Here is a 143579-nt window from a genome sequence, read left to right as displayed (position 1 = left end):
GGAACCTCTGGGCAAATGGATTATGAATGCGGTAAGGCAGATTGACATGGGCTGCAGAGTGACTGCTGGACTTTTGGGGCCTTATTGTCCTGCCAAATGCCCTTACGGTCGGAGTTAGATGCAGAAGTTCCAAAGGGTGATGGAAATAAGCATTGCATAGATAAAATATAGATTGCAGTGAAATTCTGTGGCAAAACATGGAGTGAGGAGTGAGATCAAAGACCATCTCTTCCTGCCCTGGCCAATCTCGCCAGGTACAAGCACCAGCCTTTACGTTTTCACTTCTCCATCCTCTAGAAAGAGAGAGAGATTCAAAAATCACAGAATAAGGCACTGTACTGCCATTAAAACACAGTACACAGCACTGCACTGCCATAAACATAGAATAAGGCACAGCACTGCCATAAATAAACACAGTATAAGGCACTGTACTGCCATTAAAACACAGTACACGGCACTGCACTGCCATAAACATAGAATAAGGCACAGCACTGCCATAAATAAACACAGTATAAGGCACTGTACTGCCATCAAAACACAGTACACGGCACTGCACTGCCATAAACATAGAATAAGGCACAGCACTGCCATAAATAAACACAGTATAAGGCACTGTACTGCCATTAAAACACAGTACACGGCACTGCACTGCCATAAACATAGAATAAGGCACAGCACTGCCATAAATAAACACAGTATAAGGCACTGTACTGCCATTACAACTCAGTACACGGCACTGCACTGCCATAAACATAGAATAAGGCACAGCACTGCCATAAATAAACACAGTATAAGGCACTGCACCACCTTAAAAAAACACAGTTTCAGGCACTGCATTGCCATAAATATGCAGATTTCCAATTTGGCTCTTACAGCCACTATGGGGCACTCTAACAGGTATTTGAGAGCTCTGTTTCAGCCCATCTGTCCTTGCACAGGTCAGTTCTTACAATTCTAGTTACTGATAGTGGAAATACCCAGACACTGGGATGATTTGGTATTCTATTTACTGGTTTCATGTCCACACAGGCACATAGATCAAAAAATGCATGGATATGTCACCGAACAAAGGTATATCTTCATCACCACACGATATGCCTTGTGAGAGGTCTCCATGTTTGTGGTGTTTTCAGTGTGCCTTTAGGGTAGTTCCTCACCCATGACTTAACCTGACCTTCATCTGCTTCCCATGGCTTATGCCTCCTCTCCCACCATTCCAGAAGCAACACAAATTCCTCTGGCACTGCCAGCTGCATGTGGGGGGACAGCAGAATTATGGATGCTTTTGGGTCAGCGGGTAGCTCAGCCGGAGATGCTTGTCAGGAGTCCTCTGTCAAAGTGGGTGCAGGTGAAGTCAGACAGGGACACACGACCACACACAGCTGCTCAACCAACCCCACAATAACAACAACAACAACCGCCAGCACCACCACAACAACGATGACGACAACAACCACCGGCAGCACCACCACAACAACAACAACAACAACCACTAACACCACAACAAATGGTAAATGGACTGCATTTATATAGCGCTTTTCTACTCCTACGAGTACTCAAAGCGCTTTACAATACATGTCTCACATTCACCATCCACACTCACATTCACACACCAGTGGCAGAGGCTGCCATGCAAGGCACCAACCTGCACACCGGGAGCAATTTGGGGTTCAGTGTCTTGCTCAAGGACACTTTGATGGGGTCAGGAGGAACCAGGGCTTGAACCTGCAACCCTCTGGTTGCCAAACGATAGCACTACCTCCCGCGCCACCATCTTCCACAACAAGACGACAACAACCACCGCCAGCACCACCACAACAACGATGACGACAACAACCACTGCCAGCACCACCACAACAACGATGACGACAACAACCACTGCCACCAGCACCACAACAACAACGACAACAACCACAGCCACCACCACCACAACAACAACGACAACAAACACAACAACAGCAACAACAAATATAATAATAATAGTATGCTTTATCCAAAATTACTTGTTCAGGATTCCTGCAATGTGACATATTTAGTGCAAATGCTTGCTGTTTTTCGTTGTGTGGCAGTACCCTGTCATAAAATTATTGCATATACGGTATTAATTATAAAGGGAAAAATATACATTCATTATTAAGAAATAGATTTATTAAGACAAAGAAGGAAGCAAACAGCAATAACACCGGGTGAGCACAGACAGAAGTACAGTACTATACACCATGCAGCATACAGTAAATATCGTACAGAGCATAGCATGCACTAGGCAGTGTTGCACTGCTAGACATTTGGCCACCCGAAATTAATTGATACATTCATTTGCTTAATCTTTCTTTTTACTATAAACTTCAGTTGTATGTGCAATTCATCGTAAGTCACATAGGTTGTAAGTCGGGAACAGTTTGTAATTTGTCTTTACAAAGACAACAAAATCCATACAAACCAATCAGATGCAGAAACAACTAGCACCGAATGTGGCTGCAAAGCCCGGGGCACCTTCATTTCGCAGTTGAAATGCAGCCAAAAGGTCAGGTCATTTGAACTGTCTTCTAAAGCTCGGGGGGGTCCCACTCTCTATCAGGGCATCAAAGCTATGAGTCAGACAGGCAGTGATATACGAGCGAGAGGAAGAGTGACAGAGGGAGGGGCCCTTTAATCTTGTCACCTGGAGGTCACCGCACTCCCAATGCCACGCCTACTCAGGATGTGCCACAGAGGGACCTTTGCGAGAGTCGTGCCAGCAGGCAAAATTTCTGAAAAACAGCCTGTGAGATTCTCCACGTGCCACAGCTGCTTGTCTTCTGTCTCTATGCTCTATGCTGCTGCTCTTTACTGAAACTTTATTTTCTAATAACCAAAGAGAATAGAATTGAATGCTTCTCTTGTTATTGTAACAAGCTACAATGAAACTCAACGCATGTGTTTCCCTAGTGATGCTTTGAGGTTCATGTGAATATTAAGGGAAATAAGATAAACTAGATTAAGTTAAATAAATAAACAAACAAGAACATAAAGTATAAAAAATATAAAACATAAGACATATAGAAAAGGTAGAGAAAGCGATTGCTCCCCAAAGGCTCCCCTGGCTTTGAATGACTGCCTACAAGCAGGGTGCAGAAGACAACAGACGCAAAATCCTGTGTTATTTGTGCAAATTGATACTATGTTGCTGGATGGTTTTAGTTGGAGAGGTGAATAGCTAGAAGGTACAGGCCACCGTGTTAGGAAACATTCAGCAGTGATCTGCATAATGGACAAGTAGTTATAGGCAATGATTCACATGGGCTGGTGATAAACAGCACGTGACTGACCTTTCCCTCCAAACATTGTGTATCGGTTTCCCCTGGCTGGAAAAGCGTGGGCACATAAACAGCTGGCCACTTGACACGCCAGGCCTAATTGGAGAGCACTTCCTTACCGTGCTGCAGGGATGAGCAGAACAGTGTGAACTGGCCTGCGCCCACACATCTGGCTGCAGGTCAATATCTGAGATGCTCTGGGATGTCCAGCAAGTACGTTCTGTGTGAATGATGCAGAAATGCATCACAATACAGCCATGTAAAGCGCCCTGGGGTAACTCTGTTGTGAAAGGCACTACATAAAAAAATGAATTGAATTGGATTGAATTGAATTGAATTGAATTGAAGTTTTGGGCACCAGTGAAATAGATGAATGCTGTTGTTTTTCACTTCTCCCCTGATTTTATTTCAATACAACATTAAGTAAAATTAAATGAAGAAAATCATTAAATACTGGGAAGCAAATATATTCCAGCTTCCTGTCCCACTAGGAGTAGGAAAAGTATGGAGAGGCTGAGCATGTGGGTGACTGTGCACTAGTTAGGGAGCTAAGTCAGACAAATAAGCTGATGGGCAGCTCTTGGAAAAGGCTGAACGTGTAGAGATGTGAAGTATTTATGACATATCATACAAGAAACATATCTGCTAAATGTATGCAAAATTGCAGCAGTCAGTCTCTTCCCAAATGTGCACATTTAATCTCCTTGTTTTTTATCCCTTGTGACCACAGGATTTCTAAAAAACAATTACAGCTACCGTATTATGGTTTGTGAGGATATGATATGGTGAGCAAGGTTATCTTTGTACGCGTCTGTTTGCTTTTATTTCACCCAAATTCATGATAATCATGGGTGTTGGTTCTGGTGGGGGCGGTGGGATTCTCATTGTCAGTGTGTGTGTGTGTGTGTCCATGGGTGTTGGTTCTGGTGGGGGCGGTGGGATTCTCATTGTCAGTGTGTGTGTGTGTGTGTCCATGGGTGTTGGTTCTGGTGGGGGCGGTGGGATTCTCATTGTCAGTGTGTGTGTGTGTGTGTCCATGGGTGTTGGTTCTGGTGGGGGCGGTGGGATTCTCATTGTCAGTGTGTGTGTGTGTGTGTCCATGGGTGTCGGTTCTGGTGGGGGCGGTGGGATTCTCATTGTCAGTGTGTGTGTGTCCATGGGTGTTGGTTCTGGTGGGGGCAGTGGGATTCTCATTGTCAGTGTGTGTGTGTGTGTGTCCATGGGTGTTGGTTCTGGTGGGGGCGGTGGGATTCTCATTGTCAGTGTGTGTGTGTGTGTCCATGGGTGTCGGTTCTGGTGGGGGCGGTGGGATTCTCATTGTCAGTGTGTGTGTGTCCATGGGTGTTGGTTCTGGTGGGGGCAGTGGGATTCTCATTGTCAGTGTGTGTGTGTCCATGGGTGTTGGTTCTGGTGGGGGCGGTGGGATTGTCAGTGTGTGTCTTTGGGCATTGGTCCTACATCTGAATTGGTGTCACAACAAGACCCCGGAGCCATGAAAACAGGTTATTGTTCCCTGACCCCCGCTGTAGAGATTATATCCGTTTTCTTTGAGAGGCGCAGGGTGGCGTCACCTACATTTATTTATTTATTCTGTTGGTATCAGGCCACTGGTGAAATGCAGCTATAGTCACCCAGAGACTCTGTGGCGTTTCACTGACATGCACATGCATGCGAGGAACACATGAACACACAAACACACGAACACACGAACGCACGAACACACAAACACACGAACACACAAACACACGAACGCACGAACACACAAATGAGCACACAAATTTCATGGAAGTGCATTATTTCCGTTTGTGTTTTAATACAGTAAAGAACTGAAAGATACATAACAGGGTATGGAAAGGTATTATCACTAAAGACCCAGTGAAAGAAAAATCAACAGGTGATTGACAACCAGTAATCCGTAGCAATAAATAAATAAATAAACAAACAAACAACTAAATAAATAAATACAGAGGATGAATAAATAATTATTTTTTTTTCTTTTTAAAGAACAGTTGTTGCTCAATCCAGCTGTTTTGTATGGACCCTTTTGGCCACAGACGGCTACTATCTGAGGGGGAAAAATTACTAAATTTCTGTCGGACTGGCAGACTAGCTGGTTCACAAGCGTCTATATCAGTTAAGTGGTCCATGCATTGGTTCAACACTTGTGCTGATGCCTGTGGAATGTAGCTGCATTACTGAAGTTACCACTGCAGTCTGATGCATTATGTGTAGCAACATTGGCTTATTGGTGAATCTGTTGTTTTTTTCCCAGTTGTATTTATTAATTTGTCACAAATGTATCAGTTATCTGTTACCCTGGTGAATCGGTTTAGTTTTTTAATACAGTTATGCTGACCAAATTGAATACTTTGTTATGCTACAAATTTTGCAAAATCATGCAATTCCATCAGCTTCCTTGTGCATTGAAATAGCAGCATTTTTTTGCATCAAATTGGATACATAGCTATCATAAAATGAAACTTATGAACTGAATGGTCGATGGTGCAAAGCCCAGGCATAACTTAAAAAGTAACATGACATGAAAGAGCAGCATCACTTTTATGAAACACACGTGAGAAAATGGGAAAATGCCAGGGAGCCGATAAATTGAAATATTCACGTGCTCGTAAACCGATGTATTTAAACAAACCTGTATGCAAGTCAGTAAATTAATACATTAAAGTGCTGTGACTGCGAAGTTAACCCACTAAACCGTGTTGGAGGTTAACCAAACCAGTGTCACGGGCCTCAACAGATCCAAACTAATATATTCATCTTCCAGCCAAAATATTGTCATTCAAGACAATACATATGGGAGTAAAAGCCAGTGTATGAAACCAATTCAGCATCAAGTCAATGCATGTAACATAATAGCAATAAATACACCAGCAATCCAGCAGATTCACCCATAAGTTCATAGGTAAATTAATTAACCAACACTTTAACCCCACAGACATAAGTTAATGTAAATTGAGTAAAGTGATATGTAAGTTAAAGTAGCAGTTACCAGGAATTCCTCTATGTGTCTGATACAGAAATGCATATGTTGAATCAATGGATGGATCATTCAAATACCAATAAACAGCAAGTTTGATAATCACCTATGAATTATCAAAATATTGATGATTTTCTTTCCCTCTGAATGGCACCCCACTTCCTGGTCTATGATAATAGATGGGAACTGACCATCATGCCCTGTTGCTGTGAAGCTTTCTGCCCCAACTTAGCTGCATGTGACTTTAGTGTGACCAGTGAGACGCAGCCTGAAGGTCAGTTAGGGACCGACAGGGTGCCCCATCCCTGGGCACCTGTGCACATCAGTCTGTCCTCCGCTAAAGCAGAGAGGCTACAAGCTTGCTGCCGTTTAATAATGTGGAATTCCAGCCTTCTGAACGGACTGCGGAAATGGGCAGCCAGTTACTGGACTACTGCTAAAACACACCCAGAATCCTCATTTGCAAGCCATACCTACCAACTGCACAGGTTAGCTTTCAAATTCTACGTTTTAATGTCAACAATTTCAGAAAAAAAAAAAAAAGTTTATATATTATACATTTTCTTCTGCTTTGGGGTGATGTCATCCATAACTGTCTCCAGTGTCAGTGTAGGTAGGCAGTGAGGACCAGTGCTGGGACTCAAATAGATCTGCAGCCAGTTAATGGTAGCGTGCTTGAGGAACACTTGGTCTTGACCAAAATTTATAAATGAAACAGACAATGATCAGATTCTCTCATCTATCACATCACCCCTTTGACACCTAAAATTATTTTTTCTGCTATGAAAAAGTCAAAGATGTTAGATGAAACAACATGAAAACAGAGAAAATGGGTTTGTTGTCTTGTTTCTTTGAAATGAAAACAAGGTCACTGCAACACAAGGATGATGCCCCGAACGGTCCTGTTCCTCCAGTTTTTTTGTGAAAATATTTTTTTGAAATGTCACCTTTTTCTTCAGCTGTATCTTAAAAATAAATTTCTGCAGAGTCTTTAAGAAGCTGCACTGTACTTACTCTCCCAGTACATCTCAGCGCTTATCAATGGGGCGACAAGATTTTAACAATTTATTGACAATTTCTTCTCTCAACCTTCATTCATACATAACATATCTAAAATTTCACATATTACTCATGTGACTCACTAGTGTTTTTTATTTACAACAACATGTGACTGTTATTTAAAATGAGATATCCATGATTTTCGATCAGTAAGTTTCCTGTTGGCCAGCATGGCGGCTCCCTCCCTGTTACTGTGGCCTCATATCTCCAGGGCTGAGGGGCTGGATTTTGCCTTGGCACTGCACATGTGGAGTTTAACATGTTCTCCACAGGCCATGTAGGTCTTCTGAGCAGTTGGCATTCATAAATTTCCCATACTGTGTGATCTATTGCAGAGGTGGAAAGTTCAGGTCTAAAAAGCAAAAATCCAGACCAAGGTTTTGTTTCAGCCAACCAATTCAGTACTTTGTGACTGTGAATCTTTATATTCAGGTGTTTGTTTGAAACAAAACCTTGATCTGGATTTGCACTTTCTAGACCTGAACTTTCCACCTCCGATCCATTGTGTGTTTGTATTTGCCCAGTGATGGACTGGTGAACCCCGGCCCTATGCTGTGGGGTTAAAGCCCAAGGCCCCCCCGTGACCCTGCTAGAAGGTGGATAGAAATTTGATCAGTAAATCTTTCCAGTGGTTTGGCACAGAAAAAACAAAACCAGAAAATCAGGCAGGCCGTGTCTCCATTTCGTCCTGCGCCTCCTCAGTTTTATTCCTGCATCCTCACACCTCATCCATGACTCCAGCCATTGCCTTGTCTTTACTGATGGACAGAGGAGCTTCAGGACTCACATGACTGCCAGTGTGGGAACAAGAGCAGGGGAGAGAAAGATGGAGATAAAGCAGAGGAATAAGGAGGGGAGACGGGTTCGACTAGACGACCGCAGAGCGGTGTGTGGGGAAGCCACGCAGTATCATACGCCAGACTGGGATTGGCCGTTTAGGAATGTGTGTATTCTTTTACTTTCTCGCACAATATACAAGGGGGCAAAGGTTCCGGGAGACAGGTGCCTGAGCAACCTTCAGGGTCGGCTTTGTGGCCACAACAAGTCCCTGCTGCTTATGGCAAAACAGCGAGGCGGGGCGGCAGGGCAGCGGGCCAGGGGTTTACCCATAAACAGAGGGGCCGCCACTGGGTCCTAATCACGGCCTGTCCTGCTCCTGCCTGAGTCAGCACCTCTGCCACCGGGACCGAGGGCTGCTGTCATGTGTGTCAGCTGGGTAGCCAATCACAAGTCCAGAGGAATGACCCGAAAAGCTGCCCCATTGTATTGTATCAGCCTGTATCTTGGGCTGTGTCTGTCAGTTTGAGGCAGGAGTTTTTGCAAATGAATTGTTTTTACATTTTTGTTTTGCGTGTCAATGACTCAAGCCCAGGTTAAACAGCTTGTTTGAATATCCTCCTAAACTATATGTGAAAAGTGCTCCAACTTTAGTCATTTAAATCTTGACAAGAAATTGGTGCTTAAACGGCAGTCTTTCAGTCTCAGGGTAGTTTCACAGTCCCTTACTAATGGTGTCCTGCAGGGATTATTTCTGACCCACCTTTTCGATTTTTGCTACATCCCTGGGTCTCATCGATTCTCATATTGCCAGTTGGGGCTCAAATCAAGTTCAAGACATTGGCACTGCCATACAAGAGAACAGCACCACTATGTCTGCAAGATCTCATCTAACCATGTCCTCTTCAAGGTTACTACGTTTCTCTATATCAGCACATTTGATGGCTTCATGGCTGAAATCAAAATCCCATCCACCTCAGCCCCTGTGAACAAGCTTCTGAAAACCTCAGGTCTGCAGAATCATCATCGTAGTGACAAAGCTTCAGCCCTAAACACCTGACTGCATCCCAATTGCATTCACAAGGCTGCTCGTCTTGCAGCTTTTCCTGTATGGATATACAGGTATATGTCTCTTTATCCTGCTTCTACATTATGAGGTTTTTTTGTAGAATCATACAGTCTACGATCTGAGGGCAGTGTATTGTATCCTACGCTGGTGCACATTTTAATTTGAATGTTGTGTTTTTGCTCTCCTATATCATATGATATGATTTCTCGCATATTAGTATTAAAATGACATGTTCTTTCCTTGTAGATGGCATTACTAGAGAGGATCTACTTTGTGCTTGTGTGAAATATTGTGTGTGTGTGTGTGTGGGGGGGGGGGGGGGGGGGGGCACAGGATGGAGCTGCAGTCAGAGCTTAAGACCCGCACTGTGTGCCCGGGGGGGGGGGGGGGGGGGGGGCAGACACTGCCAGGGCAGGCGTGACGAGCTGAGTGGGCTTTCAGTGGAAGCTCAGTGGGTGTACACACTGCTAAACCAACATGGGTGCCATTTCCAGCACCGAGATGCCCCCCCGGCCCCGACTGACCAGCTCGCAGCAAAGCGTAACTCCAGTCAGCCACACTCAGCCTGGACCACAGCCTCCCCTCACTGCTGTTGGAGAATGTCACTGTTGCTTTCACAAAATTAAGTAACTAGAGTTTGCTCAATTAAAGGTTACTCATTTAAGAATATAAAAATAATGGATGAGAAAACACAGTGTATTGTGTTATGTCCTGATTCTCTACCATCCAATAGAGTCAGAGCTGTTGGTCATGGAACATATGGTATCATGAAGTCCCAGAGGATTATCAGAACTATAGGTGTGCATCTCACAATGGGAAAACTAGTATGGATGGGCTGCAGTTTCTGGTTTGTTACTCTTGGCCTGATCCAAATCCATTGTCAGAGTTTTCCATAGATCAGCATGTCTCCTAAATATGGTGTGATGTTAGGGGAGGCAGGAGTTAGGGGAGCCCAGTTTGTGTTATCGGGCACCACAGAAGCACAAGGGGGAAGCAGCCATAGCGACAGTGAGAATCAGCTGAAGAGCTCCTTGTCGAACCCAGTGATGCATTAATGTATTCTGGCAGAATTCAAAAATACACCCAAGCGTTGGTCCCGTTACTATGAATAACTCAGGCGGCGCGGCTGTCAGAATCCTTAAATAAGTCTGATGATGATAAACATTTTAATTAGCAAACAGTACTTAAGCACACTTTCTTCCAGACTCCTGAGAGCAACACACACACAAAGTCAATTTCTACCTTGAAATGATGGGACAGAAGATCAGAAGTGACTAATTATTGTCACGGCAAAGACCCTCAGTAGCTGCAGGCATTGTCGCCTCTACAGAACTGCTCTTTTAGTGGCTCTTCCAGGTCTTTATATGCAGTAGGGGAGACTTTTCTTGGTCTATATTACAAGAGCTAGGCATTATTTATGAAGAGCAGCACTTTGTGAGGAAAAGTCAAAGCCTTGAGGTGAAACTGGACACAGGCAGGAGCAGTAAAACTACTTCTGTTGAGAAACAACATTCTTACCATGTGTCCATAACATAGAACAAAAACATGAACAATGCTGTAAAATGTTAGGCTCCTATGGCCTGTGGTTTAGTTACAATTGCACGGTTGATTGTCTAGAAGGGGCGAGGCTTGTGGCGCAGGCGTCAGTCGTAGGCCCGGGTTCTGCACTGTATAACGTGCTAAAGCTTGCCTGGATTGTCGAGTGCAAATAGATGGACCTTCACGCGCTCATCCTCGGACGGCACGAGGCCCGGTGGGAGAGTACCCAGAAAATAAATAATTTCGAGACTATACCTGCCAGCAGGAGGCGCAAATCATCATTTGGCCATCATTCCCTACAGAACCTCGTCTATGGCCTGGCTGTGAAGCACACACACATCGCACACTTTTGCCATCATGTGCCCCTCACTCTACCTTTGAAGTCGAACACAAGTAGAACCCAACCAGAATAGCAATCACCCCCCTATTGTATTGCACCAAACTATAAAGATGTTTGAGAAACTATGTACCCTGAACCATAGAAGTATCTCTGATAACCATTTGCCACTGCAGCTCTGCAAATATATTAGCTAGGAAGGTAGAGGCCAAAGTATTTGGTGGATCCAAAATTTTCTCTTATCCTGTTAATTTGTTTTAAGCTACCCTAAGGCAGCCAAGCCACCCTCACAACTCTCGTTTAGCAGGCGGCATTGTCCTGATGCAACTGTCTGAGAGGATGAGGTCGCTGTTCAGGTTGTGGTGCTCCATAAACTCAGAGGTCTCTTCCACAATCTGGCCTGGGATGCGGAAGTCAACAGGTGTGGGCTCCTGTGCCGCCGGCTCACGACCCGCAGGTGCCGAGGCCCGCCAGTTCTCCACCTTAGGGCTGGATGTGCCAAGGGAGCCACGGTCTTCCTGGCCGCAGCCCGTGCTTTGGAGGAACTGCAAGAAGTTCTCCTCGATGGAGGCCTCCCGGCTGGGGAGGCCATCCTCCTCACTGGGGCCTCCGTGTTTGAAGAGGCAGGCCAGGTGCTTGCCCAGCTCCTGCCGGATCTGCCGGTTCAGGCAGCCATAGAAGAACGGGTTCGAGGTGAAGCAGAAGTAGCCAATCCAGGTGACCACCTCTTCTAATTGGGCTAGTGAAGCCGGTGGGGCAGATGCCAGCCCAGAGTACAAGTGGAAGGAAAAGTAGGGCAGCCAGCAGCAGAGGAACTGGCCGCCCACAGCCAGCAGCACCACGGCCGCTTTGCCGCCGCTGAAGGTCCTCTGCGGGGTGTTGCGGGCCCCCCCCCCAGAGCTCGCCACCATGGTGGAGCGGCTGCTAAGCGACTCGGAGCGCTGCCGCGGCGTGTCCACCCAGGTGGGCAGTGGCCCATGCTGCATGGCAGCCACCCGCGCCACCTTGAACATGTTGCAATATACCACCAGGATGATGAGCACTGGGCACAGGAAGTAGAGCAGAGTGAAGAGGACCATGAAGATGGTGCGGTTGGAGCCGCCGGTCCAATGTAGGGAGCAGTGCACGCGGCTGGGAGCTGGAGCTGATGTGGGTGACGGGGCCGTCCCAGGGCCCTGGAAGGCCCAACCCAACAGGGGGAGGGCTGACATTACGATGGCTTTGATCCAGATGCCCACCAGCACTGAGGCCACCAGCCCGAGCGTCATCTTCACCTCATAGCGCATGGGGTGCACCACGTAGTAGTAACGCTCGACGTTGATGGCAGAGATGGAGAGAATGGCAGCGCTCACCAGGCACACACTCAGGCAAAGGTAACTCCGGCAGAGGGCCTCGCTGGCAAAGGCCCGGTCCGAGAGCATGCCGAGGGGCATCAGGACCAGCGCAGCCAGCAGGTCCACCAAGCACAGGTGGAACACGAAGGCAAACTTACGCAGCTGTGGCGTCTTGACAATGACCACCATGACGGCCACATTGCCCACCACGGCTAGCAGGTCCATGAGGAGCATTGCAAAGAGGGCTAAGGACTGGGCGAGAGCCCCTCCCTGGGGCTCCACAGCCCCTGACGCATTGGGTGGTGGGAATGTGGGGTGCTGGGGGCCAGCATGGGAGGGGCTCCACGAGGAGAGAGCGACAGGCTCCATGGGAAGGCGGGGCGAAGCGAGCGGGAGCTGCCTCTCACGGGCCCATCATCCATGCTGCCCGGCCAGTGGGCGGGACCAGAGGCGGGATGGCCTCCAAAGCCAAGGTCAGGTGTGTGCAGAGAGGGTAGCGCAGCAGATATGGACTCGCAGAGCCAGGCTGGGCCTCAGGCTGAGCTTCAGCCGGAATGTCCAAAGCGATGCAGTGCCCAGGAGAGGCAGCTCATCCAGTGAATCAAGGTAGAGCGACTGCAGAACAGCTGATCTAGGAGAGACAGAGAGTGTGACACACATTGGAAAAAGCAAACAGAACCATCTGACACCACAGCACAGGAAGACAACATCGCTCATATACTGTATGTCTTTGTCCCATGCCATGTCAGCAACCAGCACTAACACTGTAAACCCGTTACCATGCTGACGAACTGCAAGGATGGACCTAGGAATTCTGGCCCCCCGACAAAATGTCAACTTGAGCCGCCCCACACAATTTTACGTATTCAAGTACATGAAGAGCTGGGCCCCCTGAATCTGCAAGGGGATCCGTGTCCCCCCCACATCGCTGACCTATTATTATCAGTTCATAATTGATAACTTTAGACTGGTATTTTAGGTAGCCAGTGCTAATCCGTTTCTACAAAAGCCACAGAGCAGGATGCTTGCATAGGCACTGAAGCTCTGCCATGTATTCCAGTGAGCAGGATGCCTGCATAGCTGTTTAGGCTGACGCTCTGTCATGCATTACAGTGAGCAGGATGCCTGCATAGCTGTTTAGGCTGATGCTCTGCCATGTATTCCAGTGAGCAGGATGCCTGCATAGCTGTTTAGGCTGATGCTCTGCCATGTATTCCAGTGAGCAGGATGCCTGCATAGCTGTTTAGGCTGATGCTCTGCCATGTATTCCAGTGAGCAGGATCCCTGCATAGCTGTTTAGGCTGATGCTCTGCCATGTATTCCAGTGAGCAGGATGCCTGCATAGCTGTTTAGGCTGATGCTCTGCCATGTATTCCAGTGAGCAGGATGCCTGCATACAGTAGCTGTTTAGGCTGATGCTCTGCCATGTATTCCAGTGAGCAGGATGCCTGCATACTGTAGCTGTTTAGGCTGATGCTCTGCCATGTATTCCAGTGAGCAGGATGCCTGCATAGCTGTTTAGGCTGATGCTCTGCCATGTATTCCAGTGAGCAGGATGCCTGCATAGCTGTTTAGGCTGATGCTCTGCCATGTATTCCAGCTGGAGAACGTGTGTAGGTCACCTTATAATGGGAAGCAAGCCCTTCCCTCTCCTGTGCAGTTAGCGATGCTATCAGGGGCTTCACACGCCCTGATTACCGAAACCTGCAAGACAAAGAGGTGGAGCCCAATGCAGACCACACACTGGTGTACATGTGCCCTGGGAAATCGACTCAACCGTGAAACCTTACATGTATTACGTTATGTAATACATTAATTTCATTCTTGCATTAAACTTAATATTGCATTAAAGTTAATATTGTGATTTTTTTTTGTTTGTATATGCCCAGCTACTAACAATTTCATTTCAGGAGCAAGGTAGGATTTAGTAACAAAATTGCTGGCGGAGTGTCTGTCATGACCTATGAAATATGCACCTTTCTTCGGTGAGGTTTTTACACTGTAACTTGTTTGATGATGTCACTGGAGCGGTGGATTGCAGCTCAGCAGGCTAAACTTTGGTGCCTGTGATCGGAAGGTCAGCCCCCAAAATGTGCTAGGCCAAATAAGTGGCCTGACCCTTCACTTGGATGACAAGCTTCACTTTAAGCTTACATGTGTGTGTGTCTATATCTCGAAGGAAAGCATGATGGGATGCATGAAAAGACACATTTAAGTGTCCCTGTACTGGTGAAAATAGCAAATACAGGATCATTTCATTTCAATGCTGCTCAAAGTAATATAATCCAGCAGTAATAGCTGTATCCTAAATCCTAACCCTAAACCTAACCTATAATCCTAACCGTAACCTATAATCCTAACCCATAATCCTAACCGTAAACCTAACCTATAATCCTAACCGTAACCTATAATCCTAACCCATAATCCTAACCGTAAACCTAACCTATAATCCTAACCCTAACCTATAATCCTAACCCATAATCCTAACCATAATCTATAATCCTAACCCATAATACTAACCCTAACCTTAATCCTAACCCTAACCAATAATCTTAACCATAATCATAAACCCTGACCCTAAAGACCCTGCAAAGTCAGGCAAATATAAACCACTGAGCAAAATTGTGCTAAAGAAATTAAATGTTATTGATAGGCCATGCTAAAGTACATAAAGTATGTGGTTATATTTGTTGCCATACAGAGATTCATGGCCTTCAGGGGCTGAGATGCTTGGTAACTTGTGTTACCCCTATTTATTGCTGCGACTCTGTAATATCTTGCCACACTGGAAATGAGACAGCCTGCTGCCCCAGTCTGCTTCTGCTTATACTGAGATGCTACTGAGGGGCCTGATTATCTCTATCAGGTGTGTTATATTAGTGCTGCTCTTAAGCTCTGCGGTCTGGTACATGTCCAGGAGCAGGGTTGGGCTGCTCTGTTGTATGAAACCCAGCTACATTGCCATCTTTCCTCAAACACCCTGCAAACAGAGATGATTAGTCCTGCACCAGAAAGCAAAAATCCGGACCCAGATTTTGTTTCAACCAACCAGCTGAGTACTCTGTTACTGTGATTCTTTATACTCAACTGGTTAGTTGAAACGAAATCTTGGTCTGGATTTTTACTTTCAGGATCTGAACTTTCCACCTCTGCCTGCTTACTGCATACACTGCTGTCGTTTCTTCCCAGAACTACAGTCACCTTACTGATGAGTCACTTTTGTAAAGGGAACCTATGAGTTTTGAGTTGGGGCGGGTTCTGGAATTTGAGACGGTAGAGGTGCCGGTTTGGGGTTCAGGGGGGGTTCTGGAATTTGAGACGGTAGAGGTGCCGGTTTGGGGTTCGGGGCGGGTTCTGGAATTTGAGACGGTAGAGGTGCCGGTTTTGGGTTTGGGGCGGGTTCTGGAATTTGAGACGGTAGAGGTACCGGTTTGGGGTTCAGCTTGCCGCATTATTGGCAACTGGTGTGCCGAATCTGAAAGGAAGGAACCCAGGAGCAGCCTGAAGACACAGATGACCTGAGACAAGCAACAAAGACAGCAGCAGTAGGGAAAGGAGAAGAGCACTGGGGGAAATTATACATTTTTCTCTTTTACTCGTTTATGGACAGGAAAGGGAAACTTCAGTGGTATGGGATCAGACCCAGGCTCAGTGTGTGGAACCCTGGCAGTGACTGACAGCACGTGAGATGGCCTCACACTGCCCGTCACCAAACACTTCTTCTCAAACCACAGCTTCTCCGTTTGCTCGAAGGTGTCATAGCAGAGCATCCGCATATGATGTGTTTTCATGTCTCTTAGACTGATAGACCTCAGACCCAGATGCTACTTCCTACAGCATAAAAACTGTCATGGCATCTATGCCCTCCACTGCCAAACCTCCGCATGTTGCATCTGAGTTCCCTAATGGGTTGAACCCAAACGCTTCTCTTGAAGAAGACATAAGGTGTGCCCCTAGTACAGGGGTAGGCAGCCCTGTTCCTGGAGTGCCGGTACCCAGCAGGTTTTTCATCCTACCGGGTCTCTGATGAACCACATCAGGGCTGCCTATCCCTGCCCTAGTATAATCAGCTAATTCAGCTGCTTTGAGATATATCTATTTTATGTATATCTATTTTAACAGAACATCATCAATCCATTCATCCTTCTTCTCACTGCTTATTCCTGTCAGGGTCACGAGCAAAGAGAACAGTAATACACTAATTACTAAAAACTAATTTGCATTTATAAAAAAAACTCATTGATGAATAAACATGGTGGAATCACTCAGAGGCTGACAGATTAATTTCGTATTCTGGACCTGCAGGTGGCATAGCGGTTAAGGGTACAGTGCTGTGGCCAAAAAAGCTTTTAAAGTTTCTTTCATAATGGAAAGCAGAGTACGTGTAGATAGGCGTGACATATTTATGAGGTTGTTTGAACTTTGCAAAAACAAGTAAATGCTAATGAAAAAAGCATGATGTTAAAAGTCATCGCAAGAAATGAAATGTTACGGATTCATCTAATTCAATGCATTTACCAGGAAAATAAAGAATTAAGCATATTAATAAAAGGTACTTCAGATTCCAGTCTGGGGTGTGCTGTTGTATCCTTTAGAAAGATACTTAACATCAGTTTTCCTTAGCAGGGGGACTACCTGAATAAACAAGCAAGAATATTAATCTGACTTGAATAAAAGGATTCACCGTGGTAATGGCAGAAGGGGTCTTCTGATGCGGGGGGGGGGGGGGGGGAGGGGTGCAGGAAAAGGGACAAGCGGGGATCACCGGCAGGTCACCGCTGTTATACCCCTGCCATGTGTCGCCTGTAAAACTGCAAGCTGTAAGGCTGCTGTTGAGAGAAATGTCAGCTAAGCAACTACATAACATAAATAATGGTAAAGGGGGATTTCGAGACAGAAGCATTCCAGTTCTGTGACCTGTGAAAGGCCTGAATGTCAACACCTGAGTGCGTAGCCCCGCCTACTCCGCCAACACCTGAGTGCGTAGCCCCGCCTACTCCATCAACACCTGAGTGCGTAGCCCCACCTACTCCGCCAACACCTGAGTGTGTAGCCCCGCCTACTCCATCAACACCTGAGTGTGTAGCCCTGCCTACTCTGTCAACACCTCATGCATAGCCCCGCCTACTCTGTCAACTTCTGAGTGTGTAGCCCTGCCTATTCTGTCAACACCTTATGCGTAGCCCCGCCTACTCTGTTAACACCTTATGCGTAGCTCCGCCTACTCTGTCAACAGCTGAGTGCGTAGCTCCGCCTACTCTGTCAACAGCTGAGTGCGTAGCTCCGCCTACTCTGTCCTCCCCTCTGTTTACCCATCAACTTTGCCTGGCCCTTTGGACTCCATGAAGTTGTCCATGGTGTGTCCAGCCAGACCGAGAACCTGGCAGAGAAGAGAATCTGTTTAACTTGCTGGTTGAGTCGCAGTCTACATTTTTTAGATACCTAGCAGAGTGATTTACACAACATATGCGTTTGGCCAGTTTTACAACCAAATGCATTTTGCTAAAACTTGGACTCGGACCCTTGCTTTCATATATGAGACTGTTGCCTTCAGCCTCGTCTCGTTGGAGGTACCCAAGAACGCTGACGGCATACACCGCCATCATTCTTCATCATGTCAACATTCTGTAATTCCAGGTGCTTTCTGGTCAGAGCTCTTGGACACGGCCTTGCATAAGCACAGCGTTTTCGATTCTGACAAGTTAATGCTCCTCTGCCATCATCCGAAGTCTCAGGGACTCCATTTCTCGAGCTGCTGCAATTGGCATTCCGGAAAGAAAGCTCAGGTAACCTCTCGCTTAGCGTCCGGCGAACCTGAGATGGCATTCCGCCACCGATTAACAGATTTGAGAATGCCAGAGGTGTCTCAGCGGCTTTGCTCAGTCGTGGCTAATAGCGGCCATGTCATAGCCGGCATACCTGCGCTTATGGTGTCAGCGGGCAGGGAGGCAGCTTCGCTGTGGCTGTCATACACGCTCAGGATGTGGCCGCTTACCCACCGGCAGAGTAATCATTTCTGCCTCCAGAGTCCCGGACACTGTGGGCAGAGCAGCCAAGTGGGCATTTAGCAAACCTACTCGTCCATGCGAGCCCCCCCCCCCGCAGCACAAGTCTGCCACTGCATCCGAGAGCCAGTCACCCCACACAAATAAACACGCACCCCCCTGCCCTGCCGGCACGCAACCCTGCCGGATTGCATCTGGGGCACTCCCAAAGCACTTCCTCCCGTCTGATCTGCAGTCTGCCACACACACACACACACACGCATGCAGAAACACACGTCTGCACACCTGCTGACACACACGCGCGATCGCAGACCTCCGGCTCCCAGTCTCCTGACAGCCGACGGCCCTGTGTGCTCAATTCTGTCACGGAGGCTGCCTCTGATCCACCGCTTGTCTCGCGTGGCTGTGTAGAGGCAGTGAGCGAGCAGCGATAGGACGATCCCCTACCTGCATCCAGAGGCAGCTGGCCGGGCACCTGCTCCGCCGTCGAGCCGAACAGCAGCATGGAATGGGAGCTCCACAGTCGTCTCTCTGCCTGGCCCTGCCACCCCCCCCTCCCGCCCCCCCAGCACGTGCTCACGCCCCCAGCCCCACCCCTCAGCACCACGGGTAGAGCCGGGTTCTCGCGAAAAGGCCGCCGCGACAGCACCGGGGAGCGGAGAGGGGGACGCAGCCACCGTGGATGGACGAGGAGGGAGAGAGAGCGGGAGAGCGAGGGATAGAGATGGAGAGAGGCTGCTCTCCTGCCGCCTGCAAGCCGCACGCATGCACGCGCGCACACACACACACACACACACGCCAGCGCGCGCTGGAACCCTCACACATGTACAGCCCGACTGTAGAGAGGAGCTGAGAAGACAGGCATGGGGGGAAGGGAGGGGGGGTGGCTCCACCCGGCATTGCGGCTTCATCTGGGTCCTAGTGCCCCTGGGCTCATGGCAGCCTCCCTTGGCCATCAGCACACCCCTCCCCCGCTGAGCCTCACAGTCTTTGCTAAAGGTCATGTCGGTCCTCTCCAAGCATGAGAATGGAGGATAGGGGATATATATTCCCCATCACTTCATCTGGCGTCGTAGTGGCACTGCCCGCAGCCGTGGGGAGCTTAAGGAGCCGATTGCCCCCAAAGCCCTCACACAGGGCTAGATTGCACGTACCGAGGAGAATAAAAATAATAAGTTAAAACTTCAGGAAAGCTGCAACACAAGGCCAGCATTGTGAAACCACCGGCTGCCATCACTAGACCAGCAACCTCTGGAACATCCTGGTGTTGTGGCTGACTTGTTAAGGGTCGTTCTATCTAACAGACCGTGTGACATTCATTTCCTCAAAGCGAGTAAAGGGTCACGCTTCATGTGTGTTCCCTGGGACTTGATACAACAACCTTGGCATCATAAGCACGATGCTCCACATGGCGACCTACAGGAGACTGGGGAAATAGGTGAGATCATCTTTGGCCCAGCTGTTCCTGACGGCTTATAGGACTCTGTGACATCTATGAACTGGGTGGACTATTAGAAAACTGCTACATCAAGATCAAAGGTTACTGCTGATGTACCTAGCAGTAAGCGGAACACGCAGAACACATGCAGCTGCTGTAGCAGACTGAGAATGGCGATGTGGCAGCGGGCGACACAGTGCATTGTCACCTTGTTCATTAATGAATGAAGATTTTCCATATAAGTCATCAGGGCATTCCTGGAATTTATCATTAGTTAATATGGACCATTCCAGTAAACAGATGTCCGTTAAACACCCCAGTGTTCCCCCACGCTGCTCCCAGTAAGGCCGTAGGCCATTCTTTTCATCTGCTGCACGTCTACCCCCGGAGGCAGACCTTCCTGCTGGCTCACATGCACAAACACGCACCTGTCTGCATGCTCAGCAGTCTGCTCAGTCTCACATCCTTTTCTAGCTGTGGACACACACCTCAGGGTATGAGATCGTCCCCCCCCCCTTCCCATCACTGTGGCTTACCTGGGCAACAGTGAGAAACAAGAAATTTATTAGATCAGACTGAACTTTATTGTAACTGCGCAAGGTAGCAGTTACAATGCAATTAGGATGCTTTATATTCCATGTGATTCTTTTCACAGATCTGATCTTTGGTCACACATGCACACAAACATACATGTATGTACACGGTCAAGAGCAAAGTTTGGTGATGAAGCACAGCATCAGTCATTCATCCATTTAGGGGGGTTAAGGGCCTTGCTTAATGGTACGTGGCTATTCTACCAGGGATGAGACTCGAACCAGCAACCCTCTGATCACAGGCACAAAGGCCGAACCGGCTGAGCCACATGCTGCCCAAAAAGTGCGAAATAGTGCAAAAGTACTAGAAGCAGCTATACAATACATATGCCTGGTAAATAGTGAATGTTCATCTATGCAGTGGTATAGATGGTATACATGGTGTGGTACAGTATACAGTAAGTAGTGAGTATTGCATGCACACAAACACATTATTTCAAATTCTTGATTAGTTCCTGGTCACAGAACAGCCCCACCCAACCAATCAATGCTACAGCCAATCAGACTGTGCTGGGGCCACGAGGGCAGCTGCCCCTGATTGGACTGTGAGAATGGCGGGTGATGGCTTGGGGAAAAGCAATGCTGAGGCTGTCGCCCTTGACTGGAAGACTGAGTACCAGCCCCCCATGTGTGTGGGGAGGCAGTAGTGAGTGCTGGGTTCACAGAGGCGGTAGAGGACCTGTTGGGGCAGGTGGAGCTGATGTGGAGGTTTACTCACCATCCGTTTGACTCTGTCCAGGACTGGGGAAGAAACCATGGCTAATAGGGAGCATTCCGAGGCATGTTGCTCTGCAGTGGTTCATAAAGTTCATAAAGAGACAAAAAACAGGCCATGACGGGTCAGGTCATCAATCAGCTCCTGGTCACAGTACTGCCCAGACCATCAGGTAGAGAATCATCAAACCATCAATCAAGGCTCTGTTCCCAGATCAGGCTGCACATCTAATCAATAAGATAATCAATAGACTCTGTTGGGGCCACAAGGGTTCTTCTCCCTGAAAATCAAGTAGCGAAATCATCAATTGAAGCAAATTCAGACAAAAACATCATCCACGAGTTATATAAAACATAAATGAATATACACACGTTTCGGGAAAGCCACAAATAGCCTGTGTCTGCCAAGGCCTGTCCGCTCCATCCTACTCCACAGGTAGGTAGCCATATCTGTTTTCCACAGCGTCTTTTACTGACATGTGATGCATTTGGCTGCTCAAAAGAAAAAACATACGGTATAGCAGCACATCACTGCCTCTGGGGATTGGAGCTCATCAGTTCCAACTGTCTGGCCCAACAGCCCCACCTGTTTTGTAGAATTATTTGAAAATATCTATCCATTCATCTGCGAACACTGCTTAAATGGGGCAGTGGTGAACTGGAAGTCTGTTCCAGGAACATGTGTCACGGAGCAGAGGGAGTGAAATCAACAGGAGAGACACACGCCATCAGCAAGTCAGACACGCTAATTCATCTGTTACATGTTTTCGAAGTGTAGAAGGAAAGAGGAATACCTGGAGGCAAGTCACACAACATGCAACATACTAATATCACACACACGTAAGGCCAGGGGCAGCTGTGTATGCAGGGGCAGTGAGGGGCAGCTGTGTATCCAGGGGCAGTGAGGGGCAGCTGCGTATCCAGGGGTAGGGAGGGGCAGCTGTGTATCCAGGGGCAGTGAGGGGCAGCTGTGTATCCAGGGGCAGTGAGGGGCAGCTGCGTATCCAGGGGCAGTGAGGGGCAGCTGCGTATCCAGGGGCAGTGAGGGGCGGCTGCGTATCCAGGGGCAGGGAGAGGCAGCTGTGTATCCAGGGGCAGTGAGGGGTGGCTGCGTATCCAGGGGCAGTGACTGGCAGCTGGCCCACCTTACCAGCTGAAGATCTGATTTCATAAAATGATTTTGCGTGTGATAAATAATCAGGGGCTGTGGATGCTTATATCTGCATATATGTGTGGATGTGTGTACTAGGAGGAGAGCTTTTGTGCTGCATGTCATGTCTGTGCGTGTTTTCTTATGTACTGTAGCAGCGTTTGTGCCTGTCTTTTCAGACTGGACCAGGCATTTTCAGGTTGTGGTGCCCACACGCATGTTTTTAGTGCACAGAGCCGAGCGTGCGTGTGCACACATGTTTGGATCTGCGCTCCAGCGTGCTCGTGTGCTCACCACATGTGCGCAGGTGCAGGTCTGTGCTGGATTTCCCAGAGGGACGAATGAGAAAACAAGCAATCTTTTAGTACACAAAAATACAGCAATTGCCTCAATGGTTGCAGAGGCTGTATCTGACCTGCAGCTCGATGCAGTGCCCCTCTCTCTGCAGCAGCTGACAACATGCTGCACAGATCAGGGCAGCCACAGTTCACAAGCACAGATCCAGCTTCTGGAAGCCTGTGTTCAACAGACAGCAGGGCTGATTCCTCGCACAGCCTGTGCATGAATGCTTTTGTGTTACGGCGTCACATTGCTGAGACCAGACAGGTTACTGTGCAGCCAGTTCCTGAATGAGGCGGTAAAAGTCGAAGATAGAGGATGTTCAGGTTGAATCGCTGGTGCTGTGGACAGAAGTGAGTGTGTGTCTGCGATTATATGTGTGCATCTGCCTGGCTGTGTGAAGGAGATTTCAGCAGTGACTCACTGCCTGAGAGCAAACTGTGTGTGTGAGAGAGAGAGAGGATGTGGGAGAGCAGCAGGCTATATATGTACCCTGTGAGAGACTTCGGACAAGCTTGCATGCTCTGTTGTGTGAGTGACAGATGCTTTAAATATGTAATATACTGAGTGCATAGATGTCCGTCATGAGTGATGGCTTGGGGCAAAGACAGCTGTGTATCTGTCACACGGAGAGCGCTTGGTTTTGCGAGGTTGCCTGTGTGTGTGTGTGTGCGCGTGTGTGTGTGTGTGCGCGTGTGTGTGTGTGTTTTAGGTGTGGAATGATGACAGAAATAGCAGATTCTTTCTCGCCCCAGCAGCACCAATCACACACACCGCAATACAATGGTTTCCAGGGCAACTGGGAAAATAGACTCCCTCCTCCCACTTGGAAATAACAAAGTGTAGCAACCTCGCTCGTTCACAACTAATAATAACCTGCAATAAATCCCGAGCGCAGGCCCCCGCCGATGCACACACGCGTGCGCACATCGCCATTTACCACCGCCGTCTATCTGTAATAAATAACACCACCTTCAGATATGAACATGATGCTCTCGCAGTGGCGCCGTAGCATTAGCCGCACTGTATCGGACAGGCTCAGCACTGCTGCATGTGTGCACTGGCCAGTACTGCAAAAGCTGTCACCAGTGTGAAGTTAGTGGGACCCCTCCACGCCCTGTGCCCTCCCCCCCCCCCCCCCCCACACACAGAGAAGGAGTGGGGTGGGGGAACCCCCGAGATAATGCCACCCTCTGTCAGGCCTTTGCATTAATGACAGAACATCAACATAACAAGCAACAGACAATTATGGGATGCCATTAAGGGATCTGTGGGGAGGGGGGGCCGGGCTATATGTTTGCTACATAATTCCGTGATGTATTGTACAGCCTTGTCGATGATGAACATTCTTGGTTCCATTTGTCAGCAGTAGGGGGAGCTCTCTTACCTCTGCACAACATAAACCGTGCCTAACGGAAAACGGACCAAGATCTGTGATTATTTGCACATCTGGTTTATTAAGCATCCTGGTGTAACATATAGCATGTGATGCAGAGGTTGACAAATAACCTGAGAGCCAAACAGAAATGTTGAATAGACAGAAGCAGCTCTGAGGTAAATAAACAGCGGTATCATTTGATCATTAATGCACACGCCTGACGCTGTAAACAGTCAAGCTGTGTTTTTTTCCATATTATTTTTATTTGTCTCAGTTACTGGAGCTCGTACTAAGTCTGAATTTTGGAGCAGCTTTGGACGATACGGGAAGCACAAGAGGAGGTTTCGCCGTTAGACATGGAAACGTGATCCTACAGGATTATCCTATTGAAATGAAGCAGCCTTGTTTACCAGCACAGGACTGGAGGCCTGGATGCTGCTTTGGCTGTTATTAGGAAACTCCATGTGGGAGCAACTTTCACACATTCAAGCTGATTCCAGATTTAACACCTTCCAGTCACTACTATACGGCTGATTATTACTTTGCTCTCATCACAGGACAGAATAGTGACACTTTATTCATCCTCATGGAAATTGTCTTTTTGCTTGTCCCATCTCACACTCCACGAGACACAGACAAATATACAGGTGAGAGCAAACTGGGGGGGCCACAGCACAGGGTCAGCCGTGTGCAGCACCTGAAGTTGGGCGGGGGTGGGTCAAGGCACAGGTTCAGGTTTGTAGCACCTGGAGCTGGGGGTTAAGGGCCTCAGTCTGCCAGCACTGGGATTTGAACCAGCAACCTTTGGGTCACCGGCACGGGAGTCCTAACACTAAATTTAATTTTTTTTTCATTTTTTCCAAATACCCCTTATCATAGGTAATTAAATATCCTTTCATATTCATTTGTTCATTCACCATTTCATACTGCATTGCATGTTATGTTCTCAGGGATATAACTTTGGCTTCTCTGGTATTTGTGCCATTTTGCAATATTTAGCGGTTTTGCAATATTAAGATAAGGGCTGTTATTCTGTATGCAAGATTGACTGTGTTGGACCTGATTATCAGACAAATGGCAATGATGCAAATGCAAGTAATGTGAAACCAGGACAGCACAGCTTTGGAATAAAATATGGTCAGTTTCAACATAAATTAAAGCTTCGCTTCAACAACGATTTCTGGAAGTGATCAGCCTGCATGTTTGATAAGCTCACAAAAGCAGTATCTGCAACACAAGTACGGCAGCTGATCTGCAGATGATCAGCCGGCATGTTTGATAAGCTCACAAGAGCAGCATCTGAGACACGAGTACGGCAGCTGATCTGCAGATGATCAGCCGGCATGTTTGATAAGCTCACAAGAGCAGCATCTGAGACACGAGTACGGCAGCTGATCTGCAGATGATCAGCCGGCATGTTTGATAAGCTCACAAGAGCAGCATCTGAGACACGAGTATGGCAGCTGATCTGCAGATGATCAGCCGGCATGTTTGATAAGCTCACAAGAGCAGCATCTGAGACACGAGTATGGCAGCTGATCTGGAGATGAATACTGTTAACAGCATGGTCAGGTTCTGCAGGCAAGTGTCGCACTGTGTTTCTATTGTGGCTCCGCTTAGAAACTAAAATAATCCATTTTTCTTCTTCATGACTTTGATGTGGGTTTGCAGCAGTATCTACCTGGGGTGTCCATGGCCCCCCATAGATCTGAGACATGAACCACAAAAAAGCCAAAACTTGACAATTTTGAATTAGACAGTAACTGGGAATTTTTGTTAAGCAATGAAAGCAGCCATTCAATTCAATTCAATTTATTTTTATATAGCGCCTTTCACAACAGAGTCGCTTTACATGGGAGTGCTGTGATACATTATAACATCATTAAGACAGAATAATATAGAAAGAAAGAAAGAAAGAAAGAAAGAAAGCCAGATGACCTAGGACCAAAAACTCCCAAGTAGGAAGAAAAAAAACCTATTTTAAATTATTTAAAATGAAAGAGTGGGCTTGCCTGCTAAAAGCAAGGTGTAGTCAGTGATCAAGGTCAAAGCCAAAGTCCATCAGTGAGTCGGTTCTCCACGCCGGCCTGTGTAAGGTGGCAGATTGAAGGCTGCACCCATAATGTTACAGTTCGTTCGTCACTTCCACGAGGTGTACAGCAGCACCAGCAGCCATAGTTACGGTGTGTTAAGCTATGGGTTAGATAAACTGAAGTAATAGGTTTTCAGTCGAGATACCAAGTCAGGACTTTACCAAGCAAGAAAGGAGAATTTTATTTATTCCTTTATTCATTTGTTTTTCTTTTGTTATTATTTTTAAACTGTAACATGAAGGCGTAGCTTTGCGACAATGTCCTGGTGGTTTATGGGTAATCTCTGTCACAATGCCTGAATTAGTGCATAATCTGTAATATGTTTAGAAAGTAAAAGTGCTTTTGCTAAATCAGAATATATAGATTTGGAGTAAATAATCAGTAGCTTGGCAGCTATGGTACGACACAGTAATAATGACCCATTTACAGGTTCAAATTAAACACATTAAACTGAAAGGCTCCCTTTAGGGACCACTGTAGTTTTAAGAAGCAATTTGAGGCAAATTTGTGATGGCCAGGAGAGAGAGAGAGAGAGAGAGAGAGAGAGAGATGGCATTTAAACCCCCAACTAGGGTTTTGTAAACGCTGGGGAGGTGGAGTGAATCCCCCAATATTTAATTTGGCCTCATTCATCCCCGATTAATTAGACCTTTCTATTTAAATTATTAAGCTGTGCCACCCCCAACCACCATATCAAACTCTCTTCTGTGCTGTTGCCCCCAACCTATAAAGCGTGAGCCACCCAAATCGTTAAAATGCCTACACTAATTATGCTTTGCGCATTTAAACATATGCCCAGTAGAGGGCAGTATTTAACAACAATGTCACTGATACCGATGTCTTTCGCAAGTACGATTCGCTTTTGATACTGTTGCCATGGCGAGCATGCTCCTCACCTCTCCTGGCATTAAGGTTATGGTTCTAACAATCTCACTGTCAGACTGCAGCATCCTATGCACTTCATACTCTATAAAGGGCAGCGAACCTTCTCTGACTGTCGCTGCGCAGAGGAATTCTAAGGCTGCTAGTATCGCTCACCGCAGTCTCTGTTCTTTGTATCCCAGCTCGTCTGCAAAAGCTCTAAAGGCAGTTTTCATAAAATACCTAAATCTATTTTGTGTATTATTGCTAACAGCTATGATACATGCAGAAACAGAAAAATATATATATCCATCCTCAAAGCACGTATCCTGATCATTCTGGATATATCGGAAACACCATACTGGTAGACAGTAAACAGACTCCAGTAGGAACAAAACGCTGCAGACAGAGTTATTACTAGAAGCAGGAAGTGTGATGGTGTTAGTCCTCTTTGGTCAGCATAACAGTGGACTCATGTCGAGTTTAGTATTGATTTGGAGCTACTGGTGTCATGCTTTTCTGTAATTGTAATAATTATAAAGTACAAATACAATAAAAGCTCTGAAGACAGGAGTAAGTCTGCAGCTCATTTTACTGAGCATAAACTGCGCCTCATTACAGTTGGGGGCCCAGTGCCATAGCCAGTTAAACCACTGGCCTCGCCCTGCTCTCCTGTATCACCAGGGTCTTCCACGCTTGCTGATGTGTTTTACACAACACAAAAAAATCCCCTTGGGGATAAACAAAATGCTGTGAAATACTCTGAATCTGAATATGCATTAATAAGAAACATCATATGATAACAAACTTTTGTCAGGACGGCTCCCTGTTGTATGCCTGTTCCCTGTTTGGCCAGCAGGTGTCCTCAGCCATCCCATGTTCTTAGCTCCTGGTGTTTCTCTGTTTCCCCGGCTGCCACATGTTCTTAGCTCCTGGTGTTTCTCTGTTTCCCCGGCTGCCACATGTTCTTAGCTCCTGGTGTTTCTCTGTTTCCCCGGCTGCCACATGTCTTAATCTGCTGAGCAGGCGGCTGTCGTCCAGAATCCCCTTTTGTTATGGATTCACCATGTTTGCATTTTTTTCTTATTTTTGTTTCTTGTTTGATCCCTGTTCTGTTTCAGTGTATTTTGGCATGGTTCCTTGTGTTGTGCTTTTGTTTTATTCCTGCATGGCCACCAGTTTTGTGTCTTGTTATCCTGGTATCTCCTGCTGTTTAAACCCTTAAGTATTTGTTATAACGCTCACATGTGTCGTACTCTTCCCACCCCTAGTGTTTCGTTAATTGTTATGATCCGCGCCTGCCCATCATGTAGCCCTCGTTATTTCCGTACTTAAGTGCCTGCCCTTCTCTGCCAGATAGCTAGTTTTTGTGTGTTTGTAGCTGTTTTGTTATGGTTCTTCCTGACTTGCTTCCCTGCCTTTGCAGGCCCTGTTTTGTGAGCCACAACGTGAGGTCCATCATCTTGCAAAATACGTACAAATGTTACCAAATAGACTGGGGTTGCCAGATATTTCAAGAAATTTCAGATCATATCCAAGTATAAAGTATCAAGTATAACGAATTGTCCTCTAATTTTGATCGCATGCTTCCTTCGAATTTCTTGTTTAAGCCATTTATTTTGTTATGTGGCATAGCTTTCACTGATGAAATATGATTAAAATACATCTCTTCTATTGATGTTAGAATAACATATTTAGATAAGCAATGACTTTGTATATTACAAAAAATCTCTAATTCTCTAATGTTCACTGCCACTGTATATATTACAGCTGTTGTTACATTAGGATGTTAAGGTATACTTACATGCTTCTTATGAATGTTCTATGAATGCATTATGAATGTGCACTCAGTGTTCTATGAATGCATTATGAATGTGCACTCAGTGTTCTATGAATGCATTATGAATGTGCACTCAGTGTTCTATGAATGCATTATGAATGTGCACTCAATGTTCTATGAATGCATTATGAATGTGCACTCAGTGTTCTATGAATGCATTATGAATGTGCACTCAGTGTTCTATGAATGCATTATGAATGTGCACTCAGTGTTCTATGTATGCATTAGGAAGGTGCAGCTAATGTAGAACATTATCATCAATGTTTATTCACGTCATCCTTCATGGTATTTATTGATCCTTTGTTGTATTAACTCTCCCCCCCATAAAGACCAATAAAGTTGTATTTTACCTTATTTTACCGTATCTCACCCTTATCATTCCTACCCATGGGCACTTTAATGCATCGGGTTACCTGTGCTGAAGCCCGGAGGCATCTGCCAAAATGGGCTCAAGAACGTTGTTTAATACACTTTTTTCCAACCCCCCCCCAACCCCCAATTCCCCATCATAGAAAGTAGCACGAGGCCCCTGACAGCTGAAATAGCCCAGGGCCCCTGGGCATGTGACCGTGATAATGTGCCTCTGCACCTCCCTCATAACTGCCTCTACTGGGCCTCATCCACACTTGCTGGCTCTCCTCGCCATGCTCCCTCCCTCACCTTGGCCTCTGACTGAGCTCCCCACCAAAGACTTCCATCTTTTCATGTGCCCCCCTACCCCCCACAATCAGACAGCTGCACCCCTTTCTCAGACAATGTTCCAGGCTTCTGCCTCTGACCTAGATAGGTGGGTTTAGCGAGACCAATCGCAGGGTGCACACATCTTCTCACCAATTTTGGCAACTCTAAAAAAGATCAATAACTTGATAATGAACAAAATAGACAAGAACAAGGCTATTCAGGAGCCAGTCACTGCTTAGACACCAGTGAATTACTCTCTGACTGTACAGAGCTGCTCACTATGTCTATAGCCAGTCACTGCTTAGACACCAGTGAATTCCTCTCTGAACGTATAGAGCTGCTCACTATGACTATAGCCAGTCACTGCTTAGACACCAGTGAATTCCTCTCTGACTGTATAGAGCTGCTCACTATGACTATAGCCAGTCACTGCTTAGACACCAGTGAATTCCTCTCTGAACGTATAGAGCTGCTCACTATGACTATAGCCAGTCACTGCTTAGACACCAGTGAATTCCTCTCTGACTGTATAGAGCTGCTCACTATGACTATAGCCAGTCACTGCTTAGACACCAGTGAATTCCTCTCTGACTGTATAGAGCTGCTCACCATGACTATAGCCAGCAATGAAAGGCTTTATGCTTTATGCTTAAATTGGCTGTGCAAACAAACCACCTCAGGGATGAGAACCTGAGTGCAGCTGTGCAGCGGTTGGTACCTCAGCACCACACTAGTCCGAATGGATCAGTGTGAGTTTTTTTGCCAGTGGCTGCAGTGCCAATCCTGCCCCCAACCCCCAAATTGTCCCTGTAAGTTGGAGGACCTGCTTGTAAGGCTGGATGTAGATTAACATCATACCCAGGAGGAAGCAACTGCAGGTTAAGGGCCTCGCTCAAGAGCCCAACAGAGAGGGATCATTCCGGGCATTCACATAAATAGAGGACAGAAGAAAAACTCAAGGAGTATTATCTATTAAGTAGGGTGTACATACTAAACATATGCATGCATTTTGTAACACGTTTTAGGGAAATATACCTCAAGAGTGAATTACAAACCACTGTGTTCTGTACAAACACTGATAGACACTAACCTGCAAAAAATGGCTGTCAATAATCCATCAGTTTTATTTGACCTGTATCCAGATGAAACTGTCAAAATCTGGACACACCTACTGAAAATCATTTGTTTTCTAACAAGGTAACAACCCAAATTCACCTTGAGGTTATGTAGTATTAACTTTTGAAGAAGGAAAGAGATGGAGAGCTGTGACACCACCTGGCCCCCACAACGCCCCCCCCCCCCCCCCCCCTCGACCTAAACCTTGTACGGCTGGTTTGGGATGAATTACATTGAACAGTAAGTATTACTTCATTGCCTCAAGGGCTATTACTATAAGGTTAATAACAGCTAAAATGGCTGTTTATATATTTTTGACTGGAATTGGTCATTTCACTGTCAAATTATGTTGAAGCTGAATTAATACAAAGCTGTGTCCTGGTTAGGTGAAGTATATAGATTTCTTTCTAAATAAAATAAGTTCTAAAAGAGCATTATGAATGAGACCTGGACCTCAGCCTTCCTGCTTCACCATGATGTTTATTTCCCAAGCATCGCTGCTCTCCTTATGTTCTCTATTTCCCTGCTCCTGTTTTCTATATACTAATAGCACACAACACCACTCTGACCGTCCAGCACTCAGTGCCCGTAGTGAGTCCCATGTGACATGCATTCAGCATCTTCACCGTCCCGGTATTTTTATCTCCCCCAATGTGAAGCCCGGCACCCTCTGCTGGAGAATTGCACTTCACATTTCCGTGAAGCTCATCAGTGTCTGGGAAGTGCTCTACACTGGGAAGTGCTCTACACTGGGAAGTGCTTCACACTGGGAAGTGCTCTACACTGGGAAGTGCTCTACACTGGGAAGTGCTTCACACTGGGAAGTGAGACCACATAATACTTGCTGCCACCTCCTTCACATGTATTGTGGATTGCAGGCAAAAGACAGAGGACACCCGGGTCCTCTGTCTGAGTGGAATGCATGGTCCACATGGACGAGGACCAGGAACACTCACCAAGAGAAAGAGCAAACAAGACGCCACAAAATCCCAAATGCATCGGCTACTCCTGCCTTTATTCTGTGTCATTTCTTGCCGTTTAATCAGACATGGGCAAGTCCTGGGTTAAATAAGCTGCGCCTACTCTCCTGTGAAACTCAATTTTAATAAAAATAAGTTAAATATGTTTGAATAAATTAGTTGTGAATTATGAGGCTTTACAAATGTTTATTATGTAAGGATAAGAAAAACCTTTTACAAATAACTGCCATTTTTCATGCTTAATTAATAGAATATTTTCTATTCCTCATGACCCTGAACACTCCTGCTTTATGCAGCCTGAGAGATAATAAGTGTAATAGATGGAGGCTGCCATTTAGATTCAAGTCTAACCATGTGGTCGGCCAATCAAAGGCTCCCATGCAATGTGACACCATGTGGTCGGCCAATCAAAGGCTTCCATCCAATGTGACCTCATAAATTTGGTCGCGATTTTTGTATTCACACAGCAGAATATTTTAGTGGGAACATTTATTTAGTAGAACCAGGATCAGCAGTAAATGTAACTTTATAAGTACATGGCCAAGCAGCCCCAAAGTAACATTTGTGTTTTAAAAAATGACATAGAAATAAATTTCTGTCACACCATTGTTGTTCAGATATAGAGCTTAGTTCATTGCAGAAATGTTATAGAGCATAATCCTGTTGGCAGCCATATAGTGAGTTACAACGTATCTATTTCTAGTGTATTTATTTCTATCCAGGATCAACAAATCTAAAAACAGAGACAACCGCTCTGCAGCTGCAGCCTAAATATAGGTGATAAGTGGCACTGCTAGTTACGTGCAATGTGCATAAAAGGAAACAGTCTGTCAGCCCACTGGCTGAAATACGCACAGAACAGGTTTGATTGACAGGCAACGGCTGGGGGAGCCAGACAAAATGGCTGCTTTAAACCATGCCGTTTGTGCCTGGGCCCTGGATCAGAACCACCCCCAGGGTTAGAAGGTGCTTCGGGTATCAATCCTGGGGGAGATCTGTCCCACGTTTTATTATGTTTACATATGCAAATAAACAATCAGAACACTCCATTCAACTCAAAAAATGAACAAAAACATAACCGAATTATGAGCCCAGAATCAATGTCACACTCCTCAGGGAGACTTTTATCTGTTTAGTCTCTGGCTCAGTGATTCTGATCATACTAATCACCAGGCAGCCCTGCGAACGCTGCAGATCCTTCTCCTATCACTGGATCTATATCAGGAAAGTAAATAAATTTATGGTGCTTCGCAAGGGAGGGATGGGAATCGGCACAAGCTGTTGATTCAATCACTGATGTGGACGGTGTCACCTGTGCTGGTAGTTATGGCTGCCAAGGGTCCCCCCTCCTCCAATCCCTCGGAGGTAAATGAGTCTGAAGGCACAGCGGGATTTACATCTACTGCATAGCATAGATTAGTGAGATGCACCTATCATGCTCTGTGTTGCTGAGCTGGGCCCCAGTGTCTAGCGGTCTACCAAGGGCCACCCCCGGATCCCTGACACAGCCCTGCATGAAGGCGGGGGGGGGGGGGAGAGCTCTCCAGCAAAGCAGTCAGCCTGAACTGCTCTCATGAAACGCCCGACTGCACAACTGGACCCATCTGTCAGATCCAGGCGTGCCCCCCCAGCCCGCAGTGCCGCTGATCTATGGCATGACGGCAGAATGCCCGCCACAGGAAACAGGGCCATTCAATTAGCAGCAGAGGCTACTCAGCTGCCACCAGCTGCCACCTGCCTGCTGCCAGTCCCAGGTCCCCAAACACATGGCATTCTTTATTTACTCATGCATCACTGACTGCAACCCAATCACACAGCTACTCATTATTTCTGCAGCACAATGCATTTCTGCTTTCAGGTCGTTGTAAAATTCCCTGCAGTCTGTACGCCCATTTCCCCAGGAGAGCCTAAAAACAGACAAATACAGCTTGACAGGACTGAGGAAGATTAAACATGATTCTCTGACCCTCTCAAAAAAGCATGATTAACTTGAAAAATTGTACACGTTAGAAGCACAAATGAGGGATTTAATCCTGGACACCTGTAGATGAATGTCAGGGGCTACAGCCGCATGATGCTTCTGTTTGCTGTCTGGGGAGTGATAGGATGTAACGTGTGGGTCTCTGTCCACATGCCATCTGCGTGTCAGATGTCTAGGTTCGGCTGACAGTCTGTTATCTTAGGGCCAGATGGCTCAGGGCTGCATGCAGAATGAAGAGCAGGAAATGTACAAGTGTTGTGTTGATAAATAGGTTAGACAGAAGCAGAGTTTGCGAAGTACGATATGCAAGAGACCCAGTGAAAAGAGCTACGGTGGTCTAACAGCCCAGGGGACAGAATGGCAGATAAGGATCATTCGTGTGAAACGTCCACGTGACTACAGACCTCTCACCCCACAGACGTTCCTGCGATTATTCTCCACTCAGTACCTTCATCCATAAGAACTGGCATGTCGTTTTGTTTTTACTCTCCACTTATATCTCAAACACCAGCCAGTAGGTTATTCCGCAGAATAAAGAGCTCTACTGGTGATGTTGCTGTTGCTTAATTTTTAACAGAATTCAATAAACATTTTACAATCAGGTAGCAATTTATAGCAGCGGTTTATGGTTGAAGTACATTCAAGCAAGTCTATTTAAATCAATAAAGGGGCTCGGATAGCATTTTATATTTTTTACTAATCAGACAGCAGAGAAACACAGGACAGATATGCCCGTTTATCTAGGGCGAATTCTTGCAGGAATATTTTGCAGTAGATAAGGACACCTTAGGAGAGAGGGCAGTGTACTGCACTGGTGTGCTCTTGAAATAATGAAAACCTGGGACTTTGGCCATATTCCACAGACACGAAGAGGTCTTGACATCAATTCCCCAACGCAAGAGTTTCAGCACTGAGCCCTGTGGAAATCCAGCACCAGTGTTCAACATTTCACCATTTACTGAAACCAGTTAATAATGGTGTGAGGCCCAAAGCTTAAATCCAGAAAACGGACAAAACGAGATCTGCTAACCTGACTGAAAGTTATGGTGACAGTCAGGTCCAGGAGCATCAGAACACAGGCATTAGAACAGTCCAGCAAAGAAATCGAAAAGTAATTTACTACTCTGACACGCTTAGGAATGAAGACTGAAACACACTGCAGACTCTGACGCATCGTACACAGACAGCTGCTGGGTGACACATTAAAAAAATGTACAGAAAAATTAAAAATTGTAAATGAGGCTTCTTGAGCAGGTGACAGCTGTGGAAGATTTGCATTGATTTATTTACATTATTTAATACACACTTTTATCCAAAACTACCTACAATATCTAACAGTGTGTATTTATATCATCAAAGACTGACTTCCTAAATGCAGACATATGGTCCTTTTTATGTATGAAGGAACAGGAGCCAAAAACAAGTGGATGGTTAGAAATGGTAAAGTAACGTCGTCAGTTTCAAGAAGAATGAAGCAACATTGTGTCACAGGCTTGATTGTGTAGCAACGTATGCGGAATCTCGCTGCCAAAATTCTTATTATGAATATCTAATCATTATTATTATTATTATTATTATTATTATTATTATTATCCAAAGTCTCATAACTGAGGATTTTAACATTTTCTTTAAGTTATTTTAATACAACTTAAAGAGTTGCACTTATTACATTGCCAGAAAACAAACATGGTTTCAGAGGAATTCTGGGACATGAACATATTACAGACTGTGCCATGTCTACAGCAAGTTCATTTTACATTTGATACACTGAAATTGTCTCAATCAGCTTTCATTCACGTCAGCACAGATCAATTGCAATATCTCATGCAGTGAGATCAAATCTCATGCAGTGTTGACTGCTTTCACCTCTGCGGTGAAGCCATTTCTGGTTGTTCTTGTGTTACATTGGTAAGTATAGATTCACTGCACGATAAGACACTTCAAAGGTTTTTCAGCAGAATGGAGCAAATCAGTGTGAAATGTGTGGCCGCTTTCTTGTATACACACATTTTTCAAGCTGTGACAGATTTTTTTTCTTTGCTGAAAAGGCTCCACTGGGATAATGTAGGAGAAAAAATAATCCAGATTGGAACTGCAAGCCTAAGACTTTGCAAAATGAATCTGAATCTAAAGAAATGTTATCTTAGATCAGGAGTTAGTATCCAGATGTGTTTTCTTCCAGCTCAGCCCGTCACGAGTTAAACATAATAATGAAGATGAGGAAAATAAATGCATATTGTACTGAGAGCTGAAATGAGATAGACAGAGTTAGAACGAAATCTCAAGACTTACACTGACATGCAAATTATCTGTTGGAGTTCACAGGCCTGGTCTGTTTGAAGTCTATGTAACAATTTAAACTGTTTTAAATCATCAGCTATCAGCCTCAGGGTCTCCGCACATGTACACGGCCATGTACACACTGGGATACAGTCAGCAAACAGACCAGCTCAAACTGGGCCGGGAGTAAGACTGCGGTATGGTAAGAGAAAAGACATATGATAAAAGAAAAGACCTTGTCAGGGATTTTAAAAATTTGTGTGTGATTAAATTGTAATAGACTGGGATGAATGTCGAGAGGCTGGTAGGGGTTATGGCGGGGATTGATATGGGTATTTATAGCAAAATTTATATATAGCCATGAATAAGGGGCAGGTAGAACTGCCTACCAGAAATAACCCTGGTAACTCACAAAAAAGTGGCCAAACCCCCACCCCCCGTCTCAGAGGAACATGGTACATTCCATGCAGTGCTGATGGACGAGGCCTTGCACTCACGGCTGCTGCAGCACATTAGGAAGCCGCAGAGGATGCGAAAGCGGGCAGGCCACACGGGGATCCTCCAGCGTCCGCAGAGTGCCGGCACGCCCAGCTTGTGGTGGCTGCACTCACCCTCGATAGGCACAGTGAGGCGCTGCTGAGCCGCTTAGAGGGCGTCCAGCTCCGCGTCACCGGAGAGGCCCCTCCCGAAAAGCGGCAGGAAATAACGTTTGCTGAGTCGCCGCAAGAGCTTAATGCAGAAGGGGACACACAAAGCCCCCCCCACCGTGTGTTTGCTCATTCCCTGCAAGCTCTCCTGTTTCCCAGCAACTATGCATTATTAGTACTGTTGTGGTTCTGGAGTGCAAACGCTGGTTTTAATTCTGTGTTCCTTTACTGACACTTTTTTACCAATGACATCTTACTGCAGTAATTCCCGTCAACATTCTGACCAGGGTGTGCCCCCCCCCAACAAAAGAAGCAGGAAGGTGGATATAATTCAGCTTATGTCCCCCTTTTATGGAACCTGAACCATAAAGCTTCAAGTAATGAATCTCCACCGACAACCATGAACGACCAGCTGCGCCACACTACCAGGAAACGCTGTTTTCTGATGTACAGTATGTGTGTTTCTACAAGTTTAAGTTCAGTATCTGGGAGGAATTGGGATAGTTAAATGGAGCATGTATGTGCACTGAGCTGCACTGGCATCCCACAATGGGGACACCTCTGCCTCGTACCCTGAATTGCTTCTGATTGGATCTATCTTCCCACAACAGTCCAGTCCACGAATGTAGTCTGGAGGATGGGTAGGTTTTTTTAGGGGTGGGGGTAGCTCAGTAGGAAGCACCCCCTGAGTTGTGGTTTTTAGCCCTCATTGGATGGATCTTGCTTGTTCTCTGCATGTTTCCGTGTCTCTCCAGGTTCCCATCCTTTATAGTTGTGTTCCCAATTTAACAGTTGAAGTTGAAATTTAATAAAGAAGGCACCAGCGCAACTGTGTGTACAGGGCTAGCAGTAAAATCGTCTGCTGGAAAATGTGACCTGCAAAACACTGCAACATTTCTTCTGGAAGAAATCGAATCCTATTTTTTTAGCAGAGAGCATAAGAGGAAAACGATTTCCCTGTCTGCTTCTCTGGAAAGGCTCATCAAAAGGTTTGTGTCAAAGGCTGAAACGTCCCTGGGATTATGAGGATGGCTGAAAGCCCTGCTGTAGTTTTCTGGAGCTTCTGGTACGGTATCGATCTGAAGAGAAGCCCAGCTTCACAGAAGCCCACCAGGGCCCTAGTTAGGTCGATGCAGTGCCTCAGAGGAGCTGGGATGCATGAATCAATGGGGCTTAAAGGAGCTATGGGCTGCCAGCTCAATATCACTACTGATTCCTATAACAGGAGATGAGGGCCATGTTGACCTTTGACCTTGTGGAGTAATAAACCCATTTGTTTCAGTAGGACATCTTTAAATTTAAGAGAGATTTGTTTATAGGGAGCAATTGAAGGAAATATGAACTTCAGAGCATTTTTCATGTCAGTCATGTGATTCAATTATAGTGAAACTTGTTCCCTGTGTGTGTAGTGTGTCCAGAAAGACTCTCCAAGAAAGAAGACGGTGGGAATCTCCCTCGCACTTACCTTTGGAGGAAGGCCTATAACCTTTGATCTATATGTGATTTAACTACAATATAATCTGCAATGTAAGTATAACTGTCTGATATCCAAAGCATGTGTCGACAATGTCGATTATACTGTAAAAGAAGTATTATAACTTACCAATGGCTAATTGCTATATCTCTTGGTATATATGGTATGTATAAGTGCAATACAGATGTTAGTGTCATATAACGCGAAAGGAGTCAACAAACAGACACAACAAACAAACAAACCACGGCAGAGTAGCGGCGGCTTGGCCATCGCGTCAGGATCAGGGCTAATGCAGGGCATCTTCTGCAACTAAAAAAAGCTCTTGGACCAGTGTTTACACAGAAGACCTGTGCTACATACTGTAGGATCTGGGACTGTTCCCCTCAGAGGGCCCGTTTGAGGAGGAGGCTAGGTGACTGTTTATCAATATGTAGGACAAAGCGGCATGAGGGACCGGCTGCTGTCCATGGTGCTGGACTCCATCTTTACCAAGGTGGTGCTGACCTCAGTGTTTCCACTGGCTAATTCCTATATTGTTTTAACAAGAAGAATAACCTGTGCCATGGATGGTCATTCTGTCTGCAGGAACCTGTGCCATGGATGGTCATTCTGTCTGCAGGAACCTGTGCCATGGATGATCGTTCTGTCTGCAGGAACCTGTGCCATGGATGGTCATTCTGTCTGCAGGAACCTGTGCCATGGATGGTCATTCTGTCTGCAGGAACCTGTGCCATGGATGATCATTCTGTCTGCAGGAACCTGTGCCATGGATGGTCATTCTGTCTGCAGGAACCTGTGCCATGGATGGTCATTCTGTCTGCAGGAACCTGTGCCATGGATGATCATTCTGTCTGCAGGAACCTGTGCCATGGATGGTCATTCTGTCTGCAGGAACCTGTGCCATGGATGGTCATTCTGTCTGCAGGAACCTGTGCCATGGATGGTCATTCTGTCTGCAGGAACCTGTGCCATGGATGGTCATTCTGTCTGCAGGAACCTGTGCCATGGATGGTCATTCTGTCTGCAGGAACTTTTGCCGTGGATGATCAGTAAAACACAGTAAGGTGGCTTGTATAAAGGTAAACAGAAGAACACACACAGAGGTAGGATTTACAGTAGAACACACACAGCGGTGGGATTCTCAGGAGAACACACACAGTGGTGGGATTCTCAGGAGAACACACACAGAGGTGGGATTCACAGGAGAACACACACAGAGGTGGGATTCACAGGAGAACACACACAGAGGTGGGATTCACAGGAGAACACACACACAGTGGTGAGATTCAAAGCCCCAGTGGTGGATGCGTGAGATAACAGTACAACCCAGTGAGACCCCAAGCCCCTCCTAACATGCATTCCATCAATTGCAATGACTTATCTCTAAAACACTTTTAGAAGATGTGGACCCTTTGTGGCTGGAATTTACCTCCATCATATTTGCAGTAAGATATGTCCAGATCTGAATGCACCGCTTTGAAACTCCCCCACACAAGGATGGAAGGCCCATTGGGATCAGCTAGCTATGGGGTCAGCATGTGATATTTCCACTACTCACTGATGTTTTCAAGGAGCCTGGGGGATCTTTAGAAGATTAGAAAAAAGGGGTCATCATCAAGTTAAGAGGTAACATTTGATCTGGGAAGGACAGTAAGCAGAGTCACATGGCACAAGCATGAGGGCCAGAGATGTGGGTTTCACTGGATAAATAAGGGTATATGAGCAGTCTCTTTAAAAGGTTTCACTGGATAAGTAAGGGTGGGTGACACCTATATACCCACGATAGTTGTGGGTCCTGTTTCTCCATATCACTTCCTTGTATGTGATCTGACCACGACACTAAAGAATGGAGAGTGGAAACGACCTCAGCTGTGACACATCACAGAAAAACACATAAAGCATTCAATATACAACCTCTGAAAAGGTTTTTCATTCTGTTGTATCTTTAGACTCCACTGCATCCTGAATACCAGAGGTTAGCACCCACAGGGACACAGGAAGAGGTGATCCCCTGGCAATTTACAAGGCAGAGCATCCTCAATATCACCCTCTTTTTCTGCAATAGAGGAAGTTGCCTGCTGAACATCAAAACTGACTTTTTTTTTTTAAATGACTAAAAATCCTACAATAAACTGAGACACCTAGAAAAACAATGAAGCGAGATTTTACCTGCGCATCTCTTCATTTTGAATTCTGGATATAGTTCATGTAGGCCAATCAGGAACTGAATGCAAAATTTGACAAAATCATGCAAATCCTCCAAATGATGTAATGGGGAAAAGCAGGTCGGCAGGTTCCCCAGGCCGATAGCAGGCGTACCAGCGGACAGAACCTGCCTAGCAGGCCTGTAACATCATCCTATTTCACCGTTTCCTTTCCACCCGGATATCATTGCTGGTTTCATTCCATGAAAAGGAGTAAGTGGTCTGTTTACCCCTCGATGACACAGCCTGCTCATCAAGAGAATCAGGGGCTTGGGCAGGTGCAGGAGTTACATCTTTAGGTCAGGTGATTTACACCTTTAGGTCAGGTGATTACCTGGATATCATGTCTGTTGCTTTTTTTTTACATTTTTATCCCAAATCAAACATATGGCTCATGGTTTTATACTGACCAATCCATCCATCCATCCATTTTTTGTAATTGCTTGTACTTTTCACAGGGGGTCTGGAGCCTATGGGCACAGGGCAGGGAACAACCCAGGATGGGGCACCAGCCCATCACAGCGCATACTCACACGCCAGTCACTCACACACCAGTCACTCACACACCATTCACTCACACACCAGTCACTCACACACCAGTCACTCACACACCATTCACTCACACACCAGTCACTCACACACCATTCACTCACACACCAGTCACTCACACACCATTCACTCACACACCAGTCACTCACACACCATTCACTCACACACCAGTCACTCACACACCAGTCACTCACACACCAGTCACTCATACACCATTCACTCACACACCATTCACTCACACACCAGTCACTCACACACCATTCACTCACACACCAGTCACTCACACACCAGTCACTCACACACCATACACACACATGCACAGTTATGGGCAGTTTGGTAACTCAAATTAGCCTCAGCATGTTTTTGGACTGTGGGGGAAAAACTGACCAGTCCAGTTTAGGTTATTTGCCTTGCTGAAAGCTACGAAAGAAGGTTCTCCATTATATGAACACAGCAGTTTTATCAGAAAGACCCAAATAGCACTTTACTGGAAGGTTATGCAATCTTTTCATTTCCCTGACATCATCGGAGCGCAGGAGGTCTGGTATCATGGCTCCGCTCCAATCGTTCATGACAGGAGTCAGAGACCCTCGTAAGTGACGTCACACCACTGGTATGTCTCACAGCAGGCTGACCTCTGTGTCGCTCCCAAGCACAGCTCTGCATCCCTCATAGCGACACAGGTGTCGCCTTCATAGTCACTTATGTAAATTCGAAGTCGAGGCAGGAACTGTGTGTCTTAAAGGGACGCATGATTATACAATTATAATGTTTGTTATTAATGTATATTACAGCTGTTAAGGGATGTTAGGATGTTAAGGTATACATACATGATGTTTATGAATGTTTTATGAGTACTTAATGAATACATTATGAAGGTGTACTGAACATTTTATGAATGCGATATCAAAGCATTATGAAGGTGCAGTTAACGTAAAGCGTTACCCAATTTTCCATCTGGTCTGATCTGTTGTAGCATTTACCAAAAGGAGGAAACATTTCATAGTACACAAATAATAAATGTTGGATGTACCTGGAAAATTCCAGTGATTAACATCGGTTATTATCTTATCCTGGGCTGTCCTAGTCCACCAAAGTCTCTATGGCAGTGGGCACCAGCCCTGCTCCTGGAAACATGCCCCCCCGCAGAGTTTAGGTGCAGTGCAGCCCTCACATAACACACCTGATACACAGAATCAGGCCCTTCAGTAGCATCTCAGCATTAGAGACTTAGCTTCAGTATAGCTGGTTCCAACACTAATCTGTATCAGTGCACTGAATTAGGGCGCGCCTAAGCTCTGCGTGGTGGGGGGGGGGGGGGGATCTGCAGGGGCAGGGCATGTGACCACTGCTCTAAGGATTGTTACAGTGATGTAGACAAGTCACTGTGTATGGCAATTTAAAGTAGCAGGAGAAATCCATTTATTAAACACTTGTGATACAAAATTGTTACGTAACGAACTGTGTGGTCTCACACCTGTGTGTTTATTATTGAATATTACCCAGTTACCTTGCAGATGGACTAGATCCAGTGGTGGATTTATTTCTCTGGGCTATTTAGCTATTTTGAGCTGAAACAGAAATTAGATTGAATAAAGATGATGCAACAACAAATAATCCTCTAAGTAGCAGGCCTCGTGCCAGTGGTACAAGTCAGGGGAGTTGCCAGTAGATTGATTAAATAAATTCTGTTTTTCCCAGAGCAGCGTGGGACACCTGTGTTAGTTTGGGCCCTAAGCTATACCCTGTGATATACCCATGCATGAATCAAACTTGCAAATTACGATTTCTTGGTTTTAGGAAGATGCAGCGCAACACCAAATGCACAGCAACCTGAGCAGAGCTTTTACAATCACTGCTGGGGGGGGGGGGGGTGATTGCTTAGCACCTACATTTAATTATGATAATAAATTAAGTGTGGCTTTTAAATCATAAAATTTTCAGTTGATCTCATCCATCCTTACTTGTGCAGGGTGTAACAGTCACATCCATCCATCTTCCGACCAGTGACCCTGTTCTAGGTACTGGGGAGCCTGGAAAGTACCAGGCAGCCCAGCCCCCAGGACAGGGGTACGCCTGGGGCAGGCTGGCAGGCCATAGACTCTGTGGCGGGAACCTGCTGAACACAGGTAGACCAGTAAAGCGGAATTCAAACCTCGTCTCCCAGGAGGTGTGATGCCACTGAACTTCCCTAAATAGCTGTCACACCTGCTGCAGGACGAGCTCACAAATAACCCATCTGTGCTCCTGCTTGGCCCCCGACTCCAGATGGATCCCATCTGTAATTATTCACCCTATCTCGATCTATCTCCAATTAATGCTTCTTGCTTAGTCCTTATTCAAAATTGTTCCCTATTCCCTAAATAATTCACTATATAGTGCCTGCTGTTTTGTAGTGCTGTTCAAATCCTTAAAGGTAAATATTACTTACTATGTACTGCAGTACAAAATACCGCCAATGCCATGAAAAGTAGGTGTTTGTAGATGTACTGTACAACAGTCAAGTCAAATAGGTCTTTAATGTCATTTTAACCATGCACAGTTAGTTGAGTACAGAACACAGTTAAAAATGAAACAGCTTTTCTCTCAGACCAAGGTGCCACATAAATTAGTTCAAGCCTAACACATAACAACCTAGTAATATGGAGTGCATAGGGTACAAACACTATGCAAACATTGCAGAAAGACAGGACATCTGACACAGACAAGTACAAACAGCAAACAGCATTGTCCATATATAGACTAAATGGACAAAATGATTGTACCACCTGGCCATTACACCCACAGGAACCTTTATGACATCACATTCTAAACCCATAGCCATCAGTATGGAGTTGGTCCCCCTTTGCAGCTATAACAGCTGCCACTCCTCTGTGCAATCTTTCCACAAGGTTCTGGAGAGTGTCTGTGGGACTCTTTGCCCATTCATCCATTTGTGAGGTCAGCCGCTGATGTTGGACATGAAGGCCTGGCTCACAATCACCGTTCTAGTTCATCCCAAAGGTGCTTGGTGGGGTTGAGGTCAGGGGTGTGTGCAGGCCAGTCAAGTTCTTCCACACCAAACTCACCCAACCATGTCTTTAGGGACCTTGCTTTGTGCACTGCAGCACAGTCATGCTGGAACAGAACAGGGCCTTCCCCAAACTGTATCCCCAAAGTTTGAAGCGTAGAATTATCAAACATGTCTTGGTAAGCTGAAGCATGTATGGGTTCCCTGCATTGGAACTAAGGGGCCTAGCCCAGCCCCTGAAAAACAACCCAGTACCATTATCCCTCCTCCACCAAAGGTCATAGTTGGCACAGTGCAGTCAGACAGGTAACGTTCTCCAGGCATCCACCAAACCCATCGCCACCATACTTCCAGACAGAGAAAGACAAAGGAAAGTGATTCATCACTCTGCAAAACACGTTTCCACTGCTCCAGAGTCCAGTGGCCTAGTGCTTTACACCACTCCATCTGTCACTTGGCATTGTGCTTGGTGATGTGAGGCTTGCATGCAGCTGCTCGGCCATGGAAGCCCATTCTATGAAGCTCCCAGTGCACAGTGTTTGTGCTGGGGTAATTGCCAGAGGAAGTGAGGAACTCTGCAGTTATTTAGTCAACAGAGCGTTGGCGACTTTTGTGCACTATGCGCCTCAGCACTCGGCATCTCCACTCTGTTACTTTAAGCAGTCTGCTACTTTGTGGCTGAGTTTCTGTTGTTACTAAGTGTTTGCACTTTGCAATAATGGAAAGTCAAGCTCACAGTCAGTGGCAGAACTCACAGTCAGAGGCAGAGCTCACAGTCAGCGGCAGAGCTCACAGTCAGTCAGTGGCAGAGCTCACAGTCAGCGGCAGAGCTCACAGTCAGTCAGCGGCAGAGCTCACAGTCAGTCAGTGACAGAGCTCACAGTCAGCAGCAAAGCTCACAGTCAGCGGCAGAGCTCACAATCAGAAGCAACATGTCCTGACAGTTCTGAGGTCTCAGAGGCTGAGCTTCTAAAGCAGCATGGATGGACAGCCAGAGGATCTGCCATACGAATGTGGGAAGTTTTGGGCGTGACCTTTTGTGTACTTTGCTTTGTCCAGTGTTGATAAAGTTATATGGTACTTAACTCTGACCTGTTGCCATAACAACAACACTGTATATACATATACTGCATATATTTAACATTAGCTATATTTTGCAATTTCATAAGGTATTGAATTTATGTTCCAATTTTCCTACCATATTCTTTTCTACTGAGTCAATACCTTTTCTTGGATAGTTCTGTACAAGGTTAAAATACATGAATAACAGCCACAGAAAACCTGAGGTGAAAGAAGTCTATCTGTCAGTGAAAGTTCAATTCACCCCTTTTGAATTCTCTCTGATGATCTGGCTCCTTCATAGGAGAAGTGTGAAGTCATGAAAAGAGTCTCGTGTTTTATCAGTGCCTCCTTTATGACGTGCCCTTGACAACTGGACAGCTTTAGACAGTGTTGTTGCCATGGCACTGGATTGGGAGAGCAAAGGAAGGACCTTGAGAGAAGCTACTTGCTCGCCGGATAGCAACAACATTCCAGCATGTAAAAAAAATGGCTGGGGTGGGAGGGGCTCAAGGGCAGCCGGCTACATTGCATGTTGCAAAGACAAATCTGCCTTATTTGTGTATTATTTCTGTTTTGTGAAGATAAACAGTTGCAAGTTGTAAGTGAAGATACAGGATTTGTGTTTATTAAATTCTCTTCATTGGCATTAGTAATTTTGACTTCAAGCTAAAATAATGACAATAAATTTCACCATGTCAGGGGAGGGTTCGTTGGGGGACCCCATCGAGTGTTTCTGCCTGGGGCCCCCAGAGTCTCTAGAATGCTTGTGAGAGTTTTACTTACACAAAAATGTTCTGAGGGCAGAAAGAAAAATGATTGGTTCAGAGAGATAACCAATCAGACTGTAGAAGAGGTGGGCCCAAGCCAATAAAGAAGACGGGACCAAGATATTTGATTCTTTGGTCCGGGCTCCTCCCACAAGCCCCTAGAATGACCTCTGCTGGTGACCACAGGATTAACCCCGTACTGTGACCCCTAAGACTTCCCCCATTACATGTTTTATAGGTTCTACAAGAATACAACCTTAATTAGAAAAAAAGAAAATTATAGAAGGTGTTAGAAATGTAAGGCTGGTATCTTGCTAACCTAGATTTCATCAGTTGATCGCACTGCCTTTGTTCCAAAAAGGAATTTTGTTATTTCAAAACCCTTTGGATAATGATTGTGCCAACACTGTGTCCGTATCAGAATTAGTCAGTGAGGTTACTGTACCATAGTCTGCTTCATGGGGCTCTCAAGCGATTCCATATGCAAACACCAGCTCAGACTTGCACCCAAGGCTGACCCATAACAGACATGCAGCAGGTGTACACCCCTTTGCATAGCAACCATGGCCTACAAAATAATACACGGAGATTTATGAGGGCTAAGAGTAACACTGGGCCATGATAGGAGGGAAGCCGGATAAGACATAACGGCCAAATAACATGAATAACATAACAATGTTGCCTCCTGTGTAGCAATAACATAAACTGCATGTGCATCATGACACAGCACAGCATCTGCTGCTGGTCTTTTTCAACCAAGAATGAATAGCAGGTAGAAGGAACCCTGAACATGTCTTTGGACAGCAAGAGGAGCCTGAAGAGGCCCCATGCTTACAGAGGATAAACACACGAACTCCACAGATACACGCTGCTGGGAAATCTACCCTCAACCCTTAAGGCCACAGTGCCAGCCAGCGAGCCACCACAGCACCCGAAGAGGCATCTTACGTCAGAAAACCAAGGATGGCAAAATAACAGGGTATCAAATGCCAGATGAAAAGAGAAAAGCGTCCCGTCTGGACCCTGGGTTACCCATTAGCAGCTAAAATCCATGTACTCTTAGAGATCTCCTAAAATCTGCTTTATAGCATGGATGTGCCAAGATTAAGCCCTGTGCAGGAATTACTTTTCAAACTAAATCTGCAGCATTAAAGCTATGCAGAGTGATTATGCACTGAACTTTACCCCCAGCAGTTTGTCATGTCTGCAGCTAGTTTACATGATCATCCCTGAATCCCCCAATCTGTCGGAACATCTGCCACGTTGGGCATCTCTGAAGCCCTAACGTGCACCCTGCTGCCAGGACACTCTGTTAGGCATTTTGAGAAAGAGATGCCTTTGGTATGTGGCACAATTGTGCAGGTCTTTAACAGCCTGGAGGGTATATGTTGCTTATAGAAAGATAAGGAACATGCACTGATCACAGTGCATTGCTGCACCCACCAAGTGACAAACCACCTCAGGGATGAGAACCTGAGTGCAGCCATGTGATGGGCGATATCTCAGCAGCACACTAGGTTCAATGGACCAGTATGAGGTTTTTGCCAGTGGCTGCAGTGCCAATCCAGCCACCAACCCCCCAATTTCCCTGTAAATTGGAGGACCTGCTTGCAGGGCTGGATGTAGATTAACATCATCCCCAGGAGGAAGCAACTGCAGGATAAGGGCCTTGCTCAAGGGCCCAATGGAGTAGAATCACTCCAGGCATTCGCAGGATTTGAACCAGCAACCTTCCGATTCCTAGCCTCAGAGCCACCACTCTGCTAGGGACCTGAAAAATGGTCCCCACAACATCAAAATAACAGGTTTTTATCACATTGTGGGGAACATTTGGCCCCCACAATGTAATATAAACATAATCCCCCCCTCGCACACACACAGATTAATTCCAGAAACCATTGGAGAAACAGATTCCTGTCTTATATTCACCATGCCTCTCTCTTTCACACTTGATAGTCCTGACTCATTCAATCTGTCATCCCAGGTCTAGTTTACTGTGACTAACAACACCAAGCTCAGATCCCACATGCCAGAAAATCGCATCCTGGGTGGCTATTCTGAGAGCAACTGTAATTCAGCAGACAGACTCTGCACCGCAGGTGGCGGAGTGATTACAAAGCTGGACTTGTGACCAGACGCCTGCAGTTGGGAATCCCTAGTGGGACAATGATGTAGATGAGGTAGATGTGCAATGTCTGGATGAGGTAGATGTGCAAATGCTAAACTGTCATAGTTGTCACGTATCGCAGGTGTGGAGCAGGCAATCAGGAGCAGGAGTACAGGGAGTCGGGGGAACGTAGGATTTATTAGAGGAAAACACACTCGGGAACACGGAACAACATGCATGAATGACTACTGTGACGTTATGATGTTAATGACCGGACGAGGGAAACATACACTGACACACACTTAAATACACAGAGTCAATTAAACACAATTAGAAACAGCTGATAAGAAGAGGATTCCACACGAGGTAAACAAGGAGGATCAGAACGATCAGGGCATGACAATAGTGTTGATTTCTTCACATGTGGTTTTGTCTTTTAGCACTAACATGAGTTAATCCGTTGAGATTAAGATAAACCTTATTGAACCCTGGGGGAGATTCTTGTGCATGCAGCAGTGAGTGCATTGAGCATAAACGAATATATATATTGTGGCCAGACAGACAAAGACAAACAAAAAACATCCGTCGCATTTACCATTTAAAAGGATATGGGAAGCCTACACACTGCCAGCCTGCAGAGACCAACATGAGCCCTGCTGTCGGCCTCGTAGCTGCTCTCTGTATCTGCATGCTCTCCACTGTTTGTGACTTAGCTCATGCTCTCATTCAGGATTTGCAAGCCAAAGATCGAGTGCCAGCTTCAGCAGCAAGAGCCAGCTTCAGCAGCAAGAGCCAGCGATGCAGGATTCACATGAAATAGGGGCTGCCAGCTCTCAACACGTCTGGTGTGACACTCACGCTTTCAGACTCTCACACTAACGCAACAAATCTTACGGCAAATCTATATTATTCCATTATAAATCTAAAATTAGCTACGTCAAAAGCACTAGGGTAGTTTGAAAACCATATAAACCACAGGTGTCAGACTCCAGTCCTGGGGGGCCGCAGCCCTGCACATTTTTGGGTTTCCCCTCGTTTAACACACCTGATTCAACTTCTTGTGCTAATTACCACATAGCTGTTGAGCTGAATCATTTGTGGTGGAACAGGGAAAGAACTAAGCTACACAGGGCTCCAGCCCCCCAGGACTGCAGTTTGACACCCCTGCTATAGACTGTTTACAAGGCAATACTACTGTTACATACATGTCTCACTCCAGCCAGCTGAAGGAAGTTGCCAACCCTCTGTCAAATAACTTAATATAGTTCATTATAATGTCATTATGGTACAGGAAATGCGTTTTTTTCAATAGCAAAGAGGCTTACAGAAGGCAAAGAAGAGGATAAAGCAATTCTGCAGTTCTTTGGGGGATGCGCATACAATGTATCAAACGTCTATATGGTACATTAGGCACTGAGTGGGCAGGGAAGCGAACCACTCGGGCTATCTGCAAGGAGCCCTGCCCCAGCCTGTATTACGGTAATGGCCATCCCTAGGGTCACCCTCTCCCTAGGGTCACCCTCATCCTCTCCATAGGGTCACCCTCATCCTCTCCCTAGGGTCACCCTCACCATCTCCCTAGGGTCACCCTCATCCTCTCCCTGGGCGCATCTTCATCCTCTCCCTAGGCTCACCCTCACCCTCTCCCTAGGGTCACCCTCATCCTCTCCCTAGGGTCACCCTCACCCTCTCCCTAGGGTCACCCTCACCATCTCCCTAGGGTCACCCTCACCCTCTCCCTAGGGTCACCCTCATCCTCTCCCTAGGGTCACCCTCACCATCTCCCTAGGGTCACCCTCACCATCTCCCTAGGGTCACCCTCATCCTCTCCCTGGGCGCATCTTCATCCTCTCCCTAGGCTCACCCTCACCCTCTCCCTAGGGTCACCCTCATCCTCTCCCTAGGGTCACCCTCACCCTCTCCCTAGGGTCACCCTCATCCTCTCCCTAGGGTCACCCTCACCCTCTCCCTAGGGTCACCCTCATCCTCTCCCTAGGGTCACCCTCACCATCTCCCTAGGGTCACCCTCATCCTCTCCCTGGGCGCATCTTCATCCTCTCCCTAGGGTCACCCTCACCATCTCCCTAGGGTCACCCTCACCCTCTCCCTAGGGTCACCCTCATCCTCTCCCTAGGGTCACCCTCATCCTCTCCCTAGGGTCACCCTCACCATCTCCCTAGGGTCACCCTCATCCTCTCCCTAGGGTCACCCTCACCATCTCCCTAGGGTCACCCTCACCATCTCCCTAGGGTCACCCTCATCCTCTCCCTGGGCGCATCTTCATCCTCTCCCTAGGCTCACCCTCACCCTCTCCCTAGGGTCACCCTCATCCTCTCCCTAGGGTCACCCTCATTCTCTCCCTGGGCGCATCTTCATCCTCTCCCTAGGCTCACCCTCATCCTCTCCCTAGGGTCACACCCTCACCCTCTCCCTAGGGTCACCCTCATCCTCTCCCTAGGGTCACCCTCATCCTCTCCCTGGGCGCATCTTCATCCTCTCCCTAGGCTCACCCTCATCCTCTCCCTAGGGTCACCCTCACCCTCTCCCTAGGGTCATCCTCATCCTCTCCCTAGGGTCACCCTCATCCTCTCCCTGGGCGCATCTTCATCCTCTCCCTAGGGTCACCCTCATCCTCTCCCTGGGTGCATCTTCATCCTCTCCCTAGGCTCACCCTCATCCTCTCCCTAGGGTCACCCTCACCCTCTCCCTGGGCGCATCTTCATCCTCTCCCTAGGGTCACCCTCATCCTCTCCCTGGGCGCATCTTCATCCTCTCCCTAGGCTCACCCTCACCATCTCCCTAGGGTCACCCTCATCCTCTCCCTGGGCGCATCTTCATCCTCTCCCTATGGTCACCCTCATCCTCTCCCTAGGGTCACCCTCATCCTCTCCCTAGGGTCACCCTCATCCTCTCCCTAGGGTCACCCTCACCATCTCCCGAGGGTCACCCTCATCCTCTCCCTGGGCGCATCTTCATCCTCTCCCTAGGGTCACCCTCACCATCTCCCTAGGGTCACCCTCACCCTCTCTCTAGGGTCACCCTCATCCTCTCCCTAGGGTCACCCTCATCCTCTCCCTAGGGTCACCCTCACCATCTCCCTAGGGTCACCCTCATCCTCTCCCTAGGGTCACCCTCACCATCTCCCTAGGGTCACCCTCACCATCTCCCTAGGGTCACCCTCATCCTCTCCCTGGGCGCATCTTCATCCTCTCCCTAGGCTCACGCTCACCCTCTCCCTAGGGTCACCCTCATCCTCTCCCTAGGGTCACCCTCACCCTCTCCCTAGGGTCACCCTCATCCTCTCCCTAGGGTCACCCTCACCCTCTCCCTAGGGTCACCCTCATCCTCTCCCTGGGCGCATCTTCATCCTCTCCCTAGGGTCACCCTCACCATCTCCCTAGGGTCACCCTCACCCTCTCCCTAGGGTCACCCTCATCCTCTCCCTAGGGTCACCCTCATCCTCTCCCTGGGCGCATCTTCATCCTCTCCCTAGGGTCACCCTCATCCTCTCCCTGGGCGCATCTTCATCCTCTCCCTAGGCTCACCCTCACCATCTCCCTAGGGTCACCCTCATCCTCTCCCTGGGTGCATCTTCATCCTCTCCCTATGGTCACCCTCATCCTCTCCCTATGGTCACCCTCATCCTCTCCCTAGGGTCACCCTCATCCTCTCCCTAGGGTCACCCTCATCCTCTCCCTGGGCGCATCTTCATCCTCTCCCTAGGCTCACCCTCACCATCTCCCTAGGGTCACCCTCATCCTCTCCCTGGGCGCATCTTCATCCTCTCCCTAGGCTCACCCTCACCATCTCCCTAGGGTCACCCTCATCCTCTCCCTGGGTGCATCTTCATCCTCTCCCTATGGTCACCCTCATCCTCTCCCTATGGTCACCCTCATCCTCTCCCTAGGGTCACCCTCATCCTCTCCCTGGGCGCATCTTCATCCTCTCCCTAGGCTCACCCTCACCATCTCCCTAGGGTCACCCTCATCCTCTCCCTGGGCGCATCTTCATCCTCTCCCTAGGCTCACCCTCACCATCTCCCTAGGGTCACCCTCATCCTCTCCCTGGGTGCATCTTCATCCTCTCCCTATGGTCACCCTCATCCTCTCCCTAGGGTCACCCTCATCCTCTCCCTAGGGTCACCCTCATCCTCTCCCTATGGTCACCCTCATCCTCTCCCTAGGGTCACCCTCATCCTCTCCCTATGGTCACCCTCATCCTCTCCCTATGGTCACCCTCATCCTCTCCCTATGGTCACCCTCACCCTCTCCCTAGGGTCACCCTCATCCTCTCCCTAGGGTCACCCTCACCCTCTCCCTAGGGTCACCCTCATCCTCTCCCTAGGGTCACCCTCACCCTCTCCCTAGGGTCACCCTCATCCTCTCCCTGGGCGCATCTTCATCCTCTCCCTAGGGTCACCCTCACCATCTCCCTAGGGTCACCCTCACCCTCTCCCTAGGGTCACCCTCATCCTCTCCCTAGGGTCACCCTCATCCTCTCCCTGGGCGCATCTTCATCCTCTCCCTAGGGTCACCCTCATCCTCTCCCTGGGCGCATTTTCATCCTCTCCCTAGGCTCACCCTCACCATCTCCCTAGGGTCACCCTCATCCTCTCCCTGGGTGCATCTTCATCCTCTCCCTATGGTCACCCTCATCCTCTCCCTATGGTCACCCTCATCCTCTCCCTAGGGTCACCCTCATCCTCTCCCTAGGGTCACCCTCATCCTCTCCCTGGGCGCATCTTCATCCTCTCCCTAGGCTCACCCTCACCATCTCCCTAGGGTCACCCTCATCCTCTCCCTGGGCGCATCTTCATCCTCTCCCTAGGCTCACCCTCACCATCTCCCTAGGGTCACCCTCATCCTCTCCCTGGGTGCATCTTCATCCTCTCCCTATGGTCACCCTCATCCTCTCCCTATGGTCACCCTCATCCTCTCCCTAGGGTCACCCTCATCCTCTCCCTGGGCGCATCTTCATCCTCTCCCTAGGCTCACCCTCACCATCTCCCTAGGGTCACCCTCATCCTCTCCCTGGGCGCATCTTCATCCTCTCCCTAGGCTCACCCTCACCATCTCCCTAGGGTCACCCTCATCCTCTCCCTGGGTGCATCTTCATCCTCTCCCTATGGTCACCCTCATCCTCTCCCTAGGGTCACCCTCATCCTCTCCCTAGGGTCACCCTCATCCTCTCCCTAGGGTCACCCTCATCCTCTCCCTATGGTCACCCTCATCCTCTCCCTAGGGTCACCCTCATCCTCTCCCTATGGTCACCCTCATCCTCTCCCTATGGTCACCCTCACCCTCTCCCTATGGTCACCCTCACCCTCTCCCTATGGTCACCCTCATCCTCTCCCTAGGGTCACCCTCATCCTCTCCCTAGGGTCACCCTCATCCTCTCCCTATGGTCACCCTCATCCTCTCCCTAGGGTCACCCTCATCCTCTCCCTAGGGTCACCCTCATCCTCTCCCTATGGTCACCCTCATCCTCTCCCTAGGGTCACCCTCATCCTCTCCCTATGGTCACCCTCATCCTCTCCCTAGGGTCACCCTCATCCTCTCCCTAGGGTCACCCTCATCCTCTCCCTAGGGTCACCCTCATCCTCTCCCTATGGTCACCCTCATCCTCTCCCTAGGGTCACCCTCATCCTCTCCCTAGGGTCACCCTCATCCTCTCCCTATGGTCACCCTCATCCTCTTGCTGGCACCTAGCCAGCACTTTCATGCTTTTCAAGTTCACATCCACCTTTTTTCATATTCTTAGCCAATAGCTAGTTGATAAATTATAGCCCATCAGAATCTAAGTGCTGTAATGGAGTCAAGTGGAAGAGAAACTATCGCTGTTTGAACGCTGCCTGTCTTGCACTCTTATGGTTCCTAGCTCCAAGCTTTCCTTGGAGCTGGGGGGTCACAGCGAAGGGGCAGCTACCAGCCACGGTGCCCATGGAGCTGGGGGGTCACAGCGAAGGGGCAGCTACCAGCCACGGTGCCCATGGAGCTGGGGGGTCACAGCGAAGGGGCAGCTACCAGCCACGGTGCCCATGGAGCTGGGGGGGGTCACAGCGAAGGGGCAGCTACCAGCCACGGTGCCCATGGAGCTGGGGGGTCACAGCGAAGGGGCAGCTACCAGCCACGGTGCCCATGGAGCGGGGGGGTCACAGCGAAGGGGCAGCTACCAGCCACGGTGCCCATGGAGCTGGGGGGTCACAGCGAAGGGGCAGCTAGCAGCCACGGTGCCCATGGAGCTGGGGGGTCACAGCGAAGGGGCAGCTAGCAGCCACGGTGCCCATGGAGCTGGGGGGTCACAGCGAAGGGGCAGCTAGCAGCCACGGTGCCCATGGAGCTGGGGGGTCACAGCGAAGGGGCAGCTAGCAGCCACGGTGCCCATGGAGCTGGGGGGTCACAGCGAAGGGGCAGCTACCAGCCACGGTGCCCATGGAGCGGGGGGGTCACAGCGAAGGGGCAGCTACCAGCCACGGTGCCCATGGAGCTGGGGGGTCACAGCGAAGGGGCAGCTACCAGCCACGGTGCCCATGGAGCGGGGGGGTCACAGCGAAGGGGCAGCTACCAGCCACGGTGCCCATGGAGCTGGGGGGGTCACAGCGAAGGGGCAGCTAGCAGCCACGGTGCCCATGGAGCTGGGGGGTCACAGCGAAGGGGCAGCTAGCAGCCACGGTGCCCATGGAGCTGGGGGGTCACAGCGAAGGGGCAGCTACCAGCCACGGTGCCCATGGAGCTGGGGGGTCACAGCGAAGGGGCAGCTAGCAGCCACGGTGCCCATGGAGCTGGGGGGTCACAGCGAAGGGGCAGCTAGCAGCCACGGTGCCCATGGAGCGGGGGGGTCACAGCGAAGGGGCAGCTACCAGCCACGGTGCCCATGGAGCTGGGGGGTCACAGCGAAGGGGCAGCTACCAGCCACGGTGCCCATGGACCTGGGGGGGGTCACAGCGAAGGGGCAGCTACCAGCCACGGTGCCCATGGAGATGGGGGGTCACAGCGAAGGGGCAGCTACCAGCCACGGTGCCCATGGAGATGGGGGGTCACAGCGAAGGGGCAGCTACCAGCCACGGTGCCCATGGAGCTGGGGGGTCACAGCGAAGGGGCAGCTACCAGCCACGGTGCCCATGGAGCTGGGGGGTCACAGCGAAGGGGCAGCTACCAGCCACGGTGCCCATGGACCTGGGGGGTCACAGCGAAGGGGCAGCTACCAGCCACGGTGCCCATGGAGCTGGGGGGTCACAGCGAAGGGGCAGCTACCAGCCATGGTGCCCATGGAGCGGGGGGGGGGTCTCAGACATGTGACTATTCGGCCGGGGGTGAAACCGGCAGCTCTTTGACCACAGGCACAGAGGCTTAGCCTGCTGAACACAGATGATAAATTGAACATCAGAGCAATATCTATGCAGAGTTGCAAACTTTTTTGTTCTGAGCAGCCATAACCTGCTGCGGATTGCAATGGCACTTACATCCCTCTCAGACAATGAGTTCAAGGCAGAGCTGAGTATCATCATTTGAACGGTTTCCCTACAGGTCAACACAGCAGCTAGGATGATGGACACATTTTTATATCAGTATTAATTCTCCTTCTATTTCCTCCATGCATGTGCTACCTGACCTAGTAAAGAGCTGACTGGAAGCCCCTAATATCTCCATATGTGTGTGACTCTTCACCAATGACAGAGGAGCAATTGTTCCAAGGAGGTCAAATGGTGAATGTAGCATGAGAGAAATATGTGTAAAACAAAGTGATTTTTATTTGGAAAATGAGTCAAGCAGCCATAGAAGTGTCTACATGGTTATATATGCACGACTTCATACTGATCACATTCCACTGATGATGATCAAAGAAGGAAAGCCGTAAACGAGTTTAGTCCTCCAAGGAGTTTTCAATCTAATTAGACAGAAGCCATTTTTTATCGCATTGTTTTGACCCATAATCATTGATCGCTTATTTACATTGAGATGTGCAGTATGTGGGTGGCAGGTTTGCTCAGCATTTAGAAGCCTCACCTCTCTGGCGTTGTGCACTTGGCTATTGCCCATGGTCTGTGTAACATATGTGCATGTCCTCCTTGTGTAAGAGTCTGTGGCTTTTGGGGATGTCAGTGTCAAAAACATCAATAGATGCAGGATAATAAGTATCTCAGGAAACACAGCCCTTCACGCACTTGGTCCTCAAGGACGAGAGTTGGACCCCATCCCTCAGGAGTTGATGTACCACTCATGAGTTCTAACCAAAACCGCTGAGCATTATGCCTAGGTGGTAAATATGACGTATCCCTATTCACTTACATGGTGCCATAGCTCTACCAGTCCCTTTGCGAAGGCCTAGGTATGGATATATGCTTAGAGAATGTATGAGACCCAGAGGTTCCCAGGAGGGAAGCATAATGAGTTCAGCTGAAACCTCTGAAATGCTGAGTAATCTTTCTGGCAGCTGATTCTCAGACACTAATATCATTGGCCCAGTTCTGGGCTTGGGCTCCAGTATGTAAACCAGCACGCACACAAAATAACACCAGGTAAGGGAACTTAAGGCATTCAGATTTATAAACACGCGGACTGTGCTGCTTGTAAACGGGTCATTGATGGATGACTGGTTATCTTAGCAACTCAGCTCCAGCACCTTTCATTGAGGTGGAGCTCCCATGTCTATCAGGATTATGAGCAGATCAGCAATGTGTCCACAGCTCTCCATCGATTGACACTTGATGAAAGGGTGTTGGGCTGGGATCTCTTCCTGCCTAAGTGCCGTCCATCTCATTGTATTTGCTTTCATCTTGTGAGAAACCAAAAGCTTTCAAGGTTTTATGGAGCCGTCTGGTAATACATCTAAATTCCATTTGTGTCAATTAGCACTACAGACAGAAGAAACCATGCAGCACCGTGATGAATTACCCACCAGCGTGAGTCGCCCATAGATAATATGCACTTTGGTCTTCAGCATTAGGCAAAGAGTTTGGTTTTGCTTTTCGAGAAGTTATAAAAGCTTTTTTCTACTTTCCCGAAGATGATCCTTTGGTAGAAACTGACTCACATCTGTTCTCTTTGAAGTCCTCCCGACAGCCCTGATTCACCCCGTGCTGTGGCAGGCGTCCAGACCAGCAGAGTGATGTGGTTTATTTACCCTGGGGTACCTGGCACACCAGCCCGAGCACCTCAGCCTACCTAAGCAGATTCGGTGGGCTGCCTTTGTTGTGCTAATGAAGACCTTCATCCTCTCTGGGTGCAACAAATCTTCTAACGGTGATGCATCTGGCTGACCTTCCCAGATGAATGGCCTGATCCTGTGCTCAAACCTCAAGCTTTGCTCTCACATTTTTGTCTCAAAAGGAGAGCAAAATGAGACAAGCAAAATAAAAAGTATTTCGATGTACGCATATACTCATGCAAATGGAAAATAAAGCCTCGTTCCATTTCAAATCTCATCAACCTGGTAGAGGCTGTCCTGAGCACCTCTGCCTCCCCATTTTTGCCCACTTCACTCCTTGCTTAATCTCACCCTCTCTTCTCACGCCTAACTCGGCTCATTATGAGGTGAGGTGTGAGATAAGCTCACTTTCTCACTTCTATTTTCCAGCTGAGAGCAAAGCAATTCCTCTGTGCTCTTTAACCTCCCTCAAACAGTTCATAGTTCAAAAAAGGCAGCTGGAGGCCACGATTTCACTGTACTTCAGCTTCTAACAAACAATGCTTTATTTTCTGGGTGTGGGGAGTTCCAGAGGGTTGTTGATGATTTGGGTTATCTAGTGAAAGGTTCCTTAATTTTTTTTGCATGCTGTAATTTCCAGTTAAGTGGTCTATGAGGGAAGGCCTTCACAGGTTTTCATGCAGATGATTGGCCAGTGGGGGGGCAGGGGGCAGTTACTCAACCTCTGCATTGATCCACGTTCAGCCCTGACCGCTCTGCACGCCGCAGTGAGTTTTCCCACTACTAAGGCCCCCCCCCCAGCGTTTCTTCCCCCCCCCCCCAGCAGAGGATAAGGTGTGTGGGTGTATGCGTCCTTCAGCCTCCACGTTCATTATGCTGCCGGTCCTGAAGCCCCCTTTCAGAATCACTGCTATAGGATACTAATATTTGCAGGAAGAGGAAAATGATGTGGTGCTATTGTCTGGGTAACAGGCTGGCATCAGATGCTTCTGGCTTATTTTCCGTAGTGTCGGACATTCCCCTCAGCAGGGCACAGAGGTGAAAACCCACTTTCAAGTTGTGTCTCACAAACGGGGGCCTCTTTAAGGCCGGGCCTGCTCCCCCACCCCCCCAGAGAACTGCAGTCGTCGTCTGTCCCTCGCATTGCTATCCTCAATGCAATTAGCCTACTATTAATCAAGGGCAATTACAGTCATTAGAGCTGTCAGCACTGGCAGCATTTGGGAAACAGCAGCTGCAGCTGGGAGGCTTTAGCTGCCCCCTCGTAACGGGATGAGGGCAGGAGGCCAGCAGAGGAGCAGATGCTGATTGGCTGGCTTGGTTAGGTCACCGGTTTCCTGGTGGGGGGGGGGACTGGAAACAGCCAAGTAAGCCTACATTTACAGATCATTTTGTCCAAAGTAATGAACAAGGGAAGCAGATAGCAAATTAAAAGGGCTCAACAAGGAATCAAACGCTGGTCCGCCACATGACAGGCAAGGAAACCAGCCTTTTCTATCCAGGAAACAGAGGGAAGAAGTCTGGCCCTTGCGTTCCAGTATAGGTCTCTGTCGGCTGGAGTAGCGGGCATGTCAAAGGTGGGCGTGTCGAAAAATGGGCGTGTCAGAGGTGGGCGTGTCAAAAGGTAGGTGTGTGGAAAGGTGACATGAGCAATACAGTAGGTGTACCATAAGGTTATTTCTATTGGCTGAACATTCCTGTGAACATGCCCACAAACCTTTCAACACACCCATAACCTTTCGACACGCCCACTAACCTTTTGACACGCCCACAATCCTATCAACACACCTACTAACCTTTTGACACGCCCACCAACCTTTCGACACACCCATTAACATTTCAACACACCCCCTAATCCATCCTGCAAAAACTAACATCTCATTGCGCATGGAACACCTAGCTAGTAGCGTTCTACCCCTAAATGTTGCACCGTTTATAGTGTCATCTGCACAGAAGCATGTACCATTTTTAAAGCTGCCGTTGACACAGTTAGACACACTTTGGTAGGATTCCCCATGGAGACCACAAGCAAGAAAACGCCACAGAGTTCCCAGTGCTGTGTTCTCCATTAAGAACCTCACTCTGCTTTGTCACATCACTCCCAGTCATAATTTCACATAAGGAGACAGAATATAATTTACTCCACAGAGTTAAATGAGCAAAACCCAATGACAGGCCAAGATTATATCAAGGTTGTTTGTGGCTTATTTTCCCTATAACTGATGTTTGGGGGGAAAACAGTTTGTATATTATGTTCAAATTCTACATGTTTTTGTTTTATTTTTATATTTGTTATGTGCTTCCTGTATTTTAAGTCTTAATTCCTAAAGTACAGTTTTGCCCAAAAGGTTATGAATAGTAACTGAATAGTAAAAAGTTCTAGTAAAAGAGGTTTCTTCAAAAATTGTCACAAAAAAACTGTGGCACAAAAAGTGTGACAGACACACGCCACCATAACACAACCTTGGCAGAGACAATGCTGTCACTCAGCAGAGGTGTGCTGGGGGAGGGATGTGATCTGCAGACCATGAACATGAAAGGGAAAGAAAAAGGAGGGATGTGGGGAGGAGACAGCTGCTCATCTTCGTTCTCAGGCATCCTGAGATTCTGTGCATCTGTACTTACGCCAGTGTCATGGTATCACCTGTCAGTGATAAAAACATACCGACTAGAACCTGATCTTCATACATCCCTATATATGTGAACTGACAAAGGAGATGACTAAACAAATAATGAATTGAGCCTTTGTCTTAAGATTATAAGGAAGTACACAACAAATTAACCTTCTCAGCACTTCACAAGGTAGCAAATGATGTGTCAGTGACATCACCAGATATGAGAGGCCTTCATATGCTCCCCCCCCCCCCCCCCCCCCCAGCCCAGCACATAACTTCAGCTGCGGTGGTGACGCCTAACGCTCCAGCTGCTACAGTGTCACTGAGAGACCCTGGCGAACGGAACCGCTGCTACTGCACCATCCTCCAGCACTGTAAGGTGCTTTTAGGTTCATATATCATTTATTTATATCAATGACATTAATAAATATATTAAACCTATAAGCAATTCATTAAAGAACTGATTGACAAAAGTGCAAAATTTTCAATCACAAACCTTTAGGGGGTCGAGAGATTCCAGTTCTTAATGAAAATCACTGGCTCAACCGATGTTCCACTGATACGCATCATTGCCTGTTGTGAAGGCAGAACACCACAGCTGCCAATAAACCCAGTGCCTCATTAAAGTCCACGCAACTGGCTTGCCCTTCCCAGAATGCCAAGCAGGGGCCTGAGCCGCCACCCAGCTTGCGGGCTCTTCCTCCACATGCTGCTCACAGCACGTCACCCTTCTCACCTAGATGGTGCCTATAATAGCTGAAATTATTCCAGAAATACAAAGCATGCTGCCCACTCCGAAATATATTTATCGTAGACGGAAGACGGCAAGACAGTTCCAGCAGAATCTCCATCACCTGGTTCAATACATTTCAGCTCCATAGAACTCTGCGGTTTAGAAAAGTAACCATAAAATTATTGACTGTCCTTAACACCTCTGTCACTAATTACTGTATTATTTAATCTGGGTTCCTTCAATACTCTTTCACAGATGTCAGCAAGGGTCTTATATTTTTAAATAAGTGATTAAATAGTGAAATATGTTTTAAAATGGATGCTTGGAGAAATTATATCTGATATTATATATATTTTGTGAGCCATTTATCAGCGGCAGATTTTCCATATGATTTAAGCCTCCTTGTTTTTCCAAAGATCCTTGCGTGAAGCGCAAGGGTGGGTCTTCCGGAGAGTCCAACGCACACAAATCATTTATCTTGGTGGTGCAGCCTGCTGTGCGTCAACATGCCTGTTTATTTTGGGATGGCGGTTTGGACTGAATGAGTAATGCTTGGTTTGAATGAACGTCAGTTTTTTCTATTGCAATTTACACTCAATTTACAGCAGGTTTAAATGTTAAGTAGTAAACAAACTGGTTAAAGAAGTAAATTTGCAGTCAAACTGGTTTGAACATCAGTAAAACTTTAAGATAAAATTCATTTTTAAATTATTATTTTTTATCTTGTTGCAAGTGTTTCCCCAGTATATTGCACTGGTATTAATAAAAATGTGTTGACTATATTTGGTTTTAGGAAGTTCCCAAAAAAAATTTCGTCATCACCTACACCATCTTGCACATTTGTAGGACCTGCCGAGGACCTGCCGCGGACCTGCAGAGGACCAGCCGAGGACCTGCCGCAGACCTGCAGAGGACCTGCCGAGGACCTGTCGCGGACCTGCAGAGGACCTGCGCATAGTGTTTCAGTATGAATTGTTAGAAGCCAGCAAAGGATTAATGGTGTCTAGTGAAGCATATAAAAAACTTACAAAAAAATTAGGTCAGAGGCATATAAAGGCATGTATCAGAGGCATATAAAAAACTTACATATTAACTTTGTATTTCATGCATAAAAAAAAGAAAATTCTGTGCACACAGTGGATGCAAATAACATCTTGTTGATGTTGATATATTTAGATTTAAAAGCTATATTTATAATCCATACATACACATACAAATGTAATTATTTATAGATATACACAGTGTGTATATAATATATACAGTACTGTGCAAAAGCCATTATATCTAAAGCTATTTATCTGGGCAGATGCTCAGAAAACTCAATTTGATATTATTATTGATTAAAAATGTTTACAAATTAATATTCCTGTAGATTAATCACGCCTAACCTTAAAACATATAATCATAAAGACTTACTCACTGAATGTCCAAATTAATGTATAATTAACACAAAATAAGTATAGTATAATATTTGTTTAATGGTTTAACTTAAATATGTGATGTATAGACTACTCATTTCTAACAAAAAAAGTATTGTGCATGTACAAATTCAATTTCAATTCAATTATGAGAGTGTGCAACGTTACGACCGAAGCTCCTCATGGGTTACAAGCAGCAAAGTATACTATAGGTCCCCGTTATAAATCTATACTCATACGAAGGCATCAAAACACCTCATGCGTTAATGCCATGAAAGGTGTGACACTACACATTAACTTTCTCAGCGCTAATTATAACACTAATAAATGAAAATACAATAAAAGATAACAAGATATTCTTCTTCTCTAAAAACATTACTGGTTTAACTTAAATGTGTGAAATATGTATGGTATCATTGGATACCTCAACTACTCCCTCTTAAATTTCAGTAACAGTTCACTTAATTACTTAATAAATTAATTGGTTAATTGGCTTAATGAGGTATTAGCTAGTCAAACAATGTGTGCTTGTAATCCATTTCAACAAACACAGGGTTATATTGATAACCGCAAAGATTTTGGTGATTGCGAAATTTTATGTGCCAGCCTAAGGCATTATTATATATATGTATGTATACACAGAAATGCATTTACATTGACAGCATGGAATCTCCTTTTATATACAACAGACAGGCATGTTTTCTTACCACTGTCTTCCACCCAGGCAACTTATCTTAGAATAGATCTTTAAAGAGACACTCATATTTCATAATGACCTTCATACCCTGATTTTTTTGGACCGCCTTCAGGGAATATTAATGACATTATATGTCATTCTTCCCATTTCTAGTCAGAACTGCTGAGCGTGGAAATTATGCATGTGATTAATTATGAATCTGCGACTCAGCATGAAAACATCCCAGAATATTCCCGATCATGTGGCAGTTCTTTCCAGACGCCTTAATGTTCAGTGCCGTTCTTCGCAGTGTCCCAGCCCTCAGCTCTGACAATTCTCTGTCATGTTGCCAAATAAATCGGCCAAAAATTTTCGGTTACTTTTGGATACCACACCAAAAATGACAGACCAAAGTGATCGCTGCAGAGCTATCGTTGGCTTGCTGATTCAATCAATTATTGCTCAGAAAGTACACATCACCTTAAATACAGATGAGCATTACACACATTTTCCGTTTCACATATTCTGCTGTGTCGTCACATATAAGTTAATATACAAATATCTGTAAAGGCGGGAACCTGTATAACAATAATTTGTTTGGCCTGGGTTACGGTCTTTAAAAATACAGCGAGGGTCCTTCTATTTACATGGAATAGGGCCTCCACCCAATGCAAGATGCAGATATCCATGCAGCACAGAAACTGTCACTCTGACTACAGGAGTTGATGGAAACCAGTCCTCAGCTTCTCTAAGCAGAAATACTGTGTGGCAGCAGGTATCTAAGACAACATTTACCAGCCCCTCCCAATAACCACTGGTACAGGCATGGAAACTGCCCTGCCAAATGTCAAGGAACTACAAGAAAACGCGAATAGTATGCAATCTGTGTAGTTATGTGTGCAATACAAATACACATTTTTCTTTCTTATTTATTTCTGTCTGTTAGAGTATCTTTTTTTCTTGCTTTTTCCATTGCTATTTTACATTAGGCTGCTGTAACAAGTAGATTTCCCTGGTGTGGGATCAATAAAGTCTCATCTCATCTCATCTCATCTCATCTCATCTTATCTTAAATGCACATGTTTTGGTTTGCAAAGAACTTCATAGGTGTTGATTTGGAAGCATATTTAGGGTGAAGTGAAGATGGTCACCTTAATCACAGCTGTTTGTTGAGGCTCTGAAGGAGGACTGGAGCGCAATACCACCAGAAATCGGCAAAGAAAGTCCAAGCAAAGACCAAAAGCCTATTAATATCTACTCATTACTAAGGTCTTGGTTTGACGGTACAATTCAATTTGTACAAATGTTGTAACCCCCCCCCCCCCCCAATAAATCAAAACCAGCTAATACAACCCCTCTAATAATCATGTTTCCCCCGTGATGGGTGGGGACCTCAACCCCCCCAATGTTACACCCTTGTATACGTGTATAGTTTTCCTGCCAAGAACACGCTTGAATTGTCATCATTTTTCAATTGCAAACACTTGGCACAGGAAGCAATTTTTATTTCGATCTGTTTTTTCATATTGTGACTGGTCAGCTACTTATTTATCCGAAGCTACTTACAAGATGCACAGCTTTGTACTTCTGCACTAGCCCAGCAACACGCGTCCAGTGCCATTCTAAAGTGCAATCCGGAGAAGCTGCTTATTTACTTATAGCCAAGCAAATAAACTGCTAAGTTACCCTCCGCCCTATGAGGTAAGTTAGGGCATCAGACGGATGCACTCAAACACTGGTGCGTTCAAGGGGAAAACTAACCACAAGCAGGGAGCTCAGTACAGATCTGTCGCTCCTGTACAGGTACGAAAACAGCTATTCCTCTCAGGCATACTTATGCCGGAATTAAGGTGCGTGCCCTCTTACAGCTGTAAATATTTAAATTCTGTCCTGGTGCATAATTCTGTCCTGGTACAAAATCCTTTTTAAAGCTGCAGCTTTCTCCCATTCCTGGGACAATGTGTCCCCTCCCCACGTCTGTGTGTAGGCATCTCTGTTGTTCCCCGGTTGCCTTGTAGCCTCGTGACGCTCACTGAGATTCGGCCTGGGGAAAGTCCCCAGATTTGGTAACGAGAACACCGTTGCCGAGCAACAATGCCAGCGGTAAGGCAGGGTAGACAAACAGGGCAGCACTGATATGAGTGCCGTCTCGCAGCACTGGGTACCTTCACATCTGGACAAAGCAGAATGGGGGGGAAGTAAAACTGAAAGGTGTGTGAGATATGTCCTACCACAAGACTCATTGAGTCGCATTCTTCAGAATCTTTACTGCAGTTGCCAAATTAACCTATCAGCGATATGGGAAAATTATGTTGACAGCTGCATCTAATACTGTATATAGGCTTGGCATAGATTAAGCCTATACAAAATTTGTGTTTGCTATTTGAAAGCACACTGTGATAGATCTTTGCTTTTTTCCGTCTTGCATACCGCTTTGGTCAGTGCAATCAAAACTGCATCCAGCACAATTTAAGGCAACTCAGTTCTCAGCCTGTTCAGGACTCAAAACCCACGACAGCAGAATACAAACATGATGTGCTAAGTCACAAATGCGGCAAGTTTCGATGTTTTTGAATAGAACCGTCTACAAAATGACATCCATGTTTGAGTTATCCGTTGTTAAACTGGTAGGTCATCGTGAAAGTGGAAAATTTTTAAGTGTAGGAATGCATACACGTTACTATGTCTAGCTGCAGAGGGAGACAGTGGGAACGTGCGTGTGCTGGCACGGGACGGGCTCGTGTGCTGGCACGGGGTCGGGCTTGTGTGCTGGCACGGGGACACGTGCGTGTGCTGGCATGGGGACGTGTGCCCATATGTGGGGACACCTACCTGCAACAAACACATGCTGTAAGTAGTCCCTGATGGCCGACACACTTTGATGAGTTCAAACATCTAGGTATCCAACCCTGTTTAGGGATGCTACTTACTTTTTATTGTTTTTTTTCCCTGTACAGTGGGGGGGGGGGGGGGGCATATATTATGTCCCCCTGCCCCCCTCTATCTGCACCCCTGCCTGCAACATCTAATGCAGTAGAAATGGACTTCATGCAAGAAATATGGCCCACCTCCCCCACCCCATTCGTCTTATTAGCCTTGGGGGGCATCTTCTTTCAGTTAACAATTCATGCCACCAGCCCTGCTTATAGCTGATGTTCTCCACCCTCAAGGATCCTCAGGGACAATCCTCCAGCAGTCCTGAGGTGGCGTCCTGGAGGTTCTACAGCAGCAGTAGGCAGAGTCATTGTAGACCATGTGGTTCTGCAGGTTCTTCAGCAGGTTTTAGCAAGTTCAGGCCTCATAGATCACAGATGTTTGCGGTTTTTTTCTGCAGAACTCTTGAGTTATTACTGTTCATTGTTGGTTAAATTAACTGACGGATCATATAAACCTAGGATCATGGGGTGAGGCATGAACCAGGAGGTTCTACAGCAGTATTAGGTGGTTGCACTCTAAGATTTATGGTTCTTCTATTTCTGCAGCAATAGTGGAAAAACCCGGACTGCGACTGAGAATAATCACAGAGCAGAGGTATACAAACCCAGTGCTGCAGGTTCAGCTAGCTAATGAGCCCTCAGCTAATCATACAGGCCAAAAGAATTTTTCTTTTGTTATGTCCTGGAACTGGCTGCAATCACAGGTAATTAATCAGAAAATCCTTGCTTCTGGGTGCTGGTTGGCAGGTAGGATAGTGCACAGACTAAGATTGATTTGGTTCCTATGCCAGGACAGGGAATATATATAGTTGTTCCAGTTAAGAAGGAATTCAACCTATATACAGTAAGATAAATATCCATCTACATATATATGGAAAAAAATAAAATAGTACTACATAAGTAAAATGATTAAAGGTGCATAGGGAAATCATGTTATGTAAAATGTGTGTTAATGGAGGTTGTGTTCAAGAGGATGCAAAACGTCATGTTTTAGGAAATCACTTTGCATCACTGAACTTTTGCATCCTCTTGAACATCATTGTTCATTGTTACATAACCTGGTCCCAAGATGTATGATCACTCTCTGCAATTCAGGAGGAAGAAAAGGGAAGAAATAAGTCATTGGCATGAATGAGCTTTTGTTAAAATTAAGTGTCTTAAGTGACCATCTGCTTTTACCTTAAATTACCTCTCCCTTCAGTTAAATGGAAATGTCTCATCCAATTAGATCAGCTGTGCTGAGCCCATAACTGAAAGAGCAAGGGGGAAAGAGAGAGAGAGAGAGAGAGAGAGAGAGAGAGAGCGCACTGGGGCCACAGGGTTGCAGCAAGTCTGCTTAGGTCAGCAAGATACAGACTTAGTCTGTATGACCAGAAATGGGACTATTCTGTTGGACCCTTAAGCTGGATCACAGGAACAGGAAAATCAGGAACATAACAGGCTATGGTACATAAAATCATCTAACACAACAACAAAATGCAATATGTTAGTCGGATAAGTGAAGCCTGGCAGGGTACTGTAACATCTGTGTTTGAGTTCTTGGAATCAAAACAAGATCGAACTCAGAAGTCAGAACAGTTGTTAAATCACTATTTTTCTGCAGGGATTAAGATATTTGTGGAAGTCTTTATAAAACTGTGCTAAAATAAAAGCAGCTCTCAATTTTTATACCAGGAAGTACAAAACACCTTATTAATTACACCATTTGCACCTGAACTTTCTTCCTTCGAAAGCCAATGCCATGACATAAGAAATGAAGAGTCACGTGTAAGGAGCTTAACCCTCATCTGACTGATGGCACCTTCATCATCCTTCCTCCAGGGGGCACTGGCACAAATTCCGGCAAGATCCAACAAGCGTCAGAAATGAGTCTTTGTGGCACCTTTTGCCTTGAGTGTCTTAACTAAGACAGTGAGGCATCTTCTGGGCAACCTACACAACAGAACAGCCACTTTCACCAGCAGACAGACTCAAACGCAGACCGGAGACCCACACACATTCGGGGATCCATGAGGACGAACGTGGCTGAGGATAGCCTGCGGCATAACAGATCAATATTCCAGTTAATATCCTGTTGTATAAACAGATAAAAGCCATGAAAAATCTCCCATGAAAGCCTGAAAGCAAGCTACTGTAACTATGGTTTAACACTGCTAAATAAATCATTTAAAAATATACAACAGCAGACTCTGGGGCCCTTTGGGCATGGAATTCCCTCCTTTGTACCAGTGAGAAAATAGGTTAGAAGAACCATGTCGGACTGGCACCAGAAATATTTTAAATCTGAAAATATTGCATATCTCTGATTGCAGGTCCATACCAGAGCACTCTGCAAAGGTGTGGAAGAGTGACTCACAGCAAAAGCAAAAAAACTGCTTCCTGTCCACTTCACTGACCATCACCTTCCATTCTGATAAACAAATAAACATGAAGTTTTCACTAGCTTTCGAAAGTCAAAAACATATGAAGTGTTTAATGAATACAGCCCACTAACAAGCTTCCTTAGTTCACAAACATATCCCACAATTTCTTTCTCCACAATTAGCCTGATTAACATACCTTGTTAGTGTAGAAAAAGGCGACTTGGATGTCAGTCGATCTGAAACAGAGCACAAGTTTGTTTGTTTTGGCCTCCTGGTTGTAATAATGGGATACCTGTTCTGAGAACCAGGAAACAGGAGAGTGACTGAAGTTGCCTCTTCTCAGTTGCCACCACTGGAAATAAACACAAAAATAAGAAATCTCTTATTGAAAACATCAGGTTAAAGCCAAACGGCAAGGCTGCTAAAATGGGCATCATGACTAACATCGATGGATGCATTCACTAATAATATCAAACAAAATTTAACAAATTCTATTGTAATTTCTAATGCAATCAAGAATTCATCAGCACACTCATGCAAATCTGCAGTGAAAAAATACCGCACAGCCGACAGTTAGATAAACAGATTTAATTCTGTACCACTGCGTAACCTGAGCTATGTTCCCCTGGGAGACTCAGTGATAACAAGCTTCTGTAGCCTTGAAAGCACTTGGCTTGCACAGAAGAAAAACACAGTTCAGACAAGGAGTGTATAATTATATCCAGTACTGCTGAAAATAAGGGGGAGCTTGTGAACTACAAGCAACACAAGTGTGTCTCCGTGTGACTACACACACAGTCAGTACACTCGTCAAGGTTTTATTTTACACACATTTCTGATCCTGCTCTGCTAACTACTCAACTTAAGCATTCTTCAAAAGTGTGTGGTAACTACTCCATGCATTTAGAAATGTATTCCACAGAGACCCAGTATCAATAACTGCTGATAACTGGTCCAGTTAGGCTGGGATGTGATGGCCAGTACAACCCCAGGAAAGGCAGGTCGGAAAAATGGTAAGCGGTACCTTCTGAAAGAATAGTTATAATAATAATAGTTAATGATAATCAATAATTAACAGTTAATAATACAAACTGAAGGACATCTCACTACACCAAGGAGCACAAGTCTGATCTTACAGGATGATTTGACAAACACTTCCTGCTAAGCTGTTCATTCGTCCTGAGCTGGTACAACACCAAAGCACTTCTGTGATTGTGCCAATCAGCCAAGCTTTGGGGTGGAACTAAAAATAGACATGCCCTTTCACGTAATCTCATTTCCACAGCTGTCTGTTGCTGAGGCACTCTTCCATCGTTTAATTAGAATCATAATGATTTTTGACCTTTTTAAAATACAGCTAAGGATTGCATCTAGTTTTTCATTATGTAGTTAACTCATAAATGCATTCTGGTGCCAGAGTCTCATGGCAGCTTAGCACAGTACTATCACAACTACAGCGTTGTGGGTTTGAATCCTACGTGAGCATGGAGCTGTTCTCTCCAGCGCACGCACGATTCCCATGGATGTGCTGCTTTCCTCTTGTGGTTCAAAGACTAAATGCCATTACTCAGATGTCCATAATGCATGTATACTATGGCGGACCAGCATCCTGCCCTGGGTGTCTTACGCCTTAGCTGGCCTGGGATAAGCCTGAGACCCTGACCAAGGGAAACAGTTATAAGATGGATGGGTCCATTTGTACCGTGAAACTGCTTACGCGTCTGTAAAAAGGACACTATAAATAAAATGTATTTTTATATTATTGTTTTGTTTAATATTGCCTCGGTGGTAAATGCATAGAATAACTATTAATAAGATTCATTTATCGCACATTAATTCATGATATAGGTGGAGGACCATGAATATGCAGATTTTCAGATCAATCTGTTCAACAGTTTGCATTATTTATGGATCAAATATGGATATTGCTGGATATGGATATCTCACCCATAGGTTCATTAAATGATTTATTAATTCCTCAATTTTTATAATAAACGTTTAAGTGTAAATATGAAACTATTGACGTGTGTTTTTGTTTGGGTAGCAGTGTTTAGGCGGCGGGATTGTGTGTGGGTTACTAGACGGACGCTTGTAAGCAAAAGACAATTTAAGGAAGCGGCAGAAGTGAGGGGAGGCTAAGCGCGCGCAGACCGATTTTCTAGAGTGCTCTATGCATTTGAGCCCGCAAGGATTTTTTTCGGGCAATTTTACATCTTCAGATGATTTAATTCGTCACACGTAGAGATGCGTTGACTTTTATCAAATTACCATCAATACGAACAGCTTATATGTAAAAGCGTAAACGATAGCTCAGACACAGAACCCGTTCCTTAGCATGTCCCATAGGGGAGCGAAAAATAGGCTACACGATTTGTGAGTGACGGTTTTCTAATTTTATTGTGGTCATACTGAGAGCGCTCAACCATCTGGCCATCAGGTAATATTGTTATTAGGGAAAAATATTTTCTAAGACGCAAATCGAAAGGTCTATACATATTATATAATAGTAATAACAATAAGGGCGAGCCCAGCACCTGGCTTTACAGCCGTCTTGCGGCTGCCCTTTCGCTCCCGAGCCAATCCGTGTCCCGGGAGAGCGGCCGATTACTCATCAGAGGCTGCGTTATGTCAAGCCAATGCGGGCTGTTGTTTCTCCTGCTGAAAACACACGTAAGCGAACATCGCGTCGCAGAAGCGTCTGGCACGGAACGCCGCCGGCTGCCTGGCGACGGTGCGCTGTCTAACCAGTGATCCGCTCGGAGGAACTTGCGCCCCAGTGAATGAAAGCGAAGAGAATCGGAGCGGATTTCAGCATCGCGCCTGCATCATCTTATTTCCCCCTGACTTGCAGCAGATGGAAATGCAATTTCAGAGGCCTCGAAGAGTGGAGAAATTATTCAAGGATGGGTTTTATATACAGATTAACTGACTTATTTCTTTACGAATTGCAGCACAACGAAGCGAGGACTGCTTAAAGATATTTACGTTTGCGTTCTTTTCAGACTACTGCTATTTGCAGTATTTTAACGTCTTTTTTAACCACAGTGGATTTTACTGTATGTACTACAATCCTTCAGCTGAAGATAGATAGCCATGCAGCCGGTGTTCTGAGCGGACTTTAGATCAATCAAGCCTGAATGCTGGTGCTCGGGAGAAGAAGCTGGAGGTAATTTGCACGAACCGCTACGAGTAGCTTCAGTGTTTGTATTGACATATATAATAAACATGTATACTTCCATATCTGAAATGCTGCAATGCAACATTTAACTTACACCTTACTTGCGTTTTCATTGGATGGCGCCAGCTTTCACTCAGCGTGCTGTTTTTCTAAGATAGCAGTTCCTTAGTACAAGTAAACACACTAATAGGACCATCGTGTATTGTGTTTCAAAAACGCGCCATAAAATAGATGAAAGAGCTTTGCCTGTATTGCCCTTTCCTGTGTATGCCTAAGTGTCCGGTATAATCAGGAGAACCAAGTAACATTGTCACGCTTACCTTCCTACCCCCAGTGTTGATATCCAGCATGCATAACCTTGTCCTTGTTTTGCTTCTAGCATTTGATCTTCGCTGTATGGACCTCAGCCAGTTTCTGCTCCATGCTGCTCGGATAGGTTTGGGTGATTGCAGATGCCTGCTAGACGAAGGAGGTCCAGCACCATGCTCTCTGTAAACTCAGTGGGGGAGCCCAACTCCGGTGCTCTCTGTCTATCCTCGGGGGTTGACCGGAATCGCTGTACACAGGTGGCTCTGTGCATCTCCCTACTCTTGGGCCTCCTCCTGCCACCGCCAGGGGCGATGGGCTCCAACCTCAACTGTCACAAAACATGCATCTGCGCCAGCAACATCGTCAGCTGCTCAAAGATGAACCTGACGGCTGTACCGGCCGGCCTGCCGTGGTACGCGGCGGTGCTGGATCTCAGCTATAATGGCATCTCTGGATTGCGCGCTGAGTGGACCATCATCAAGTTGCCTAAACTCCACAGCCTCCTGCTCAGCCACAATAGCCTGAGCTTCCTGTCCACGCAGGCCTTCGTCCACATTGCCCGCCTGCGCTACTTGGACCTGTCATCCAATGCGCTGAGGCAGCTGGACGAGTTAATCTTCGAGCCCTTGGCCCAGCTGGAGGTGCTGCTGCTGTACAACAACCACATCTCCCAGATCGACCGCTCGGCCTTTGTGGGTCTCAGCAGTCTACAGAAACTCTACCTGAGCCAGAACCAGGTGTCCCGCTTCCCCTTGGAGCTGGTCAAGGAGAGGACTCGGCTGGAGAGACTCAGCCTGCTGGATGTATCCTCCAACCGGCTCAAGGCCCTGCCCATACGGGAACTCCAAGCCTTGCCTGCCTGGATCAAGAATGGGCTCTACTTCCATAACAACCCATTGGACTGTAACTGTGAGCTCTATAGCCTGCTGGCTCACTGGAACATCCGGCAGCTGAACTCCGCCATGGACTTCAAGGACGAGCACACGTGCGTCCTGCCTGGCCCGCAGAAGGCCATGGTGAGAATCATCGACCTGAATGGGGAGTACATGAACTGCAGCACGTTCGCGGAGTCTGATGAAGAGGCCTACCTGGACCAGACGCTGATCCTTGGCTGTGACACACGGCACCGTGACATGGTCAAAACTTGGGTGACACCCAGCAACACAGTGGTTCCCACTGCTGGAAACCAGAGCACTGTGGTGCTACCAGATGGAAGTTTGAGGATCAGCCCTATACGGCCGGGGGACTCTGGTCTCTACACCTGCTTTGCGGTGGGCCAGTCTGTCAATGAGACCCTCTATGTGCTGTTGAGGGTGCATAACTTCACCCTGGATGGTGCTGGTGAGACACTCAACACAGGCTACACCACACTGGTGGGCTGTTTGGCCAGCGTGGTGCTGGTGCTGGTTTACCTGTATCTGACACCCTGCCGCTGCTTCTGCTGTCTGGGTCATGGTGGCCGGGCCAAGGCTCACCGTGAGGACAGCGTTCGCTCTTCTGCGCTCAGTGCCTCTCCCGGTCCTGATGAACTAGGCGCTAGAGCTGGCCTTGCTCGTCACGTGGCCTTCATTGATCCCAAGGAGCTTCAGGGTCAGAATGGCAAAGTGGGCCTTGTCAACGAGCAGGAGGGAGAGGGCCAGAAGAGCAGGAGGAAGAAGTCAGACGCGGAATCCATCAGCTCTGTCTTCTCAGACACTCCTATTGTGGTCTGAGAGGAGGACCTTTCTCGCTGGCATTGAGTGTCATTTCAGGACGTCCATGTTCTGTGCATCTGTGGTGTCTGAGGAGAGGAAGGGGGTGGCCATCTCCAGATAAGTAGGAACACTTGTTAGTGTTACCGTGATGTCCAAGGAGAGGAAGGGGATGGCCATTCCCAGGTCATTAGGTACACTGGTTAGTGTTACCGTGATGTCCAAGGAGAGGAAGGGGATGGCCATTCCCAGGTCATTAGGAACACTGGTTAGTGTTTGACTGTTTGCTTCACATTGACAACAAGAACAAAGCAGGATGTTCAGAATTTTGCCAGCAATTGAATAATTGAATCTGTAGCACTTAAACATGTATACTGTGAAATAGCCTGATGTATGGTTACAGAAACAACATGAAAAAACAGTAAAAACGAATGGAAATGTAGAATATCTGGAATGGGGGGGGGGAGGTTTACTGGTGTTACATAGGAACAGCCTGCTGTGTGTAATTTCCTTCCTTTCCTAACTGAGCTCTCTTACCTGCCCCCTCCCTCTCTGTTGATGGGGGCAGGAGTGAGATGAATAGTCACAGACAGGCATGAGCTGCACAAAAGTGCTCGGGGTGTTTGAGATGCGGCCTGGCGCTCATTCCGGGACAGACCTTGCTGATGGCTTTTGTTCCCCCCAGAAAATGCAATAAAATAAAGACAGCCATAAACGGCCATTATCTGTGTGCAGAGAGCCAGCTCCGTCACCAATTCAGACACCTTCTGGTGCTCATAACGTGCGAAGTGTGCACGGGCATTAAGGGAGGAAAAAATCACTAATGGCTGGTAGCACAAAGCTTTCCAATAAGAGCGATTTTACAGACACTGAATTTCTATAAACAAACGTCCGCAGCCACACCAGAGTGGGTCTGTGATGTGTAGCCAAGGTTTACCAGCAGTGGTATTTCATTAGCAGCCCCCCCCCATCCCCTGTTCAATGACAGCCTCAGCCCCACAGAGTGTGCCGTCGTGGGATTCGCTCTCTATCCTCATAGGTTAGTTATTCAGCAAAGGATCAGTTTCTCCGGGAGGATGTGTGAGCACGCGTTTGTAGATTTACATCAGTTGGTTATCCACGTATATCACACTGGTAATTTATCATTAAATGTAATCTTACTGAAATTTATATACTTATGACTAAGAGACGTTAAACTTTTTTATGATTATACGCACATTTGATTCACAGCAATATCCTTAATTTCTGATTGATCCCATCAGCAGTTTAGCTTCAGTGTTTAAATGGCAAATTAAAGTAATTTTTCTCATGAAGTTGCACTACTATTTTTTTCCCCATCCAATACTAAATTAAACTGAATTGTTCAAAGTGTTGGTGGTTGGGGGGGGGGGGGCTCACAGAATATTTAGCCATGTCATCATAAATATCTCAGCAATCACTTTTTCTGGACATGTTGAGTTCTTTGCATTTGGAAGGAAATTACTTCTCAACATACCAATTTGTGCTCATTGTTTTGTCTTTTAAGGAGAAAGACTGAAAGCTGAATCACATTCGGTAGCAGATGATTCATGCTCACTCCTTGACGTCATATAGAATCATTCAGTTCTCCACCTTGTGTTAGTTTTTTTTTCCCTCCTGTGTATTATGTCATCAGTCCAGAGCAGCGGTGGCCTGTCTTATCCGCAAAGGGCCGGTGTGTGTGTGGGTTTTAGGGGTAACCTTTAGGTCAGCTGTTCAAACCCAGGTGTGAGGACTCTTCAGCAAATCAGTCCTCTAATTAGTGACCTAATTAGGGAGGTGCAGCGAAAACCTGCGTACACACCGGCCCTTTGTGGATAAGATTGCGCACCCCTGGTGCAGAGCCTTCTGTTAAATTCACATTGTACTTTGCCCTTTTTCATCTGATGGCCGCAGACGCGTTACTGTGAAATGCTTCCATGTTTGGAGTCCGTTCTTTGCCATATGCTTAGCAGATACTTCCATCTAGAAGATAACAGCAAGGAAGTGATTTAGTCTGCACTGGCCAATTAACACAGGAAACAGAGTATTTATGAAACACTGCGGCTTGAGTTGCAGTGTTTAAAATACCGGCTGTTTTAGCCAAAAGTGTGCAGGTGAATCCACATGCTAATTGCTTTGAGAAATTTAGTTAACCAGAATCCTTTCAGAGAAAAAAATCACACAGTATAAAATGGTCAAACACAGCTGTAAGATACGTCTGCCATTTAAGACAAAAGCAAACTAACTGCATCAATAAATACAGTCTGTGCCATTTGTTAAAAGACTGTCATCCTGGGAAGAAGAGTGACTTTTTTTTACTTGAATTATCATATGAAAGGATTGAATTTGTAATGTAAATTCCTCTTAATACTTGTGACGTTTCTGAAACGAAGATATCAGCATTGGTATTTTACATGACAGTGTCTTGGTCAGTCCGAGCGAGCGTGCATGCTTTGACAACAGAAAGACTAGCAATTATCAAATGCTAATTTTATTTAACAGGAGAGCCCACCGGCAGTCTGTCTGCCTCTCGCTGTGAATGCGAAACACATTTTCTTCCCATATTTTTATTTTGCTCATCAGCACCATATGAACACGAGGCTCATCCTTCATTTCGTCTCACTGCCAGCTGTGACGTTATTTGGCTTCATCCACCCCACTCCCATTTTTATTATAATAAACGGGAACCCGGAGCCGTCCTGTGGATACATCCAAAGCAATAATCGCTCGTTAGCCTCGCCGTTCGGAGAGGGAAGGATTATCGTGAAGCTCTCCAGTGGCGAGCGGGGAATAGCCCAGTGCGCTTCGCCCTCTGTCACTTCATTACCCTTAAGTGGCCCCTGGCCAGCTAACAAACCCATTATCACACGAAGCCAGAACAGTCAAATGCTGTGAGAGAGGAGGTGACAAGAACACTAATCTTTACTCAAATATAAAAGGAACATTAACATTTTTATGTCAGGATGGTACACTAGCTCGTCAAATGGCCAAGACAGATTTCATAAAGTATCCCACACGGCATCCTAAAGACCCCAGTCTTAGCAAACTAATATTATAGTATCTTACATCCTATAGTACAAGCAGAGACTTGTGGTTTCATTCACTGAAGGATGTTGGCTGTGTAAGTACGTAAGTAAAGTTTACTTATAAAGCACGTTTCACAGACACGTCACAAAGTGTTGTACATAAAAATGTAACATAAAAATGATACCAAGGGGAATATGAAAAAACATGAGTAAGAAAAAACACCTGTAAAATATATTAGAGAACAAAGGCCAAGCAGCGTGAACTCAGCTCTATTCAAAGGCCTTCTTAAACAAGAAAGTCTTAAGATGCATTTTAAAAGAGTCAACTGACTCAGCCGAGCGCAAAGCTAGTGGAAGAGCGTTCCAGAGTCTCGGTGCAGCTGACTGAAAAGCATGATCGCCACGTGTACAGAAAAAGTATATGAATTCTCCTATGGACTGGCATCCCATCCAGGGTGTGCCCCGTGATAGACTGGCATCCCATCCAGGGTGTGCCCCGCCTTGTGCCCCGTGATAGACTGGCATCCCGTCCAGGGTGTGCCCCGCCTTGTGCCCCGTGATAGATTGGCATCCCGTCCAGGGTGTGCCCCGCCTTGTGCCCCGTGATAGATTGGCATCCCGTCCAGGGTGTGCCCCGCCTTGTGCCCCGTGATAGACTGGCATCCCGTCCAGGGTGTGCCCCGCCTTGTGCCCCGTGATAGACTGGCATCCCGTCCAGGGTGTGCCCCGCCTTGTGCCCCGTGATAGACTGGCATCCCGTCCAGGGTGTGCCCCGCCTTGTGCCCCGTGATAGACTGGCGTCCCGTCCAGGGTGTGCCCCGCCTTGTGCCCCGTGATAGACTGGCGTCCCGTCCAGGGTGTGCCCCGCCTTGTGCCCCGTGATAGACTGGCGTCCCGTCCAGGGTGTGCCCCGCCTTGTGCCCCGTGATAGACTGGCGTCCCGTCCAGGGTGTGCCCGGCCTTGTGCCCCGTGATAGACTGGCGTCCCGTCCAGGGTGTGCCCCGCCTTGTGCCCCGTGATAGACTGGCGTCCCGTCCAGGGTGTGCCCCGCCTTGTGCCCCGTGATAGACTGGCGTCCCGTCCAGGGTGTGCCCCGCCTTGTGCCCCGTGATAGACTGGCATCCCGTCCAGGGTGTGCCCCGCCTTGTGCCCTGTGATAGACTGGCGTCCCGTCCAGGGTGTGCCCTGTCTTGTGCCCCGTGATAGACTGGCATCCCGTCCAGGGTGTGCCCTGCCTTGTGCCCCGTGCATCTTGGGATATGCTCCAGGACCCCCCTGACCCTGTATAGAATAAGTATTAATGGAAGAGGGATATTTAAATGGATGTGTAAAATGGCTGTGAATACTATTTTTACACATTAAAATGTGTTATTCATAGTACTCCCATACCACCAGAGACACAATCATGTAAAAACTGGCTTTGGATCTTTGCTACTACTCTCTATATAAAATCCTCCTGTGAAAATTTGTTTTGAAATTAATCCAACTCACAGTTCTGTACAGCTGTGACTATCTCAGCTGACATATGAGCCTTTTTACCTCCCTCGCTATGGGCATTAAGAGAAAAAGACGAAAGGAGAATTGAGCCCCCCTGCCCCCCCGCATCCGTGTGTCCAACACTGCGAGCCATGAGAAAGTTATTCCTGATAAATACCACTGTTGACGTATGTAGCATTCTCCTGTTCCTTACTGTCGGCTGCTCCAGGTCGTCAGCTGTTTGTTGCTAGCATTTATAACGAGATGTCAGACTCTCGTCATCTCTGGATTCAAAGACAAATAGTGACGGCATCTGGAAGGCAGCAGGAATAGTGCGCTGTGTGAGCCACGTAACCTCCCTGCGCCCGCGAGCCACAGCAGACATCTTCAAAGCACGCGTCAGCTGTGGCAGTGTCTAACTCATTCTTCTCGGGATCAGTTTGTTCCCTGGTTCATCCGGCGCTGAAAACTGGGTCGCGGAGACTGATGCTCCTCAGTTGTTTTCTTAGAATTGCAAACTTTGTCTTGGGGCAAAGGGGCACCAGCAGGTCCATGTGAGACTCATAGCTAACAAGCTGAGAAGGAACAAAACAGCAGAAGCTCAGATCACCCGAATGGAAGCACTGATGGGAAGCTGATTACAGAGTTGTGGTCTGTTTGAGTGCAGCCTGCTTTGAAAGCAGGGACCTTCATCCTAAAAGGTCTTATGAATAAATGTGATTTTGGTTTAGTTAAAGCTCATTTTTACTTCTTGTTTGCATTATATGTCTATATTTGGGCCACGGTTAATCACCATCCTGGTTCCCCACATGGAGGGAGTCCGCTGAAACAAACATGCATGGTGTTCTAACAGTGCTACCTTTGCCCTTGCTTGGTTCACAGAGGGTACAATGCTGTTTGTATTCGTTTGCAATGGCAAATGTATTTGCCCCCTATTTCTTAATGTACCAGAGTACCTGAGCAATTCAGTTTTGTTTGCCTGCCAATAATTCTTTCTGTCCTCCCGCATAAAAACCACCCAGCGCACTGCTGAGCGCTGAATACCACTCATGGGTGGTACCACATCCATCCCCAGGGGGTCAGTTTCAACATTTTGTGGTGGACAGAGAGGGGCAAGGCGATAAATCAGAAATCCAATAAACCAAAAACCGTCATACACTATAAATCAATCAAAGAAAGCAAACCAATAATAGCAAATAATGCGCAGAGCTCCCGAGGTATCTTGATTGCCACTATGACTTCAACGGAAGTGATGGATGGTTCCTGCTGCGAGTTGTGGGCGGGGCATGGATGGGGAGGTGGGGTCTGGATGGGGAGGCGGGGTCTGGACGGGGAGGCGGGGTGAAGGATGACTGGGCGGAGAATTGCTGTGGACGGAGCTGACCTTACAGCGGCCCGTAAGACTTTTCTTTAGGAAATAGCCTTGACTGCCCTCATACAATTTTTTAAGCATTCTTTAGTTTTCTAATTAAATTGAACCCTGTGGAATAGAAAAGGAATAGATATATTAGAGCTGAAGAAACTATATTACTGCACGCAAAAGACTAAAGAAAGCCAAAGTAATTATATATTTATATCTTTTTTACATAATAATAAATAATAATAATTTTATGACCCTAGTTTTCATTCCTGCAGCCCAAGAATTGGGTTTTTCATCCAGAGTAATTCAAGGGAATCCAGTTTTATTTTGCTGGTTTCACACACAGCTCCCAGTGCGCAATCTGTCTGTGGGCACAGCATCAGATTTATGCTCTAACCCTCTCCCCATAGGTCCATTTCTTTTACTTAAAATGAAACCAATCCAAACATCACGAAATATGGCTCCAATAACTATGTGAGCTTCCAAACTCAGGAGACTGGGTGATTTCTGTGGACTAACAGCCTCCCAGTTTCCAGAAGCTGTTCCTCTTCTTATGTCTGACGTATAACTGGCCCAGTGTCAGAGGCCTCGACAGTTACCTCATATTCTGTGAATCTTTGTTCTCCCACTGTATTAGATATATTTACATGAATATATATTTGCATATATATTCAGAAAGACTTAGATATCTTTATGAAGCAAGTGTTGAGTAATTACTGTTGCTACTATTTTAACAAAATCTTCTGCACAATTTACTGGAAATCTGAAAATTAATTTAGGAATTTTTGGAGTATGGTAATTACTACTTTAAAGACAACTGTGGTACAGTATACAGACCCCTGGAAAAAAACAGCCGAGAGAATGATGAGATTTACAGAAATTCACATGAATTTTAGTTGCTTATACAGCATTCTGCACTTACTGAGGTGTCTCACCAAACTTTTGCAAGCTCGCAGGTGAGTATTTTGCATATTTTGCAGGAGTGAATACTGCTGACCTGTGGATGTGTAAGTGCTTCCTCACTGCAGACTCACTCTCCTATTAATCCTTCACAGTCTCCCAATTTGCCCTTGCTGCTGCAGAGAACACAATTGCCAAAGTCTGTTTCCTCTCAGATCTATCTATTTTCCGACCACTAATTCAATACATTCATAAAACCCATATATAATTTGCAAGGCCATTAATGTAGTGACTAAAGCAAAAATACGCATTTATAAATGAAAGTCAGAAATGAAGTGTTCCAGAAGTAATCATGAATCTCAAACATATCTTAGTTTAGCAGTAGAAATCAAAAGAAAACTGTGTACTTGCCGCCACCTTGTGGTTTGATATGGTGTGACAGCTGTGAGGTGTAATCTAATATTCCTGCCTTAGAAGGACGGCTGTGGGTAGTGATGTTTCCTTACATTTCCTGCATTTCAGGTTCAAATCCTGCTTGGACCCTTTGTGTGTGGAGTTAGTATGTGTGAGCATTTCTCACGTATTCAGTCAGCCTGACTAGACCCCTGTGATGGACTGGCATCCCATCCAGGATGTACCCCAGCCCCGTGCCCTGTGATGGACTGGCATCCCATCCAGGGTGTTCCCTGCCCCGTGCCCTGTGATGGACTGGCATCCCATCCTGGGTGTACCCCTGCCCCGTGCCCTGTGATGGACTGGCATCCCATCCAGAATGTACCCCAGTCCTATGCCCTGTGATGGACTGGCATCCCATCCAGAATGTACCCCAGTCCTATGCCCTGTGACGGACTGGCATCCCATCCAGGGTGTCCCCTGCCCCATGCCCTGTGATGGACTGGCATCCCATCCAGAATGTACCCCAGTCCTATGCCCTGTGATGGACTGGCATCCCATCCAGAATGTACCCCAGTCCTATGCCCTGTGATGGACTAAGCAACGCCCTGGATGGAGCTACAAGCACACAGATATTTACACACTGCAGCCTGTATGCATGTGATTTTCCCACCTTATTTAGTCTAAGTACCTTTTTCGTCATCTGCAGCTCTATGATCCATAGGTCACACGCTGAGATGAAATTACAAACTTGGTCACAGTACTAGAAAAATAGTGATAAATAGAATATGACATCTAAACACTGACACTTGGGCAATTTAAACACATAAGAAGACAGACAGAAAAATACAAAAATGAGTAAGGAATTTAAGATATTCAGGGAAGGAAATTTTGCCTGTTGATTAAGCATAATATTCACCAGCATATATTCACTAGTGGTGTCACAGGAATGGACCCTGCCCCGTATGGCAGACTCACTAGATTATCTAGGATTATCAAAGCTTAAAACTCAGTATTTGCATGGTGAGCAAAGCAATTCAAAGATGTACCATTAATGCTGTAAGCGGCCTGCCGAATAGTATTTTGAGATTTAAAGGAAAGATGTAGGGCTGAATATCGGTTAAGCAGGATAGACGGTAAACTGGGACACATAGATCTATGTGCCGCTTCGGTCTGTTAGCTTAACTTCAGTTCTTGAGTTTTCAATAATTCTTTTATGTTTTAATAATGATTACTATTATATTTTGTGAGATGTGACCAATGTTTTTTGTGGGTTTTCAGACAAAAAGCTTAAGACAGTTATAGAGCAGGAGTTCAACTCTTGGGTCGTGGGTAAAAAACAAAATGGCCCCCGGTTGACAACTGTTACCGTCATCACCCCCAATTAGAATCTGAGCATTTTATCATATCATTGTGGCTTTAGAGGTTACACCGCGAGATTAGTCAGCGTTTAATCATACCCTAAACAGCAGACTTTGCTATTTAATCAAGTAGGGAGCCTTTAGCTGCTGACGGTGAGTTTGGTACCATCAAAAAAAACAGCACCATCAAAAAATGAGTTAGACTGTACTATTGTACGTATTTTGTATGACGCTACGTCTTTGGTTTTTAGAAATGGAGTTGAAAGATTGATATAATGGTTGCTTTTATATTTAGATTTTATTTTTGGAAATACAGTGACTAATGCATTGATTACATGCATGTCCGTTATATATGGCTTCAGCAGAGCACCACAAAAGTTTACTAATTATAGCTTGAATAAAAAAAGAAAAGGTTAATACATAACAACGAAACATCAATTTCTGTTACCATTTACTAAAATGCCATCTTATATTTGTTAAGTCCACAAGTTACTAATTTTTTGGATAATATCAGTGAGCATCACTTATCCTCTAACCACTGCCGTAACTTGATCATCGCTGTAAACATTTTCGGCAATGGAGCAATTCGTTAAGTGGTCAAATTTTAGTCAGACATTTTTAGGTTCACCGACTGTCAACATCGTAATCTTCATTTAGTGCAACAGCGGGAAGGTCAAACCCAGCTGCCTTCATTATCTTCAAAATATCCCAGTTTGGGTTGAAAGGGTACTTATGGCTGCAGAGAAGAGAGGGCTGGAGATGACTCTGGGCTCTGAGTGGTTTTCAGAAGAACAGCTGGAATCTCCACCAAATGCCGAGTGTGTGTGCACTGCATTTGGATGATGATGTCATGGCGCTGCCATTTCAGGACTCCCTGGTAAATAAAAACAGGCCGGTGCAGCAGCCTGATGCCATGATCCAACTCTCACCCCCCCCATGGTGGTGCTCAGGAACCACACAGAAAATAATTAGCGGCAGTCCTGCTTTAATGTACAGTACAGAATAAGCATGGGGGCTTTCCTGCATTCTTATACTTCATGGGAAGCGCAGAAACAGAAAAAAAAAATACTACTTTCAAAAACAACCACAGTCACCACATATTCCAGGTTCAGTCAGTAAACAACAAAATACTATGTGCAAACAGTGAATTTACCAATATGGGCCAATTTAATAAGCAATAGCATTACATCACCTGCCATCACCTGTCTTTTAAACAGAGGCAGAAACAAGGATGCTACTTGTTTGTTTATAGCTGGCTTCAGTCTACAGCCAGCATGTCATTGGAAATTATGTATTAATAATGGCACTGGTGGGTAATTTTACCCTTTGCTAATTGGGCAGCTTGATTAAAATTTAAATTGAGTAGCATCTATGAATACGGCTAAAGGAAATCTACACAGCGCAAACACACACAAGCATTTCCCCGATACTGAGAAATGACATGCAGCAGAACGTCCTTCACAGCTAGACGCTAAGTATTGCCAGCAGGGAAAATTCTCTTCCATTTGGATCCCGGATCCCCCCCCCCGCCCCATTCACATACCTGCCACTGGCATCAACCCAGGGCAAGACAGCAATGTCGCCATTCAGCTGTCATTAGAAAAAAAGTGTTTCGACATAAGAACATCCCAAATGAGGTATGCATTGGGAGGAGGACACCTTATTCCCCCAAATTAAGGGGGGGGGGGTGGTAATTGTTTGGACGATTTACTTCAATAACAGACAGTTAAATAAATATTCTGACACATTTCAGAAATCTGTTGTTAAAAAAAATATACTGCATACCAATTAGGCATTCACCTTTAAAAAAAAAAAGATTCTTAATTAAAATGACATTTTTTGTAAACTATACCCATAAATATGAGGTTTCGCACGGCCCACAGATCTCCATGTCTGTATTGTAGTAGACATGCCCGCGCGCCGCAGCAATGTCTAAGCGGCCACCGCGGCCTCTGGCTCCGCCCCATTATTTTCTCGAGGTCGGGGGTGGTGCTGACGGTCCTCCTTCCTCGTCTTCAGCTTGGGTGTTCGCTGCTTTGTGGAACGGGGTGTCCTTATAAATGAACCAGCAGTTGCTCCCCCAGAGGATGAGGTTAAGAAATCCAAAAATCTATAATAGGAATTGGAGTGTAACATCAGTATCAGGACATGGAGCAGCAGTACGCTGTCATCACAGGCCTCTAACACTGTACATTCATCCATTTTTTTAAAGCAGTCATGGGAGGCTGGTGGGAGGGGGGGGGTACCAATGCATCGCAGGGCTTCTAATACTACTATCCCGATAATACCGAACTAAAACTTGTTTTAGTGACAGTTTTCCTCTTTTTCGGATTGTTGAGGAGGCTCCTGTTTGGGAGCGTTCGGGGGGCACTGCCTGCCGTCACGGTCTTACCACAGAGACATTGAGGCGGCTCGTGGAAGGCAGGGCGCCCGGAGTGCAGCCGTTGCCTAAGATCTTGCAGGTGCTGATGACCCGCACCAGGAAGGAGGGGCTAGTGGACATCTTGATGTCAGAAAGGGCTTTGGCCCAGGCGGAGGAGGACACCAGCCACATGAAGGCGAAGGTCCCGGTCACCAGCAGGTCCTACAGAGGGAGCGGGAGGCAAAACTGATACTTCCTGCTACTGTATGAACAAGTGAATGGATCATAAGGGTTTATTATCGGCTGTGTCATACAGCCGACATCAGGAAGCAGACGGGGAGGAGCTGATGGGCAGTTCAGTGGTTTAGGGCTGTGCTCGTGTCCAGGAGGTTGTGAGTTCATGCCCTGCGGCCCACAGTAACCATGGGCCCCGGAGCAAGTCCCTCAACTTCCTCTGCTCCAGGGGTGTCGGACAAAATCATTTGCTAAATAAACGTAAGTGGACACTCACGAGAATAGGAGCACGGCTGTTCCCACGGTAGATGTGCCGGTAGCCCAAGTAGACCACCAGCGTGACTATGCAGTAGAGGAACGCGAGCACCCCAACGCACACGAAGAACTCCACAGAAGGGGAGAAGTCTCCCACAAGGAAGGTGTTCACGAATCCTGAGGAACTTCCATTACAGGTGGGGACGTGGAAGGGGTAGCTGGGCAGCCTACAGCGGGTGAGAGGGCAGGTGGAACATACAGGAGCGTGCCAGGAGGTCCACCATCTCCATTAAAACAACCAGCTGGAACACGCAGAACGCATGATGACCACACAGACACTATTTCAATCGAAGTGCCATCTCTGACAAGGTTTAGTGATGTCTTCTGGTGTTCTAATGTCTTCTGGTTTCTACTAGTGATGTCCTGATCCACTTTTTGGTACCCCAATTTAATCTATTCAGTATTTATATCTGCTGATTCAGTGTCTCAATCCAGTCTTTTCATAAATATTTACATATATACACACACACAACAGGCCACAGTACATTCAGTAAGCAAGTCTGTGCAACTGACAAACTGGGTGGTTGCAGGAAATTAGATTGGGATTTGGATATTAAAATTAAAAAATTTTAAAATACCTGGATCAACCCTGTGTCTAAAGAAAAGGGTTGTTCTCTTACCAAACTCACCTGAATGGATAATAAAAGTGCGCCGTAATCTCCTGAAGTTGGCTATCAGCACATTGGATGTTGATACTGGTCGAACCAGAATAACCTCCCACGGTGGCAAAGGCGAAAACACTGAACACCTACAGAAAGAGCATTGAAGTTGTGAATACAAAGAGACCCATGTTTCACTCCCCCTCATGGAATCAAGGCACCAACAATTACAGTTTACAATATTCTATATAGCATATAACACTTCAAATTAATTGAAAAATCTAAATAAATAAAAGTACTAGATAATGGTGAAATAGAATCATTCAAATTGCTAAATTTGGTTTCCTGCGAGTAAAAATGTTTCATGTTTTAGCTCAGCTTACTGATGGCTTGAATGCAGCAGACTTCTGCAGTCCTTGAAATGTGACAGTTGCTTGTGCATGCAATGCCATGCGGATATTAACGTCGCACATCGTGCAAGTCGAGAGCAGCACAGTGGTGCAGTGGGTAGCGGTGTCACTGCACACTGCCACTTTCTGTGTGAAGTTCGCATGGTCAACCAATGTGTGGGTGATTTTCAGTGGATCCTAGGTTTCCATCCACTGTCCAAAAACATGCAACTTAAATGAATTGGAATACATAAATTGTGTGACTGAGTGAGTACCAATGTATATCATATTATAAACAATTACCCGTTACCCTATATTACAGTAATGGGTCAATGACATGGTACTATATTTTTGTCCACATGGCTATTTTTTTTTTTTTAACCAAGTGTTAAAATTTGAAAAAAAAAAACAAATTACTTGCATATAATTTGAGGACCTAGTCTGAAATTCCAGTTTAAACAATTCTGAGAATATATTTGGGGGATGTTGGCAATATATCAATGCGGCGTAACCATTAAAATTTTGTACCAAATAATTAAGCTTGCTTAAAAAAGGTGAAATTCTCAATAAAACACCATGTCAAATAGTTTGGCATAATCTTACATTAGAACAGTTTAATGCAAAATACAAGTAATGGAAAACCATCATTCTGAATATTATAATTAATCTGGAGGTTCACGTTAGTTAGGCCAACTTCCTTCAGTGTCAAGGTGGTGTAACCTCCATTGAAGGTTCCATTTTGACAGGAAATAACATCACAGCTAGCCAAGAAGAAAAAAAATGTCCGGTTGGGATAGGAGTCATCCAGTTTCTTTGGACTGAATCTTCTACCCAAATGGAAATCATGCATCTGGTTTCACTTGCACTCCAATCACATACATCAGGGCTCTAGAGATGTGGTCAAATGTGTCCCAGATCGACAAGTGGTTTGGAGTGATCGGATCGCAATACATCTTGGTAGCTGTTTGTATTTCGTGCCGTCCACTTGATTCAATTGCCCAAGATGCATTTTAAAACAAAGTATGACAGGGCATCAGGCAGAAGCACAGACAGACACGATTTTACCCTTATTCATTGCTAGATATTTTTCTTAATCATAAAAGAATACATGAATTCATTAAACAATTCTTTTTGTTAGATGTTTTATTTTACTTAAACGTATTAAAACAAGTCAACCTTGTTGACCATCATGCTTGATTTTCAGTGTCAGTTTCTTCAACAAGCAATGACCTCTAGCTGTAGAAGCAAGATGGTCAGCAGGTGTAACTGGTTTGTGTCAATTGGTTTTACCAGCATTTTTCATAAAAATGCACTCTGACAAAAATAAAAAAATAAAAAATGTAAGCACACAGCAGTAATGGTCTGATTTGGATGTAATTTGGAACACGTGCAGACCAGCGATGGATATGTATATTATTTGAATTCCAAGTAGCTGGCACATCTAGTCACCAGACACAAAGGATAGCTCTTAGATGCATTAGCCAGCATTACCAGCACTTCAGAGTTTGATAGGGGTCACATTGTGGGTCTGCATGAGGCCGGCTGGTCGCATTGTGCCTGGCCTGTGGGGCATCCAGATATCACAGTTGCCCAATGTTGGAACCAATGGGCCCATCAAGGTACCCAGACATGTTGTGAAGGTTCCGCTTGCCCAAGACAAGACCACACCAAGGGAGGATTGTTGTATTGTGCCACAATCATTACAGAACCCCATGACATCTGTGCCTGCCATCCGGACACAGGTATTGGACTCCCTACAACCCCCCTCATGTCACCACCCCCCACTGTGTCTCAATGACTAGCATCAGCTGGACTATGGGTTCACTGTCCTGGGTGAAGGCTGCCATTGACGTCAGCACAGACTGCTGCGTTTGGAGTGGTGCCGTAACCAGGAGGCATGGACTGATGACGAGTGGCGTCGTACCATGTTCAGTGATGAACCTCAGTTCTGCATTACCACAGATGACCAGTGTGTGTGCGTATGGTGGCACCGAGGGGACAGGACCAATCCTGCCAATGCTGTGGAGTGTTACTCCTGGCATTATGGTGTGGGGAGACATAGGGAATGACTTCAGGTCATTTCTGATTGCGATTCGCCAAGCAAATTTTATCTTGTGGAACCACCCGGCTAGCGCACCAGATGTCCACCACATGGAGAAGCAGTGGTTCTACTCAGACTCTCCCGGATATCCGAACTTCTTACCTTATCTCTAAGGGAGAGCCCAGACACCCTGCAGAGAAACCTCATTCTGGCCGCCTGCATTCACGATCTCATTCTTTCGGTCATTACCCATAGCTCATGACCATAGGTGAGGGTAGGGATGAAGATGGACCGATAGGTCGAGAGCTTTGCTTTCTGGCTCAGTTCTTTCTTAGCCACGACGAACTGGTTAAGCGCCTGCAAAACTCCGATTTGTCTATCCAGCTCCCCATCTCGCCTACCCTCACTTGTGAACGAGACCCCGAGATACTTGAACTCCTCCACTTGAGGCAGTACCTCCTCCCTGACCTGAAGAGGGCAATCCACCAATTTCCAGCTTAGAGCCATGGTCTTAGATTTGGAGGTGCTAATCCTCATCCCCGCCGCTTCGCACTCATCTGCAAACCGTCCCAAAACACGTTGGAGATCCCGAGCAGATGAAGCCAACAGGACGACATTGTCTGCAAAAAGCAGCGAGGCAATCCTGAGGCCACCAAACTGGACACCCTCAACACCCTGGCTGCGCCTAGAAATCCTGTCCATAAATAATATAAACAGGACCGATGATAAAGGGCAGCCCTGGCGGAGCCCAACCCGCACTGGGAGCACGTCCGACGTATGCAGTTGGAATTTTGCCGGAGGTGCAAGTTAAAGCTACAGCGAACAGGAGCCTCTGCCAGACGTTCCCAGCAGACTCTCACTATGCGCTTGGGCCTACCAGGTCTGACCGGCTTCCTCCCCTGCCACCAGAGTCAACTCACCACCAGGTGGTGATCAGTTGACAGCTCTGCCCCTCTCTTCACCCGACTGTCCAAGACAGAAGGCCGCAGATCAGATGATACGATTGTGAAATCGATCAACCTGTAGCCCCGGGCATGTTCGTACCATGTCCACTTATGGACACCCTTATGTTTGTTATGTACAAACCATGCATTGCACAGAAGTCCAATAACAGAACACCACTCAGGTTCAGCTCAAAGAGGCCGTTCCTCCCAATCACCTGCCACAACTCCTGAAGAAAAGAGCATACAGCCCCTCTCCAGGAGATTGGTTTCAGAACCCACGCTATGCATTGAGGTGAGCCCGACTATATCTAGTCGGTATCTCTCAACCTCACGCACAAGCTCAGGCTCCTTCCCCACCAGAGAGGTGACATTCCATGTCCCGAAAGCCAGTTTTGTCAGCCGGGGATCGGACCGCCAGGGCCTCCCTTGGCCGCCACCCGATCCTAGTGGCCTATTTAGAAACCAGAGGGAGGGAAGACGAACACACACAATTCAAAAGTGCATTGTATTCTTATATATTAAAATGTACAATTCTGTTTGAAAGGGAAAGCTCTTCCTCTTTAAACAGTTGCATGAAGCACTCCTGTTCACCGTTTCATATTTACACATCCATCAGCCCAGAAACTGCTTTGTTATTAAAAGGATTATTTTCAAAATTTCACTGAATTAATATTCTAACAGACACTGTAGTAGAAACTCGTCAAAAGCTTTACTGAAGCAAATTTATGTAACGCTTAACAGGGAAAGACCCAAAACAAAACATTAAGTTTTGTGTGCAGTTTAGTTTTTGATAGCGACTACTGTGATTCAAATACCTAGTCCTATTAAATGGTCTATATTAGTAATCCATCATTAACATATCCATTGATTAGCACACTTAAGAGTGAGAATTCTAGCACAAAGCTACATTTCATATCACGCAATTGCAAAAATAGTATGGCAAATCAAATTATTGAGAAGTGCTACAATTCAACATTTAAAAAAGCCAATGTGACAGACTTCACACACACACACACACACACACACACACACACACACACACACACACACACACACACACACACACACACACACACACACACACACACACACACACACACACACGTCTCCAGTTGCTGGTATTTGGCAGCCTGACATTGCTCTCCTCACACCCACACCACACCCCCCAGCATTCTTGCGATCTCCAAATAAACCATCCACCATATTGAGCTACAAGCCCTGCTGCACAGCTAATGAGGGTCACCTTTCCACAGACATATGGCACAGACAGCATCCAGAATCACACGGGTTAAGAACAATTGAGTAGAGGGGACTATGATGAAGGGCAGAAGCCAGGGAAGGAGTGTTAAGTAATTGAAAAACACTGACAGAGACGGTATCAGTCACATCCCGTATGTCTCTTAGCTCTGAAAACCACCTGGGCCCCTGAACGAAGGCAGACGGCCTCAAACTACACGAGCCACCATCAAAGCAGAAGGCGATGGGATGGAGGCTGTGCTACAATTTAGCTGAATGGAGATATATGGTAGTCAGGCCTGCATATCAACGTATAGAACAGATTTTTTCCACAACAGGAACTAGTGAAAAAGTCATGTGCAATTTTTGGAAGAATTCAAATGTAGCAGTATTCAAATGCTGCATTCAACTTTAGTTAGTTCTGAGGTTATTAGTAATGTTCTGCATATTGAGTAAAAGCTGCAATGATATTATTGCAAGCATAGGAGGGGTCATGTAATGTAAGCCCAAACTCAGTGACATATAGAACATGCTGCTTGCGTATGTGGCGCATCCTACTGCATTTGCAATCCGTCACAAACCTGCCTACTTTGGATAAAGTGGATACAAAATGGAACCGCGGGGTCGTAGTTAATCAGGGACCTGCAGCGTGCACTTTAGGAGGCTGAACTCCAGCGGTTTTTGGTTAAGTTCCGCAAGATGCCCTGCGGCTGCGGGCAAACTTATCGGACGAAAAGATCTTTACACATGACAGTTAACGGCGATTAACAAAATTTAGATTCGAGTATACGTTAAACTTTCATCTGCTTGTACTGCTTCAGTTCCAGTCAGCAGACGGGTATAGGCGCACCAGATGAGAACCATTTAACAACAACAACAAAAATCCAGTCAGTAACACTAATACATATTTATACACAAAAATATCAAAAAGTTACATTACACTGCTTTTGCATGGGAATTATAAAATGATTAAACCGAAAAAGTAAATCACGTCGACGTCGCCCCTATACCGCCATAAGCCACCAAGTCCGGGCCGTATGACTTAACTCTAAAAGGGTTATTGTAAAAAATAGTCTTCATTGGGCACGTTATCAGAAGAGTACATATTTGTACGCAGTTTCAGTAGCTATGCACTCAGATTCCTACCACGGAAACGTAACCATTTGTTAGGAGTATTTTTATTAGGCTATTATTTGGCGGAGCGGAATAACTGCTCCGATTAGACTCCCCGGAAACACTTCTGAAACACTAAAAGCGTTACTGTCACTTCACCACTGCAGGACTGCGCACGAAAAAGCGGCACACAGCGCTCCAAAATGAACTACGTAAAACTCTACAAGGTCAGATCACACGAAACTACCGCTTAACTTACCCACTCCAGCACCCGCAGGAACCCCAGCGGCTCTTTCAGCAGACCCAGGTCTGGTTTGAAGTCTGATACCACTTTCTAAAGAAAGTAGAAACAGAAAACACGAGTCGACTGTCATGCAAAAAGTAAACTAACCGCACAGCAGGAAACTCGGGGGCATGCGGGAGAGGACGATCGGGTCCTGAACCAGCTCGTCAAAGGCACGAAACATCTTTTATACATGTCAGCTTAATTGGAGAGCAGTGCTCTACCTGAACGCGTCCCTCCATTGCTGGCCTCAAACAACTTTTAAAGACTACAAACTAAGACGATTTTGTATAAACCAAGTAGAAATCAAGGAGCTGACAGACGGATTAACATGCACGACTAGAATAAAATGTTTCATTGCAAACTTGTTTGAACTTTTTGAGCCGGAGAGTGCGACGCATGTGACTCAAAGCGCCCTGCTCTTAAAGAGACAGGCGGCCAATTCACAGCGCGGTGCAGATAAGGTTCGAGAGCTGCGAAATCAAGTCAACCGCCTACTAATTAGACGCCTGTTTAATTAAGGGTGGGGTGGGGTGAATGGATCCAAACTGGAGGTTTCACGCCCCTTATCATCAAGCATTAACATTCCCTGGTATGTCTTTTACATGGCTGGTCAAAATGACTTCTGATAGGCCCCCATACGGCTGACAGAAGGTTTATCCATTTATTGGAAGTATGGTGATACAGATTCAGTAAGAATGCCAGGAAACCCCTCTACAGGATGCATGAAACATGTCAAAGAAGGGAAATAACCTCGAAAACTGCAGGAGCAGCATGATGCTACGGTCCCAGTTAGGCATTTTGAAGATCAGCAGCATGGCGCTACGGTCCCAGTAGAGCATTTTGAAGATCAGCAGCGTGGCGCTACGGTCCCAGTAGAGCATTTTGAAGGGCAGCAGCGTGGCGCTACGGTCCCAGTAGAGCATTTTGAAGATCAGCAGCGTGGCGCTACGGTCCCAGTAGAGCATTTTGAAGATCAGCAGCGTGGCGCTACGGTCCCAGTAGAGCATTTTGAAGGGCAGCAGCGTGGCGCTACGGTCCCAGTAGTGCATTTTGAAGAGCAGCAGCGTGGCGCTACGGTCCCGGTAGAGCATTTTGAAGATCAGCAGCGTGGCGCTACGGTCCCGGTAGAGCATTTTGAAGATCAGCAGCGTGGTGCTACGGTCCCAGTAGGGCATTTTGTAGACTGCCCACGAACATAAGCAGAGAGAGGCAGTTTATGCTGTGCACACACTCACCACGACAAATATACAGTAGCAATATGAGAATAGTATGCGGGACAATCTTTCTTACTTATTCTTTTCTTGTCTTTAAAAGATTACACCATCAGTCCAGTTTTGCTCACTGCAGGAATATCAGATGGATAATTTCTAAAAAACACAGAAAAAATAGCTTTGATACTTTGTGTAGTCTAATCTGATCTACCAAAATAAATACAATATAGTGAAGTAAAGTAAATCAAAACAGTATGTATCTTGCAGTGCTGAAATATAATTAAAATTTGCTGTTATTTTACTTTGTTCTTCTACATTGCTGTTTTACTTACCCCAAACGGTAACTTTTGCTTTTTATGATCCAGTGTAATAACAAGTGAACCTATGAAACACCATTAAATATGTCACTGTCTTTGGTGATATGAAATGGAGACCATGTTGTCAGTGGTGATTCCCTGCTTTGTGAATGATTTCACTTGATGCCTTTCACTAGCATGCGGTGGTCGGGCGGGTGGTGGCAGGAGGGAGAGGAAACTGGAAGAGTATAATATTCAATCCATCTATCCATGTCCCCATCACTGATCTCCTATCAGGTCCTGGGGTTTATAATGTTCCATTTGCAGTACTAAAATATTTCCTTGAAAGCTTATTGATTTTCAATACACTGCACAGTATAGAGAGAATAGATTAAAGAACAGTTGTGTAAAAAGGGAGAAGATTACAGTAATACCTATCACTATTATCCCCGATGACAATTTTTAATTCTAGGAATTTTTACCGAATGACACATTTAAGCTATAGAAATGTTCAAACCATCCAGTTTTCCTGTTGTTCCCAGAACGTCCTCCCACTACAACTACTAAGATCAATAATGAAGCAGTTCTTGAACCAGCATGTAAATAACCATGATGCCTCATCAGTAAGGCCAGGATCAAGGAAGAAATCAGCAAAAATCATCAGTTTGACATCACAGAAATGAGTGTGATTACTGTATCGTTAGACAGAATCAGGAGTCCAGGGCTTGATACAGTGAATGTTCTCCATTTATTAAAGATCCAGTAATGCTTTTGTTTTAGTACATAGAGACAGGTGTGGATAAAGTCAATGGACTATTAGAGCAGTTGATCACAATAACCTTTACGATGCTTTAAGGAAAAAGTATTCTTAAACAAATTAAATGAAAATACTACGCATTCTTTGGTCAACAGATAGTCACATTAAACTTTATTACAATGAAGTTAGTACCAAAATTTCAAAGCAGTTATTTGATTCATACTTGTATTAAGAATATAAATCAATTCTTTATATGTATATAAATAAGTCATTAACATTTGGTATTTTGAGGTAAAATGCTAGTTAGTTGAAAGCCATGAAGCGTAACAGAACATAAATGCCTGCCAGTCTTATGTCACACTGCATTTCCATCTACTATCATTTTCCCACGTCATTTTATCTCCTTAGTCCAGGCATTCGGGCCTATTGCTCTTGTCCACTTGAATGCATCTATGGCCTGCTGTAGGGGTCCAGTCGACTCTCACTGGCCAGCTGCAGATATGCAGGAAAAAGCGAAAAAGATAAAGCAGAAATCTATCAATATTCTGCCAGCTGTTTATTTCAGTTAACAGGACACACGGATCTTTCTGTTGGAAGTCTGTCATCTTATGCTAAACCGATATGTTAAAATGCCCCTTTCCACTTTGAAATTCATGGTGATCCACAAATTCGTGCTGCTGTGAAAATGTAGGCAGATGTCAGAACAGCCTCCCAGAATTAATGGAAGCTTTGTTTGCTGGTCTAAAGACTCAAGATCCACCAAGCGTCTTCACTAAATGTCAAAAGGCTCCTTTGCACCTGTATATAGTGCATGCATTTCGCATGCCTGGGATATATGTTCATATCAGGCATGAGTGAAGTATATGTAAATAATTTCATGCTGTTTCACGTGTCATTGTGCATCAATACATGGGTGCATATGCGCGAGAAAGCCATGTATGTATCACATACACGTGTCTGTGAGGCAAACTCATGTTGTATATGATGTGTGGGGCATGTTTGCATGCACCCTGCTCCGGCTACGCAGGCCGCAGCCTCGCTGTACTCACAGCCAAAGCTGACTTCACTCCCTGAAGGTGGAAGAAGACCCTGCCGCCCTCCTCAGGGCAAACGCTCTTCAGCTCGTCACGTGTCAGAGACAGGACCTGGGCACCCCCAAGCACCCCCAGGCTGCGAACCGTGCTGCGGGGGTGGGAAGGACAGCGAGGAAGGACGGACAGACACATGATGGATGATGCTCATTTAATACAGCCATTTGTTAATTTGTGCTGTATTTTGTCTTTTGTCTGTTTTTACTAAGGTTATTTTGTGAATAGTCAAACACAGTAACCCCTTCACATTCGTGGATTTGCTTATTCACAAATTGACCGTGAACAATAAAACAGGAATATTTTAGGAGCTTGCGGAGAGATCGCAGAAACTCGCAGATGGCGTGTAAGCCAAAAACAATACTGAAATGGATTTGGATTACATAAAATAATATATAAATATTAGTAAAGCATAATATTTGCTAGTGTAAGTACATACTGTATTTTTAACATACTGTATTTTTAATATTAAAAGTCTTGGCTTAAGTACCACTCATCTTGACTCTTGCTTTACTCGCATCACTCTCAGTAACTTGCACAAAATTAAGTGCTGTTAATTTTGCACTTTTAATAATGAGTCCAAAATGAAATGCACCCATAATGTACATGAGTAACTCCGTACAAACAGGGGCATTATATGGATGGTTTGTATATTTTATTAAAAGGTCTTGATAGGAAATGACAAAGTGATTTTACATGCAAAGTGTACAGTACAGTACTGTTTGTTTAGAAATTGGTAATCCAACAGATTTTGGAGCCTTTTTGCAAGGAAGAGCGAATATTGCCAAGTCAAGATGTGGCTTGCTGACAGACTCCTACCCAAAAAGACTGAATGCTGTAATTAAATCAAAAGGTGCTTCAATAAGGTATTAGTTTAAGGGGGTGCGCACTTATACAACCAGCTTATTGTGTGTTTTTTATTTTTTATTTTTTTCCCCCTAACAGATTTGTTTGTTTTTCAATTGAATTGTACTGGTTATAGGTCACATTTAAGGTGGGAAAAGTTTTGAAATGATTCATTAGTGGTTTGGTCTCATTTATTTACATCAGAAACACCTGGCATTTTAACAGAGGCGTGGACACATTTTATATCCACTGTAATTATTGTAGTTTTATACCCACATGGCCATTGCAGCTACTGTGGTAAGGGAGTGAAAGCTAATGCTGTAGTGGGGGCCTTACATTTTGGAGAAGCCCTTGAACTCCAGCCAGGCCCTGACATCCTCGGGCTGCGACATCATGTTAAGGGGCGGAGCTGAGCGCAGGCCCTGCAGGATCACAGCGGTCACACACAGTCATCGCCCCCTTCGCTCACCCCCCCCCCCCCCCCCCCCCCCCCCCCCCGGTCAGCCCATATGGACACCAGCCATCCACGCTGCCCTGCACACCTCAACCTTAAACATAGCTGGATAATTGCCCTGCAGCAATTCTGCTTAAGTGGCCACAGATGGCTACCTTTAGTGCTAACAGCGCTGACCCATGTGCATGCTGGGTATCTGGGACTGAGCTCACCTGAGGCTGCTCCGCGAACCTGTCCTGCTCCAGGGGCTCCAGCAGGTTAGGGGGAACATATCCCTCTTTGTTCTGGTTGTTGCGCACTTTCCACCATTGCTTGGACTGATCTAGCACCTGTGCATGCAATCAGACTCACATCAGGGATGTGCTGGGCGCGGTCACTGAGATTCGCTGTTACTATCGTTACGATCGTAACTCACACCTTTGAATGGTATTAATGGAATAGCATGGTACAGATAGCAGAGATGACCATCATAATCTTCCCCACAAACCCGATTTTCCTTGTTTTATTTACAATGTTACCATTATGCTCTCACAGCTGGGATGTAAATGGAGCCCATATTTATTCAGCTACACTTCAGCCATTTTACTGCTTCATCTGCACATGCCTGTATTAATAGGCAGCATGATTACAAACCTGTCTGACCTGGATGTTCGTTGTGTTCCTGTGTCTGCATGCCCACGTTGTCACAGTCTCACTACACACTGAATGACTGTGTATGTCACAAATAAAACTGACCCTCTGTAGGGATTTCAAACTCTTCTAACCATTCGAGTACTCTGTCCTATAACACGTCACGGTACATCTGCCTGACTGTGCCCATGAAATATGCTAATATTGTGGTTTGTGGAGAAGAACCCTGATTCACTCCAATGGCTAATATCGTCACATTCTGACACGACCCCCATCTCGTCTCATTCGCAGTCTGACCATTCATTTCTGCTCTTATGCCCTCTCTCTGTATTCTACCTGCAATCCTGGATTTTCCATATTATTCTGCATCTCTCTTCAATTCTTATTACATTTAAACATTTACTTAACAATTCTAACATACCTGAGCTGACCCCCTCCCACCACCACCACCACCACCACTAACCTGCACCAGGTCGCCCTTCATGACACTGAGCTCCTGGGGGTTCCTGCCCATGAAGTCGTATGTCACGCGCATGTAAGGCCCCAGGGCCCTGGGGGGACAGAGCAGGTACACAAGCACAGGGGCCACCTGCAGTTTACTCACGTCTCAGTTAGGTACCACAGTAAATATTTTTAAGAAATGTTCCAGAACTCACTGTGATGGAGGTATATCCCATGGACCAGAACTCTAATGCAGAACAACAAGAACATTTGCTGAAAACAGCTCTGGACCTCATATGAATCTTTCCTTATCGACAATGTAATTTTTAACATTGAAATAGAGAAGTCTGAAAATGTGTTTATGTGTCTTGTGGCTGGTAACTGATGACTTATGTATAGATAAAAAAAAATGCTTTGAAGTAGTGATCAGTACATTACCTATGAGGCGTGACCTTGTAATACCACTGGTGTTGAATGTTAAAGTTAAATACTACAATGTTGCCTATTTTCTTACTAACCCTTTACTGCCCTGCATACGTCTTACCTACATAATTTTTACATTTTACCCATCAATACACCTGGATATTTTGCCAAACAAATTCACATTAAGCGCCTTGCTCTAGGATATGACGGCAGGTGTGGAAGGAAACTGAAGGATGTAAAATGTGTACATCACAGTTAGAATGAGGTATCTCTGTCTGGTGTAATTCCACTGCTGTAAAGCCAAGGGTCTTAAGTTCAGTGCTATGAACTGCCTTTGTTAGTGTGTCTTCCTCTTAGCACTCCCTAACTTTGTAGCCGTGACCGTGAGATAAGGGGGGGCACTTTTCCGCCTGGCTTTGATTACTATTCCTCCCTGTCCTCCGAAGCCTTGGTTTAATTAGGCCCAGGTGCCATAATGCTTTGCTGAAGTCAGCCCAAGAGCATAGACTGTTCTATCTGTAGAAGACTCCGACCAGACAATGGCATATCTGTATTATATATTCATCTGACTCCCGATAACTGTCCTGAGACATTGTTCATCTGTGCTCAGTGCCTGCACACTTGATATGTGTGCATGTGAGTGTCAAAGGTTGTGGAATTTGTATGCAATGCTAAATTACTTTAGTTATTACAACACATTTCTGCTCCTTTACCCTGATCCTGCATTTACCTGCACTGCAAGGAACTGGGAGGGTCTCTCGTTCTGGTATCGCTGGCTGTTAGACCTGCTGATGGGCTCATTACTGGGGGCAGGCTGTGTTGGGACAGATGGCTCCCAGCCATCAAGAAAAACTGGTTTGTATGGAGGAATCATGTCCCCGTTTGGCCATCTGGATCTGAAAACACACGGAACCATCCTCAACAACCCACTCTAGATATAAATAAGAAATATCTTTTCATGTAAAATTGTTTTTTTGGCTGACATAAAGGTACTTAATGCTAGTTTTAGACCTGGGGTGTCAAACTCCAGTCCTGGGGGGCCGGAGTCCTGCACATTTTTGGGTTTCCCCTCCTTTAACACACCTGATTGAACTTCTTGTGCTAATTACCACACAGCTCTCGAGCTGAATCATTTATGGTGGAACAGGGAAAGAACTAAGCTACACAGGGCTCCTGCCCCCCAGGACTGGAGATTGACACCCCTGTTTTAGAATAACTCTTTGTCTTTGGTATTTCATGAATGAAATATTTGTACCAGTCAGTGTGATTCATGACCCCAACTCTATATGTGTGAAGTTTGTATGTTTCCTCCCGTAAGTTCTCTCTGGGCATGCCAAATACAATCACCTAGGTGAATCAGTGTACATAAATATGTATATGTATGACCCCTGCCTTGTGTTTTCAGGCTCACCACAACCATGCTCTGGATAAGCAGTTATAGAAGGTGGATAGATGGAACATCTGTACCCAAGCCAATACACCTCGTTGCCTAACAACTGTGTTCTAGGCTTTCAGCCAACAAAAGAAGCGGATGGTTCAGGAATTAGTCCTCAGGTTTTTTTGGGAAGTAGGGACATCCTTATGAATTTGCAGTTCTACCTCCAGCCACTGTGTGATGCTGCATCTATTCCAGCACCATTACTTTCCCCTCGAGGCCTTCTAAACAAAGATACTCTTTGTCATGCTGTGAAAAAGCAGCTTGGTCAGCAGCGGAATGTGTTTGGTGTTCATCGGCAGGTCTCGCACACCTCGGGGTGTTCCACGCGTCTCCCAGGGACTGCCAAAGCTTGTTCTCCTCAGGGGTGACCACCTGTGTCATAAACCGGAGAGCTGCCTCTGTGGGCAGGGGGCTGATGACGGAAGGGGGCAGGTCCGGAGGGCAATGTGACACTACCTGTAGTTACAAGCAGCAACATAACAGATAACATGCTAATTATACCTCAACTTCTGTCACAATAAACAAATCATTAGTTATTCACAGTGATAAAATGGGTGGTCTTGCAGACTCCATCTACATTCCCTGAAGTATTTCAAGCTCCACCTGAAGGCTCTGTTGACATAAACTTTCACTCATAATGTGGTCTTTGGCTTGTGGTTGCCTCTGAAAGTCGTGGATGTCATGGTCATCTAACAAGCACTGAAGACATGGATTTGACTGTGGCTGGACTAAGCCAAACTTCTCCGGACGTATCTGGAGATATGGGTGTTGGGCAGAAGCCTGGGACACCCCCAGGCAGAATACTAGAGGGATGTTCAATATGCTATTGGTTGGTATGAGTGAAGAGGACTGTCCTCCTGGGCTGAGCAGGTAAAATACTCACAAAACTCAGAGACGAGAAGAGAATGTGCACAAAGTCCTCAGCACTGGGATTACTGATTTGCCCATTAACCTTGCCCTATCACAGACAAGAAATCAGGGTTAGCTTCGGAGTGATGAGGACAGCGATACAGACCCCAGCACAAACACTGTATTTATAAATGCTTCTATTGCAAATTTCTCAGGCATTGCAGTTGCACAACCAGCCTCCTAAATACCATCTGTGGATACTTTCTAGCAAATGCTCCTAAATTATTTTCATTTATTTACTCAGGAAAAAGTCCAGATATATTTATATATTAAATTTGCTGTTAAGTGTTTGTACTTGAAACTTCTAGAAGACTAGAGTAAACAGAATAAAAGGAAAGCTGCACAAACCATAAGGTTGAATCCATACTTGAATTTCTGCAAGCAGAGCACAAATTCATTGGGTGGTGGCATCGCTTCAGAGGTTTAAGGAAAACAGGATGACAAAATTAGAAAATTTAAACAGGCATTGAAAGAGGACTGATAATCAACGGGACGCATGTTAGAGTTCTGGGAAGCATGCTGTCAGTAACTGTCAATGGACTTAACATGCAGTAAAATGCAGTGATGAATCATTTTATACTTTTAACAAAAAAATCAGGTTTTTGACAAATCCCCCCAAGACGACAAAATGTACATGGGTCTGTGCTTGCTAAGCATGGATTGGAGCAAATCTGTTCCGTCAGGCAGTCTTCTGCTATTTCATAGCAATTTATAGTCACGCTACCAAATTTTATTTCCTTATAAAGTACTTATAATTTATAAAGTTCTTCCTTACTGGCATGTTTCGTTCCTGCTTGGATGCTTCCACTTCCAAGTCATGCTACTTTTAACTCACCTTTTTGGTTCTTGTCCTTCTTCTTCTTTTTGTTCTTTGGTGTGGGTGCAGCTGACAGTTTGGCCATGAAGTGCTCCAGTTCATCAATGATGTGATTGAAGATTTCCTGCAAGACCACAAACAAAACCATATTCCGGGAAAAGCTCATTAGGCCCAAGGCTACAGATATATTATAGGCTGCCAAGTTGTGGCAGTGATGTTTTGGGTATGGTGGGTGTATGGGGATGAGGGAAGGCACAGTGGACATGGTTATTCTGCGTCCCGTCGTGGATGCTGACCACATCCCTCTTGACGTTCGGTTGAGTGAGGGGAGGGGGCTCCTCTGGCCTCCTGCGAGACTCTGGTTCATCCCTGACGAAGGCTGGGGCAGAACGGAAGCTGCTGTATTCTGAGGAGTGAGGAAGAAACACACGGGATCGCATAGATCACAGCTCCTGCTTGCTGTATCCATAACATTCGCGATCTATTCACACCATATAACTTAACACCACACAGACCTACATCCTGAGGCAGTAACACTAGTAACACTTTACTTGACAGGGCACAAATACACAAAAACTCAGTTACTACTGAAGCACAAATCATGAACAAATATAGTCACTACTCGAGATAAAGGAAGCGTCATGATTTATTCATGATGAACAAACATGAGACCAGTTTTTCACTTGTGTTGTTCATTACTTGTTCCTTCAGTAGTTCACAAAGGTTTACAGAATTAACAGATATAGTAACAAATATTGTAACTGCTTGAGATAAAACGTCACAACTCAACTGATGAATTAATATGAGATCAATATGTAATTAAGGCTCAGTTTGTTCTTAATTATTACTAAGTAATAGCATAATACTACATTATTTGTGCCCTGCTAGGTAAAGTGTTACTGTAACATGTTTAATGTCATTAACTTTCGGCAGTAAAACCACATGCTCAACCTTTACTCAACATAGCACTTATTAGTGAAACTCACGATCATCTGGGTGGTTCCAGTGAGGCAGTGGATGATCTGGAGAAGTAATATTCCTGTCTGGCTGTTGCTGCGGAAGCCCGACATTCTGGAACCTTCCTCTGTTCTCCTGGCCAATGATATTTTCCAGATCGCTCCTGAAAAGAGGGCAGTTTTATCTGTTCTGTTTCCCAGGCCTCAGTCTGGGAAAAGCTGCCTGTCTCCTGGAATCACCAGCGACACCTAGACCTGCAGCCTAGATTCACCATGCAGTGAGACACTGCAGTAGCGACATCTAGACCTGCAGCCAAGCTTCACCATGCAGTGAGACACTGCAGCAGCAACACCTAGACCTGCAGCCAAGCTTCACCATGCAGTGAGATACTGCAGTAGTGTTTAGAGACGCCAGTTCTGCCTGATTTTCCTCCATTTCAGTCTCATTACTTCTTTCACCTAGAAGGTGCATCTTCACTGCAACCATATATTTGCTGTTATTCAGAAGCAGATCGCGAACACCATCAGGACTGCCTGCTTAAGGTTCGTGAAACATATCAGCACCGTGTTTTGAGACGTTGTGAGACATTTAGCCTCTTTTGGGGACCCTGTTTGTCTGAAGTGGGAAGCCTCTAAGTGACGGCTTCTTTCTGCCGGCTGTCACCGTTCCTGTATTTGGCGACATCTTTCCCTGTAGGTTTGCCTTGAAATCGCTCTCATCTTTTTCATAAAGCAACAGCACAGCAGTATGACTCTAATCATGTGCGGCAGGGTCAGACCCAGTCTGCCGTTGTTTTCCTGATTCAGGTACCAGTACATCTGTATTCTTTCAGTACAAATATCGACTCATAAAATTGTTTGAGATAATGAATTCAGGTTCCAGATCACCAGCTGTGACCTGACTTTCCTTTAGGATCTTAACAAATCCAGGCCTTACGCCCAGCCCACGCCGGAGCCTCTCCCTTCTGGGCTGACATTCCACACACTAAAAACTTCAAGACACAATTCTATGCACCCAACAATACCAGTATAACATCATTCCTACAACAGGTATCCAGTACTGGACAGCTGAGATTAGCTGGCTGAGAGTTAACTGTTGAGTTGCAGTGGTCTCTGTTTGCTTACCTGCATTCTCTTCTCCTGTTGTTATATGTCACTATAAGCACTGTACCAAAGCAAATGCCTTTTAAGTGCGAAATTACATCGCCAGTAAACGACATTCTGATTCTGATGTCAAAGGTCTCTACTGAGCAACTAAATATTTTTGTGGTGCGTATTGTATTTTGTAACAGTATATGTTTTATCGTGTCCTAAATAATCTGAATTTGTATAACGACTAAAATAAAAATTCCTCCTGGATATCAACTGTTTAAACTGCGTACGTAAAGTCACTTTGGATAAAGGCATCTAAATGCAATGTAAGCACTACAATATTTGAAAGTCTTCCCCTTCGCTGGAGTATGATTATTGACTGTCTCCTTTTTGTCTGGCACCTCACCCACGACTGATGCCGATCTCACCACCAGTGTCCCACCACGCTCACATGACCAGGCCAGCGCCTGAGTCAAAGCGGTCATTTCCCCACCTAATGCTGTACTGGTTCCTCCGAAGGTTCTCGGTCGCCTCTTCCTTCCTGTGCTGGACCACTCTCTCCAGGTTCTCTCTGATGTTCTCTGCCTGGGTGCCATACAAACACAGCCATCAGAAAGTCACTTTGAATTCATTATCCAATCTAGTCTAAAGGACAATAATAATTATAATGGAGAACATCCAAGCAATTACAAAAAACTGTTGAAGTAAATCATTTGTATTTATCTTTCATGAACTTTAAGGACCCCCTGCCACTGCACATATTTTTCTATTCCCACACCTAATTCAGCCCATCATGGACATGAAGAGTAGATTTTTAGGGGGGTGTGCTATGAAATGGCAGGACAAAAACATTGATTGGCTGCATAGTCCCCAAAGAAAGCCACGCCCCCATGCTCACTGCCAACACCGCACCCTTCACCCGCCGACGACCCCGTGGCTCACCCCCATCTCTTCACACTGGAACATGAAGACCCGGGCGGGCCTGCCACGCTCCTGCACAGCCAGCAGCAGCAGCGAGTTGTAGCCGCAGCTATCCATCACGGCCCGGACCTGGGAGACGCTGGCCAGGGGCAGGGCCTCTAGCTCCTCCTGATCCCAGGGGGCAGTGAAAACAGGCAGAGAGGAGAACAAGGATTACTGTGACATTAACACCCTGGAGATTGAGAAATATTATAACTGTAACACTGTACCTCACTTATGCCATACTCTTGTTATCTATCTATCTATCTATCTATCTATCTATCTATCTATCTATCTATTATTATATTGTCTCTAATTTATTTGAGGATACTTTGGCGTTGGGAGTTCTTTATTTTTGCAATGATTCTGGTAACAAAATCTCCTCCTGCTAGATCTATAAAGTACTTAAAGACTACTTACAATATATTTACACGATGATTGCTACTATCTTGTAAATCACGCAAACCAAAGTGTAAGGGCAACTAGCTTGTTCTTTAGGAGAAAACATATATTAACCATAATAAGCCTCTTTGTTCATAAGACAATGAATGAATCTTTTATGGAAACGTGATGACACAAATCAATCTCAAAATAAACCAAAACAAATATTTGCAGAACTGTTAAAAAATTATATGAGCCGCTACAGAAGATACCCCCATGCCAGTAGCAGGAGCAGCCCTGAGTGACCTGCTCACCTTAGTCTCAATGTCCGAGAGCAGCAGGTGGGCCCCCTGCACCTCTAGCATCATGTCCTGCTCCCACACGCGGCCCTGGGCCTCCAGCCCCTGCAGCTTGGTCACACAGTCATCCATCCCCCTCAGCTCCTTTCCGTCCAGATCAGCAGTGAGCAGATGCTGTGAGGCCAAGGAGCAGAGTCAGGGGTCAAGGAGCAGAGTCAGGGGTCAAGGAGCAGAATCAGGGGTCAAGGAGCAGAATCAGGGGTCAAGGAGCAGAGTCAGAGGTCAAGGAGCAGAATCAGGGGTCAAGGGGCAGAGTCAGGGGTCAAGGAGCAGAATCAGGGGTCAAGGCTCAGGACTATTATTATTCATATTAAAACAACTTCTGCTTTCAGGATGATTATTGTTAAACAGTCAGTGTTCTGTTGTCAATCAAAAATTAGAATAAGATTCATGCATAAAACAGAATTATATAAAAGAATACAGGGACAAATTAAAAGTATTAAATACAGTAAATAAGTTTTTAAATGCTTTTTTTAAAAAAGAAAGTGACTCAGCCTCTCTAATAGCCACTGGGGCTGTGAGCCACTGGGGGGGGGGTGAGCCACTGGGGGAGTGAGCCACGGAACGGGGGGGGGGGGGGGTGAGCCACTGGGGGGGGGTCCCATAGTTTGGCTGCATAACGACCAATAGCTGCCTCTGTATTTCTTTGGAACTCTTGGAATGTGGAGAACCGTAGAATTTGAAGACCTAAGAGCCCTAGGGGGGTATAGATTGTTAAAAGATCAGTAATGTAAGATGGTGCCAAGCCATTAAGTGCTTTATAAGCAAGTAAAGGAATTTTAAAATCTATCCTACAAGACATGGGTAGCCAGTGAAGTTCATACAGGAGCGGCGTAACGTGATCGGTCTTCTTTACTTTCAGACGGGCTCTAGCTGCTGCTGATAGAAACTACCACGGCTTCTGGCACAGTTTTACACTCCAGCTATCCAGTTACAGAGCTTATGTGCAACCAAACAAGCCCGTGTTGCACATTAACAGTGAGCAGCCTATGGGTCAGCGCCCAGGAAACAGCCAAACCTGTTATTTTGTGACTTGTGTAAGGCTCCATGTCATGTTAGTGTGCTGCGAGATTCTTTCATAGTAAATAGTGTGAGAGAAAACAGCTTGTGAAACACTGGCTTACATGATTACATGCAGATCCTCACCCAATGTGACTCACACCCCTATACCATCTACAGCGTCCTCCACCATTATGGGCAGCCCTTGTAAAAAGGGTTAGAAAAAATCCACCTTTTGGTGAAGCAGCTTCATGTCACACTGAAAAACTGAGAAACATCCAACCTTTCCTTAAAATCAATTTATTGAAGGAAAAACAAATCCTTCATCAAGAAATAATTATCTTTAACAAAAACACATGTGCCACAATTATTGGCACCCCTGCTTTTAATACTTGGTATAACCTCCCTTTGTCAGTATAACAGCACTGAGTCTTCTCCTATGACATTTTATAAGGTTGGAGAATACAGAGCAGGGCATCTGAGTCCATTCCTCTTTACAGAATCTCTCCAGATCACCCAGGGTCCGAGGCCCTCTCTTCTGCACTCTCCTCTTCAGCTCAGCCCACAGGTTTTCAGTGGGGTTCAGGTCATGGGACTGAGATGGCCATGGCAGAAGCTTGATTCTGTGGTCAGCTAACCACTTTGTGTTGATTAGGATCCCTGTCCGGCTGGAAGATCCAATGACGGAGTCCATAATGCCATGTACCCTAACGAGGTTTCCAGGGCCTTTGAAGGAAAAACAGCCCCACATCATCACAGAACCTCCACCATATTTTGCATTTGGGATAAGGTTCATTTCATTAAACCCATCCTTCTTTTTACGCCAAACCCACCTTATGTTTATTGCCATAAAACTCAATTTTTGTTTCATCAGACCATTGACTTTAGTTCCAGTCAAAGTTGCAGTGTTTCGCAAACTCCAGGTGCTTATGTTTGTGGTTAACTGACAAAAAAAAACATTTCCTGCCATAACTCCGGAATGATCTGTTAGCATGAAGGGGGCATCTGATAGTTTTTCAGAGACGTGGTAACCCCAAGATCCTGTAATTCACCAACAGTCATCCTTGGGGATTTTTTTGCCTCTCTTATGGTCCTCCTCACTGTACGTGGGGGAAAAATAAACTTGGGTCCAGGCAGGTTTGTAACAGTTCCAGTTGTTGTCCATCTTTTTATTATTGCCCTAACAGTAGAAATGGGCATTTTAAGGCAAGTAGCTATTTTTTATCACCCGTCCCTGACTTATGAAGGTCAACACACTTCTCCATCATTTGGTTTGTATGTTCTCTTATCTTTCCCATGTTGATGGATGACTAAGGGAATTTGGGCTCTGTGTCACCTCATGTTCGTATCCCTGTTAACCAGGAAGTCATGAATTACAGCTTGAAGTTTCCTATCCACTCCAATCAGCTCAAAGATGTACAATTTACAGGGGAAACATGCTTCAGTTACATTGTGTTCACTATAATTTCCAGGGGTGACAATAATCGTGGCACATGTGTTTTTGTTAAAGATAATTATTTCTTGATGAAGGATTATTTTTCTTGGAATAAATTTATGTTAATGAAAGGTTGGATTTTTCTCATTTTTTCAGTGTGAAATGAAGCCGCCTCACCAAAAGGTGCCAATGGGGGGGGTGCTGTATATGCCCTTACAAACAAAACCATTCACTTTTGCCTGGTGGTCTGGTCCCGAATGACCTTTTATCTGGGTTATTAATAGTAATTCAACAGTCATCATTGATCGTTTTTCAGGGCATGAAGAACAAAGGTCTCCTCAAAGACTCTTTTTGTCCCACTCCCCTCCGGCAGGAGGTTGAGGAGCATTAAGTGTAAAACCACCAGACTGAGAAACAGCTTCATTCCGGTAGCTGTAAGACTCTTGAACAGATGATGGACAAGAACTTCACTTTATGGACGAATCACTACTGCAACTTTACTGATACCGTTACTTTACAAGTGCTAGCTAGCTAGCCTTCATTTGCTGCTATAATTATAATTATAATTATATTATATCTCTGCCATACTGGTATTAAGTTGGTGCACTTTTTTTTATTACTTTAATTTTACTTCCTTTACTTTTTCTTATTTACTTTATTATCCATTATTGTTTATTATGTTCTTGTTTTATTGTTTACGCAATTTCGTTCCACCTCATGCTAATGTGATGCGAATGACAATAAACTTCCTTGACCTTGACCTAAAGGGCCAGAGACTCCAGACACACAAAACCACACAAACACAGTAAAGGTCCATCCATGGAAGCATCCGTATCCTCACCTCCACCCTGTACTGGAAGTTGTTCGGCTGCTTGCACACGGACTCCGCATACTCCTTCCTCTGCACTGAGGGTAGAAATCCCACAGACGTAAAGGTAAGTGACACCAAATACACCGAGGCTACACTGCCACTAGTTTCTACATCGTGCAGATGTAGTCTCTTGTGTATGACATTAGTTGTCCAACTGTAATTGTAGTGGCCCACAAACTTTGAAAGTTGTATGCTCAGTTTGATCTAGCTGAGGGTAACAACTGCCCAGCCCTGTCCCCTGTCCCCTGTCCCCGCTGTGAGCCAAGACTGCCGGTCTGTCTGAGGATCAGAGGCACTCAAACTTCATGTAGCTGAGTATGGGCACTGCCCACTTCTCAGGCTTAGGCTTTAGTTAGTTAAGCTTAGGGCTGGGTCACACCTAGTCACACCAAAGGCACAGTGAACAGCACTTACTGTAGATCGCCCTGCCACTGGGTCTCGACACACTGGACGGCTGAGAAGACTGTCCCTCTGGGTTCGCATTGCTGGGACACACAGACATGCACAACGTTGTCAAAAAGTAGCAGGGCCTCCAAACTCAGGGGTATAAATTCCTTTGTTTATGTATTTATAAATAGTTTTATCCTGGCAATTTACATGGTTTAATATTTTTACCTTCATTTGCAGCAGGATGTTTACTGATAAGTGTCATGCTTGATACCCGAATGTAGACTTGAGCTGACAGCTCATCAGTCACAATACATGATGGTACATTAATTAATGACGTGAATCACCCCAGACTGGAACAGAGGACTTCACAAAACTGATTCAGGACATTAGGATTAGACAGAGCCACAAAGCCCTCTCAAAAACCAAGATTTACCACCACACAATTTCTCTTCTTGTCCTTCCACTGTCATTAGGTAGTCATGGGGGCTTATGCAAAGTGGGGCTCATGCATAGTGACATATATAATCGACTGATAGCCGATGAGTAGGTCATGTAACACTTATTAGAAAGTGGGCATATTTAATGTTTTCACATAATTTTTGACTGTCACAGATATGGAGAACTGCAGGAAAGGGTAATTTTTATGCACCCAACAGTGAACATCTTTTACTGTCCACACTGCCCTACCTTTATATAAATTAGCGCTCAGTGTAAAAAATAAAAATCTTAGAGGCCCTGGTTATAGAGCTTAGACAAGGTGATGACCATAGTTAGCCACTATCCTGGCTGTTCTAACACGCTGACACACTGTCACCGCTACAAAGGCAGGCGTACGGATACCCCAGACCTCAGGTCACCTCGCTGCCGCTGTCACACACTCACTAGGAATGAAGAGACCCTCTGAGGATTCCTGTGGCAGGAGAAGACCAGCTGTCATTTACAAACATTGCGGAAGCTTCCAGTCCAAGATCTGAAAGTCAAAAAAGAAAACACCATTATAACAGTGGGATGTGAAAGTTTAATGTGTGATCATTTTTACAATCTGAAATGTCTTAAAATGATCACTTCAAATATGGTAAAATCTTCAGTGACTGAGAACATTATTGGCTTTTGTTTATGGTCAGAAATGTCATACACATTTACAGCTATTAGGAGAGTGAGCATTCCGGCCCCCCAGGTCTGCCCCCGTTTGTCCTGCTTGTGGCCTCCTACCAAGGGAACGCCAGCTTCACCTTAACACGGGGGGTCAGCAGAACCCAAATCAACACACATACCAACCAATAAGCCGGGTAACCCCTCACAAAGGAGCATTCATTTAAACAGGCCAACATTTACTAATAATGTGAACCTCTTGAGATAAAAACATGCCATTCTCAGGAAATGTATTATCTTTCCTTGAATCATGGCAAATTCCACACAAATGAAAGATTATCAACCTCAGTGGGAGAATGGTAAGGCTGATAGACACTATCATTATGTAAACTTCATTGAATATAAAGGACAATTTATTTTTAAATGCAAATTTCTCATTGCCTGCTATTAAATTTTTCGGAGTGTGAGCCATGGAACAACAAATCTGCTGATGTCCAAAAGAGCAACGATCATGTTATGTTTACTGATTAACTTATGATTCGCACCCACGTTTTGGCCAGTTAATGGATTTTGTCATCTGATACATTCATCAGACCATGTTTAAGCCAAAAGAATCCCATACAGCAATGGCTTCCAAGTGGTCAATCGCAATCGACAGGTCAATTACCAAGACATTCCCAGCCAAATGCAACACCTTCACTTTCCTCGTAAAAGTAGCTTGCACAAAAAACACCACAGAGGATCTACAATAATTTCCTGATAGTGTAACTGGGTAATAAGAAGCCACATTAACTCTGCTATTTTTGCTTAAGTAAAATTTAAAGGACATTTTCTTACAGCTTTTTGCCAAAGATGAATTTTTCCTTGTACTGAGATCTATTCACAAAGGAAGAAATCTTGGATTTTGAAGAGACCTTGTAAGGATCTTGTTTGGAGACGTTTTGAGTGGCTCTCTTAGAAGGCCATCCCAAATGGTTTCCCCCTTTGTTTGATTGGGGTGCCACACTGGCCTTATCCCTCAAAGACAGTCGGTCTGAATCCCACCCCCACTCCCTGAATCCCACCCCTTCTTCTTGTGTTTCGTGTGGCTTTTCTGGGTTCTCTGGTTCTTTCCTATCCAGGGTGTTACCTGCCCTGTGCCCTGTGATGGACTGACATCCTATCCTGGGTGTTCCCTGCCCTGTGCCCTGTAAGGGACTGGCATCCTATCCTGGGTGTTCCCTGCCCTGTGCCCTGTGATGGACTGTCATCCTATCCTGGGTGTTCCCTGCCCTGTGCCCTGCGATGGACTGTCATCCTATCCTGGGTGTTCCCTGCCCTGTGCCCTGCGATAGACTGGCATCCTATCCTGGGTGTTCCCTGCCCTGTGCCCTGCGAGGAATTGGCATCACATCCTGGTGCCTGGAATAGGTTCTTGGGAATTTGTAGCAGGAAACGTGTTGAGAAGATAGGTGGATGGATTTTGGCAGTAAAGTTGAGACTTTAGAAGAAATAAATAATTTGAAAACTAACTTAAGCATTTTAAGTTATGATGTTGGATCGTTAAATATACTTGTTTTTGAGTCATTGTTTTGTCAGATCTAGCAATGGTTTTTATAATATAATTTCTGACCTTACTCATACCTCATCTTCAATGAATGCTAGCATTATAACAGAGGTTCAAACATCTGAGTTAATGAACTATCAAACTCCTACAGTTACTGGCGAAATTCCATGTTATTATCTTGTGAATGATTAATTAATGCTCCCAACTTTCCAAACAACTACACTCCTCTACCTGAAGATAAGCTCACACCTTTTACCTCCTAAGACAGTAAAACAGTTCGTCATCATCTTAGAGCTGGGTAAAATGCATTTGCGTCATCTGGGTGTAAAATTAAAACCTCATTAAATGCAATTAAAGTCTTTGATTTTTTTTTTTTTTTTTTTTTTTAAATGGCAACATAATAGCACAGATTTAAAAACGCTGCTTTACGGCACTGGATAAAACAAATCCACCTGCTACGAACAAAAATGTTGTCTGAGATGTAAGGTGATCCATCTTCCGATATTATTTCAATGTTCTGAGACAAACGCTATTTTCGACAATACAAAATGAGTTTTTCAACATTTGATATAAAAGAATAAAAGCGTGAAATAAGAACACCATCACCTGTCCTGTGAAGCTCCTCAGTCTTACATAACACTGCTTTAATGTTAAAACACTCAAAGCGAATGCAACGCATCTCTTTTTGTTTCTGAATAGCACCCACAACAAAGAATACATTACCTATAATTCCGCCTTGTTTCGTTAATCCGTCCTTACACCTGTTTCTCGTTTAAGTTAGCATCCTATGTCCGACACTTCTTACTGACAAAGATCACATTCTAAGCTTTGCTGATCATAAAACCCAGTGCTAAAGTCCACATCCATTCTTTATGAAACACGCAAACAGCGCCAAGCCCTTCGGAAGTGCAGTCGAGTCGATTATGGTGCCAGCGTTAAGGGTCATAAAATCCCCGCTTTTTCTCTGTCGATGAAAGGCCGGGGTTCTGCAAATTGACCATCAAGAGGCACTCGCGCACATAGCCTATGATCACTAAATGCAATACAGTCCCCGTTTTCTGCATATTTGAAATGCCCGAATACCCACACCAACATGGACAGAGGAGGCGGACTCCGCGTGCAGGAAACTAGGATCGGATTCGAACCTGCAACCGATGGATGTGCGGCACGATTTAGCCATTTAATTATTGGCCGAAATTAAAATTCGATCATTAACGGTTATTTTATATAAGTGTACTTAAAATAAGGGAAGTATTAAAGGTGTTTTTATAGTTTGAATTAAAGTGGTTCAACTACAGTAGGCTACTTATTGTAGGCCTACCGGTTACCGTATAAATGTCTAATTTAAATAAAACTCGGGTTAAGATCAAATAGCTTTATACGTTACAGACATATAGGTAACAAATGCATTAATATTGATAGTCATTAAGAATTATTAGGTAGTTCCCAATTTAACTATTTTTTAAAAATAAAAATCTATTATCAGTTCACGTATAAATCACTGAACCGCAGGGACAATGGCAGGATATGCGGGAAAATCCCGTCCGTCTCCATGATCCTCCCAGTACAGCGCTGTATTGGTGTCCTTTGGAGTTAGTGGCGCAGTTGGTTGCCCAGTTTTGTGGAGCTGCGGGTGGCAGTCTGAACTACAACTAGGACATCAGCCTTTTAGGCCGTGGCATGATGTAGACTTGTAGAGAATTACACACACAATTTAACATATAACTGCGATAAAAATACAAATAGGACAAAAGTGAAATAGAGGTAATTAAATAGAAATACGTATATCCAAACAATAAATATCACGAATAACTGTGTTTAAATAACACTTATTTACTTGGCCATTCAAATATTAATGTATAACAGAGGAAACGGTATAAGTCACAGCAGTAAAAAAAAGGACTAAAGGAAAGTTCGGTTAGCCTACAGCAGGGGTGGCCAATCTTATCCGCAAAGGGCCGGCGTGTGTGGCGGGTTTTCGCTGCAACTCGCTAATTAGATTACTAACTAGAGGACTGATTGGCTGAAGAGTCCTCACACCTGGGTTTGACAGCTGACCTATACAGGTTATCCCAAAAACCTGCATGCACATCGGCCCTTTACGGATAAGACAGGCCACCCCTGGCCTAAAGTGTCTGTGAAGGGATCAGCGAGGACCGGCAAGGAGTGACCAGCAGAGGGAGCCAGTAAGCGGGGCAGGCCGGTAAGACAGCTGCATAATGCGCAAGCAAGTGCAACAACAAGAAGGAGCGAAAGGAGCGGTGAAGGGTGCGCGTCCCTTCCTCTAGCTGAAGTCTTATTACTATTTATGTGCGGCAAAAGTAATCATTATTTTTAATGAAATCATTACTGCTACCTAGTCATACCAAAAATAACAACGTACTTCCAAATCTGTTTTACAAACAAAGTCAGTTGTATTACACACACTTACAACCTGAACGTCATATGATTTGCAACAATATAAAGGTTAACTTTTTAGCAATACGCACAGTATGTTTATTTCTATAATGGAATCGTCCAGACAGTGATAAAGATTAGAAAATAATTACGTGACACTCTAACAACAAACAAACTTTCCAAGTCAGTCCTTGTCACTTAATTTATGGCAGCACATTGCTGTTATACAGTTTAAAATTACACCGGTTACTCTAACAGTAGCTTAGCCACATATGACTAAAACTTTGGCCTTTAACGCTAAAACAGCATGCTAACCGCTAGGTATAATGTTTACTGTGGCTAATTCTTCGTTCCTGGAATCTGGTTCAAACAGCGTAGCTGATCAGCATTTTTTATGACGTTCCTTCCTAAGGTCAATCATAATATCGCGAGATTTCGTCTCCTGCAGTTCTGGTCATGGTTTAATGCTTGGCCAAGAGGTGTTCATTTATGCGTGACGGTTGGGGTGCATAACAAGAAACCTCTTGAACACATATAAAAATTAAGTTTCATTTCACGTTTATGAGAACTAGTGGTAAAATAGCTATGCCTCTGAAATACCTCTTTCCTATTGCTTGATAAGAATATCTGTCACAAAAAGGTATATTAATGACTATTCAGTAAGTGTTGTTTTAGATCTGGGGCTTTTCTAAATGATTCATAAATGGTAAAATCTGATCTTGGTTCATGTATAACAATCAATAAGCTGTTCACTAATGGGCTTAAACAGGCATCTTGTCAGTGGGCACGTTACGCCATTTTAATGCACATGATTAGGAACCTAGCCTCCTTTTTAAATGTTACAATGAGTTGCTGGCTGAGGCATCATTTTTGTGTCCTGTACTTCCTTGGGTTTTAAGGGGTATGTCAGTGTGACAAGTTGCCTCTTTGATCAGAAGGCTCACCCATAAGTGACCGCAGTCTGCAAGCGGGTGGTGGTTCAGATAGAGGAACACTCACAGAAATGCACACACACATACGTACGGTGTGGTGTGGTGTCTCTCATTTCCTGCCTGAAACCAGGCGGGGAATAACTTCATTGTGCAAAGCAGCAACAAGGCCCTGCAATAAAAATGTCTAAAATGGATGTTGTTTCTGCATGTTTTTCAGCGATCTGATCTTTACAGACCAGCCTTCTGTTCGTGTGAAGTTCAGAAAGCAATGAGACCAATGTGCAATAAGGTAACTTTTTTATGCTTAAACGTCATTTTATGTTTTCCTTGTGGTTTCTTGGTGTTGTAAGACTCCTCTGATATCTTTTTTTCTGCACTGCACTGCAAAAAATGCCAAAATGATGTAATTAGATTAAAATGTCAAACACTTTGCTATTTTACTGAAGCATTTCAGGTTCAGTTCTTTTTACTGAAGCATTTCAGGTTCAGTTCTTTTTTCTGAAGTGCAATAATGCTGTTCTCTTCCAGTAATTTGAATGTGTAACTTTTCTTTTACAAGTTTACTTCCTAAAGCACCACGCAAATGGTAGTCAAAATACTAATAAATTACTTTGTAGGGAAAATTGTGTGTAGCTGCATATATGAAAGCTAAGAATTCATCCAGCTGCCTTGCCGGGTTTGTGTGAGCCCTATGATATCATTTACAAAAGGTGTTTTTCTGTTTTATTATATTTCAGTCCTTAGACTCATGACAGGATTCAGTTAAAACTTTTTGAATGTTTTTTAGTGGTCTATTGTTTTGCATTACTGGTAGATGTACCATACAAATAGCAGTACAAACAGATGCTGTATCAGAGTACTTTGGGACTGTCGGTTCTCCAATCCTGGGCAGTTCATAAAATTGAGGTCAAGAAAGAAGTTCAGCTGTTTTCGACTGTATTGTTCCCTGCTGCACATGTATTTATATGACTTTTGATTTTATACCAAAAAACAAAAAATGCCAAAAGTTTCATATTTTGTTTGGTTACCTATGGTTAAGGTAGGAGTTAATACATAATATTTTTCCACTAGTTTTATCTCAGTGCAGCTACTCAATGCTTCTCTTTGTGTATCCCGTCTTGCTCTCCTCTAACACACACCCATGTACAGCTATGCTTCTCTTTGTGTATCCCGTCTTGCCCGCATTCTATCTCGGAGTCAGGGCCTCGCTCAGAGGCCCCGCAGTATCCTGCCAGAGGCCGGGGCTTAAGCTGGTGACCAGTCCTTCCAGTCTGAGGCACAGAGCCGCTGAGGCGTAACCCACTGGAGCACCTGCCGCACCCCTGAAGCGCTTTGTGTTCTTTACGTCCTTTATGGACTCTTCCTTTACCAATAGTCAGATTTTTTTTACCTTAAAGCCCATTTGGTATGACGTAAACAAAAATCGATAAACATGCACTACAGTGATATAATGTATAGCTATGCAAATTCCTCCTTGTCTAGTGAAGCTTCAATGTATGAGCATGTTAGAAAAATGCATTCATCCACATGTGTCCGCCGGGGTTTTTCTGACCCTCCCCCTTGTTTCAGTTCAGGTAACTGCATCACTGAAAAACTGTCACCATTCACAAGACATTAGCAGTCAACGGTGTCTTAGCAGCTGTCCGGATTTTGCCATGACACCCACCAGAAACACACAGAGGTCAAAGGTGGCGACAGATGGGTATGACCAGAAACTGGACCAAAGGGTAGCCAAGCACGAATTCCTGAGAGATCGCAACAATGTGACGAGCTGCCGGAGCCTGGCTCGACGGCACGACGCGGAATGGAGACGAGCCGAGCTGCAGCAGAAGCGGCAGACGGAGTTTTGGAAGCGGCGGCAAATTGAGCCCACGGTGGTGCCGTCAGCGATCGAGGAGGACGTCCAAAACCCACCTAAAGTGATCCTGCGGGAAAAGACGCGTAAAGCCGACCCACTGGATAGACGATCGCTGGTCATGGCAGAAGATTTAGGGATCACATGGCCTGACGTTACCTCCATAGAAAAGGCAGATATTAATAGTCTTATTGGCATATTTACGGAGAGGGTATCTAAAGTGGCTGGAGTGTGACCTGCCTGTTGTGTGTCCCGTGTTGCTGAGTTTAGGCCCCATGGTTGAAGCCAATTCACAGCAGACGAGGGAAGGTACTGGGGAGGGAAGGAGTGAGCAGATCTCAGCATGGCCCCCCAGGACTCAGTCAGCACTCCCCGCTGGAGAGGATCAGAGCAGCATGGCAGACAGGTAGGACCGTTCGGGGAAGTCTGCCTGTGTTAAAGCACCACAGCGTGGCAGACATGTAGGACCATTCGGGGAAGTCTGCCTGTGCTGAAGCACCACAACGTGGCAGACAGGTAGGACCGTTCGGGGAAGTCTGCCTGTGCTGAAGCACCACAACGTGGCAGACAGGTAGGATCGTTCGGGGAAGTCTGCCTGTGCTGAAGCACCACAACGTGGCAGACAGGTAGGACCGTTCGGGGAAGTCTGCCTGTGCTGAAGCACCACAACGTGGCAGACAGGTAGGACCGTTCGGGGAAGTCTGCCTGTGCTGAAGCACCACAACGTGGCAGACAGGTAGGACCGTTCGGGGAAGTCTGCCTGTGCTGAAGCACCACAACGTGGCAGACAGGTAGGACCGTTCGGGGAAGTCTGCCTGTGCTGAAGCACCACAACGTGGCAGACAGGTAGGACCGTTCGGGGAAGTCTGCCTGTGCTGAAGCACCACAACGTGGCAGACAGGTATGACCGTTCGGGGAAGTCTGCCTGTGCTGAAGCACCACAACGTGGCAGACAGGTAGGACCGTTCGGGGAAGTCTGCCTGTGCTGAAGCACCACAACATCAACTGTGCGCTATTAACTAACACAACGTACATGTGGAACATTCCCAGAATTCACCAGAAAGACACTCGCCTCATTTCATTGATGTCAGCATTAATAACTGATTTCATTGGCATTCTATGTTGTTTTACATCAACAAAATTTACTGAGGAATTGAAAACTTATTGAATAAGATCATTTGGAAAAAGACACTTTTCCATTTTTGCTAGTTTTGGATACACTGGGTGAACCTGGATTAGATTAGATTTAAGTGTGAACTTTTGTTTCCAAGCAAATGGTTTATAATATATTGCAATATATTTGTATTGTTTGTAGTTCAACAAACTTTTGGTGAACAAACTCAAGTTCAAGCTCACAATCAGCCAATGGGGGTTCATGTTGAGTTCCATCTTAACACAGCCCTAAGCTTAACACAGTTACTTTGAGTTCTCCAAATGTTTTAAAATGCTAAGTATTACTGTAGGCAGAGTACCGATTCATTTAAAACCTATATTTTTCTACATGCACTGTTGCATTTTTTTTTTGGTACAACTTTACAAAAAAACTACCTTTATAAAGGGTTTATGAATGGTTTATAATCAGATTATTAATTATGCTGTAACACTTTATAAATCGTTAATAGACCATTATAAACAAGTTATAACACTTTTCTTTTTATTAATGAGTTACTACTATTTATAAGTGGTAAATAGGAGCCTTATTGTAAAGTGGTCCTTGTTTTTCTTTACTCAGAACAAACGTGCTTCAGCAAAAGCTGATTAATGATCATGTGACTCTTTCCTGCCAGTGTCCGGCATTAACCTTGCTGCTTGCCTGCTTTAGGGGCTCAGAAGCGGGATGGAGAGCTGAGTTCCCAGCGCCCACAGCGGGATGCTAGTGCTCAGACAGAGTGAGTCCAGCCTGACCTTCTTACTGCTACAGCAGCGTGACCCTACGGCCAGAATGACACAGCATTTCTGTGTTTCTCTTATCCTCCGAAGAGCTGGAAGACGATTCTACAAATGTCTGATGGAAAGCGGGACTCCGGTGATTCGCTTATCCTTTAAAGCATAATTAAGGAGCAGCCCTAGCAAGGGTGGTCTTGCTCTGACTCCGGTGATTCGCTTATCCTTTAAAGCATTATTAAGGAGCAGCCCTAGCGAGGGCGGTCTTGCTCTGACTCCGGTGATTCGCTTATCCTTTAAAGCATAATAAGGAGCAGCCCTAGCGAGGGCGGTCTTGCTCTGACTCCGGTGATTCGCTTATCCTTTAAAGCATTATTAAGGAGCAGCCCTAGCGAGGGCGGTCTTGCTCTGACTCCGGTGATTCGCTTATCCTTTAAAGCATTATTAAGGAGCAGCCCTAGCGAGGGCGGTCTTGCTCTGACTCCGGTGATTCGCTTATCCTTTAAAGCATTATTAAGGATCAGTGCTAGCGAGGGTGGTCTTGCTCTGACTCCGGTGATTCGCTTATCCTTTACAGCATTATTAAGGAGCAGCCCTAGCGAGGGCGGTCTTGCTCTGACTCTGGTGATTTGCTTATCCTTTAAAGCATAATTAAGGAGCAGCCCTAGCGAGGGCGGTCTTGCTCTGACTCCGGTGATTCGCTTATCCTTTAAAGCATTATTAAGGAGCAGACCTAGCGAGGGCGGTCTTGCTCTGACTCCGGTGATTCGCTTATCCTTTAAAGCATTATTAAGGAGCAGCCCTAGCGAGGGCGGTCTTGCTCTGACTCCGGTGATTTGCTTATCCTTTAAAGCATTATTAAGGAACAGCGCTAGCGAGGGTGGTCTTTCTCTGACTCCGGTGATTCGCTTATCCTTTACAGCATTATTAAGGAGCAGCCCTAGCGAGGGCGGTCTTGCTCTGACTCCGGTGATTTGCTTATCCTTTAAAGCATTATTAAGGAACAGCGCTAGCGAGGGTGGTCTTTCTCTGACTCCGGTGATTCGCTTATCCTTTACAGCATAATTAAGGAGCAGCCCTAGCGAGGGCGGTCTTCCTCTGACTCCGGTGATTCGCTTATCCTTTAAAGCATAATTAAGGAGCAGCCCTAGCGAGGGCAGTCTTGCTCAGACTGTAGTGACTCGTCTCACATGTCTTATCAAGTTACTATCAGGGCAGTTTACCAGTCACTGTAAGGTTCTCATGTTATTGAATGCAGACCATAATATTTCCATATTTCATAATTCAAACCACCAAAGAAATTGATCCATTGAAACTGTTCCTTTGTTTAAAAATACAGGTATAAAACCTGTTGGGTGCATTTTTGTTTTTTTTGGGAACACTTGCATTGGCAGAAGTACCTGCATACGTTGATACTGAAGACAGATTTTCTCTGATTTCTCGTGGATCATCTTTAGTCAGTAGGGAGGGTGACAGGCATCTAAATGGTCTCTTCTCAATAGCCAATCTGGATGACATTAGATACACTCATATCCTTTTCTGTTTTCTGTGTATGAATACCACAGAAAATCTGATTGTAATGTGAAACACAGGAAATACCTCATTGGACCTAGATCCGTGTCATGTGACCGTTTCCATTATGACTCAAACTGCCTTTCTTCTACAGATCTGGCCTTATAACTATCAGGAAATCGGTAAGGTTCCCAGCTACTGGCCATCTAGTATTTTCAGCATGTGCCAAACTAATGGGGATAACATGCATGCATCACACATATATGTGGATTTTTAAAGTCTGTAGCCAGCTGTCTGTTTATCATTAATTAAAATCCTGCATTTGATTTAACTTCAGACTGCACTGATGTCATCACCTTTCTCTCCCACCTTCCCTCTAGGACCTGCTCCAGTTGGCTGACTACTTACAGGCAAGTAAATCATTACAAACGAGTAGGAAGCTTCCAGTCATCTATTGCAAGGAGGAGGGTGGGTGAACAATGAATGGGAACTGTGGGCAGACTGGTGGGTACAGGTTGGGCATGACTGGGCACAGCCTGTAGATCCAAATACAGCAAAGTGAGGTTGTGTCCATGTGGTGTGTGAACCTTCATCTCCCCGCCGCGAAGGAGGCCCTGTGGAGGGAGGAGAATCTGAAACAGAAGCTCGTCATCTTTCAGAAGAATACCTCCACCCTGACGATGTCTTCAGACAAGCTGTGGACGGTAAGCCTGGCGTGCACCACCTGCTCCTCACTGCCTTCAGCTCCATGCATTCCTACTAAAATACAGTTACATTTACATCTATTTTATATAGCTGATGCTGTTGTCCAAAGCGACACACAAGTGAGGTAAATAGTACATCACAGGCATATGGCTGCCAAAGAGTCAGAGAGGTGTAAATGCGGCCAGGCCGAGCCGCCAGTGACGGCCCAGGCGTGGGTGCGGCCAGGCCGAGCCGCCAGTGACGGGCCAGGCGTGGGTGCGGCCAGGCCGAGCCGCCAGTGACGGGCCAGGCGTGGGTGCGGCCAGGCCGAGCCGCCAGTGACGGGCCAGGCGTGGGTGCGGCCAGGCCGAGCCGCCAGTGACGGCCCAGGCGTGGGTGCGGCCAGGCCGAGCCGCCAGTGACGGGCCAGGCGTGGGTGCGGCCAGGCCGAGCCGCCAGTGACGGCCCAGGCGTGGGTGCGGCCAGGCCGAGCCGCCAGTGACGGGCCAGGCGTGGGTGCGGCCAGGCCGAGCCGCCAGTGACGGGCCAGGCGTGGGTGCGGCCAGGCCGAGCCGCCAGTGACGGGCCAGGCGTGGGTGCGGCCAGGCCGAGCCGCCAGTGACGGGCCAGGCGTGGGTGCGGCCAGGCCGAGCCGCCAGTGACGGCCCAGGCGTGGGTGCGGCCAGGCCGAGCCGCCAGTGACGGCCCAGGCGTGGGTGCGGCCAGGCCGAGCCGCCAGTGACGGCCCAGGCGTGGGTGCGGCCAGGCCGAGCCGCCAGTGACGGGCCAGGCGTGGGTGCGGCCAGGCCGAGCCGCCAGTGACGGGCCAGGCGTGGGTGCGGCCAGGCCGAGCCGCCAGTGACGGGCCAGGCGTGGGTGCGGCCAGGCCGAGCCGCCAGTGACGGGCCAGGCGTGGGTGCGGCCAGGCCGAGCCGCCAGTGACGGGCCAGGCGTGGGTGCGGCCAGGCCGAGCCGCCAGTGACGGCCCAGGCGTGGGTGCGGCCAGGCCGAGCCGCCAGTGACGGCCCAGGCGTGGGTGCGGCCAGGCCGAGCCGCCAGTGACGGGCCAGGCGTGGGTGCGGCCAGGCCGAGCCGCCAGTGACGGGCCAGGCGTGGGTGCGGCCAGGCCGAGCCGCCAGTGACGGGCCAGGCGTGGGTGCGGCCAGGCCGAGCCGCCAGTGACGGCCCAGGCGTGGGTGCGGCCAGGCCGAGCCGCCAGTGACGGGCCAGGCGTGGGTGCGGCCAGGCCGAGCCGCCAGTGACGGGCCAGGCGTGGGTGCGGCCAGGCCGAGCCGCCAGTGACGGGCCAGGCGTGGGTGCGGCCAGGCCGAGCCGCCAGTGACGGGCCAGGCGTGGGTGCGGCCAGGCCGAGCCGCCAGTGACGGGCCAGGCGTGGGTGCGGCCAGGCCGAGCCGCCAGTGACGGGCCAGGCGTGGGTGCGGCCAGGCCGAGCCGCCAGTGACGGGCCAGGCGTGGGTGCGGCCAGGCCGAGCCGCCAGTGACGGGCCAGGCGTGGGTGCGGCCAGGCCGAGCCGCCAGTGACGGCCCAGGCGTGGGTGCGGCCAGGCCGAGCCGCCAGTGACGGGCCAGGCGTGGGTGCGGCCAGGCCGAGCCGCCAGTGACGGGCCAGGCGTGGGTGCGGCCAGGCCGAGCCGCCAGTGACGGGCCAGGCGTGGGTGCGGCCAGGCCGAGCCGCCAGTGACGGGCCAGGCGTGGGTGCGGCCAGGCCGAGCCGCCAGTGACGGGCCAGGCGTGGGTGCGGCCAGGCCGAGCCGCCAGTGACGGCCCAGGCGTGGGTGCGGCCAGGCCGAGCCGCCAGTGACGGGCCAGGCGTGGGTGCGGCCAGGCCGAGCCGCCAGTGACGGCCCAGGCGTGGGTGCGGCCAGGCGGTTGTGCCATTAATGATGTATTTTGAGGTAAGGACTTTTTTCTATTGATATTAAAACACATTGACCCATATTCAAAGAGGATAAGTGTAACTTTATTTCAAAGTAAAGTTTCAATGTAATTCAAGTAATTTTTATATAGCGCCTTTCACAACAGTCATTACAACATTAAGACAATAATACAGAAAAGAAAGAAAGAAAGAGAAAGGAAAAAAAGAGAGAAATCATCATCAGCCATGCAGTGCTCTTATCATTGGCTGGTCTTACAGTCACGCCCACCTACATGTCACTCACGCCCACCTACATGTCACTCACGCCAACTTGCATGTCACTCACGCCAACTTGCATGTCACTCACGCCAACTTGCATGTCAGTCATGCCAACTTGCATGTCAGTCACGCCCACCTACAGTACATGTCACTCACGCCCACCTACATGTCACTCACGCCAACTTGCATGTCAGAAATGCCTACCTACATGTCAGTCAAAGAGTTCATCTGCTTCCACTAACACCATTCAAACAAGAGGGTGAAGGAGACAGCTGCTTTTTGAAAAATATAATATTATTATTTTTAATTTTATTGTGCCATTAATGATGTATTTTGAGGTAAGGACTTTTTTCTATTGATATTAAAACACATTGACCCATATTCAAAGAGGATAAGTGTAACTTTATTTCAAAGTAAAGTTTCAATGTAATTCAAGTAATTTTTATATAGCGCCTTTCACAACAGTCATTACAACATTAAGACAATAATACAGAAAAGAAAGAAAGAGAAAGGAAAAAAAGAGAGAAATCATCATCAGCCATGCAGTGCTCTTATCATTGGCTGGTCTTACAGTCACGCCCACCTACATGTCACTCACGCCCACCTACATGTCACTCACGCCCACCTACATGTCACTCACGCCAACTTGCATGTCACTCACGCCAACTTGCATGTCACTCACGCCAACTTGCATGTCAGTCACGCCCACCTACAGTACATGTCACTCACGCCCACCTACATGTCACTCACGCCAACTTGCATGTCAGTCATGCCAACTTGCATGTCAGTCACGCCCACCTACAGTACATGTCACTCACGCCCACCTACATGTCACTCACGCCAACTTGCATGTCAGTCACGCCCACCTACAGTACATGTCACTCACGCCTACCTACATGTTAGTCACGCCCACCTACAGTACATGTCACTCACGCCCACCTACATGTCACTCACGCCAACTTGCATGTCAGAAATGCCTACCTACATGTCAGTCAAAGAGTTCATCTGCTTCCACTAACACCATTCAAACAAGAGGGTGAAGGAGACAGCTGCTTTTTGAAAAATATAATATTATTATTTTTAATTTTATTCCCATCAAAATCACATCTGAGCTAGGCCCTTGTCACGATGGAAAAAAAGGCAGCTGGGATATTATGGGCTTGTAACTGAAAGCATTTCTGCAAGAGCGCCAGCAGAAGACATACTGCTGAACAATAATAGGGATGCCATCCTAATCGGGGAGACTGAACTATACACATCTGTCTGTGGTCTGCAGCTAGGCCAAGCGCAGCCTGTAGGCAGAGCAGTGACTGCCGAACGTAACGGATTTTTGGCTCTGTGTCGCTCTCGCGTTTGGTTTCTGTCGGGGTCTGACTGCCACAGTGCGCGGGTCAGCAGTGCATGACGGCAGGCAACTGATAACAGGCCCGCCGAGGGCCAGGAAGCAGGCCCGCCAAAGGACAGGAAGCAGGCCCGCCTTTGGTACGGTGAATTTTATTCGGACTGCATGTACTGTCATCACAGGCCTGTGGTTTCGGAAAAGGGGAGGTGGTTGTCTACACCTTCCCTTGTGCAGAGAAACATGCTGCGGTTAAGCCTGCATCCTGTCAGCGTTTTGAAAGAAAGAGAGAGACAGAATGTGCTAAAAGATAAGCTAAAATTTCCTTAACTGCTTGGGAGGCAGATTTCTCCGAAGGTACAACTTCACCCAGTTTCACAGCTGGACTGTGCACAACAGCGACTCCCTTCCTTAGATCTGGACTCATAGTGGTGGTAGATTTTTTTCAGTAAAAGTGAATTTTGAGACACTGGCATGTTTTAGTGGGCTCAGTGCTTTTAGTGAGGGATGAGTGTGCTTTCCCTGGATCCTGTCTTCATTTTATACAAACCATCTTCGCAAACTTGTGGGGGAAGCACTGAGGTCTGTAGTTTCCTGTCACGGTCAACTGCACCACCCAGAGAGGTAGAGGAAGCAGGAAGAGGAAGCATCCTCGCACCCCGGCTCCTGCTGTGCTTCAGTCCCACTTCTAGGGCTTTTAGCAGAACCTGAAGATCCGCGTTCACTCAGCAATGCAACTATGAAGTGGGCCTCAGGATCGGCAGGTGACGGCCTTCCCCAGGCGGACTTATCTAAGGGCAACTCCTGCTCGGCACGCTAATCTGGCACATCACCTCACGGGTGGAGCCTCTGGCCAGAGGCGGGTAGATCAGGTCCAGAAAGAAAAAGTCCAGACCAAGATTTTGTTTCAACCAATCAGTTGAGCATAAAGAGTCAGAGTCACAGAGTACTCAACTGGTTGGTTGAAACAAAATCTTGGTCTGGACTTTTTCTCTCTGGACCGGCACTTTCCACCTTTACCGCTGATCATCAGGATTCTGTGTGCAGTTTTCTCTGGGCGCGCTGTGGCGGGGGGGGCGTCAGGGTGGGCGTTGCCTGGGCTTAGTTTGCAGTATCTAAAGGAGGCTACTGGCAGGGCTGATATGAGGACGAGGGGAGGAGCCCGCGGGCCTCATCTTCGTTTGAGCTCCTTCACGCCTCCACTGAGTTCTCTGCCCCCCTCCCCCAACAGACACGCTGCAATGAGGACCTGACGAGAAGTCGGATCGAGACCCTAGAGGCGCAGTTGGAGTTGTGCACGCAGGTATGTGTGTGAAAAGACAAGCGCCTCTGCAGCTTCATTTGTAGCTTTGCTGGGCATGATATGTACTGCTGAAGTATTGAAAGCATTTGCTAAGTATGAAAGGTATCTGTAGCACCAAGATGGTACAGCGGGTTACTGCTCACGCTTAGCCCTGTCACTATGCACATTGAATTGTTAGCAAAACATGATATATTGTGACACATCTATCAAAAAAGACATGATGTTCTTTGAACATAATTAACAGGTGAAATTTCCTATGCATTTCATTGTTTATTATAAAGAGTGAAATGTCAGAAAGGAGGGTACATCTGACATGCAAACAGACCTAGCCTGTTCGGTTTGGCCCCCGTTTGGGCAGTGCTAGCAGAACACCCACCCTAAAGACTCTGCCTGCTCACATCTGACGGGGGGGGGGGCACCTTTCAGGAATTCAGGTGGGATGGAGTGAAAAAGCTGATGCTGCAAATGGAAGAGCAGAAGCGGACATATGAGGAGAAGGCGCTGGAGGCCCTGCAGAAGGCCATCGACGAGAAGGTGCAGGCGGAGAAGCAGGCAGAGAGCCTGGAGGTAGGCGGGAATGCCAACGAAGCAGCCACTGCAGAGAGCAGTCCTCCATGGGAGTGTGTCACTGCAGAGAGCAGTCCTCCATGGGAGTGTGTCACTGCAGAGAGCAATCCTCCATGGGAGTGTGTCACTGCAGAGAGCAGCGTGTCACTGCAGAGAGCAGCGTGTCACTGCAGAGAGCAGTCCCCCGTGGGAGCGCGTCACTGCAGAGAGCAGTCCCCCGTGGGAGCGCGTCACTGCAGAGAGCAGTCCCTCCAATAATCAATGATGCTATATTATTAAGATTTTTTATTGAATATAGTTTGTTTTTCAAATAGCCTCTTTTAGCCATACCTTAAAAATAACAATATTTGATTGTTTCCAAGGTTATATTTATTTTTAAAAGGCTGCACAACTATACACAATAACACAGAGAAACATTTTCTCCTGAATCTTTTGCTTTGTTGCTCCAGAACATTTTGAACCTCCCTAATTCATGACTTATTTCTCATGTTAAAGTCCACAATAAACTGAATTAAAATTATATTTTTAAACCAGGTATACAAATACAGGCTTTAATCTAGTAGGCACTGCTAGGGTGGTTAACTCTTTTAGCCTGGAGGATATATGCATAATGAAGTTAAAATACAAAATCTTTTACTGGGCTTGAACTTAGGAAAAGATTCATTCATCCATTGAATGTTCTTTCATGCAGGAAATAAAGGCTAGTTTTGTCTGACAATGAATTTCTTCTGGCTCTGTCCACAAGGAGGCGCTGAAGGCTGCTCTGCTGGAATCAGAACGGTGGAAGAGCTTGTCCCAGCAGCTGAAGAAGAGCTCTGAAGAGCTAATGAGAAGCCAGGAGCAGACAACTGACAGGCTGTACCAGCTACAGAGTGAACTGGAGGTAAACAGAGGGTAGATGGCATTAGGCAGCAGTCAGCTGCCTAATGCCACAGGGCACCAGACAGGAGGCAGCTGGGGCTCGAACAGGGCACCAGACAGGAGGCAGCTGGGGCTCGAACAGGGCACCAGACAGGAGGCAGCTGGAGCTCGAACAGGGCACCAGACAGGAGGCAGCTGGGGCTCGAACAGGGCACCAGACAGGAGGCAGCTGGAGCTCGAACAGGGCACCAGACAGGAGGGAGCTGGGGCTCGAACAGGGCACCAGACAGGAGGGAGCTGGGGCTCGAACAGGGCACCAGACAGGAGGCAGCTGGGGCTCGAACAGGGCACCAGACAGGAGGCAGCTGGGGCTCGAACAGGGCACCAGACAGGAGGCAGCTGGAGCTCGAACAGGGCACCAGACAGGAGGCAGCTGGAGCTCAAACAGGGTACCAGGTATGAGGCAGCTGGAGCTCAAACAGGGCACCAGGTATGAGGTAGCTGGAACTGGAACGGGGCACCAGGTATGAGGCAGCTGGAACTGGAACGGGGCACCAGGCACGAGGCAGCTGGAACTGGAACAGGGCACCAGGCACGAGGCAGCTGGAACTGGAACAGGGCACCAGGCACGAGGCAGCTGGAACTGGAACAGGGAACCAGGCACGAGGCAGCTGGAACTGGAACAGGGCACCAGGCATGAGGCAGCTGCAGCTCTAACAGGGCACCAGACAGGAGGCAGCTGCAGCTCTAACAGGGCACCAGACAGGAGGCAGCTGGAGCTCGAACAGGGCACCCAACAAACAATGAGTTAGATGATGTGAAGCTGCCACAAAAGAGAGAGAAGCTCCTGAGCTCCGGGTTCCCGAGCTCCGGGTTCCCCAGCTCCGGTCCTGGAGGGCCAGTCTCAGACACACCTTGTCAGCCGACCAGGTACTTGCCAGCTTTAGTGTGTCTGAGCAGGGAAATCTGCAATATGTGCTGCAGAATGTCCCTCTGGGACCGGAACTGGGGGACCCTGAGCAAGCTGCAAGTAAAAGGAGAACCAAGGGGACATCAGCCAGCTGACAGCATATGTGCGATTGCTTTCTCTGGCGTGTTACATTTGCTTAATGTCTGCAATACCATACAAAGCAATACAGAACTTTTCCTAGATCAATGAATGACTATACACTTTCTGAAACTCATTTACTCCATTTTATTAGCCACAAATAAATCTAAAGTAGCTTTAACTTAGTAATACTGATGCTGATACCTCCCAGCCTCCTTCAGCGGTAAGTGGCTCAGTGTTACGCAGCTCGCTCTGTGTGCGTGTTCCATTGTCGCCACTCTAATCACAATAAGTTACATTGTCTTTGCTGCATTACAGTTTCTGTGCTGTTTATCACGTCTCTTCTCCTTCCAAACCCAGAGGGCAAAAGGACAGGAGGCAGACCTGAGGCACCAGATGTGGGATTCGCAGCAGAAGGGTGCAGAGTTACGCTCCCAGCTCAGCCAGCTGGAAGATGACAACCAGCTACAGGGGGAGCAGCTGGAGGAGATGAGAGGTCAGGGGGCGCAACCGCACCGACACCGCGTGCCTATAATGGGGATCACACTGCTCCAGGGTGCCGCACCGACACCGCGTGCCTCTAATGGGGATCACACTGCTCCAGGCTGCCGCACCGACACCGCGTGCCTCTAATGGGGATCACACTGCTCCAGGCTGCCGCACCGACACCGCGTGCCTCTAATGGGGATCACACTGCTCCAGGGTGCCGCACCGACACCGCGTGCCTCTAATGGGGATCACACTGCTCCAGGGTGCCGCACCGACACCGCGTGCCTCTAATGGGGATCACACTGCTCCAGGGTGCCGCACCGACACCGCGTGCCTCTAATGGGGATCACACTGCTCCAGGGTGCCGCACCGACACCGCGTGCCTCTAATGGGGATCACACTGCTCCAGGGTGCCGCACCGACACCGCGTGCCTCTAATGGGGATCACACTGCTCCAGGGTGCCGCACCGACACCGCGTATCTCTAATGGGGATCACACTGCTCCAGGGTGCCGCACCGACACCGCGTGCCTCTAATGGGGATCACACTGCTCCAGGGTGCCGCACCGACACCGCGTGCCTCTAATGGGGATCACACTGCTCCAGGGTGCCGTACCGACACCGCGTGTCTCTAATGGGGATCACACTGCTCCAGGGTGCCGCACCGACACCGCGTGTCTCTAATGGGGATCACACTGCTCCAGGGTGCCGCACCGACACCGCGTGCCTCTAATGGGGATCACACTGCTCCAGGCTGCCGCACCGACACCGCGTGCCTCTAATGGGGATCACACTGCTCCAGGGTGCCGCACCGACACCGCGTGCCTCTAATGGGGATCACACTGCTCCAGGGTGCCGCACCGACACCGCGTGCCTCTAATGGGGATCACACTGCTCCAGGGTGCCGCACCGACACCGCGTGCCTCTAATGGGGATCACACTGCTCCAGGGTGCCGCACCGACACCGCGTGCCTCTAATGGGGATCACACTGCTCCAGGGTGCCGCACCGACACCGCGTGCCTCTAATGGGGATCACACTGCTCCAGGGTGCCGCACCGACACCGCGTGCCTCTAATGGGGATCACACTGCTCCAGGGTGCCGCACCGACACCGCGTGCCTCTAATGGGGATCACACTGCTCCAGGGTGCCGCACCGACACCGCGTGCCTCTAATGGGGATCACACTGCTCCAGGGTGCCGCACCGACACCGCGTGCCTCTAATGGGGATCACACTGCTCCAGGGTGCCGCACCGACACCGCGTGTCTCTAATGGGGATCACACTGCTCCAGGGTGCCGCACCGACACCGCGTGCCTCTAATGGGGATCACACTGCTCCAGGGTGCCGCACCGACACCGCGTGCCTCTAATGGGGATCACACTGCTCCAGGGTGCCGCACCGACACCGCGTGTCTCTAATGGGGATCACACTGCTCCAGGGTGCCGCACCGACACCGCGTGTCTCTAATGGGGATCACACTGCTCCAGGGTGCCGCACCGACACCGCGTATCTCTAATGGGGATCACACTGCTCCAGGGTGCCGCACCGACACCGCGTATCTCTAATGGGGATCACACTGCTCCAGGGTGCCGCACCGACACCGCGTGCCTCTAATGGGGATCACACTGCTCCAGGGTGCCGCACCGACACCGCGTGCCTCTAATGGGGATCACACTGCTCCAGGGTGCCGTACCGACACCGCGTGTCTCTAATGGGGATCACACTGCTCCAGGGTGCCGCACCGACACCGCGTGTCTCTAATGGGGATCACACTGCTCCAGGGTGCCGCACCGACACCGCGTGCCTCTAATGGGGATCACACTGCTCCAGGGTGCCGCACCGACACCGCGTGCCTCTAATGGGGATCACACTGCTCCAGGCTGCCGCACCGACACCGCGTGCCTCTAATGGGGATCACACTGGGGATCACACATTCCAACGCAGCAGAAATGTCACGCGCAGCCCTTGTGAATGTACTCGTTAGCACATGCCATCTGCAACACCTGACAAAGCTGATCAAGGTACCACAAGACAGCTTAATGCATGTTTAATGTGTAATTCATTTTACAAGGATAGGTCATATAAGTTAACTATAAATGTTCTAACCCTTCATTTTCTTTCCCTTGCTTGTTTTTATATGTTTCTATGACGTGTTTCCATCTGCCAGGCTTAGCATCTTGTTTCATAAAGCATTTCTGAACCGACTCTAAACTTTGCATTTTTTTTCCAGAGAAACTCTGCCAATATGAAGAGCACAGTTTAAGTGGAAACTTCTTCCAAAGTAAGGAAATTACAAATAGACAAGCAGACATGCACTGTCTAGTTCAGGGGTGGCCAGTCTTATCCGCAGACGACCAGTGTGCATGCAGGCTTTTGGGATAACCTGTAGGTCAGCTGTTCAAACACATGTGTGAGGACTCTTCAGCCAATCAGTCCTCTAATTAGTAATATAATTCGAGAGTTACAGCAAAAACCCACATGCACAAATGGCCCTTTCTGGATAAGATTAACGAACCCTGGTGTAGTTTGATGTTATTAAGATTTTGGCAAGCATATCAGACCAGTAACCGTATTATTTGTGGGGGCAAATAATATTTTTATTATTATTGTGAAACATATGGTGGGATGGTGACAGTGGTTGTCACTGTGGCCTCACATTTCCAGGGCCGGGGATTTAAATCCTTACTGCACTCCTTCAGCATCCGAAAGACAAGCAGTAAGGCCAATTGTGAGTGTATCCCATCCTGGATGCAGCCCAGCCTTGTTCCCTGTGCTGCCTGGACTAGCCTGTGCTGCCTGGATTAGGCTCCAGGCTCCCTGTCACCCTGTACTGAATAAGCATCTGGATGATATACGCATGGATAGTAACACCCTAGGATTTCTTATGTCCCATTTCACGCATCCATTCTGCAGTGCTGTTACAGGAAGGCATGTTTTGAGCTCAGGAAATGAATTTTGCAGCAGTAGCTGGTTTGCTGTTTAAGCCATTGGGGCCGTCAGCATGCATCTGGGGGGGGGGCCCAGCTTAGAGGGGGCCCAGCTGTGTCATGTCTGCCGCAGGTGCCGGGTGTGACACGTGGCAGGCGTGCAGCCCAGAGGACCAGCCGGGTGCTGAGCCTGACCAGGCCGTGAACCTGCCCCCCAGTGCCGAGAGCGAGATGGAGGCCCAGCTGCAGGACACCCAACAGAGGCTCAGCCTGAAGGAGAGAGAGGTAAACAGTGGCAGGGGGGTGTCTGACTTTCTCTTCTCCGTCACTGTCAGGTCCCTTAGCATTTACTCACTCAGGAAATACAGAGAAAACACTGACAGCCTGTTTAAGGGCTTTCTGATGCAGTTTATCACATAAAAGATGGGTCCTTGAGAAACAGGCAGGACCCCAAATTGCGTCTCACTAAGATATCAGACTCCATCTTTGCAGTTGTGACAGAGAAGTTCATTGTGTGTATTTTTGCATGCATATGAGAATTCGTTCACAGTTTTGTCTCTGCAGTGCAAGGACCTGCGAGCTGAGCTGGAAGCTGTGGAGCACGAATGTCACACCTGTCTGTTCCGCCTGGCCCAGTGTAGAGAGGAGCTCAGACGTTTGAATGCCCGCAGAAGACCGGTGAGGACCCATCAGCAATGCTCACACAGCCCTCGCTCTACCCCTTTAACGTGAGGCCATGCCCACCATCGATATGGCCACACCCATCACCACCGTCTTCCTGCCCATTATATCTCCCCTTTCAACACTATGCCCTGCCCAGCCAAGTCCATAACCTCCCTTCCATTACCTCTTCATACACAATCTATTAGAGTGTGTATGCCCACTCTTATTTTTATGAAGGGAGCAAAAATGTGGACTGTCTGGCAGGGAGCAAAAATTTGGACTGTCTGGCAGGGAGCTCGGAGGGAGCAAAAGCATGGGGTGTCTGTAGGCCCCTTAGGACCGGATTGGGAAGCACGGATATAGAGGGTTTAATGAAGTTACCGGGGGTGACGGGCATCCTTGCTCTCCTCTTCCTAGAGCTGCGGCTGCTCCTGGCTGGGCCTGTGTCTCCTCATGGCCGTGGTGATGGGCACGCTGGCTGTGGTGCTGCTCTACCAGCCCGTCTACGGCGAGCGCCTCCAGGAGGTCTGCCGGGGCCTGAGGCAGCGAGTGGAGAGCTACATGCGGGAGGCAGCCTTGCCGGCCCACTCTGGATGCTACAGACCGGTCTGATAACACTGCCCAAGGGAAAGGGAGCGTACACACTGCGCTTCAATCTCCAGGCGTGTGTCACTTGTGAGGAACGTCTGGGAGCACGCCAGAGACTGAAGAAAGTGTTATGTTCAGCCTCTCAAGCTAATGTTAATTCGTCAGGCCCTAAAACTACTGTCCTCCTGTTAATATGCAGCATACAGTGATGTAAAACACATAATTCACGATTATAATTTTTCTGTTTTGTTAAAACTACTTATTGCTTTTTCTGCCATAGAAGTCTTTAGTCTCTCAGCCTTTCTGTATATGACATTTCACACACAGCAAGGTCTTGATAGTCGTTGAATTGCTGTATTTTTCAAGTGGTAAGAGAGCTCATATTTTAGGTATTATATAGCTAGAAATGGTAGACGGAGCTGAACCTTTGTATTTCGTATCATTCCCTGCCAATTTTCAGTCTGCATTTTTTGATAATGTATGCCTGTAATATTACAAAAGCACTCTGTATAAACTGACAGTTTTTGGGGGGTTTAGTGAACCCTTTGACTCAACGTCCATAGAGGATGTTAAACCTTCCATCCTGTCCTGGTTAGCAAGTGGGAGATTGCTGGCAGATGGGGGGCGGGGGGGAGGCGCGTGGCTGTTGGTGGGGGGGGGGGGGGAGGCACGTGGCTGTTGGTGGGGGGGGGGGGGGGGGCGATGCCACACTTCTTTTGTGGTTAGCACAGGGCACAAACATGGGATGAGATGTCAGTCCATCTCAGGATATCATGACATCTGCCTTAATTGTTCTCATTTTAAAATAATACCACACACTTATAATGCATTCAAAATCACCAATTTAACATGTAAGTTAGTTTGTTTATGTTTAAAAAGGGCCAGACGTTTGTGAATTCAGTGGGGGGTACTTCATCATAGCTGTTACTATCAGAATGTTAAATAACCAAGCTAAAGAGTTTTGTTTAATTAAAGAAACATACAGCTGCAAAAACACATACATAGAAACCTCGGTACACTTGAAGAAAACAATTACTAAATATAATTAATAACTAGTAATTAAATAATTACTAGTAGTTTTAATATATTTTAGTACATTGTTTTTACATTAATGTCCAAACATATGGCAGTATTTTATGTTATTTGTATTATTTAACTGTATGATTGAGTCTCAAGATTGTGCAGGTTTCTGTACTTCTTGGCTTGACCAGTCATACTTCACATGCTATACTGGCCCAGTTTTGATTTGTTTGGCGATTTCATAGTGAATCTCAATGTCATTCATAAGCCTTTTATAAGAAACTAAGACATTTTGATATATATTTTTTTCTTTCATTTTTTTTTTTTTTTTTTTTTTACAGATTTTACATTTTTATTTTTCTACTTTAATAATGTTAAAAATATTTTACTGTATTGTTCATTATGTTTTATTTGTGAAGTTGACAGTTTTTGTGTTGGTGAAATAAATTGTGAAAAACGTTCACTGTTGGTATTCGATCAGATGGGATGGAATGTAAATTTGTTCTTCTGCCTGCCTCTTAAATACATCTCACACACGTATCTGAATCGATATCAGTGCATGCTTAGGGCTGGTGCATTGGTACGCACTGATGCCTCCCAGCTCTGGGACCAGAGATTGAGCTTCTGCCATAGCTCCGTGTGTGTGGAGTCTGCATGTTCTCCTCGTGTCTTCCTGGGGTTTCTTTGAAGTACTCTGGGTTTCCCCCCACAGTCCAAAAATATACTATGGTGAATGTCCGTCCTTGGTTAGTACCTGCTGTGTGCCTATACTGTAGCTTCTGGGCCCCCATGACCTTGCATAGGAGGGACACATCTAGAAAATAAATGGATGAGTCACACTTTTCAATGGGCAGTGACTGGGCCTCAGATAGACAGGGCCTCAGAAACACAGGGCCTCAGATAGACAGGGCCTCAGATAGACGGCCTCAGAAACACAGGGCCTCGGATAGACTGGGCCTCAGATAGACTGGGCCTCAGAAACACAGGGCCTCGGATAGACAGGGCCTCAGAAACACAGGGCCTCAGATAGACAGGGCCTCGGATAGACAGGGCCTCAGAAACACAGGGCCTCGGATAGACAGGACCTCGGTGTCTGACCCCCTGAAAGTCTTTCTCACTCAATTAAGGGCAGTGATTTTTACAAAAGCATAATGTTCCTTCTGCTGTAAGCTTAGCTTACATTTTCACTACCTTTAACACAACAACAGCAATAAATATCAAACCAAATGCAGGAAAAAAACATGCAATGAAATGTGTAAATATAAAACTTCTTTTATTAATCAAAAACGCAGGTGAGCACTGATAGAAAAAAAGAATAAAAGCATGCAGGAAAAATATTTTTGTGACAACTGTAAATACTATGTATTTTTAATTTCACTTGTGTAGAAATATGTTCAGGAGCAGCAAAAGATGAAAATAAACAAATGAAAAGACTCCGGAACAGTAGGTGGCAGTAGACAGAATTTTGTCGGTTCCAAACTTGCAAGAAATCTTCGCGTTAATTAAAGCTCAGTTTTCCTTACATGCATAGAAATGTTATTAAAGCAATAGTATTTGAGATATTAGCTGCACGAAATATATATATATATATGTTTTAATATTAGCGGGGTGCCTGTACGTTGCGGGAGGGGGGCAGACGTAAACAGAGCGAGTCGCTGACGTAGATCAGCAAAGATGGCGGACCCTACCGTTATGGGTAGTGGGTCCTTAAACGCTGCCATGGTAAATACTGATATCTTTTGTATTTTACTTGGAACATTAACGACTGTTTATTAGCTACATCCGGTACTATGCAGTCGACGTTATTTATTTTAGATTTTTAAATGTTTTGGCTGCGTTGGGTAGTTTGTTTTCGTGGGGCTGCATGGCTCCAGTAGCAGGCAGTGGTATCAGTAATGCTGTATCATTTACGTATTAATTTATTTTTGGTATATAATGGTGTGTTACATGGTTAGCTGGTTTTGCTGGCTGGTTAACTGCCTAACCTAATCGTTGAGCTGGCAGGGGAGATGGCTACCCCAGAATTCAGCAGGCCTGATGAGCACTTTAGCTATTAGCCAAGTATGCTGCGTCGTTATTAGCCGAGCGAAATTAAAACGCTAAAAGGATCGTTAATCTGTATTTCTACAGAACTATACTTGTCGTTAGGACTGCATATCAGATATTGCATGGCATACTTAGCGATTTCTTTTGACAGTGAAATTTCCTAGCCAAATCATTGGGTAGATCTACTTTCATGGTATTTTAACGTTCGATACATATCATGATGACCATTATGTTTTAAAGGTTTTTACCAGTGTTTTTACACTGTATTTTGTATAGTACGTGTGATCATCTGTGATTCTAGTTCTTCTTTCTGTTAAGTTCATCTTATTTAAATTAACGTTTACTTGCTTATTGACACGATTTGACTAATTTTAGTCTGGCAACCTGAATACTTTTTTTAAAGGCAGCCGTAGTAAATGATTGTCAGTTTTTGCGCTTACTATAATATCGATGGTTTTGTGGAATACTCGTGTTTAAGTTTTAGCTAGTTATAAACGGCGTAACCGGCGCGTGAATGCTTCTAAAAACAGCATTTTAACTGAGTGGCTAACAAACTAAGAAACATACTTACACAGATTTACAGACAAGCGTGAGTCCCGCTATAGCACCTCTAGTATTTTTAGACTGATGAGTTTGACTGAGGCCTTGAGATGCATTTGTTACTGGTTGCTTGCATTTGTTCAGACGACACCATGTTGTTCTTGGGAGAGGGCTTGGGTGCAAGGTACATGTTACTGCAGCGTGGTATCATAAAGGCAAGATTTCTCTCACATTTATAGCTGGTTTTCCCTGCGTGATTATAATTGTAAATTGATGGTGAATAATATTCTGGGATACACCCCACCCCTCCCACAGCGTTCAGGTGGGGGGAAAACGACTTCCAGTCCTGCAGAGAATTACTGCCTAGCTCGAAGACGGACCTTGCAGGTGGTGATCAGCTCGCTGTTGACAGAGTGTGGCTTCGAAAGCGCTGAAAAGGCAGCGATGGAGTCACTCACGGAAATGATCCAGAGCTGTACGTAGTCACTCTGCGAACGCCTCGCTAGCTTCTCATTTAATATCGTGGGCCTTAGGGTCTGCTCTACCTGCCTCCATCCATCCTGCCAGTTATCCAGAGTCAGGTAGTGGGGGCAGCAGTCTAAGTAGGGATACCCAGACCTCTCTCTCACCAGCCACCTCCTCCAGCTCCTCTGGGGGATACCAAGGCGTTCCCCGGCCAGCCGAGAGGTATGATCTCTCCAGCATGTCCTGGGTCTGCCCCGGGGCCTCCTCCTGGTTGGACATCCCCGAAACACCTGCCTGGGGAGGCGTTAAGCAGAGGCCCGAAAAACCTCACCTGGCTCTGTTCGATGTGGAGGAGCAGCAGCTCTGCTCTCTAAGGCTGACCCCAGACACCATGCCTATCTGTGTTTTCTCTATCTCTATTTGTGATCCCTGCTGAAGAATACTTTCATATTCAGGTTGCATAACCTGTTTTCTGTTTGTCATTGAGGCCCCATTAAGGATGTCTTCCCTAATTTGCTTAATTTCTTGCCAATGATTTTTGTGCACAACATAAACTGTCCTGTTGCTTTCTCAGACATCTCTGAAGTGGGCCGGTCCGCCAAAGCGTACTGCGAGCACACGGCGCGGAGCACGCCAACGCTGTCCGACGTAGTGGTCACGCTCGTGGAGATGGGTGAGATCCAGCAGAAAGTGCCACCTTGCCGATGGTCTCGCCAATAATGTGTAGAGTAGTATTTCACAATGTAGAATAATTACTGAGTATGTCAAGCAAATATTGTTTTCTGGGCATGATTACTGGGTCATTAATCCCCAAGATGGGTTGGGATGCTGGAAAGATTACGCTGATCAGGTTCCTTTGTTTTTTGCGGTGTTTTACATCTTGTGCCACTTCCTGCAGGTTTTAGTGTGGATGCTTTACCCATTTATGCCAAAAGGTCACAGAGGATGGTTATCACAGCACGTGAGTTTTCCGCACTCCTGTGACCTTCTGCTTTGTCGTCTGTTCTTCAGTTCAACAGGAGGACAGTTGTTTGAAAGTAAAATAATGATAAGCTTAAGATGTGCTGCTTAAAATTTTTGGACAGATTTAGTGAAATATTGCGGTTAGTAATTACAAAATTCTTTTTCATTGTTTTTTTCCAAATATTTTACTTAATGTTATGAACTATGGTGTGTAAATAAGCAGTAATGTTAATACGCTGTGTGTCAATAGCTTGTCCCTGAACTTGTCAGTATTGGTGGGGGGGTCACATTTTCCTTGGTCGTCACCTCAGCTCCCGTGACGAATGCCCCCGTGGTGCCCAAGGCCCTGGTGGCGGGACAGAAGCGGCAGCACCCTTCCCACATCCCCTGCTACTTCCCAGAGTTCCCAGACCCCCACACCTACATCAAAACCCCGGTAGGAGCCCCCTCCCCATCAAGAGTCATGACACAGCGTCGTCGTCACATTGCAGAGCTGGGTTGTACGTATTGCTGGGTTGTACGTGGGTCGCTGAGGTTGCTTTTGCTGTGCGCATACCCCCCCCCGCAGACGTTTCGGGAGCCGGTGTCTGACTACCAGGTGGTGCGAGAGAAGGCGGCCTCGCAGCGGAGGGATGTGGAACGCGCGCTCACCCGCTTCATGGCCAAGACGGGCGAGACGCAGAGCCTCTTCAAAGATGACATCACTGCCTTTCCATGTGAGCCCTTATCTGCCTTACTGTCCTTTTTGTCATATCTCCTTCACCACAGAGTCCTGCACGGGTCCACTTTCGGAGAGCTGCACCCACCCGCACAGTACAGCACCACACCCGCCCGTGCACCCGTGATTATTTTAAAGTTAAAGCCGCACCCGCCCGGGCCCGTTAACATTCCGCCCGTTACCCGCCCGTCCCCTACATAAATTACACACTATTATTTTTTCTGTGCACCTCTCAACGTGACAAGCTCTAGGCCTACATGAATTTTGAATTGAAACGAAAAAGTCTGTTTAACACAAAATCAAATCAGATAGATCTAAGCTATGCATACTGTGACGAGCATGAAAGAGAGAACACGACGACACGCTTCAGCAAGGATTCAGACGTGTATGTGAATGTTTGTCGAGGCGGTTATCTAATGGTGCGTTCGTTTTTCTCTCGGAACTCGGAAATTCCAAGTTGAGTGACATCACGTCCGACAATCTCCTGTTCGAGCTACCACATCTCGGAACAAACATGGCTGCCTCCATGAACACGCTGGTGTGTGTTGTTGCTTTTTATTTTAGCAGATTTGGAGTGAGATTATTTTTTTCGAGACAAACAAACAAGAAACACAAACTAGTCAAACCACATTAAAAGCTTTATAAAATATTTCAGCACATGCATAGCGATTTTCTTTTTTCGAGAGGCAAACAAACTACAAACAAACCAAAGACACTAACAAGTCTGGTAAAAATCTGATATTGCATGCTAGGATACTGTTTATGGTCATGATATGGTATTCTCTAAATCGAACACATGCAGTTACATTTATAATTGTTAATACATTTAACAAAATAAACATTTTTAAAGATTTATAAAATAGAATTACTGAATGTGTAAGCCACCACGTTGAAATTACATCACAGGGGCAACTCGGACAACAAAATCTTGTCTGACATCAATGTCATAAGAGCCGTGTTTCTGACGGGAAGTGACGTTTCGTGACGTTTTTCGTGACGTTTTCATCCGAGTTCCGACTTGGAGAGAAATAATCGAACGCACCATAAGGTACCCCCGACATACTGAACACACTGTGATGATGACAATTTGTACATGATAGTCTAATACATAGATATTTTCGCTTATGTTATTTTTGCAGGCTACTATACTGTTTTGATTGACCTGCTACCCGCCCGTGTGTAATGAATTACCCGCCCGTAAAATTCCAGAACATTAAAATCCGCCCGTTTCAGCATCTGCGGGTACCAAACTGGTGCAGGACTCTGCTTCACCGTGTTCAGGTGGCGGTGAGACTTTATTGATTACTAAGAGAGTCCTTCCTTTGCCATTTGGGTGAAGATCCCTATGAGTGCATATTTCAGAGACTTCAGTCCTCTGTCACTGGTTGTGGAGAGATCCGTGTTTCTGCTTCATCTCAAAGATGTTCCGAAATGTGAGACTGAGACCACTGTCACCTTTAAGTAACTGTTCTAAGAAACAAAAATGCTGTGACCATTAACCGAGGCTGTTAAGTTGCCTCAGTAATTACAGTTTTCTGTATCTGATGGTCTCGTGTTTGTGGTCTTGTTGCTTAGTGATTGCGGCGCGACCGAGTTCCATCCCCTACCTGAACGCCCTTCTGCCGTCTGAGCTGGAGCTGCAGACGCTGGAGGAGACGGATTCATCAGAGCAGGATGATCAGACTGACAACGAAAACACCCCTGGCAACATTATTAACGTGAGCTGCATCCATCCTCCCACGCCAGTATTACGCAAACTCATCAAAGGTCCAGTTAAAGCTGAAGAGCAGGTTCCCGGTTTCTGAAAATGTGAACAGCTGGCTTCTTTGAGTCTGACTGGCTTCTTTTATCCTCTTGCACAATATTAGGATGAATCTGGAGCTGATAAGGAGAACTCGGTACTGCCACCTGGTGGAGTGGTGCCTGCAGTGAAGGCCAGCGAGGAGAATATGATTGACAACCCATATCTGAGGCCAGTCAAGAAGCCCAAAGTGAGGAGGAAGAAGTGAGAGCTGAGGGTGGCAGATGGACTCACGCAGTGAGAAAGGAGGGCCGCATGGAGCGTCACTCTCAGTGACACTCACTCTCTTGCCACGACAGTGTTTCCACAAGGGGCAAACTTTCAGTGCGATATAGAGTGAGGTTCCTGTCATCAGCAGCCAGCTTGGTGTGTGTGGTGGGAACTGCAGCTGTTCAGATGTATATTTTTTATTGGACAAATGTTTGTCATTCTGTTCCTTCAAATGTAAACCATCCAGACTATTGTCTCTTTTGTCCATTGCAAATTTATACAATTAGGGAATAAATTTAATTTTGCGGGTTTATTTTTATACACTTTCCCTTGAAATAAGCCTCTCATGCATTGCTCCTTTTAGTTCTCCACAGGAGAGTTAAATGTATTCATTTTTAAAAATCAAAATTGCTGACCAACACAAATGATGCAGATCTAAAAGCAGTTTTTACATTCTCTGTAAGGAAGAGCTGTCTTTTCCAGTTACAGGCCAAATGAGAGGCTTTCTGATCTACCTGTATATATGTGTTCTAGGGCGTTAAGTCTGCAATTTTGTAATAATTTAAACTGATCTGAACTGAGTTTTGGCTTTAACATGGCTGCCAAAATGGTTCCTAAGTATTTTAATAAAATGTTCACTACTGCCAAATGCACAGTTTGCATCATCATTTCCTGCAACTTTTCCTGCTTAGGGTCCAGGTGGCATCCGTATAAGGTGCCAAAGTCACCTGGGACACCTCACATGACTTGGGAATCAATGAATGAGGTTTATTGGCTGTACTGTCAGCTGTTCAAGATGGTGACCGCTTGGGGAAATCTCCCCAAAGAATTGCAGCCTACATATGGAGGCTCTCACCACTAGTGACTTCAGCTAGTGATCCACTGGAAGTCTCTGTGAAGAACACTGCCTCCTAGTGGGAGGGAGGTATCTTCTGGCTTAAGCAGTTCTCTTCACTGCTTCTCCAGAGTTTGTCAACACTGCCTATTCAGGCTGAACACAGCCAGAGTTAGGTCCCATCTCCCGCTTTGCCAAAACATCTTTGGGGTTACCCAGTAATCTTCCTCCATGGCCCCTCCAAATTCGTCCCTGTAACCTTTCAGCTGTCCGGCTGAGCCTAGCCAGGTTACGTGGGTGACCCGGCTCCAGTGGTGGCTCCCAGTAACCCGTTATGTTTCTGAGATGGAACCACAGGCACTAGTATTCAAACTAGAGGTCGACCGATGTATCGGTTTTGCCGATTAATCGGCACCGATAGTTGATTCCCGGAACTATCGGTTATCGGCAAAAATCCACGCCGATAGTTTTTCCGGGTTGCGTCAGAGCTGAGAACGGTCTGTTATCCTTATACAGTGCGAGAGCCAACATATATATCTATGGCAAGTGCCGCCTCTATAGGCGAAAATCGCTGTAAAGCACATGCTTTTGTTTTGACACGTGATACTGTTAGTTGCAAGGAGAGCGCAAGCTGCCTGGAGAGAGCGCGGTGCACGGACAACGCTGACACTTCAAATGCACGTTTAAAACACAGATAGCGAAAAAGTATGTATACAGTACACTACAGTACATGTTTTCATCTCAATATAAAGTAATTCATTTGTTGATTAGATTCTGCATTGGAGAAAGAACAGCAGTATGTTTGTCGACAAGGCTGAGAGGACACTAACATTAGCAGTACATCAAGCGGTTAAAATAATGTGGCAAAAATACACGCAAGTCCGACCCAAATGTTTAATGTCATGATTGTTACCATCAGGAATGCATTCGATTTCAGTTCTTTTTATCTTCAGGCACAGGGTGCGATTTGCCAGGGGGATGGGGGGATCCGACTGGAGCGCTTTGAAACAGTGAATCTTTTTGCGACACAGTGTTTTTCTGATTCGGAGTTTCAAAAAGCTCTGTTGATACTTTGCTCCCCAGATAGCATATGAATGTGGGCCACTTTAGGCAGTTATGCGGCACTGCTGGTCTTCCTTCGGCCCAGACAAAATGGATGTGAGCCTGAAGTGACCCACCTGTACAATAGCAAATGTGGGCCAAAGATCCCAAATCATATATGGGCCGTTTAAGGCAAAGATGCGGCACTTATGGCAAAATGTAATCTGAATGTGAACCTAATGTGGCCCATGTGGTAAATGCTAAATTTGGCCCAAATGTCAGAGGACAAATGTGGGCCACGTTTGGCAAACATGTGGCATAGTCGTTTAAGGGTATTCTGGGTCTAAACCCAAAGTGGCCCACATGTGTAGTTGCAAATGTGGTCCAATTATTATAAAACATATGTGGGCCACTTTTGGCAAACATTCGGCAAAGTAAGCTCTGGCTAATGTGGCTGTGAGCCTAAAGTGGCCCAGAGAAGATATGGCAAATATGGCCCAGTAATCTTAACACATATGTGGGCCACTTTTGGCAAACATTCGGCAAAGTAAGCTCTGGCTAATGTGGATGTGAGCCTAAAGTGGCCCAGAGAAGATATGGCAAATATGGCCCAGTAATCTTAACACATATGTGGGCCACTTTTGGCAAACATTCGGCAAAGTAAGCTCTGGCTAATATGGATGTGAGCCTAAAGTGGCCCAGAGAAGATATGGCAAATATGGCCCAGTAATCTTAACACATATGTGGGCCACTTTTGGCAAACATTCGGCAAAGTAAGCTCTGGCTAATGTGGCAGTGAGCCTAAAGTGGCCCAGAGAAGATATGGCAAATATGGCCCAGTAATCTTAACACATATGTGGGCCACTTTTGGCAAACATTCGGCAAAGTAAGCTCTGGCTAATGTGGCAGTGAGCCTAAAGTGGCCCAGAGAAGATATGGCAAATATGGCCCAGTAATCTTAACACATATGTGGGCCACTTTTGGCAAACATTCGGCAAAGTAAGCTCTGGCTAATGTGGCAGTGAGCCTAAAGTGGCCCAGAGAAGATATGGCAAATATGGCCCAGTAATCTTAACACATATGTGGGCCACTTTTGGCAAACATTCGGCAAAGTAAGCTCTGGCTAATGTGGATGTGAGCCTAAAGTGGCCCAGAGAAGATATGGCAAATATGGCCCAGTAATCTTAACACATATGTGGGCCACTTTTGGCAAACATTCGGCAAAGTAAGCTCTGGCTAATGTGGCAGTGAGCCTAAAGTGGCCCAGAGAAGATATGGCAAATATGGCCCAGTAATCTTAACATATATGTGGGCCACTTTTGGCAAACATTCGGCAAAGTAAGCTCTGGCTAATGTGGCAGTGAGCCTAAAGTGGCCCAGAGAAGATATGGCAAATATGGCCCAGTAATCTTAACACATATGTGGGCCACTTTTGGCAAACATTCGGCAAAGTAAGCTCTGGCTAATGTGGCAGTGAGCCTAAAGTGGCCCAGAGAAGATATGGCAAATATGGCCCAGTAATCTTAACACATATGTGGGCCACTTTTGGCAAACATTCGGCAAAGTAAGCTCTGGCTAATGTGGCTGTGAGCCTAAAGTGGCCCAGAGAAGATATGGCAAATATGGCCCAGTAATCTTAACACATATGTGGGCCACTTTTGGCAAACATTCGGCAAAGTAAGCTCTGGCTAATGTGGCTGTGAGCCTAAAGTGGCCCAGAGAAGATATGGCAAATATGGCCCAGTAATCTTAACACATATGTGGGCCACTTTTGGCAAATATTCGGCAAAGTAAGCTCTGGCTAATGTGGATGTGAGCCTAAAGTGGCCCAGAGAAGATATGGCAAATATGGCCCAGTAATCTTAACACATATGTGGGCCACTTTTGGCAAACATTCGGCAAAGTAAGCTCTGGCTAATGTGGATGTGAGCCTAAAGTGGCCCAGAGAAGATATGGCAAATATGGCCCAGTAATCTTAACACATATGTGGGCCACTTTTGGCAAATATTCGGCACTGTAAGCTCTGGCTAATGTGGCTGTCAGCCTAAAGTGGCCCAGATGAGATAGGGCAAATGTGGCCCTGTTATCTTAAGACATATGTGAGCCACTTTAGGCACATATTCTACACAGTAAACTCTGAATAATGTGGCTGTGAGCCTAAAGTGGCCCAGATGAGATATGGCAAATGTGGACCACTCATTACAAAACATAAGTAGGCCAGTTTTAGATAAAGATTCGGAGAGTATCTCTAACTAACGACGGTGAAGTAAGGTGGCTGAGGTAAGATATGGCACATATGGAAATATTATCTTAAAACATAAAATATGTCACTTTTGGTAAAGATACAGTACAGTGATCATTTGATAATTATAGGGGTTAAACCTACCATAGCCCACATGACAGATATGGCTAGTAATATAAATTTAGGCAAAATTTCCAATAAGTGAGCACTGTGATTAATTATGGTGTAAGCCTAACATAGGCATCAATTGGTATGGGCCAAATATCATTAAATGGATGACAGACACTTCTTGCAATGACTTTTGACACTAGCCAGATGTATGGCAT

The 143579-nt window shown here is 46.3% G+C and overlaps 6 protein-coding genes and 1 long non-coding RNA gene across 23 annotated transcripts; 3 read left to right on the top strand and 4 right to left on the bottom strand.

The window, feature by feature from the left end:
• Nucleotides 1-10325: 10325 nt before the first annotated feature.
• On the bottom strand, nt 10326-18956 carry gpr61 (G protein-coupled receptor 61). 5 transcript variants are annotated; one of them, XM_072713319.1, is made up of 4 exons: nt 18859-18956; nt 18326-18443; nt 14029-14110; nt 10326-13037 (listed from the first exon to the last, which is right to left on the bottom strand). In XM_072713319.1, exon 4 carries the CDS (start codon nt 12773-12775, stop codon nt 11360-11362), a length of 1416 nt encoding a protein of 471 aa, XP_072569420.1. In that variant the 5' UTR covers nt 12776-13037; nt 14029-14110; nt 18326-18443; nt 18859-18956; the 3' UTR covers nt 10326-11359. The 5 variants fall into 5 exon arrangements, with proteins under 5 accessions (XP_072569420.1, XP_023649216.2, XP_072569422.1 ...); XM_023793448.2 differs by lacking the exon at nt 14029-14110; XM_072713321.1 differs by lacking the exon at nt 18326-18443.
• A 46325-nt stretch (nt 18957-65281) lies between these two features.
• On the bottom strand, nt 65282-70225 carry LOC111834302 (uncharacterized). The gene is made up of 3 exons (XR_002835979.2): nt 70098-70225; nt 67760-67915; nt 65282-67610 (listed from the first exon to the last, which is right to left on the bottom strand). It is a non-coding gene; the product is annotated as an uncharacterized lncRNA (long non-coding RNA).
• Nucleotides 70226-71193: 968 nt separating this feature from the next.
• On the top strand, nt 71194-74054 carry LOC111834301 (amphoterin-induced protein 1-like). Its single transcript, XM_023793429.2, has one exon. The coding sequence runs from the start codon at nt 71194-71196 to the stop codon at nt 72760-72762; it is 1569 nt and encodes a 522-aa protein (XP_023649197.1). The 3' UTR covers nt 72763-74054.
• Nucleotides 74055-82226: 8172 nt separating this feature from the next.
• Nucleotides 82227-91196, bottom strand: sypl2b (synaptophysin-like 2b). The gene is made up of 6 exons (XM_023793646.2): nt 90999-91196; nt 90751-90825; nt 84799-84917; nt 84132-84336; nt 83651-83842; nt 82227-83368 (listed from the first exon to the last, which is right to left on the bottom strand). The coding sequence occupies exons 1-6, from the start codon at nt 91014-91016 to the stop codon at nt 83225-83227; spliced, it is 753 nt and encodes a 250-aa protein (XP_023649414.1). The 5' UTR covers nt 91017-91196; the 3' UTR covers nt 82227-83224.
• A 1813-nt stretch (nt 91197-93009) lies between these two features.
• eps8l3b (EPS8 signaling adaptor L3b) lies at nt 93010-111477 on the bottom strand. 2 transcript variants are annotated; one of them, XM_023793644.2, is made up of 20 exons: nt 110892-111477; nt 108413-108500; nt 107555-107625; nt 107111-107175; nt 103791-103949; nt 103078-103224; nt 102629-102720; nt 101074-101207; nt 100384-100493; nt 100106-100211; nt 99619-99683; nt 99245-99319; nt 98672-98817; nt 97654-97819; nt 96716-96747; nt 96523-96610; nt 95642-95758; nt 95312-95397; nt 94091-94223; nt 93010-93533 (listed from the first exon to the last, which is right to left on the bottom strand). In XM_023793644.2, the coding sequence occupies exons 2-20, from the start codon at nt 108475-108477 to the stop codon at nt 93492-93494; spliced, it is 1899 nt and encodes a 632-aa protein (XP_023649412.2). In that variant the 5' UTR covers nt 108478-108500; nt 110892-111477; the 3' UTR covers nt 93010-93491. The 2 variants fall into 2 exon arrangements, with proteins under 2 accessions (XP_023649412.2, XP_023649413.2); XM_023793645.2 differs by lacking the exon at nt 110892-111477 and adding an exon at nt 110775-110848.
• A 766-nt stretch (nt 111478-112243) lies between these two features.
• traf3ip3 (TRAF3 interacting protein 3) lies at nt 112244-132008 on the top strand. 9 transcript variants are annotated; one of them, XM_072713311.1, is made up of 16 exons: nt 112244-112371; nt 113715-113786; nt 115072-115524; nt 115623-115758; nt 117175-117241; nt 118903-118930; nt 119129-119158; nt 119357-119452; nt 124158-124229; nt 124656-124796; nt 125542-125679; nt 127066-127201; nt 129425-129475; nt 130255-130406; nt 130686-130799; nt 131202-132008. In XM_072713311.1, exons 2-16 carry the CDS (start codon nt 113766-113768, stop codon nt 131394-131396), a joined length of 1830 nt encoding a protein of 609 aa, XP_072569412.1. In that variant the 5' UTR covers nt 112244-112371; nt 113715-113765; the 3' UTR covers nt 131397-132008. The 9 variants fall into 9 exon arrangements, with proteins under 9 accessions (XP_072569412.1, XP_072569415.1, XP_072569417.1 ...); XM_072713314.1 differs by having other exon boundaries at nt 112246-112371; nt 115067-115524; XM_072713316.1 differs by lacking the exon at nt 112244-112371 and adding an exon at nt 112419-112436 and having other exon boundaries at nt 115067-115524.
• A 1947-nt stretch (nt 132009-133955) lies between these two features.
• On the top strand, nt 133956-139784 carry taf8 (TAF8 RNA polymerase II, TATA box binding protein (TBP)-associated factor). 4 transcript variants are annotated; one of them, XM_023793415.2, is made up of 8 exons: nt 133956-134114; nt 135294-135453; nt 136018-136116; nt 136342-136404; nt 136718-136842; nt 136975-137122; nt 138700-138842; nt 138993-139784. In XM_023793415.2, the coding sequence occupies exons 1-8, from the start codon at nt 134067-134069 to the stop codon at nt 139131-139133; spliced, it is 927 nt and encodes a 308-aa protein (XP_023649183.1). In that variant the 5' UTR covers nt 133956-134066; the 3' UTR covers nt 139134-139784. The 4 variants fall into 4 exon arrangements, with proteins under 4 accessions (XP_023649183.1, XP_023649186.1, XP_023649185.1 ...); XM_023793418.2 differs by lacking the exon at nt 133956-134114 and adding an exon at nt 134159-134177; XM_023793417.2 differs by lacking the exon at nt 133956-134114 and adding an exon at nt 134216-134631.
• The last annotated feature ends 3795 nt before the right edge of the window (nt 139785-143579 follow it).

The sequence above is a fragment of the Paramormyrops kingsleyae genome, chromosome 6 (genome assembly GCF_048594095.1).
Source record: "Paramormyrops kingsleyae isolate MSU_618 chromosome 6, PKINGS_0.4, whole genome shotgun sequence".
NCBI lineage: Eukaryota > Metazoa > Chordata > Actinopteri > Osteoglossiformes > Mormyridae > Paramormyrops > Paramormyrops kingsleyae.
This window is presented reverse-complemented; position numbering and strand designations above follow the sequence as displayed.

Bases quoted from the DNA above. Each gene is read 5' to 3' on its own strand.
- gpr61 (XM_072713319.1), bottom strand. From the start codon at position 12,775: ATGGAGCCTGTCGCTCTCTCCTCGTGGAGCCCCTCCCATGCTGGCCCC.
- LOC111834301 (XM_023793429.2), top strand. From the start codon at position 71,194: ATGCCTGCTAGACGAAGGAGGTCCAGCACCATGCTCTCTGTAAACTCA.
- sypl2b (XM_023793646.2), bottom strand. The intron at 84,337-84,798 runs GTGAGTTTGGTA...CACCCGCTGTAG, and splicing joins CACTTTTATTATCCATTCAG to GCTGCCCAGCTACCCCTTCC. The intron at 83,843-84,131 runs GTGAGTGTCCAC...CTCCCTCTGTAG, and splicing joins ACAGCCGTGCTCCTATTCTC to GACCTGCTGGTGACCGGGAC.
- eps8l3b (XM_023793645.2), bottom strand. From the start codon at position 110,847: ATGCGTTGCATTCGCTTTGAGTGTTTTAACATTAAAGCAGTGTTATGT. The intron at 107,626-108,412 runs GTGAGTGTGTGA...TGTGTGTCCCAG, and splicing joins AGAGGGTCTCTTCATTCCTA to CAATGCGAACCCAGAGGGAC. The intron at 99,320-99,618 runs GTTTGTGCAGCT...TGTCTGTGATAG, and splicing joins AGTATGGATTCAACCTTATG to GGCAAGGTTAATGGGCAAAT.
- traf3ip3 (XM_072713310.1), top strand. From the start codon at position 113,691: ATGTTGTTTCTGCATGTTTTTCAGCGATCTGATCTTTACAGACCAGCC. The intron at 115,759-117,174 runs GTAGGACCGTTC...TGCCTGCTTTAG, and splicing joins CAGAGCAGCATGGCAGACAG to GGGCTCAGAAGCGGGATGGA. The intron at 119,159-119,356 runs GCAAGTAAATCA...CCCGCCGCGAAG, and splicing joins AGTTGGCTGACTACTTACAG to GAGGCCCTGTGGAGGGAGGA.
- taf8 (XM_023793414.2), top strand. From the start codon at position 135,089: ATGCATTTGTTACTGGTTGCTTGCATTTGTTCAGACGACACCATGTTG. The intron at 136,405-136,717 runs GTGAGTTTTCCG...TCGTCACCTCAG, and splicing joins GAGGATGGTTATCACAGCAC to CTCCCGTGACGAATGCCCCC. The intron at 136,843-136,974 runs GTAGGAGCCCCC...CCCCCCCCGCAG, and splicing joins ACACCTACATCAAAACCCCG to ACGTTTCGGGAGCCGGTGTC.